The sequence below is a fragment of the Takifugu rubripes genome, chromosome 17, assembly GCF_901000725.2.
Source record: "Takifugu rubripes chromosome 17, fTakRub1.2, whole genome shotgun sequence".
NCBI lineage: Eukaryota > Metazoa > Chordata > Actinopteri > Tetraodontiformes > Tetraodontidae > Takifugu > Takifugu rubripes.
This window is the reverse complement of record NC_042301.1, coordinates 13,375,407-13,516,688: the sequence shown is the minus strand read 5'-3', so window position 1 is coordinate 13,516,688 and position 141,282 is coordinate 13,375,407. Positions and strand designations below refer to the sequence as shown.

At 46.6% G+C, this 141,282-nt stretch overlaps 7 protein-coding genes and 2 long non-coding RNA genes across 25 annotated transcripts in view; 4 read left to right on the top strand and 5 right to left on the bottom strand.

Annotated features, from left to right (window-relative positions):
• Positions 1-19,659, bottom strand: part of inpp4b (inositol polyphosphate-4-phosphatase type II B) — a 90,325-nt gene extending 70,666 nt beyond the window's left edge. The window contains exons 1-3 of one of the 5 annotated variants that reach the window (XM_029850414.1): positions 19,536-19,653; positions 9,894-12,791; positions 4,854-4,898 (exon numbers count right to left, since the gene is read on the bottom strand). In XM_029850414.1, the coding sequence (XP_029706274.1) occupies positions 4,854-4,898; positions 9,894-9,963 (115 nt within the window). In that variant the 5' untranslated portion in view covers positions 9,964-12,791; positions 19,536-19,653. Of the gene's footprint in view, positions 1-4,853; positions 4,899-4,978; positions 5,024-5,134; positions 5,363-9,893 lie in introns of those variants that run through there. The other 4 variants (XM_029850412.1, XM_029850415.1, XM_029850411.1 and 1 more) reach the window with 4 other exon arrangements.
• Positions 19,660-30,332: 10,673 nt separating this feature from the next.
• Positions 30,333-32,721, top strand: LOC115253301 (uncharacterized). Its single transcript, XR_003891612.1, has 2 exons — positions 30,333-30,647; positions 30,803-32,721. It is a non-coding gene; the product is annotated as an uncharacterized lncRNA (long non-coding RNA).
• Positions 32,722-34,086: 1,365 nt separating this feature from the next.
• gab1 (GRB2-associated binding protein 1) lies at positions 34,087-64,733 on the bottom strand. 11 transcript variants are annotated; one of them, XR_965236.2, is made up of 14 exons: positions 64,283-64,730; positions 64,004-64,150; positions 44,864-44,992; positions 44,573-44,738; positions 42,735-42,948; positions 41,419-42,092; positions 40,371-40,465; positions 39,976-40,276; positions 38,893-38,985; positions 37,998-38,091; positions 37,417-37,540; positions 35,884-36,012; positions 35,406-35,810; positions 34,087-35,319 (listed from the first exon to the last, which is right to left on the bottom strand). XR_965236.2 is itself a non-coding variant. In XM_029850508.1 (13 exons), the coding sequence occupies exons 2-13, from the start codon at positions 64,073-64,075 to the stop codon at positions 35,652-35,654; spliced, it is 2,202 nt and encodes a 733-aa protein (XP_029706368.1). In that variant the 5' UTR covers positions 64,076-64,150; positions 64,283-64,733; the 3' UTR covers positions 34,087-35,651. The 11 variants fall into 11 exon arrangements, 9 of the variants coding, with proteins under 9 accessions (XP_029706368.1, XP_011611244.2, XP_029706370.1 ...); XM_029850508.1 differs by lacking the exon at positions 37,417-37,540 and adding an exon at positions 36,610-36,685 and having other exon boundaries at positions 34,087-35,810; positions 64,283-64,733; XM_011612942.2 differs by having other exon boundaries at positions 34,087-35,810.
• A 1,416-nt stretch (positions 64,734-66,149) lies between these two features.
• Positions 66,150-73,491, bottom strand: usp38 (ubiquitin specific peptidase 38). Its single transcript, XM_003972458.3, has 11 exons — positions 73,321-73,491; positions 71,838-72,528; positions 71,523-71,658; positions 71,294-71,423; positions 70,995-71,096; positions 70,390-70,548; positions 70,117-70,310; positions 69,950-70,043; positions 69,759-69,865; positions 68,212-69,523; positions 66,150-67,720 (listed from the first exon to the last, which is right to left on the bottom strand). The coding sequence occupies exons 2-11, from the start codon at positions 72,517-72,519 to the stop codon at positions 67,556-67,558; spliced, it is 3,081 nt and encodes a 1,026-aa protein (XP_003972507.1). The 5' UTR covers positions 72,520-72,528; positions 73,321-73,491; the 3' UTR covers positions 66,150-67,555.
• A 790-nt stretch (positions 73,492-74,281) lies between these two features.
• On the top strand, positions 74,282-80,965 carry smarca5 (SNF2 related chromatin remodeling ATPase 5). The gene is made up of 24 exons (XM_011612946.2): positions 74,282-74,559; positions 75,197-75,322; positions 75,543-75,709; positions 75,848-75,948; positions 76,036-76,136; positions 76,215-76,394; positions 76,513-76,668; positions 76,764-76,895; positions 77,118-77,186; positions 77,286-77,395; positions 77,477-77,703; positions 77,781-77,902; positions 78,009-78,161; positions 78,272-78,404; positions 78,505-78,653; positions 78,749-78,871; positions 78,959-79,066; positions 79,161-79,274; positions 79,363-79,485; positions 79,575-79,707; positions 79,793-79,911; positions 79,988-80,200; positions 80,311-80,421; positions 80,529-80,965. The coding sequence occupies exons 1-24, from the start codon at positions 74,488-74,490 to the stop codon at positions 80,592-80,594; spliced, it is 3,108 nt and encodes a 1,035-aa protein (XP_011611248.2). The 5' UTR covers positions 74,282-74,487; the 3' UTR covers positions 80,595-80,965.
• Positions 80,966-81,003: 38 nt separating this feature from the next.
• frem3 (Fras1 related extracellular matrix 3) lies at positions 81,004-102,456 on the bottom strand. Its single transcript, XM_011612982.2, has 24 exons — positions 97,330-102,456; positions 97,012-97,101; positions 90,672-90,818; positions 90,047-90,277; positions 89,845-89,970; positions 89,446-89,697; positions 87,384-87,533; positions 87,101-87,310; positions 86,792-86,989; positions 86,556-86,720; positions 86,278-86,460; positions 86,074-86,204; positions 85,515-85,673; positions 85,130-85,433; positions 84,929-85,060; positions 84,517-84,848; positions 84,210-84,402; positions 84,028-84,132; positions 83,401-83,528; positions 83,185-83,319; positions 82,910-83,036; positions 82,633-82,820; positions 82,408-82,554; positions 81,004-82,339 (listed from the first exon to the last, which is right to left on the bottom strand). The coding sequence occupies exons 1-24, from the start codon at positions 102,341-102,343 to the stop codon at positions 81,779-81,781; spliced, it is 9,408 nt and encodes a 3,135-aa protein (XP_011611284.2). The 5' UTR covers positions 102,344-102,456; the 3' UTR covers positions 81,004-81,778.
• Positions 102,457-105,062: 2,606 nt separating this feature from the next.
• Positions 105,063-112,993, bottom strand: LOC105416221 (uncharacterized). 2 transcript variants are annotated; one of them, XM_029851356.1, is made up of 10 exons: positions 112,836-112,993; positions 112,598-112,750; positions 112,266-112,385; positions 112,102-112,143; positions 111,947-112,026; positions 111,652-111,748; positions 111,497-111,568; positions 109,841-110,083; positions 109,300-109,380; positions 105,063-105,812 (listed from the first exon to the last, which is right to left on the bottom strand). In XM_029851356.1, the coding sequence occupies exons 1-9, from the start codon at positions 112,867-112,869 to the stop codon at positions 109,343-109,345; spliced, it is 879 nt and encodes a 292-aa protein (XP_029707216.1). In that variant the 5' UTR covers positions 112,870-112,993; the 3' UTR covers positions 105,063-105,812; positions 109,300-109,342. The 2 variants fall into 2 exon arrangements, with proteins under 2 accessions (XP_029707216.1, XP_011611249.2); XM_011612947.2 differs by having other exon boundaries at positions 109,853-110,083.
• Positions 112,994-121,505: 8,512 nt separating this feature from the next.
• Positions 121,506-128,803, top strand: LOC115253300 (uncharacterized). 2 transcript variants are annotated; one of them, XR_003891610.1, is made up of 3 exons: positions 121,506-121,826; positions 122,206-122,387; positions 127,030-128,803. It is a non-coding gene; the product is annotated as an uncharacterized lncRNA (long non-coding RNA). The 2 variants fall into 2 exon arrangements; XR_003891611.1 differs by lacking the exon at positions 122,206-122,387 and having other exon boundaries at positions 121,508-121,636; positions 121,739-121,826.
• A 12,049-nt stretch (positions 128,804-140,852) lies between these two features.
• hhip (hedgehog interacting protein) overlaps positions 140,853-141,282 on the top strand; it is a 23,740-nt gene continuing 23,310 nt past the window's right edge. Inside the window, exon 1 of the mRNA XM_003972413.3 lies at positions 140,853-141,282. This exon is cut by the window's right edge and continues 411 nt beyond it. The gene's annotated coding sequence lies outside the window, so the exon portion shown is untranslated.

Genomic DNA, 141,282 nt, shown 5'->3' with positions numbered 1-141,282 from the left:
AAATGTATGTTTGAATGAGTCAGGCCCTTTTGAAAATGCCCCGTCCTTCACGTTTGTTTTTTGTGATGCAGGCAGGAATTTGGGATTAAGCTGAGAGATGCCGACTTTCCTCTCTGGAATATTTGAGAGACAATGAAGAGCCTGAAGGAGAGGGGGAAAACAGAGCTGAAGGTCGACTGCCTGCGAGTAATCTTTAAAAAAATGTTCGCTTAAGGGGGCGTCCTGTCATTTATTTGCCAATTTAAAGAGCAATTCGTTGTGAGTGTGATGGATGTCTGCATTCGACTGCACTGAAAGGTCCTCGTTGGAAAAAGCAATATGCTCGTCGCCGACTCATCTGTCCGAATGAAGGTTCATCATCGTGCATCATTTCATTCATATTCAAATAACAGAATTACTTTTACTGACTCCAACTGTCCAAAGCACAAAATGTTAAAGTCGATTCTGAACATTTCACTATCGTATAGACGGTTAAACGACCATTTGTTTGACACAAGCGTGTCTTGTACTTTTAGACTGCTAAGTGCCCACAGGTGTGACCATCACGCCCCGACATGGTAGTGGCCGGGTGGCGGATCCAGAGAGTCAGGAAATATTAGCAACAGACAGACCAGATCCCTGAAGTTTTGATAGAACTGGTAAAATAGTCAGAACGACGGCTGCCTCAACAACAACAACCCTCCCAACGGTCCAGAATGTGTAGAGCCCCCCCAAGAAATCGCTTGACAAGATCAAATTACGCCTAAAGTTGTACATGATTGTATTTTCTAGAGTGAAGGCAGAGTGGGGGGGGTTGCAAAAGCACAATCTGACAGTGTGGCAACACTGGGCCGCAGGTTCTCTTCACAGCTTCCACTTTTTTCCGCCCTCAAAAACGGCCGACTCGGAACGTCTCGCAGCACAGCCGAGCTCATGCATGTGTGATCCGTCCGCAGCTACTCTGATTCCGCATTCCCTTTTTCTCTGCGAGACGCTGGCACCGGGTCTGTTGGACTGACATTAAAGTAGCTCTGACGTGCTTATGCGCGAGGAAAGGCTGCGGTAAAAGAGTTCTCGCGGTGGGAAAAAAGCAAATACGCACTCAGAGGCACTAATGTGGGCTTATTACTCACAACTCATGCATTCATGTCATAGGTGCAGGTCTCTATGCTCATAAGAGTTCTGAGCGTCTCTTTTTTTAAAGTTCGATCATTATTTTGGCTCTGCAGAGCCACAAAAAGGATGTGATACTCCTGCGTCCATTGTCGGTCGCCTCCTGGGTAACCGCAGCGACCCTGGTGAGTGTAACAGCCCAGCCGTGCAGCTCCTGCCTGGCCCTCTCCCGTCCTCTAAGGTCGGGGCTATTACGATGCTGGTGACGGCGGTGGCAGCGGGGGGGTCGGGAACGGCAATAAAAGAGGGCGATACAGGAAAAGGACAGAGGAGTCCCTCAGAGCGGCGTTCAGAGGTTGAGGAAGGAAGTCTGTCAGAGGGAGCAGGAATGAATCTGTAGCCATTTATTAGAAGAGTATTTAAAATGATTTGACTCGCAAGTGATTCAACCGTCAGAGTGTAACGAGAGCGGCTCCTAAATTACCATAACAATTGAGAAAATGAGGCAGTAATGTTTGCCCATCCTGGGGGACCTCACCTGCTATGCTGTATGTATTTTGTTTGATTGAAATCTATCGACTTCTTTGGAGATGGATTAGGCAGAACTGGCTGGTAACTGCAGCGGGTCTCCGGGCCGCTGAATGAGCCTCAATTATATTCAATTGTGAGGGGAGTCCCGGAAGCTCCGCGGGAGACGGGAGGAGGCTCGCCGTTCATCGTGGGATCCATTTCAATTTGACAACATTATTTGCACGTGCCGCCGCATTTCACACCTCATTGCAAGTGGAGGTGGTGGAAAAAGTCGCACTCATTACCGTCAAGACTAAAAAGCAGCATGTGAAAGGCTTTTGTCATTTCATACGAAAGGTAAAGGGATTCCATAGTGTGAGGATTTATGTTAAACATTCATTGTCGAGCTGCCACTTGTGCAAACGCGCCCCTGTTGCTCCTACTCCTGCAGAAATAGAACATTATCGCCATTAATTGCTGATGCTAAATATGCCCTTTAAAATGCTGAGCCCTGAGGGTTTGGAATAAAACGCGGGATTACGTCAATTTACGCCGACGATCTGTCAGAAAACAAACGGAATATTTTATATTCTACCCACCGCGGCTCCCACATGATGAAGCTTGGTCAGGTTCCACCTGAGACTCCACACAGACGACACCACAGGTAATCCTCACCATTCAGTGCATGAGCTGCTCAACAAATGCAAGCATTTCCGTGTGTGCGTGTGTGTGGGTGTGTGTGTGTGTGTGTAAGCCAGCTCTGGTTGTAGTTGCAGTTTCATTTCACCGTCTTTCTTCTTCAGCAGCTTCAAACCAACATTACAATCTTTTTAGTCGCTAAAGCTGCATGCAGAGCTGGAGGATAACATCTTTTAATTTGCTGTATGCAGAGATCTGCAACTTGAGCCTCTCATATTTGACACTAAGACAAAAACCGTCGAGCAGTGAGTCACTGACAAAATATCTGAGACCTGGAAATACCTGTCAGATTAGCGCAGTACCTGCAGCATGCCTATCAGGGCAGCGCTAACAGGAAACGCAGGAGGAAATGGACCTGCAACCTGTTAGCTAAGGTGCTGCTGTGATGCGCAAAGTTCAGCCCGTCTTGGTTACAGCGGTGCCCTGAACTGAATGACATCACTTCCCCGTGTGTTAATAATACCTGTGCACCGTCTCGGTTTCTCTTTAAGTGGGTTTCAGGTTGTCAGTGCGGTCACAAACGTCCTCCTAGTGAACAGTAGACACGATCGGAGAACATTTACGGGAACAAACATCGACTCTCATTCCATATTTAACACTGGCTTAAAAGCACACGAGTAAATAAAACATGGGGATTTGGTCTGAGGTGCTGTGCTTTGTTGCCATTTACAGCGGCTGACATTTTCAAATATTTCACAACTAATTATATCTGTTCTTTTTAAACTACTGTTTTATTCTGGGGCACCATAAACAGCTGTTTGTCTGAGTGGTGATGGAAAGTGCTGGAGTGCCCCCGTAACCATTACCACATCCTTATTCAGCTGAATACCATGTTTAGCCACAGTCTTAGGCTAATCACATGCTAATTAGCGGTGGCGTTTATCTCCAATAGTTTTGGGGCTGCTTCTGCACACGACCACAGTGCTGCACCATCACAACCCTCCCAGATCCAGCCTGTCTGCGCTGAAGGTTGAGCCCATAATCTGGACCCGTGGTCGTCTGCTGTGCTTTTAGCCACCAAATTTGTCGTTCCCGTTCAAAACAGCCATTAGTTACACTGACGTGTTTTACTGCGTCCCTTCGCTGCGTCCCGATTGTTGTTTCCAAGCGACTAAACAGTTTGTGTGGGCAGCCAGATGCAGACAGTCTCTCTCTCCGTACTGCGTTTTTATTTAAGTCACTCTCGCCCCCCTGCTGTGTAAAAGACATCTGCGAAATGATGAAAGTCCTATTTCTACGCTGTGGCTGTCAGCATGTCATTGTCATTGACTGTGGCACCAGTGCTTGGTTACAATTTATATTAATGAGATAATAAAGCTCATTTTTAGTTGGAAATACTCCATAATGAGCACATGGAATCACGTAGAAGGGGGTCGGATTCATTTAACCTTATTCTCCAATTCCTCTGTCAAAGTCAACAATCGTTTTTAATAAGATATGTGCATATCTTGATGCATTTTAAAGAAATATAAAATGAAAAGGAAGCCTTGACAGACGGAGTGTATATTATGCGCGCATGAGAGGGCAAACATTGAAATGGGCCAATTTAAGCGGTGTTACGGTATTGCTCCCTGACAGATGTCAGCACTGAATTGCACCATGACAATGAATTTACATTCAAATTCTCTTTTACACCAACGTGCACGCTCGCCAGCGGCAACCCACGGGTGTCATTTTTAACAGACTCGATATTTAGACGCTTAAGGAAGCAGACAGAATGCAGGTAGGTCTGCCAGGATCGCTGCGCATGAAACTACAACCCGTTTTATGAGCGTGTGAATGTTTGCCTAGATAAAAACAGTCTGGTGCCACACACACACACACACACACACACACACTGACATGTCATTATGGCTCACTGTCATTTTTTCCATTTATATGTAATGACAGTGGAGCAGCTGGGGGTGTTAGGAATGATGGGGTTATCAACATGTAGTTGGAACACACACACTTGCACTGCTGTGTTTATGAGGACTCTCGCTGACATGGTGCATTTCCCAGACCTTCACCCCAACCATCCTGACTAACTGCCCAACCTAATGAAAACCTTAACCCTCAGCCGGCCCATTAAAGATGTAAGGTCGCACAATGTCCTCACTTTGATAGTAAAATAAGTATTCTGAACAACGAGTTTCATTTGCTCACAGTATCACCACATCTTGGGCACTTTTCGTTGCACCGATCCCAAAAGACAAACACCAGGGACACAACAGTTCCTTACTTGTTTCTCAGAACCTGAGCCACTCTAAATTGTCTGGAAATAGAATTCCGGCTTGAAACGTCGGTTAAAAATGAATGAGGCCATGTCATTGAAAAGTTCAAAAGCTGCCCTTTTGCCAGTGTGTCTGCTTCTTCCTTCTGTCTCCACTCTGGGTGGGAAACATTGTGCAGCTCTAAACCCGCTAAAAACACGTCCATGTTTACGTGTTTTTGGGGAAATAATACGGAGGCCGATGCTCAGTGAGCAACCTGCAGCCGTGTGCTGACTACAGAAGCACCATGTGATGTTTAAAACCGTCAAAACAACGTGATTACGAGACTTTTGAACTTACCGAGGCTCAGCTCCACTTGAGGCATGTTCAGGCTTTGACCCGCACCTGCAAAGAGGGAACAAAGAGGGGAAGATGAAGCCGTAAGAGACAACCTGAGGGAATATTCACACGTACCTCAGACTAACCTGCTTAAATTGAAAATTAGGTATCATGGTCCTCAGACTGTTGCTCTGATCGGAACAGGAAATAGAAATATTGACAGAAAATTGAGAAAAGGTGAGAAATCGAAAGAGTGGAATCAAAGGCTCTTTCATGCCCACATCAAAGCAGAAGGGCTGCACCTGTTCTGCGTCACAATGTCAAATCAGACGTGTTTCTAATCCCCAGGGATGCGGCTATGCCATGACAGCCGCGGCTAATCTGTCGCCTGGACGTTTGCGTGTTCCACGTTCAGCGTGTGCGGCGTCTCGCTGGAGGCTGCGTCGAGCGGCACATCCATCGGTTTCCCACGGTTGCCGATGTTTTTGGGAATCAAGGAAAATGCCGTGACGCCTCAGAAACAGGAAACGGGGTAGTTAGAGGAAGTACTCGTTAAATCGCTCAGCAGAGTCGACGCAAAGCTGAGATTTGAAAGGGATCAAAGGGGTTTGTTGCCATATCAAAGCAGATTGTAATGAGACTGAAGACGCCACACAGCGGGAACGGGAAATGATTATCACGCTGCTCATTATTCAAGTAAGCACACGGTAGACTCCAAAACCTCAGTGACTTCTGTTTTACACCCTTCAGGGACCGACGATGATGGCGATACTCCGATACGAAAGTATGGGTGCGATTATTTTGGTGCCTCCGGTCTCTACCTGCAGCGTCCCACAGTATGCAAACATGCCACATTGCCACAGCTGTCCGGGTTGTCCTTGAGGCCTGAACGCACGCTGACGTGCGCCGCCATGATGGCTCGGATCCTCCGTCATTACCGCCGTCACTCATTCATCACGCGCCGACGTGCCGCTGGTCCAACCCCGAGGAGGCCAAACACTCGTACTTCGGTGCGACATATTAAGGGGCTGAAAAAGTCCTGAAAAAGTGTTTTTTTCCCCCTCGTCTTGGGTTACTCGGGTGCAATTGGCCCCTTCAAGGCTCATCAATTCCAGTAATGAACCGTGACTTTTCAATACTTACAAATGTAATGGCGCTTCGACTTTAGCGGTTTTATTTCATATAATGAGGAGCCTTCAAATTATGCTGCTGTGATTTCAAGACTTGATTTTTTTTCCCCCTTTAAGTTCAGAACAAATTTGGGATTGAGCTCAGGCTGCCTCAGCTGGCCCAAACCCAGACAAAGCATCTTCTTCTCCCTCTGACAGCAGACTGACAGCCCTGTCTCACAGCCATCTTCCACCATTATCTTAGACAGCGTTTCGGGCCAAACTGAAACCCATTTTTTCCTCAAACATTTCTATTTATGAATTTGCTGACTGATTTTCCAAGACATTTTCTTCAGACCACTTATCTGCTCCACTGCACCGATGGTCAGTCCCAGAAGCTAGCATCCTTAGGCACTCCAGCAGAGCTGGCGTGACGTATCCAATGGCAACTATCAAGTAAAGAAAGTTTGCTAAACAATATTTGAGGTTACAAAAGTAGAGAAACATGTTTTGTTCCCTAGCAGCCTCTGTAGCTCCTGCAGGACAGATATTCTATTCCTGCAATGTGCATTCCCACCACTAGATGCCACCAAAGCCTTCTGACCAGACCTTTGAGTACCATTTATGAAGATATCATTAAAATATAGGATTTCCAAACCCACCTTGAAATTTCCAGCCGTTTAAGGCCCAAGATGTTTTTTAAATGCAGAGAGTGAAAGTGGATGACAATTATAATAGAGGATAGTAATTAGTGCTGTGCCAAATTAGGCTCACCTTGGTAAAAAAAAAAAAAAGTTCCACTATTGCTTTCACAACATCCTTGTTATTAAACTCACGTAATCAGAAATAATTCCCCTTTCCTTGTTTCACTTCTGTTGTCTTGTAGCGTCTCTGTAGAATGTTCATTTGAATTCATGCAAAACAAACAATGTTAGTGGGACTTCTAATGAATAACATGCACACAAGTCCCAGAATCATTAGAATTTCTCTGTAGCAGCTTGAGAGACACTTGCTGCGGGAGCTGCTTAAAAAGCAGAAGCCACTTGTAGAGCATTCCATATCTACATCAAAAAAAAAGGAATTGTATTGATTCTTTTCTGTCTTCGACTGCGCTCGTCAGAGTTGCTAACAATGGGCTGATGCAGCCTGGGTGAAACTGTTGTCAACCTTTGCGCATACGAGTCCACAAACTAAACTAGATCAGCAGCTAAAGTTCCAAGTGTCCGTGAGCTGGGTGGGCTGGGACAGTGACAGCTGCAGGGTCTCCTCTTCGCCGCTTCGGAAGCGCCTGAATGAGCCAGTTCACCCAGCACATCGATAGCAAAAGCCCTGAACTACAGATAGAAGATGAAACCTGCTGCGCTCTGCCGCTGACTGGCGGGGTACAATATCGGGTACTGCAGTTTACTGGCGAAAGAGCGAAGAGGAGCGGAACTGTTTTCCTCAAATCACCAGCAAATCATGCTAACGGGAGTGAGTGCCTGTCAACAATCCATGCTAACTCACTCACGGGAAGAGGTCAAGCGCCCGCCTTGTCCACTGAAATGACTGCGCGTCTCCTCTCAGATGATACTTGCTGCTCGTGGAGAAAAGTGGAACAGGTGTGGTATTTAAAACCGATATCCATGGTGTTATGAATATGGTAATGGGCTCGGCAAGGCGGCGGGAAGGCGGCGCATGCAGATGCAATTCACAGAGGGGCCATTGCAAATGAGGTGCGCGCGCCTGCTACACTGCAGTTTCATCTGGCTCCAGAAAGAATGGCACAGCCTGAGTGCACCTCCAATCTATTACCTGCCCTCCATCTGAGGAAGGGGGGGTATCATAGAGGGGAAAGACGCTCTGAGCAAGAGGAGAGGGTAATTTGTTAGGCTGTGGCAATTTTTCTGGAATGACAAAGTTAATTAACGGGCAGGGACTTAAACGGTCCCTCCTGCCCCTGATCGTTTAACTCGCTTCCATTTCCGCTGTTTCCCCACCCGCGGCACGCCCGCTCACTCCTGCTGAAGCGGGAGAGGTGGGCAGTCAAAGCGGCTCCTTGCCGCTGCTCCGGCCGAACACCAGTTCAGTAAAGGAAATCAAGCAATTCCCAAAAAAGATAAAGGCCCTCTGCAGTGGAGGTAGCACAGGTTCTCCAATCAGTCCTCCTGATCTCTTTCATGAATAGATATGAGATCTAAGACCAAATCATGTTTGTGTTTGGATTGCTATTCACTTTGGATTTCCACATAATACCATAATTTACGTATATGGTTGTTTTATGGTGCAGTTCAATGCCACCATGAGCAGGGCCCACATTGGTTCTTAAACACACACACACACACACACACACACACACACACACACACACACACCAACTTTCTGGAGAACTCCATCTGTCCAGTTTTCAATTCTCTCCTCTGCAGCCTACAAATCCCCTCTGACGATTCAGCCATCAGACAGGTTAAGGCGCCACTAACTCGGCGGATGTTTGCACAAACAGGCAGCCTATTAGGACAAGTGGTGCTGAATGGGGGAGTGAGTTATCGTCCCATCGCTGCCCCGGGAGATTGAGAGGCGACAGATGGTTTTGTTGCCAGCGCTTAATGAAGTGTTGTGAATCAGCTGGGTGTGCTGAGGACGTCTCAACTGTGGCGTCGATGGGAGATGGATAGTGATTGTTCAAGGAGGCCACGGAGGGAGACGCTTTCTTCGCAATTCCGTGATGTTAAAACTGACAAAACGCAACGGTGTGCACGCTCTGCGTGCATGCGCGCGCGCGTGTGTGTCGCTCCACTTTCATTTCCTGTCAACATTAGCAGACAAACACTTTCACCTCCTGACTGATCATCTGCACATCCCAGTGCGGCGGCCATGCATTTGGCTCTTTTTATCTACAGGATGCCAGAAGAAACCACACCAGCACCGAGACACTTGCGTGGGACACGCGTGTTTGCGAGAGCGTGCGTTATGAGCACGCGTGTGCGCGGTAAAGCCGTCCCGAGCGTTCTCTCTGTGAATGGAGACAAGGCATCATAATTTGCACTCTCATTCCTCTTTGTGCGGCTCCCGGTGGGGGAGCTGCTGGTATTGAACTTGCACGCCAATGCAAATGTTCAGCGGGGCTGCACGCGTGCAACATCTGTCCTTTTGGTTAGCCGAGGCATTACGCATGCAGAGAGGGGTTTTGTGGCTACAGTGATGTGCTAATCCCTTTAGCATTCTCCTGCTGGGATGGCCAGCAGTCCTCATTAGTGGCGACATTTATTCTATAAGTAATTACGGCTGCAGTGAGTCGACCCCCCCCACCACCACACACACACACACACGCCCGGACCGACATGTCAACAAAATGCTTTTCAAACTTTTCTTGGCTGTTTAATTCAATCAACTGCTGCCTAATCTGGCTAAAAGGAGGCTGCATTCAAGGGCAGCGCATTATTCTCCCCAGCCAGTCACAAGAATGCTTCAATTAAAACCTGCAAATTTAATACTCTCAAATCAGTCTGGGCCAAACAATCTGAGGCGGGTCTTTGATGTTTTGCATGTAAAACTTAATATTCTCGGCCACAATGTGGGGGGAAAAGACAATTCTCTTTTGCAGCCCTTTCAAAAACACAAGCATGAGTCAGGAGAGCTGGGCACCACTGGCTGGGACTTCACTCACCTGATTAGCATGCATTTAAAACAGTTTCTCTCCTGCTCCCATCGGCACCTCCATCCTCCCTCACACTCACACATGTGCATGCAGGCGCACGCACACAGGTACACACACACTGTGTACAGGTACACACACACTGTATGGGTGGATTGAGGGGAAACAGTCACTGCAAAACTACAGAGCGATATTCTAAATAGGCAAAACATCTGCTAAAAGCTGAAAAAGCTTTTTTAGTATTTAAAGGAGAGAGGACCTGAGTGGACAGAGACAGAGGACAGAGAGACAGAAACAGATGTGGTGTGGTCAGCTCACCTTCAGGGATGGCGCTCAGCTCTCTCATGTCAACCACGCAGCGTTCCAGGTGTTGGCTGCTGTCCTCCATCTGTCCAGCTCAGCCCTCAGTTCCTCCACCTGCTTCTGCCACTCTTGTCCCACCTTCTCCACAGAACGCCGGTCCAGTCTGGCTCGCCGCGCACAGAAGCTGTCAGAAAGAAAGCGATGCGCTCGCCTCGCTTTCCCTCTGCCTCACACGGCGCTCGCTCTCTGGCAGCATTAAAGCTGCCTTTTGGAAACCGATATGGAAGGGAGGGACGAGCAGGGGGGGGGGACCTGGAGCGGCGGCAGCAAGGAGAGAGGGAAAGATGGAAGAAGAGGAATAGGGACAGGGAGGAGTGATGAGAGAGCGCGACTTGGAATGAAAGAGAAAGCAGGACAAAATTGATGTTATGTGCAATACGCAGCTCTATCCATCAATCCCAGAATGTCAATGCAGCACCAGGACCGAGTGCACAGCACAACACAGGACCCCCCTCCCCCCCCCCACCCCCCCACTCCTGCATCCAGTCATCCCAGCAGGGCTCCCTTTGATTTCTGACACCTGTCTTCCTCTTCCCCTCTCTCACCTCACAATCAATCCTTCCGTCTTTGTTTTGAATCGAGGAGGAAAACTATTAACAAGCCCCCGACTGCCGAGGCTCACATGGCGGGGGCCAGCATCACGTCACGCAGCATGTGATTTTGGAAGTTACATATGGCAGACGAGTGAGAAGAGGAGGAGAGAGAGGGAGGGAGGGAGGGAGGGAGGGAAGGTGCTCACAGTGCAGCGAGTATTTTTAGTGCAGCATGATGTCATCCTCGAGTTTCTCCAGAATGAGGAAACTTCTCTGGTTTAAATCAACAGGTCACTGATGAAGGACAAAAAGAAGCAAACTCAATGACGTTTACGCGTGTTTGCTGTGTGAGTGCAGAAACCCCTCCCAGCCACAACACTGGGTCCATCAAACACCTTCCGTCGTGTGGTCTGAGGGGAGCGGCGTGCTAAAGAGGAAATGCTAATCACCGGAACTTTAGCTGCACATCTGAAACTGCTGTTGACACGTTCTCCCTCGCCCCCGTGTGTGTTTACTCCATGTCCTCTGGTGTCCTCCCACACTCCAAGAGTGCTACATATCGAATACTAAAATACTTGTTCTACTAGCAAAGCAAGAATTTGTCTGACTGGTCCTCACCGCTCCAAAGGAGTTTGAGATTATGTCAAAGTTCTGATGGTTGGGATTTGGGTAACCAGCTGGTTAATGTATTGTCTATGAAAGTCCCCACACAGATAGAAATGCGAGGATGTGTGTGCGTGTGTAAATGTGATGTAAAAGACCTCAAACCCAAAAGGTTTAAAACAAAATTTGGACCGTTTTTGGATCCAGACACAGAAATGCCGAGCTGAGGAGGTCCCACATTAACAACACAAGCAGCTCTCTACACTCATTTGACTCCACAGCGCTCAGAGGTTCGGCAGCTGGAGCCAAACACAGAGGATCACAAACAAATGCGGCTGTAAATAGTGCGTCTGCAGCAAAGCTCCCAGTCTGCAGCGATCCTCATCCAGGAGGATTTGCACTGCCACTGCAGAGGACGAACAAGCACAGAACTCGATTCCAAAGCTGCATGTGCAGATGAACCACCATCGAGTTGTTGAGACGCAGCGGGCACTTGATACTCTCTCTTTGATCTCTTTGATATTACCAGTCGGTAATGTTTATTTCCACTCAGTTTGGGGTTTAGGTAATGCGCCGGTGTCTTTTGTCCAGGCGCCTGATTGGGATCAGGGTTGGTGTAAGAAACTAAGCCAGGATAAACTGGTCCCCAGCGAAGCAACAAGATGAACACGCAACATTTCGTCTTCCCGCTTTACCGCAGTTTCCATCCTTTCATCCTGCCGTTTCCATTTAATCCTCAAAACCACCAGGATTAATGTCTTTGCTTGCTTTAATGAGAGCGTGGCGGCGGGCACACGCGCAGATGTGGACCGAGCTTTAGGGTGGACCATTAGCATTCTAATATGTTTCTCTTACAGGGGCCACGTGTTGTCTTATTAAGGCCTGACTGATGGGGACTGCCGGGGAAAAGGAAATCAATAGACGACGCACTGGAGACGGCAAATCGCACAAGTCTGCTGAAGGGATGGAAGAAAACAAACCATTTTAAGCTATTTGGCCCCAAAGCCTGGGAAAAGAAATCCTCACATTTACCCGTTTAAGCAGCACTTCAGGCCTATTCGAATCAGTGATAAACTCCCCAGTATTAGCAGAGGGATTCACTGCTGACTGGGGGGGGGGGGGGGGGGGGGGGTGATGTACATAAATAACAGCACAAAAAGCAGCTGTGTGGGTTTGTTTTGGTATGTATTTATGCCAACCATGCAGCTATATAGGCTAGTGCAGCAATATCACTGGTGAGAAGGGTGAGGGTTAGTCATCTGGTTATCAGTGAGAAGGCTGGAGCTCACAGCAGAGGTTGCCCCCCCCCCCACACACACACCTGGCTCTAATCCAGTCAGCTATTTGGGGACTGTTCTCCTCCTCCTCTCAACATATCGAGACGGTGATGGTTTCTGCCCCCTCAGACCACCACTGAGGGACAAACTTTACCTTCCACCCACGCACCCTCGTGGTGAAGACTCTCAGCCCGCTTCCACGATCACGGAGGGACATGCAGCCTCCTCCATCACATCACAGTAAGTTTCCATATTTGTGGGAAGACACCTTCAGACCTTTAAGTCTTTCCAAGTAAAAAAAAACTGGACTTGGAGATGTGAACTTCTGCTGAAGTAAGATTCTCCAGGTTCCTGTGATTCATCTTCAAGATAATGTCTTTCTTCAACGGCAGCGCCTGGTTCTGCTGGGCCTGGTGAGGACCACGGCTGTCTGGACAGTTCTGTCAGAGAGGAAGGGAAGATGGAACTATTGATTTTTCTTTCCTCTTCTCAGGTCACAGCGCTCTCCTCCACCGTGCCCCCGTTAATGTACGCCATCGCCCCATTATCAGATTAACACAGAAACAAAAGGGCAGGAAATTGTGGTCGGGATGGGCCCGACATCGCTTAAAAACACCCTAATCACAATTAAATCCAACCAATTAAACATTTATTTTAAAGTCTTCTACTGTTTAAATGAGCGAAAATATAAAAGTGAGAACAAATGTCTGTTCTGTGAAGAAGGAAACACGGAGGAGGTGGAGAATCTAAAGCAGCCAGAATATTGCACACAAAACTGCTGGAAAGAGGAGGATTTGTTGGAAGCTCCACGCATAATGGACCTGCAAGGCTGCTCGACGTGCCTGCTTGTGTTTTGTCAGACAAACCTGAGACCAAATTAAAACCATACACACGAAAACAAGACTGATGGAAAAGCAGCTTTTTGGAGCATGCCGTTAGATATTCTCTCAAGCCTGCGTGTTATTTCCATGAAGGAGTCCTCTTTATTCACTAACCTGGCTAACCTGTGCTCTTCTTAGCTAAAGTGCTGGGAACAAAGCTGTGGAAAAGCTGAGAAAGCCATTATTATTTCTAATCTTTCACCATTCTGAAGAAAGCTCACATATTCAGGTAACCTTGGCACTAAAAGAGTGGCCGTGTTCTTTTTTTACATTCCAACAGTGCATTCACGGCAAAGATGTTTCTCAGGAAAGGTCGGTCCTGATGGAACCTCACGCCGTTATTCACTATTCTGCACGTTCGGTCTGTTGAGAAATGCCTTTATTCTATTCTTGAGAATGTTTCAAGAACCACACATTGTGGAACGAGTGTTTCAGAGCCGTCTCTTGACACAGGGGGAAAAGTAGCACTCAAGGCTGCTTGACCTTTGCTGCAAACATCTTGAAATACATCTCAACTTCAGACCCAAGATGTCTATTGCTCCAGCTCAGGTGGAGGACCTGGATACATGAGACTGCCAACAGTTTTAACAATGTCTGAAAACTGGTCATTTTAAAAGGTGACCTACAGTCGCTGTAATTCCAAACCTGTCCGCTAGGTGACGGATATTAATTATTATATACAGTCGTATTGTGTGTGTCATCTCTCTTCACCAGGTCAGTGGCTTTGGGTGCCTCAGCGTACAAGAGCAATTTAGGGAACGGTTTATCATGTGATGGAGAATGAGCAACAGAAAAACAGGGCGAGACATCAGGAGGTCTGTGTGCAGGAGGAGCTCACGCTGCAGGATTTCTTCCTGATCAAGTGAGTCTTTGCACAACTTCAGACAAAAAAATAGTCAAAGTGGTCTCCAAACAAAATATTCCTTGACTATGAAATGTTTAAGGGTGTGGTGCTTTCCAAATAAAGGGACAAACAAGTCCATCCTTTTATTGTTCTACTCAGGCATGAAGCTTGAGCGGAGGCTTCCCAGACAGGAGAAACTGCTGTTACTACTGTATAAAAACTAGATTAACAAAAATCAACATGTAAACTGTTATATTTCACTCTCCGGGTTCACAACAATAAATCTGCAGCTCAAGTTAAGATAGGCAGGGGATGTAGTCGAGATTAAATCAAAAGGATTGAATCTCAAAAGCAATGACGTTGTCAGATCTCCAAGCGGACCGCGGAGTCATAAATCTCGCGTCACACAACATAAATACTGTCATCCGCTGCTGTGCACAATATTAAGTCAGCCACAAGCCATAAAATCCACACCTGCTCCCTCAAATCTTCTGGCACTTCTCATTCCACACGCCAGTGACTCACATGTCAGTCAGCACACGAGGAGGGATTAGAGATCCCAACAGACCGGCCTCCGGTTCTCGCCGGATCTCCAGTGGCAAAAAAAAAGAGAAAAAGGGCCGAGCAGATTAGGGGATTGATCCGTCAACGCAAGATCTTGACGCAGAACAATCCCTGCATCCTCCAGATTAAACATTAATGGGGGGAGAGCTTCTGTCTTTTGCCATTTTCCACAGGAAACTGCCGGCAGCGCCGGGAAGAAACTGCAGAGGGAGGAGGGCTCAGCCCAGAGATGAGTTTCATTTGCAAAGGTCAGGCTGCTTCCAGGACAGATAAGGTGAGGAGCAGAGAGATTGTCCTGTAGATAGAGGAAAGGTTTGATTCAACGGCTGCTGCTGGTCGGCATCTGAGGCGCAGCGGGGACGCGAGGTGAGAGCCTCGTGCATGAGCAGCAAACTAAAACACACGCACAAAACACACACACTGATCTGTGCCAGCGTGATACCGAGAATGGAGGAAGAAGACAGCTGAGAGGAGCGGCCTCTGATCCAGCCGAGTACGCCTGCTGTCGGGACGGCCGCATCCACAGCTCCACGTGCACCACGTGCTCGTGGGGTTCTGAGGGCAGAGCTGAGCATGGCCGCCTCACGGCAGCTTTAATTAGTAAAAGACAGATTTGCAGAGTCTCTGATGGGTCATCACACTGGACGGGATGCAGGTCTGACCCCGCTTGGCAGCAAGGGGATAAAAAAGAATTCAGTCCTTCAAACTCTAAAAATGAAGCGAACTGTTGACACTAATGGGACTGAGAGGATGTCTCAAAACTAGCAAAACATCAGGGGTCAATAAAAATCTGTTTCCCAGGGAGGGATTGAAAAAAAATGTCAAAAATGGGATGGAAGAAAAAGGGAACCCTGAGGAAGGAAAAAGGAGCTTTGGGTGAGGGGATATCCATTTCTGGTGGCAGAGGTTCATATCTGCAGCTCTTAATGGGCACAAATTCTCGGGCGTTCAACACCCATGAATGGGAAGAATAGCTGTGCTGCTAGCGTCTCTTAAAGGGTTCTGTTTTCCAAGTCAAGGGAGATAGAAGAGACACTTCACTGTGTGATTTGCACATTTGTAGAAAGCGTTTAACAACCATTAAGCTCTTTATTCCTTCTAATTCAGACGGAACCCTCGAGCACACGTCCCTGCATCAACACAAAAACTAGAGCGTAGGCGACCGTCGCCGGGGAAAAAACAGGCTAATTATTTACCAACGCTGAGGAATTGTCCATGTTCTGTGTCTCCTCAAGGAGCGAAAAGTTCAAAACAACATACATCTTTTAACTGCATCTACACGGCCATAAGTCTTCATTTAGTCCGAGTTTATTAGACAGAACTTCTGATGGTGGAGCTCGGTAAATGAGGCGCAGAGGGGATGTGGCGGGACCGCCATACATTCTCCTGCATCTCAACCCGCACGCCAACAATGTGAATTATTTTTCTTCCAGAGAGGGAACAGCATTAATTCTCCACACCAGTAAGTTCAATAGATCTCAGAATATTTAGGCTGCATGAGTGCTGAGCTGAAGTTCTGAACAACAAAGATCCTTTTGGTGCATTCAGGTCTGGCGTGTGTGCCGATTTCAACGGAACTGAAACGAGCCTATGGGAACCATGCGGGGAGAAAGTGATGCCATCACTGTTGTGATCTTTACTGGGGGATTTCGGAGCACGTCTCGGGGTGCAGACGTCTTCTCCAAACCCTCTGCTGACTGGGTTACGCCTGAGCCGCTTCCCCACTGTCAGTTAAGCCCCGATGCAAAGCCGTGTGTTTCTGCTCATGTGGGGACGGCATGCGCCTGGAGGAAGTCATATATGATTCATGTGCAAATGGTTGTGGAAAAGTCATGCTTTGAGCTGGAAAGTTGGATTCATTTAGCTTTAGCATGACTCCTGCACGCTGGAGGGAAACACGAGTTTCCCGTCAACAGGAGTGTGTGATTGTGGACTCATTAGGTTCTAACAGAAGACAGCTTCAGATCCCTTATGTAAGATGCATAATTTAGAGTTCCAGCTATTTCCCAGGTGTAATTAGCTTTTCTTTGTCTGCACAAGAGACGAAAAAATAATGACTTTGGTTTTCTGATTGATCATATACGGGGTTCCTCTAGGTACGATCACCGGCTGTGATAGATAATGCGATCTTCAGTCTAAGCTTGAAGAAGAACAGGAGAAGATTCTCAACGACTCATCCCATAATCCCCCACGCGGACAGTCTCAGAAAGTACTGAGTCGACCTGGGGCGTCGGGAAAATTCTGGATTCTAAATGGAATGTGGGATGAAGGCCGTCAGCTCAGCAGAACGAGGGGAGCAGGAGGAACTTTGGCCTCCCGTAATAAACTTGTGGGTTGAACCAGGATACAGTGGGTTTGCATCATGTTTATTTAATGGTGAGGATCATTGTCAGAATGTCTCGATAATACAGGGTCAGACTAGATTCGGTCCGCCCGCCGATACGATTGTGTCGGTGTTCTCCGCCATGAAAATTAGGGCCTGCCGCCGGAGCGGCGCGCGGTGAACCCCTCTGCGATATCATTGCTTCCTCCTCCACATAGTCATCTGCAGTTCTGAACCTTTGGCTCTCACTGATAAAATATTTAAGATCTTCCATGATTAAAGTGCATCCTCCTCACCTTGGCAGCAAAATCCATTAACCCCGCGAGAATCAATTCCATTGATTTCAATGATAGAGGCTGGAAAGGTGTGCATGGAGAGATGAGCAGGAGGTGAAGGCAGAGGGTGCAGGGAAGGCAAGGCAGAGCGCTGCTGGGGATTCAGAGGACGGTTGGAGGGGGGAGGAAACTTTTCAGTCATTTCTTGCACAGCCCTGATATGAAAAATGCATGGAACATCAGTCAGGAACAAATTTATTTGCATGGCTCAGAGGAGTCGCTGAGCCCAGGATGCTCCAGAAACACAATGCAGCTGAAGGCAGCGTAGCGTAGCGCGACCGATGGAGGATGTGGAAAAGAAAAGGTCCGTTCGAGCCGGTGCCGACGTCTCAATCAACATCCCAATAACCACAGACAGCCAATAAACACTGAGCCGACCTTCCTGGCTGTGACCTGTAACACGCCGGTGAACCCGAGACCGCTTCATTACCATCAAATCCAATAATTCCTCTTTTAATGCGATGATGGAATGCAGGAATTCATTTTAATCTTCAGGCGAGCGAGCGATAATTACATTTTCGGCATCAATTCTTTAACGATGGCAGGTTTGGGTGCTGCTCCATTATTCGCTGTAACACACAGATATCCGTATCCCAGAGAGGCCCGGTCACTATTTACGCTCCCTCGAGCGATAGGAAGTGGATTTGCCATCCGCTGAAGTTCCTGCAGGGTCATAATTAAAGACTGAATGAAAGGGTGACCCGCCTTCATATCATGTCAGCTACGATGACTTCAGCCTCCTTCAACCTGCAGCGACAGAACAGGAACAAGAGCTGCTGAGATTTAAACCATCAGGCCTTAATTGAAGTGTAGGGAGCGCCGGCTCACACGGCCAAGTACTCTGATATCCCAGATCAAGGAGATCACAGTCAATTAGGATCTCTCAGGCTATGACAGCTGATGATAATTGGCTCTCAGTTTCCAGTCAAGCTGAGAGCCAATTAGGCTTCCTACACTCGCTAATTAGGGTTATCATTAGTTAAGACATTTGGTTTCACACAAGCTATTTTAACACTGCGTTTGGTGCTCAATTAAGAGGGAACGTAAACACACGTGCACCTTCCCTTAGTGGGGACAAACGTCGGGATTTTTAGAGAGATTGTTCTTTAACTTTAAAGGAAAAAGCTGCCGGGGTTTGAGAAGAAGGTGGATCTTGTCGTTATGGAGGCTGAATGAACAGACGTCATAACATTTGGTTTAATGATCTTTTAAATAAACAAGTCTGTTGAGTCTGACGAGTCTATTAGTTCTAAATCAATGACTTGAACAACTGCTCTGGTCCTCACATCATCACTCTGCTCTTCGTCAAGTAGGAATCTAACATTTCTGAGGCAGAGCCATTAAATATGCTGGAAAAATAAATTAGGTTGATCACTGCTTGCTAAATATTGAAAGCCATTAATGAATGGAGACTAATGTAGATGCAAATAGGACATATTAAACAGTCATGGCAACGTACTGGTTCATCCAGGAAACATGCATTTATCCTCCTCTGATATCAGGACACTCAGACTGACTCCCAGCGCAGGAAGTTGCTGACCTCTGACCTCCACTAATGATCCGCCAATCACACCGTGGATCAGTTCAGAAGAATAACGTCCAGATGAAAGCGCTGAGTCTGAATAAGGCTTGATGAATGTCACCTATAAGTTGAGTTATTGCTTCTAACTAAAAGCAAAAATTGCACATCTATGTTCCTGGGCGGATCAGAGCTAAAGCCTTGTTATGTACATTCAAAACTACTCGCAGGGATCCAGCACCAATCAGGCCTTTAGCCCTTAAATGTCTGCTAAGCAACAACAATGAGGAATCAAAGACTCTGGACATAAAGAGAAGCCATTAAGCCGACACTGCTGCACCAATCATTATCAGCCAAATCCCAGGGACAGGCCTCATCACAGGGGTAAAATACAGAGCAGATAAGACACAAGCTAATGATGAGCTTTCTTTTCTTTCTTTCTTTCTTTCAACACCCCGAATCAAAAGCAACAAATGGACAAAAAAAATGCCTGAAGAGGCATCACAGGGAGATGATGAAGGCTAATCATCAGGGTTAAAAGCTGGCTGAAAGGGGGGAAAAGCCAATCACTTTCACGATTGGACAGAAAGCTGGTATGAGGATTAGATTTTTCTCAGGGTCAAACGCAGGAGAGACCCGTCCGCAGGCTTCCTGAGGAATCCAAACAGCTGCTTACAAACACACACAAACACAGGACGGCTGGAGACACACTCTTTACCTTACAAACCTATGACCTTTGCACCGCTGGCAAAGTCACGCAACAGCACGCCGTTTTGAATGATTCCAAAAATTAGTAGCGCAAACCTCTGTGGAGCTGGTTTGTGATTTCTCCATGATGGGAGACTGCAGAAGGAGAAAAGTGCCGGATTGTGTGTGTGCTGACCATGAAATCGGCCAATAATTCCTGCCCGCCTGACCTTTGGAACAAGACAACGCCGTTTGCTTTTGCCGCACGTCCGCAGTGTACAAAATTGATTTTTAAAACAGCAGGTTGAATGTGAGCAAAGTTTCCCAATCAGCACAACAATGCTGCTCTTTCAGAGAATGCACCAGTGATTTACTCACTGATGATATTGTCCGTGGGTTTAGTTCAAGGGAGCCACTGAACTGGATTTCTATGTCCTTCTCACCCTCCTGACTTAGGATGGGGGGGTTCAGCACAATCGTGAGGAGCCTCCACTTCCTGCTGCACTTCAAACTACACCAACGAACTCCATAATTGATGAGGCGCATGTATGAGGCGACGCTTCCCTCAGAGAAGGTGCCGTTTTGCTGCAAACATTTCCAGTATAACTATGATGAAGCTATTGCTCTCAACCGTTTTCCTCATATCATTTTTCTCCCAATCTTAAATCAAACGTAATAAACACTGAAAGAAACGTTATCAGTTGCACGTCTGTCTCTGTGACTTAAATCAGTGCGAATGAAAAGTATCGGCACTGTCTAAATGTCTCGGCTTCAAAAACTGCGCTATGAAAGCTGTGAGGGCTCAAAGCTTCCAACATGAAAACATGAATGCTAACATCACCCCAAAGCCAGATGGCATTTAGAAAGTCGGTTGTTGACATTTCATGGTCTCGTACAAAGTTGAAAAGCTGCTTTCATGTGAAATCTCCCAGTTTCTTCCTTAATATTCCCAACTAAACGAAAATGGGTGATTTACCGGTTTCTCGCTTCACTTCTTGAGGGGAATACGTGTAGATTATATCTGCGCGAGCGACTGCTAGCCTGTTCCACGTTGCTGTTTGCTGTTTGCCAGCAGAGCAGAAGGAAGATGGGATGAAAGTGGAAAGAGGAGGAAGGAAAAGCTGCTGGAAGGCATTATTTTAAAAAGATTCTGAGGTGTGAGAGAGAACCAGCCAAGTGTCACCGTCACGTCCACAATTCCTCACTCCAGCAATGAGTTTCTCAGCCTGCACGTGCACGGTTCTGCCATTTACAGCTATTGGGGTATCTTTCCATCTCCTTTACCATCACTAACAATAGTTTTACTACTGTTACTATGTTTATTGACCTGCTGCTGGTTATAAACTATTTACTGCAGCGCCTCAATCAATTCTTCAAAACCGCGACGATGTGACGCAAACGGCAAAGAACAAAATGCTTTTAGGCAGTTAGAGAAGATCCGCAATAAAGACAGCAACAGATGGCCTCAGGTGTGAGGCGGTTATGGTCACCCAGAGAGCAACAGCCACCCACACACACACACACACCTGAAGCGTTTGCTTTGCTGGTCTCATTTCAGGTCAAGTGCACAAAAGGTCACGTGTAAGTAACAGAGTGAAGTTGTTGTTTTTTAACATGACACAGAGGTGAAGGTAGTATAAAGGTCCTGGAGCCAAGAAGACAGAACAGAGAACCGGCTGAGCTGTTTTTACTCTTTTGTTTGTCTAATAATCAGAATTAGAATTATGTTGTGTTTAGTTGCCAATAAAAAAAAGTTCACTGAACAGAATTATGATCCGAATTCAATTTAAGGGTGGAAATGTGTTAAAACATGAGGGATTGAACTCCAATCCAAAGCTTGGCGGCATCAGCTTAGGCTTAATTAAGAATGGCTGGCTCTTCAAAAGTAACCATTAAAAATCTGCATGTAATTAGCGGGCGAGTGAGCTGCATTCCTAATCTGAGGGCCCGCAGGGCTTCCAGCACCCGTGGAAAAGACTGCATCTGAATCCAGATTCAGCGCTGCACATTGGAGGAGGATGAAGAGGACGCGTTTGCCGGTTCTGCGATATATGAAGAAACATGAGTGTGATGGAGACGTTTGAATTTGTTGTTATTCTGCTCTGTTCCTCTTGGGTACCACATTGTTCCTGGGGAAAACCATCCATGCTGGGAAAACTATAACAATTGAGCAATTTGAGCCTTTTAAGGTAGCTTTTTACACCATCCAACTGCAAACCAACATCTGCAAATAATTCTTTCACTTCTCCCCCATCTACCAGCTTTGTGACGGCTGAGGCGTGTGTGAGTGCTTCCAAACCCTCGACGCTTTGTCGCGACAGCCGAATCCATGAATTCCCCTCAGCAACAACAGAAAGTGTTTCATTAGTCTGATCACTTGTGTGGCCTTTAAAACACCTTAAAGCGAGCGGGCAGCTTTGAGAAGGCCAGATTGGGGTCAAGTCATTGCCTAATGGTGTGCAGCTAATCCACCTGGCACATCCAAACAGAGCCAAAAATGTCCGTTTTCCACCTGTAAGCACAGAGGAAGGTTGGCCCGTCTGGTACGCTTCACTCAAATATGCAGACTAATGTTGTCGCCGCGGAGACGTCGCTGTCAGGCCCGTTTACGTCACTTTACAGTCCCCGCTGGGCATGAAGGCACCACCGGAAAATCGTCCCCGTTGGTTTCTGCAGATCACATGCGACAGCAGTCGGGCTGCGTGTTGCGCAAACTCAGGTTCAGACGTGCGACGTCAGGATGCACGTGGATGAGTTTAAACACGGCCTATTGATTTTTCGAAATGCTGGGATCTAAAAAAAAAAACAACAACACTGCCTAAGCAGGACAAGGGTCGCAGCTCTTCCAAGAGCATCTTAGAAAAGCTCTCCGAGCAAAAGTATTTTTTACTGATTGTTAGAGCACCATTGGGCGCACACGTCAAGTTTCTCTCTCCCATTTACAATGACCCTCCCTCAGATTTGGTGGTTGCGGATGGAGTGGAGATGTTATCAAAGCTCTGGGCAGGTTGATACTGCACTCACCTCATGCGGGAGACTGATACAGACCGTAAACAGACGTCCTGTGGTCCAGAAGGAGAGTCGGCTCAAACAGCAGACGGGGATATTTTTAAGCTCCAAAAGTGTGGATGATGATCCGAGAGACTTGAGTTGATTTGAAACTGTGTCCCTGAGCAGTCGCAGCTCGTGCCAGTCGTGTCCAACCCCCCCCGATCTTTAACAAAAGTGTTAGCAAATTAAAAATGCAGCTCTGATTTGCAAACCAGCTCCATGAATAAAGGTCACATGTTCAAACATTCTGCATCTCCACCCAAGTTCAGCAGAATAAATAATCTCAGGGATTCTCCTCATATCTAAATAAAGAGCCCGTTCTTTCCTCCTGCGCGGGTTTGACTCCTTCACACGTCTCCGGCAAATATTGTAAATACATCAAAGCATCAGAATAAAGCGCGAGCTGGACTGTTTGTCGGCTTTCTTTTATTTTATATTGATTAAAGGCAGGTCCAGTGATACTTTTATCCCACAGACTGTTGCAGTTTCTGCCTGCGCAATCTGATTCTGGATGTATCTGCCGTCTCCACGACGACAGTTATTTGTGCGCCGTCTCAACAATACCTGCAAATGCAATTAAAGCCGCTGCGTTCGGTGCAGTTTGATTACTCCACGTTAACTCCTGTGGTCCCACGTCGCCGCGGCTCCTGCTGCGTCCTGATCATGTCTCACAGCTCAGTAATGTCACCTCAGCGTTGGGGGGCCTGTTACACCGAAGCTCAAATCGGATTCTGTTTACTCACCAGGGAAAAGAATATAATGGAATTCAAAATAAAAGGTGTAAGGCGCTATAAAAAATTGGATTGTTCACTCATCTCTGAATCTCCGGGTAGCATCGGGTGTACACTGTTAACCACCCCTGCCCTCTCGCCGATATCCCCCCCCAGATTTGCCCAATAAATTCGATATGAGCTCCACTTTTGCTCAACATCCAAACCCCCACCCTCTCTTTGGGTGAGACAGTCTTTATTGGCCAAGTTATTCGTCTTATTGGAGCGCAGAAAGCGCAGCATTTGCATTATTACTCATCAGGGCGCAGCAGGAAGACAATATGCACCCCGACTGCACACTGTTGCCCCCCCAAGCCGCATTTCCAGCGTGGATCATTGCCTGCTGGCAGCAATCCTGCCTGTTATTCCCCTTCTCCATCAAGAATCGAGACAACCAGGTCACAGCCTGGTCACCTGACTATCACGTTCACCGGCTCCAAACGCCCGGACAGGAAGTGCACGGCTCAGGAGCAAATGTCACCCTCTATTCAAGTCGTTTAACCGAGGATGGACAGCGGATACTTTGGGCACAGGGTGCTCAAAATCAATGCAATGGGAGGATTCAGTACTTTCAGTACTTACCCAAGAAGAACCCGCCGGCCCACTTATTGGGTTTGAGAACCAAGACAAACAAAGAGAGGGTTTTTAATTAAAATGCAGTGATTTGTGCACTGCAGGAAGGAGTTTTCATTTCCTTGGTGGCCCTTTAAGCTACAAGGGCCACCACAAAGATGGGCACGTGCTGGTGGAGGCCGTATGTTCCAGAGGATGGACACACTTGTGCAATCACTTGAGGTCAGTGTGACTGTCATTACAAGTAGGATTTGGAGCGATGAGCTTGGCTGACATGCAACAAATGTCTAGACACATTTAAAAATGCCAGCAAACCTCTAGTCTGAATATTGTGGCGTAAATGTGTGCAGAATAATTGCATTAGATATTTAAAAGTTGGCCGAGGAATAGATAAGGCAAGGTTTAAATTCCGATATCAGTCGTCCTTGTACCTCAGACTCAGGTAACAGCTGGCATTACATTGCATCAGGCACAGAATAGTGTGTGTGTGTGTGTGTGTGTGGGGGGGGGTTCTTCTACCTGCTCTGAATGTAAAATCTGACCCAGCGAGAGCAGGAAGATGGCTATCGCACAGGAAGTCTCATTTTGGTGCAGGACACGGGGAACTGTCATCAAATATCACAATCCACTTATTCATTATTGCCTCCCAGAGGGCAGATGGGCCGTAAATCCCAGAGAACAGGAGAGGACACTCAGCAAAGTAGGATTAGGGCACAAAGGGGGTTTTCTTCAGCCGGCAGTTCGAGCTTCCTCAGTGAACAATATTCTGTGTTGTTGGAGCCACATGGGGCCACGCTTGTGGGATAGAGCAAAACTGATTAAGTTCTGAAAAATGGATTTTGATGTATTTTTTCATTTTCAGTTTGTTTCTCTCCCGTCTGGTGTTTCAGCTGTGCGACCTCCTGGTTTACTGCTGCCTGATCATCCTGAAGTCCCTCTCCTGTGACTCCTCCCCCCGCACTGACCCCTCCCCCAGCACGGACTCCTCCCCCAGCGCTGACTCCTCCACGTACTGGCTCCTCCCCCCGTACTGGCTCCTCCCTCAGCACTGACTCCTCCCCCACTCAGGTTGGATTCTGCTCTTCTGTTTGTGCTTTTATTTTGTTTGTTTCAAGCCACCCATCTAATAGTTCTAAAACTGGTCTGGAACTAATGAAATCAAGAACTTTGGGGCCTAACAATTTTAAAAATAGCTCAATATGAAGAACACAATTTTAATTTTGAGGAAAAAGTCTGAAATGGCCACTGCACAACACCTGCCTCTAAAAATGGAAGCATAATGAAAACCACGATGGTTGCTATTTGAGCCTGTAGAGATGAAAGGCCCAATAAAACAATCACATAGCATATAACACAATAAAAAAAAGCAAAGATTATTGTAATAATAAAACCAATAATGGGATAAAAAGATCCACAGCAAAGCGGTTCCTGCCCCGGGCGCTAATGGTAGCTCATGGTTTTATATTAGACTTAATCTGTCAATTAATAATGGATGAGTCTCCGTATAACATAAAATAAACCAGATTTTCATTTGCAAGTCTCCTTAAAATGAATAAATCAGGTGTGCTCAAGGTACCTTGCTCAAGGGAACCAAACCCCCCACTGCTCACGTAGGGCACTGCAGTGAGCTGACAACTCTCGCAGGGGTGTATTTTTGCAGGGCTCCAGCTGTGATCGGCTCCAGCAAGCTTCCTGTGACCCCAAAAGGGATAAAACGATCAGGAAAATGAAATAAAAGGAGGCGTGCACCTCCTGCACTGGTGCAGGATGTGTCCACAGGAACACTTCTGAGTGGAAACGACCGTTCTTCAAGTGAGCATTTGCATAATTAAAACACAGACAGTAGAACCATCTTTTTGGACCTTATTTGGTCCCTGCTGGTCACAGAAAACCACATTATTTTACCCCCTTACAGAGAATATGAAGAGTTAAAGCCAAAGATTGCTCACATCGGGCCACCTCCCACTAACACACCATTGATCGTCCCGAGCCCCTTCCTGCCTGATAGCGTGCATGTTTCCATTCGGGTCTCGTCAACATTTAGTCGATAACTCCCCGGTTCCTCTTTGTCAGGAGCTCTCTGTGCTCCTTCAATTAGTTCCGAGAGCGCCGGCTGTCACATGCAGTGAATCCCGACACGTGTGAAGGGTGCTAGCGCCGTTCCTTGGCTTATCACGTTAGAGCCTTGAAACAAGCTGGGGCTAATAACAACCTGTTGTTTAATTTAAATTATTTTGAAGACTTGAACGTAATATTAACACACCCCTCCCCTCCTCCCTTTAACCCAGAGCACCCGCAAAACGCTCCTCCCAATTAAACCCGTTTGCTTAGTAAACAGATCTCAGCGCAGCAAAACCAAAGAGCACCTTCTCAGCTCATCGATATGCAAACCGACCTCCGCTCCTGTAATTGTAAACACCAACTGAGAGGGTCGCAGCACTCCCGATCCACCCCTGAAGGCCCTGCCGTGCAGCCATTTTGTTCATCTGTGATATGCGACTCATCCGTCTGGAGTTCAAAATGCAAAAATCTGAATTTTTGAATCGGTTTAAAAACACTTAATTTCATCAGGTCAATAGCTCCGAACAGCTCAGCTCGCTCAGGAACCACTGCCAACAAAACGCTGCCAGGAATGTGCCTAAAAAAGGTGCCAGCAGCAACTAAATTTCCAACCTGAGCTGTGGTGATGTGCAGAAAACCTAACCCTAACCCCTAACCCTAACCCTAACCCTAAGTCCTGAACGCATCGCTGCTGTGGTTCCAAACCCTGCAGGCTGCAGATAAGGTGAGCGGAGTCACATGACGGCTGGACAGAGGCACATTTCTACCTATAGTTTAACTATATAATTACCATTTAACTACAATCAAGACAACATATCTTAAGTTTCTTTAATGCATACGAGTTAGCACAGTGTGTCTGCTAGTTAGCGCAGTGTTTCTGCTAGTTAGCACAGTGTTTGTGCTAGTTAGCGCAGTGTTTCTGCTAGTTAGCACAGTGTTTCTGCTAGTTAGCACAGTGTTTGTGCTAGTTAGCGCAGTGTTTCTGCTAGTTAGCACAGTGTTTCTGCTAGTTAGCACAGTCAAAACATTTGCCTCTTCTGGGTTCTGCAGCAGCCAAATCCACAGTTGACAGTTGACAGCTCTAACGCATCTCCAACTCTGGTCCACACAGAAAGAAAATGATGAGGTTGAGCTTTATTTGGGAGCCCCGGGGATGCCGGAGAACAGATGGGAAGCTCTGTCACCTTAATGAGGATGCGACAGAACAAAAGAAGTCATGTGGGACCGCGTGTCACGCTGGCCCACGAACCTCGGCACTGGCTTTGACTTGGCTCAAAAGCAGCATCCAGTTTTCCCGAAACATGACCCCGGCTCCTCCACGTGGAGCAGATTCAGCTGTAAATGTGTGTGTGTCGGTTATAAACCACGCTCTAAACGTGCAACACTCTCGTGCTCGTGTCTGCAGGCAGGTATCAAACAGCACGGGTGTTTACTCAGCTGCTATTGTCGAGGCTGCTGCGGAGTAATGAAGAGTTAGCGTGCTGTGAACAGATTGCAGATTTTCCTTCCTGCACCCGCTGATTTCAGTTTCCGCTTCATTGACTCATGAAGGGGCAGCCTGGTTCCTCGTGGCGCTCTGCCAGCAGCGCGTCCCGATTGGACGGCGAGGTGGCGCGCGAGGAAATCCGAGTACAATTACGCACATGACTAAATGCATTTTGACGGAAGCGGTTGCTGCGGCAACTTACAAGTCGCATCAACTTTTTCACACCGTCCCCCCAGCTGACCATAACCGTCCATGTCACTTCCTGTTGGTGAGCCTCCCCCCCATCCAGCCTGTCCCAGAGGCAGGAATACACTGTGGACAGGATAATAAACATCACCGTGGCTACTGGGACAAATACAGTCATTCTGTTCAAGGATGTCCTGCGGCTGAAAGGTTTAAGCTCAACGTGGCGTCTTGTGATCCTCGTTGGCGGCAGGATGCTGAGTGGGTTCGATTGAACCTTCAACAACTCTTAAACCGGCTCTTTCAAAGCCAACAGCTCGGTACCTTTCAAGCGTGATTCCAGGTTCTGTCACGAGAGTCCCTTTAAACGGGGCGCATGTGTCAGCACTGCACACCAGCGTGGCTCTAAAAAAATGAATCAGGAATCAACGCAGCTGCCTCTGGCTGCCGTGGAAACCTGTCAGCAACACAGTGACGCGCCCAGCTCTCCACACCGAGGAGGAAAAGGCCATTATGCTCGCTGGAGGGGCTTTGATGCCGACAGGCAACGCCTAAAACCGGACAACTTTGCCGTATCGGTCGACAGCTTTTCTGCCGACGGTGCAGAAACCTCCCGGTGGTGTTCAGCTACAGGGGACGTGCACCAACTGTGCCCCCGACAGTGACGTGAGCAGACCTCCTCCCGGTCCGGTCCGCCCCTCCAGAGGGTTTTATAACTCGTTCCACAACATCTGGGTAGTTTCTGCTCCAGCTATTCAGTGGAAACATCTAAAAGCCGCTTTGATTTCAGGCACCACGGAAACCTAAAGTTCTCTGCAGCCAAGCGCTCGGAGAACGTTGGGCCTTTAATCACGAAGGGTGGATTTGTTTGGCAATATCAAATAATTGATGCGTTAGAATATTGCAAGTGGGTCTCAAATCCTTCGCCTCATCAGGCCTGCGTGGCGAATAATACACCTTTCACGCTTTCAAACTAAATTCTTAGATGCTCCAAACTCTATTAAAACATAATTACATTTCCTTTAACTCCAGGCTTCATGTTAAAGATTAATTTCATGGTATAATTTACATGTTTACCTTGAAACTAACAGGAAACTGAATAAGAGCATCATTATCTCGTGAAATGAAGCCTTCCGTCTTTCATCTTAATTAAAAAAAAAAAGGTCTCATTAACCCATTGTGTTGCATTCAAGGACATCTACGGCAGATTATCCCACGTTTCCACGGCGACACCTCAACAACACTCCCAACGCGCACAACCTCAGCTCCAAGGCTGATCTGTTAATCTCCCGCACACGGGAAAACTGTACCCGCAGCAGGTTTGGCAGGATCGGCGTTGGGGAGGTAAACATCAGCCCGGTTTCCTGTTAATATGAAGAGCTTCCAGCATCAACAGAGACGGAGCCAGACCCGAGTGCAGGCAGCCTCCTTTTCTGTTGATAGTCGTTCTTCTTCCTTATTTATTTTTTGACTTTAAGCAGGGGGAAAAGTAGCTACAAATTCGCTGTGCTGTGATCCAAGAGCACGCTTGCTAACATGCTAAACGCTGCTTTTGCCCATCGTCTTCCTGCTCAGTAGGTTGGAGACGCCTGTCCAACAGACGCCTGTCCAGCAGACGCCTGTCCAGCAGATGCTCGTACACGCGAGTCAGCCGGCGTTGACCTCGGTCTGGTCCACAGTGCAGACTCCTGGGACGTGGCACCGAATACATTTGAAGCTACATTTGCGGTGAAGCCGGACAGCAAACGCCACATCTTCTCACTCTTTTTGGAGTGAAAATGGTCACGTGACGTGAGAAACTCCCTAATCGGCCCTTTACCGGTGAGGTGAAGCTCCCCGTGTGGATTTGGGCCCAGACAAGGAGAGGCAGCAAGACCACCGCTCAAATTAGGAATAAACGCACCCTTCTGTGGGACTGTTCAGGTACTGAACTTTAATCGTCACTTAATAATCAAAGCATTCTAATTTCACACGGGGAAGCAAATTATTTGACTCCGTGTCGTCCTTCCAAAAAAAAAAAAAAAAAGCCTCACTAGTGTTTTTGCCATAATTGGCGAACACCTGCAGTGAAATTGATTTAACGTGCTTTTTTCCCCCCACTGACGTTTAAAAACTGGGATAAAATTTCGGAATTTGCGAGCAGAAGCTCCCACAGGTCAGGGTTTGGTTTTTTCCTTCGTCCATGTGAGCTAAGAGCATCCAAGAACATCATTAAGCTTCAATTACAGCTCCCACAACGCGCAGCAGATGGAGAACAGAGGCACTTTTGGAAGGATTTCAATTTGTGAGGGAAAAGAAAAGAGTTCTAATCCCAGATTTCAATTTCCATCTGGATCCAGACGTGTTCGGAGGCCCAATTACAGCTGAAAAGTTCAGCAAACTAAATGTTCACCAGAAAAAACCCATTCAAGTGAAATAACAATAATTAAGCTGATTACTGTGGGTAATCAATCCAAAGCAACCGCTGTTGCCCCTGAACACCACAGCAGACGAGGTTCTGACCCAAATCCAGACACAGGTGGGAGGTGACGAGAGAGACACAGGTGGGAGGTAACGAGACACAGGTGGGAGGTGATGGGAGAGACGCAGGTGGGAGGTGATGGGAGAGACACAGGTGGGAGGTGACGAGACGCAGGTGAGAGGCCTCATCCAATCAGGCGACAGCCCAGGAGGAGGGAGGAAGAGCAGATTCGAACAGCCAAATACCAAATAATACAGTAAACAGAGGGGACCTGGTCGGTAGTTTGAGCTGTGGGCAGCAGTGGGGGGCTGGGGGGGCTGGATTTCCTTCCCAGGATCAAGTTTATTTGTGCCGGTTGAGCTCCAAGCGAAATGTGAACGGATGCACTTTGAGGACGTCATCCATCACACGAGACGGCTGGGAGCTGATCGGAACAGTTGCAAAGCGACGAGTTTTTCTGAGACGCAAACTCATCAAACTCCGTAAAAATTAGTGAGAAACGATGGGCGGCGCGAGGCTCACACGCTAAACAAGCTCGTTCGTCTCCGCTTCGACGAGGTGAGAAACATTAGCCTTGGATGCACAGAACGCTGACTCCTGTAATCAATTGTGTGTGATGGATCAGGACGGAGAGGATGCGGGAACTCTGAAAGAAAACCTGGGAATTACAGTTTTCCCAACAAGCAAATGAAGCAAACATCCATTATTTGCAGGTAGCATGCGGCTAGTGCGCTAACACAACGCTCCCTATCGGCTGCTCGGTTGTTGACAGGAACTGGCGGCGATCCTGGAGCATCACCTGTATTCCGGCCCTCCGCGAGGCTAATGCGGAACGCTGAGGAGACGCCGAGACTCCTCCAGGATCCAGCAGCGCAGGTGGAGCGTCGGATGTCACTGCTGCACAGGTCGCGTCTGCATGTTCAGCGAGGTCACAGCCGCTTCGTTATGAAGAACACGCTCATTAGATCCTCCAATATAGTTCAAAGGGTTTTTATCAGGACGGCTAATTACCCACCCTCACATTTCTGTACAGTCGACTTCTAATCTTCCCCCAATTTGACCTGAGATCAGCAGTTCTGTGCTTAATATTTATTCTTATACAGCACAAACACGGGGACTTGTTTTTTTGGACAAAACTGTAGCATTAGCACTAGCTGTTAGCTGCCATAATTCAAATAAACGAGCCGTTCATTACGCGGGGACTTATTTCACGTGAATATGACGACTGTAATCCGGATATTCAGTGAAATTCGTCTTCAGCCCACCTGCGAACCACTTCGATATCAGAACCCAGTGAGTCAGATAATCGTCTCCCACGCCGACGGGAAAATTAGGAACCGAAACTTTGGGGAGGAAGCAAATTTCAGTGACTCGGCAGAAAGCTTGAGAAAGAAGCTAACGTGTGATCTGAGCTCTACACAAACACATCCATCCACTAGTGGATCGCACGTGCACCCAGGAGCAGCTCGGAGTCTCCGGTCAACCCAGCGTACATGTTCCTGGAATGGGTTTAGAAAAACTACTCGGAAAGAGCCGGAATCACATCCCACAGCTAATTCCTTCCATAAATATATATCAGTATTACGAGGCAGTAATGATTCTCTGCGTCCTGCAGTGGGATAAATGAAATTACTCCGGGGCCTAAATTGGAGCACTCGGATGGCTCGTGTGGTTCTTACAGTCAATAAACCCACAGACGTCGATTCAGCGTCGCCGCTCGAGCGTGCCTGATGTGGGCCCCAGGACGTCGGAAAGCCACACGCCGGAAGACAGGAAGCGAGGATGAGGTCAGAGACGGAGGCCGGAATCGAACCAACCGACTCCTGACGTGAGCCCTCTGGAGCCCAGAGGAGCGGCGAGGGGCAGCACAATCACAGATAGCTATCCGTTCAATTAACGCAGCACAAACCTAACGATTATTCCCACCCCCGACTGCAGGAAAAATCCCTGAACCGTTGGGCAACGTTTATGGGGCGGCCGATAGCATCAGCTTTGAGGTCTAAATTTAGACGAGATGAATATGGCGTTACCCCCAGGCCAATTCCTTGAGATATTAAAATTGAATACCTCATTATGTAATCTGAAGTTAGCACGCGGAGCGCCGGAATTGCGATGCTGCATCCTGGTTGACGCGGTAATCATCTGTTTAGTTAATGGAGCTCTGCAGAGCCGGTAAATGGCGCAAATCCTAATTGGGATTTGACGGCGAATCCTGCTTCCTAAATACAATTAGCGCCTTTTTCCAATAAAGTAATGGTTGTTGCTGCTCCAAATCTCTGCTGTTGACATTGCAGTCGCGCGCAGAGGCTCGCTCCCCCCCGGGCCCCAGCAAAATCTGATTAGAGCCGGCTTCCTCGACAGTGACAGTGAGAGAGAGGGAAAGAAGGAGGGGTGCTTTTTGAAAAGACTTTTTTCTTCTCCCTCTGGTCCATCGCCAAAACGTGGCGTCCACAGTATTGTGTCGAGCACAGGGGCCAGGGCGGACTGAGAGAGGAGGTCTGCTTTGATCTAAAGATACACAGAAACTGGGATTTTTATTTTCCCAACTCACAACAGACCAAAAATCACTGATTACCGGGTTTTGGGGATTTCTGGGGCAACACTTTCATTAAAGATTAAAGATGTTTTTAATTTGGCTCATTGATCCAAAGACAACAGACGTGTCAGAGTTAAACAGGTTAGCATTAGCGCAGTCGTCTAGGTTAGCATGAAGGACACGGGCTGGACTCCAGCCCGGCTCTTTCTTCCTCGGTGTTCTTCCCTGTTCTTCCCTCGCATCTGCAAATATTTCCAAAGATTTCTTGTACAAATGTTGTGTCAGAACCGGAGATTTGACCTCCTGCAGAAACATGGAGGAGCCTCCACAGAAGGGGAACCGGCAGTGATAATATATGTGCGCGGAGTATGCAAAAAAGATGGTGTTTATCATGCTAAGATTAAATTAAATAGAGAAAGCATGTCTGTGCATCTCTGATTCACAGCCAACAAAGGAGTAAAATAAATGTTATAATCCGAAAGTAAAATGGACAGTTCAGAATCTCCAGCAGCGCATTCTCAGTGAAACCAGCAGTTTTCAAGGTTTTAAACCCAAAAACGGAACCGGTAAAGGTGCCTTTTTAAAGTACTTTTCTTTATAATTAGAGGATGTTCCATATAAAAACGTCTGGTAGATTTGGCTCTGGGGCTGTAGATGTTATAATCGCTGTATGAACGCATTTAATGAAGCAGAACCACGGTGCTGCAGGGCACCTCGGGCCAACAGGAGGTCCAGGCTGAGGTCCAGGAGGCCTCAGAAGGCCTCACAGAACCACCTCTGTGTTGGCCATGATTATTCTGGCCTGTTCTGAATGCTCCCCCAGGCCACGTTACAGCCAACAGATCCTCCCGGGGCGTCAGATGACTGTGACAGGGAGGAACAAATAAATAAATATGTTACACGAATTAGGGTGGTGGATTAATGTTAGTTATTGCAGTTAAAACAGAAGGAAAGCGGTAGATTTTATGAATCACCTTCAGTGTTTTTAATATAACAGACACACGTCGTCTGTTGGCTGAGAAGGTCGGCGGCTGAAGCAGAGGAACATTTATCAAGTGTGTGACTTAAACTGAAGCAGCACTGCAGAGAACCTGACTGCAATGACGGGGAGGGGGGGGCAGGACCGAGGGAAGCTCGGGCAACAGCGCCGCCCAGTGGCCACCGGCCGCATAGCACAGGCGGGATCACAGTGACGTGATTTAAAGGTTAAAATTGAATTAAAATGAACCATGAAAGAGACAGCTCAGGATTTAAATAGATTTAGCTTTCTTTTTTTTTTAGTTGATTTGGATATTGTGTCCGATAGATCTCATAGTTTTAACCATTTTTCTCCAAATAAGTGAGTCCAGGTTTTGTATGCACATTTAAATAGTTTAATCACTTCCCTGAATCAGATGCTTGTCAGATCCTTAACCAAGACACAGCTTTCATTCACAAACATGTCAATCAAAGGGCCACGCGTGCACAAGAGGCTGGAATCTTTATTTAGTCCACTTTAAAATGTACAATTTCTGTTGAAATTCATTAAAAAAGATAAAGCATCATCAGCTTTGCAGACCATAACACAACCAGACTGCAGTAAATAAAAGGGTGGAGCAGAATCAAAATGACTTATTAGGCACACGTTTCTCCCGAATGATACATTTTAATCGAATTGACGGCTAAATATGTACAGCGATGATTTGACCGGATGGTGCGACGTGCTCAGGACTTCTGAGTGGACGTTAATAAAGCCCAGACGGACGTGAAGACCTCTGTGTGGTGCCGACCGTCGGGCAGCCGCTTCCAACAAAACTGCCAGTTGAGTTCAAAATAAATTAAAATTAGAGGAAGGAGACGCGGCGGATATCACTGGTGCTTGTGAAACTAAGCCTTTAACGAGATTTTCAGCAAAGTTCTCCCTTCTGAATAAAGAATAATGAGTTAAATGTGGACGCGAGGCCCACCTAATGAAATAAATCTGCAAAATAAATTAGAAATGGAGAGTTGTATTAGTATGCATCTATAAAGAGTACCTGATTTTCTCTCTCTAGCCAAAGTTTGATACCATTGCATAACTTATAGAAAAAAACCTGTCACGTTCTTTTAAAAACTCACAGTAATTCGTTCATTGATCACGAGTCCAGACGCCACCAAAGCCGGGCGCAGGATTCTACCCTGCAGAATCCACACCCCCGCGACTCAAACACTGGATATTCCATACAAATAAAAGGACACTTTTCCGGTTTATATACATAACACTTGTGTACAGTCTTTGCACTTCCATAATAACAGGTTGACGCATCTCCACCAACAAAGAAAATGGAAAAGAATCGAATTGTGTTCAGTGGATTAAACCTTGAATGGATCCAAAGCTTTAGTGAAGCACTTGGTTAGACGTCAAAATGAACACGTTCAACTGCCGTTGTGTTTAAAAGGAGGAAGAAAAAAGGAATAAAAGTGGAATTCTGTCCTGCTGGGGTGTCAAAGGGAGGAGTTTGGAAGTTGAATCTAATCAGAAGTCAGTTTTAAGCTGCATCACTTCAATAATGAACCTAAAACGGACCTGTGACCAGTGACCAGGACTCCACCTGGTTCTGACTACTAGTGCTGCACTGACTCAGTGTCACCATCGTGTCAACAGTCCAAACCGACGTCAAACAGCATCAGAGTTTGAGCAAAAGTTGTGTCTGGGCCGCGTCGGGACTCCAGCTACTGAAAAACAAAGACAGTGGAACTAAGAGGCAGTGAAAGTTCTACCTTTGTGAGTCGAACCCTAAAGACGAGACCCGCCGATCTACCTGCTTCCATACTGCATACAGCTTATTCCTGGCTCGACCTCCTCCTACACGTGTACACGTAACGCCGTCCTGGCTGGAGCAGCAGCGTAAACTAAAGACGAATGAGTGGCTTTGTATCTCCACTGGCCCCTACGCATTATTAAACTCCACGACTGGGTCGTCCCACCAGACAGAGCTGGTGCATAAAGGCCCGGTGGGCTGGGGGGTGGGGGGTTGGAGGGTGGGCTGGGTTTCGCAACCTCAAGGTCACTTGGATCCTTTGGAAGGGTTGTCCGTCTCTGTGGACTGGCGGCCGTCGTTCCAGGCCTCCCTGGTGCTCTTGAGGGCTTGTGTCCGTTGCTGGTCCACGACCACGTAGTCCACGCGCTCGTCTGATGCCGCCATGCCAGTTCCGTTACTCTTCAACTGAGAGGCAAAACCTCGTTTTAGTTTTGGAGTGGGACACGTCATCGAACTGGACCCATGAATCAGCTCCTACCTTCCGAGGTGGGGTAGACTTGCCGGGGTCCAGGTCCAAATCGAGGTACTCCACCTGCTTGTCGCCCTTGGGCTTCACCATGGGACTACTGCCGCCGTCTGCCGTCATGGGTGCGCCGAGCTTCATGTTCTACGTCAGAGGAAGCTTTCGTTAAAGGGGGGGGGGGGGGCACTCAAGCAGTTGCCACAGCTGAGCCCTATAACAGAATAGCACTGCCACAACAGCCGCTTCTGAACTCGACGCCACAAATCTTTCAAGAAAACTATCAAACGTCAACGTTAGAGGGTGTGCGTGAAGACAAACGCACATTTAAAATTGCAGCTCTGCGCCTAAAAACGCAGCCCTGAATTTCCTAATTTCAGAGGGAAATCATCCAGATGGCTTACATAACGCCGATGAAGGAGCCAGCTGCTCCCCGGTGTCATTACCTTCCTTCTCTGAGTGCTGGTTATGTTCTGATCTGGTATCTCCTACAGGAAATGACAGCTACAGAGCTGCAGGTCTGGTGTTGTGGCAGTGCTACGGGGTTAACGTCTAACTACAGGCAGAGTGGAGGTATTAAAACTAGTATGATGGTAAAACTAGTACACTGGTGGAAGAGTTCACCTCACATATAAATCCTAGCTACTAACAGTTTACAGCTGACATGTGTGGAGGGATACGAGCAGAGCGTAGAAGGATTATGCAAAAATGTTCCTGCACTTCTAACCTGACAACCCTGCTCACCTCGTCTACGGTGTTAAGTTCCTCCACCTCCCTCTTTATAGGGGTGATGGGGACTGTGCAGTAGAAGGACTCCTCTCTACACAGATTCGGAAAGAAGAGGTGGCAAAGGGAGGAAAAAAAAGAAGGAAGAAGAGCAGATGGTGAAGAACAGAAGGCTGGGAAAAGAAAATGCATGGAGCCAAAGTCTGGAGAAGCCAGAGAAGGAACTGGGGAGAAAGAAATAACATGAGTGACGAAAGAACTGGAGGGCAGCAGACGATATCAAAGCAAAGGTTAAGCTGTTACGGAAGGGGGAGGGGGCAAAGAAAAGGGCATCCAATACCCAAACTGTAAATGAAAGAATCCTGTTGACAGATGCTGTCTGCAGTTGGTCACTTGTCGGCCAATTCTGCGTGTTTTCTGCTGCTGAATTAAAGAAATAAAGCCAAATCTCCCCCCCCCCCAAACAGGATCTTTACAATTACAGGAAGGGTAGTCATTTGAGAGAAATCGGATGTTCTTTAAAGTAAACGAGCCCTGAAAAGAAGCGGCAGCGGGGTGAGAGGAAACCGCAAACAAAAGGGTCGAAGTGGCGAGGAGTCCGTCTGCGGCAGCCGTAAATACAGACTATTACGAAAGCCCCGCAGCTCAGCTCGCCGAACTCTGCCTCTAACAAACTGCAATATTTCTGGATCATCTGACGGCCCTCCACAGTCACGGCGCGCGACACTTGAAGCTAATCTCAAAACCACATCACACAAGCAGAATTTGGGCTGATTATCTGTGATTTGAAGCGTACAGATCATGAGATGGTTGAGTGTTACATACTGGTTCATCTGTGGACATATTAGAGACCATGGGTACATAATTCTCATCACAGTCCTCAGAGTCAGTGCTGGACGCTGTGCTATGCACTGACGGGGGTCTCATGGGCAATGGAAACCTAGAGAAACTGAGCAGCATTCACAATGTAAACACACCCACTTCTGGTGAGCACAGAACACAACACAGACATGTCAGACAACTATGAACCGCTGCAGCCAGAAGAGTCCCTGAAGCACTTAGCACAGAAATAGATGGTCCCAGCTGCACTGGAGCTGAGGCGGACTTCAAAACGCTGTTACTGGGTATCAAAGTGACTACAGTAATGCATGATGCGTTAGTCTCTACTTTTTTAGTTAACTGAACACTATATCTACGACTGAAGGGAATGTTCACACCACATAACCCCCCCAGCCCACCCTTCCTACAGCAGCTCCAGCCACATGGGGCTAAAGCGCCCTCATTTATCTTTAAAGACCTCGTGTGGGTGGACGAAGTCAAAGGTTTCTCGGGAACGTGGTGGCGGAAAAGTAGTGTGAACAGGCCCTGGTTTGATTGTTAAAGGTAGAATTAAGGTGGCGACTTACTCCCGGGCAAACGACCGCGTCACAGGTGAGCGGACTGGCGTGCACGGCTCCTCCCACTCTGGCAGTGGTTTAATCTCGAGTGGGGCGGGTCGTCCTGGAAGACGGAACGCACAGAGGTCAGTCTGCTGGAAAACACTCGGGTCACATGAAGGTACAGACCACAAGCAGGAGGTCCGGGCCCCACACAGATACCAGTGGTGTGTGTGTGTGTGTGTGTGAGTGTGGTTACAGTATAAACAGGTCAGTTTTATTTTATGTCCATATCACAATCTGGATATTGGTGTTTTTGACACTGTCATGAAGGATTTGGGGGGGAAATGATGTTTTAAAAACAAGAAGAGAAGGAGAATGAAAGCTAACCCGTGTGTGCTGTGGGTACATTATACAAATGTCAGGTTTTATGAGGACAGGAAGCATGTCCGTCTGCACACGTGCGGCGGAGTGGATCTAATCATTCGGGTCCCTTTCATTAGATTGTATCACTCTTCAATTTCCTTCCAAAAACTCGGAGCCTTTTGTGTGCGGCCGCAGCAGAACACAAACAATGAAGGACGTGTCGCGGAATGCATGTGTGCTATTGAGAGAGTGGTGCTGGAAGTCCACGCTGGAGTTCTACCGAGTTCTTCCTCAAGTCGTGTTGTGCCAAGTAAAAATCCAACACGCATAAAGTTCAGCTGGGGACCATTAAACTACATAATTAGCAGCTCTGACAGCAGGTTCTGAACATGTAGCGTGCCTGGTTCTGCTTTTCAAACAGTAGGCTTTACAAGGCCGGACAAACAAACGAAATCCCACAATGCACCAGTGAAAAAACAGGCAGACTAAAGATGCGTTTGAAAAGGTCAAAGAACAGAGTGTTCAGAGTCACAAAGGCGGGTCGCCGTGGAGTACCTACCCTTACGTCGTCCCCTCTGGAATTCACCTACGGTTTGAGAGTCAGTTCGCTCTAAACCCACACCTTTAGCTCTTATTATTTTTGGACTCTGACCTGATTGACGAAAGAAAACTTTATTATGAAGATTTGGGGGAGATCACAGATTAAGAGCGAGTTAAGCGGGTGTCTTTCCATGCAAAACACAAGACGAGATGCTTCTGACAACTGCACCCGCGCTGACAGTTATGGAAGGATTATTGTCATGGCAACAACAGACCCACACCGCCCAGCATGCACCTCCCTCCATGCACCGCGACTGCCCACACAAGGACTGACAACACGGCCATGCATGCACGCCAAGCCGAGGACGAGCGGCGGCGAATTGGCTGCCGCCTTTTCTTGCCATTAGCACACTGAGAACATTTATTTTTAAACGTTCAAGATGCTGAATAATTGTTCAGAGGAAAAAAACAAAGACAGCAGGTTAAAGAAATCACAGCATATCGTATAATCACATCAAGCACTAGAAAGTCGGAGGGGACGCTCCCCCATTGCTGTTAATACGTATGAATATCAGAGGGCTGTCAGACATTTTCCTCTTTCCTTTCATTAAAACTCCCCTTGCTATTAGGTCTCTGCTCAAAAGCACCTTTCACATGTGCCGAACAAAAGGGATGGAAGAGACCACTCCAGGCTTGGGTCGACTAACCCTCTCCAAAACTCTCTGCAGGGCCCCAAAAGTACTTTGGACAAGGAGCTTAGTGTCTTTGGTATGAGAGGATGCAGCCACCTGGCCTAGTTCATAGGTCGCTGAGGAATATTCTGCTGTTTAATCCACGATACGAACTGAGTACAGCAGCCAGAGACGACATGTGAGAGCAGACTAGAAATGAAAGAGCGAAGCATAATGAAAATAAATGCTGACATAAAAGCCTGAATTGATGCTAGTTATGGTATTATGTGATGATGAGCGAGCACGTTGAACAGCAGCGGGTTGTTAGATGAAGTACGGTTAATGAACCACAAACTGAAGGTGAACGACGCAATGCTTCCACGGGCTGTTACACGCGTCTGCACGTGCATGCACGCCGTTTCTCCACTCACCTTTACGGTCAGGTTTCAGATTTCTGTCCACGGGAGGAGGCTGACAGTCACTGAGGATTGGCCTGCGAGGGGGAGTCTTGGGGCTGGAGCGGAAGCCCATGTGAGCAGGTGGGGGGACCTGCTTACCCAAAGAGGAGAACTCCATAGTGCTCGGGGTCATGGGAACGTAATTGGCTTCGTGCACCGGCTCCGACAAACTGCCCGAGTGATGATGGGAGGGGGAATTGGCGCTCATGGGTACGTAGTTCTGCTCTAGCTCTTCTGTGGACTGTCCACTCACTGGCATCATTCCTTTGGCTTTCTAAATGGAGGGAAATCAGTAGCTGTGAGTTTGAGTTACCAAGAACAAAGCAGTGACTGCAGTAAAATATATTATTGATGGAGGCACCACTCACAAAGTAGCTGCTGAAGTTTTCGCTGAACTCAAACGAGCAGCTTTTGTCAGACGGGAATGATCTGGGAATGTCATAACAATCCTGGGATCCGAAATCTGCAAAAATCAATCAAATGTACAGGTAATTGCACAACATAAAGCCTAGAAATTTGATTTTTTTTTTAAAAAACAACTAATGAGCTCATTGGTTCATTATCTTCTATAAATATATTGTTATTGTCATCTTGCTGCCATGATGCCGCCCCACGTGCTGCAGAAACCACAGCTGTTCTAGAGAAAAACATGTCTCCAACAGGTCTCCACTGAACACAAATACAGCAGCATTAGCAGTTTACGCTTGTGATCCAACAGTGTATTTACAGACATATTGAAGTGCTCAATTTCACCACAAGGGGGAGCAGCGGATGAGGAATACGGTGGATGTATCGTCAATCCTGTTTTATTTTTATCTTTAAGTACAAAAGGATGGTGTGGATTGACTACAGACTAGTGCTATGAAGGCATAATTTTGTTGTTAGATGCACTTTATTTTTACCACTCTGTTACTATTAAAAGAAAAATCCATTTTCTGTCCAGTAAATCTTATTAGTGTGCAGTTTGAGTCAAGTCTTTAACACGATGGAAGGTGTCATAATCTATAGCAAATGCAATCATGCCTTATTAAAATAAAGTTATTTTGAAACCAAATGTTTGCTTTGTTTGAAAGCACCAGATTAGCAACCTTATAGTGAATGCATTAAGATAAGAGTGCATTTCACTTAAAACTAAAAATGAGTACATTCGCTAGCACTATCATACTGACAGCGTCCTTCAGTAAAGTAATAAGCACGGTCTTGTGTACATTATTCTCTGGTTGACGCACGATTGGTGAGAACTCACTCTCCCCTGTGCATCCATTGCAAGTTCTTGGTCGTCATGTACAAACTTTGCTCAAGAAAAAGGTTTCACGCCAACCTTATGGACTTACGTATGCATATATATACACACACACACACCCGCACATTATACATATTTCAGACTGGGCTTTAACTCAAGACACTGACACAAACCTTTGCGGAGGCGCGAACAGTCCACAGTGCCGATGGTGTTGCTGCGCAGCGCCTTATTTCCAGCACTCGTAGGCACACAGTAGTTCCCGTCCGTCTCCGATGCCGAGCGGGGCACACAATAGGTGTCTGTAGGTGAGCGCTCAGCAGGAGGGGGCGGGAGTCCCGAGGAGGAACTTAGTAAAGGCTTGGGAGGTCGAGGAGGAGGTACTACATCGCCAACTTCTGAAGCTCCCGTTGATGATGACAACGTTCGGGGCACCTGGTAGGTGCTGTTTGCCCCGGGGGTGGGTGGGATATCGTAACTGAGGGAAAGGTTGCGCATCTGGGACTCCATCGAGGGCTTCCGCGAGGGCGTGTTAAAGACATAGAGCTCGGAGTCAACGCTGTCCTGATTGGCCGGGGGCGAGGAGGCGGACTTTGGGAGCAGCACCGTGTCCTGGGAGTAGCTGCGGGGGAGGTGGTAAAGGCCGCTGTCAGTGGAGAGCGACGCGCCGCGTGACGGAGGCGAGTCATAGATGGATGAGGCAGAGGCAGGGGCTGCGTGCTGCGGGAAGAAGCCGTTGTGTGAAGTGTGTTTGGCTGAGGAGGTGGAGGAGGTGGGCGTGCGATGAGAGGGGAGGTTATCATTCAGATCCGTCTCTGAAGAGGTAGACTTGGAACAGTCGGCATGGGCTCTGAGAAGACAGCAGAGAACTTAATAAAGCTGCTGGGAGTTAGCATTAGCATTCGCTGCATTTCTAAGGTTAAAAAAGTTTTAAAAAAGTTTAAACAGCAATGTATTTCCGCTAGTGTTGCCTTCGTACACAAAGAGGACGATAATTGATCAATTATGGTGGGTATTAATTATGTCAGGTGTGAGAGGGATATTAGTAAAGTCACATTTAATCACTTTTGCATCGCAATCGTGATTGAAAGGGTCAAATAATGCCAAATCCAGACTGGGAACTGTTCATATAAACCACTTAAATGTCAGAGTGTTTGTGTTTGTGAGTGTGTCTCTGTCACTAAAAACATGCGCATCACTCCACACAGGCAGGCGGTTCCAGCTGGCTGGAAGGCCACTCACAGACTAGTCTGGGGAGAAAGAGGCTTGCTCTCACACTCCTCCAGGAGCAAATACTCCTGCTCTCCCTCCAGTGAAGAGTGAAGCTGCTCTGAGCTGCACGCCACGCGGACGATAAGAGGAAAAGGGCGGCAGCGCAAATGAAATGTACAGATAAATAACTGAATTATCTGGGAAAATGTGCAAATACAAGCTTATGTTACACGACGGGACTCCTGAAGATGGAGATGTCTTCGCATCCATTAGACCTCACCTGTTTGGTTCGGGCTTCTTGCTCTCACAGTTGACGAGCCACAGGTAATCCTGGGGCTCCTCCGAACTGGACTGGGAGTCCAGGTGTCGCACGCTGACCGGCTGGTACGGAGGGGGCACGCTAGAAAACACTGCCGCCGGCCCGCCGATATTCCCAAGCGCCGAGTGTGGGGGGGTGTCGACCACCGCTGAGTGGTGAGCAGCTTTTGATGCTTCTGAGGGAGAGAGGGGGAAAAAAGAAGGGTGGGATGACCTTCTCTCAAGACAGCTTGTGTGTCACTGTTTACCGGACCATGTGTGCCTCAAAACACCAAAAGGTCAAATGTGATTCACTGGGCAGTAAAACTGAACTGGGATCAGCTCTGCGGGAACCAGGAGGGTAAGATCGGAGGCGGAAGAGGGCCAAAAAACATGCTTTCAATTTTAGGTTGGTGTTTGTGTTTTTAAGCTGCGTTTTATTCTGATCTGCCATCATCATCATCCAGTGTCCTTCACTCCACCCCCTCCTCCTTTATTCCCACTGGTTTATTGTCATCTTAAGTGCTGATTCACGGAGGCAGAAGGAACCCCCCCCCCCTCAAAGCACACCTTTGCCTCCGATACTACCCGTGTTCCCTGGGACTCCTGTTTCCTCCGCTAATATCGGCCTAACCGCAAAGCACTCTAGCGTGGCCAGATAAGATAGAAGAGTGGGAGTTGGATACGCACGCGAGATAAGTGCACGTAAGCACAAAAAGCAGAGCCAAGGACATTCCTTTGTATAAAAAAATCGGTGTAGAATATAAACTAAAATATCTCGTCTTTCCATCTAGTTTCAGTCATGAGTGGGTTTGCAGTTTAATAGTACGTCAGAGTTTCAATTATTCTCACGAGGAGGCGTCTTGGGTGTTATAGTCAGAGCTGCCTTATGAGACCAGTCATGTAACGGTGGCAGACACGAAGCTGCAGTGTGGACGGAGCAACCTTGGAGCATCTTCGGTGGTTTACTGGCCAGGCCTGAGAAGTGGAGTCTTATAAGAACGCTCTTAATGGTGTGAAATGTTGGGCTCTTATTGCATTTTGTGGAAAATTACACAAGATACAGCTAGGGACAGAAACGGGGACAGAAATGAAAAACAGGCAAGAGAGAAGAAAGAATGAAGGCAGATAAGGAGGAAAGCACAAAAGAGGGGCAGTGAGAGCAACATGCACACAATGCTTTGATTATCCAGCACTGGGAACGAGGGTAATGTGAGCCTCGACACATGGATCAACACATGGATCATTAGACCTTGAAAAGTGGGCTGTATACGAGCCTGGTGCTAACAGCTAGTTCACTGGGGGGGTGAACAACAGAAACACAGATGCAGTGTCAAAAGAGCACAGTGGACGCACAAAACAGCTAATGAATAAAGTGTACAGTCATCAGCCTTTGAGATATTTCCCTGTTATTAGCGCTGAACCAAGCTAACATTTATTCATTCTAATGGAAATGTTTTGACATAAACCAACACAGCCAACCAAGCCAATTATTATGGCATATTAAGTTAACCGTTAGCTAAATAAAACCCGAGTTTATTCAACTCTAACACCATAAAACCAACATTTAAATTAAAGTTTGTAGGAAGCTTTGTCCTTCACCTCCCAGCAGCAGCTGTCCTGAGGCCAAATGAATATAATCATGTATTTTTGCTGCTTTAGAGAAGCTACACTGGCCCACTGTTTTTCTGGGCAGAATTCTCGACGCGGCACGTGACTGAAGGCTATGAATAAGCTTTATGTGTGCATTTAAATATGAAACATTGGGTTTTCATTAACAGGATGAGCAGGAGACGTGCGCCGACTGCCGATGATTCCTACCGTCATCGGTGGGGTTGAAGCCGCAGATGTCACAGATGCAGCGGACCCACTTGTTCATCTCTTCTTCTGAGTCGGCTACAAGGTAGAAGACGCGGTCGATGGTCTTAATGTCGAATATGTAGCTGTGCTCCAAATCCTTCTTGCTGAACGACAGCCCGGCATCCACCTGGAGGGGCAACAAAGATGGCGTCGCATCACATGGACCCAGAAGGTAGTGATCGTCGAGCGTTTGCTCTTATTCACAAGTCTTGTTGATAAAAGCTAAACTGTACTTAAATTCTGAGGTCATACCTGCTCACACAAGTTGAGATCAATCACGCGGATCGGCTTCTTGGCATTGTCATTTTTGTAGTACTCCAACACGTCCGGGTCGCCCGTCAGACGGCCGCTGCGAAGAACAAACCACCGCTTCTTCCATGCCTGTGAGGTCAGCACAAAAAGGAGACCAAAGGTTATTTTGTGTGTTCTGACGATGAGCGCTCCATTCGCCAGCGACCGCAGCCCGGCGAGCTCCTTCGCTTTCCCGGTTGAGCCAGTGTGTTGGAGCGTAGCCCTCGCCTCTGTGCGCATCCACCAGCTGCCCTCGCTGGAGATTATTCACAGCCGGAGGGAAGAGGCCTGTGACCAGAAATATGTGTCTCGCGTAACCAGACCAAAGTCACATAGTTTCGTCTGGCACGCAGATTGTGCCAAACAGCTAATTCTGTGCAGGGAGAGTGTAATTTTACAATGAAGTGTGGAAAGAAAGCTGTTCTGTAAGTAAAAATACACACATTTATTGACAAAACAGCAACCGCCAACCAACCCAGCAGTAATTAAGTGTTTAGTGTGAACACAGTGTGGAAAAAAAAACCAAAGAAACATTTGACTTGGTGCCATTTCCTGATTTCCGTCTCCACCTGAAGAAAACACATCGGCGACTGCAACTTTATTTACACGCAGCCGTGACTCATTTAAACACAGGCTAGGAAAGGTCGTGAACTCTAAATTACGCTGAGGCGTAGTTAGCCTTAATGCTTTGGAGCAGGAGCTGGTAAAACATTTCCTGATTTAGAAAATTTAGATCATCCCAAGATGGGGGAAACCAACACCACTACTATAACAACAATAATAGTTCCGGGGTCAAAAATATTATGAGAGCTAGTAGGTAAATAAGCAGGGGATATTGGACAAATCAGGATGAATAGCAAAAAACATTTTTTCCCTGTATGATTAGGATCAGATGATTAATGCTGGGGGATCGTTTTTCCTCAACTCTTTGCTGTTTTTCCATCTACAGAGTGTCCTTTGTTCGTGGGCCAAGTCCTGGATGGAGACAGCATGAGCCTCGACATGGAGAGCCTCCACAAACAGTACGGAAGAAGAAGAAGGAGAAGAAGAAGAAGAAAGCCTGCCTGCACTTCACACCACGAGCCCATCAACAGGTCACATCAACCCAGACGTGCAACACTGAAATCATACTTTTACAAACAGAAAACACAAGGCTGTTCACGTCCCACACTGAAATACTGCCCAGTTCTCACGCTGGAGTACGAAACGGCTGCGTCTTATATAACCAGACACACACACACACACACACACACACACACACACACACACACACAGAAGGACGATGCTTAAATGTTTTAAATCGCCATCTTAAATTCGGCCGTAAAGACGATCCTGAGGTGTCCGTGTCCTGACGGTTGGACAAAGACGGAGGGCGTGGAGAGGAAACCTCCCTCTCTGGCACATGAAAGGCAGACCCGGGTCAAGTTACCCTTTGGGGAACAGAAGGACCACGAGTTTGGGTTACAGCGAGCCCGGGTGTGCCTGGCACCACAGTTCTGACGACAAACTGAAGGGAGACAAGAGGGCCGTCCTTCAAAAATGACTTTCTCACATCTGAAAATTGGTCAGATGAGTGAAACAAATATCTAATAACTGCCAGAATATCAAGCTCCAAGCATCACAACTTAATACCTATTTGGTAAGATTGTTATCTCACAAGTGTAGATAAAAATGCAATTCCCTGAATTTGTTATATCACTCACACACGCACACATGGGCGCACACGCACGTGCAAACACACAAGAAAAGATAACAGCAAGAATCCGTGTCTCTTAAATCCAAATTTAAAATAGCGTCTTTCCTCTGCAGTCACTCGGAGACCTGTGACCTGCCTGTATCTAGACTGGTTCCCAGTGGCCTTGCGCTGAGAAGGACGCTCCAAGAAGACACCAGACAGCATTATGACAGCTCTTGCGTCTCAACAATGACAGATCGCCCTCTCCACGCGCGTCTAAAAGGACGATGTTGTCAGGACTTGAACTTCTGGTCACTGTCTGCTTCTGGTTCTATTCTTAAGCTGATTGAGTGACCTCTGATTTGTGTTGACAAGTGGCTGCGATGGCGTTTATCAATGACCATGGATGACGGCAAAGCTCAGCGTCCTTCAGCAGATGAACTCGCCTCTAAACTTTGTCTCACAAATGATGCTTGTTATGTTAGCGCAGAGAATAGACGTTCCCCGAGTGTAAATCAGCGGGAACATCAACGGGACAGGACCTTAACCACAGCAGAAGACTCGGGATCGACAGGGCGGTTACATCACATGCATGTTCATCATTACATACCTCTTGTCAAGACTCACACAGAACCTGATGAGACATTTAATCCGGCTCCCGCATGACATATTCCACAACTCAGTGTAGATTTGAGCTAACGTGCGTAATGGTTTCACCGTGGATGTGCCGTACCCTCCCTCTACAGTTTCCCTTTATAGCAATAACAGGTTTTAAACCAGTCATGTCACCATTCAGAGCACCAGGTTTGCTGGTAAGATTCTAATGCCTCAGATTGGGACAGCACAGGACAATGATGGAAGAGGATGGGGAGGGCTCCCCTAGTGTAGCAGCTGTCCTCGCCACCCCCTTTCTATAACCCTCCCTCGCCCTAACCATGTGTTTTCTGATAGGACGAAGACACTATCCACTTGCCCACCCAGATCCTGCAGCCTTTTAAGGGTCAGACAGAGAGGGCAAAGAGGGTCTGACTGAGATGATGAAAGGAGAAGGGACAGGGGGGAGGGCTGGAGGAGGGGATGCCAACCGAGTTGAGTCACGCTGCCATCAGAGGCCTCCTGACCCAACATCACTGGAGCATGACAGAGACAAATGTGCTGAAGAGAAGCGGCCATAAAAGAACAGACTCACAGACAACATCAGTGTCAAGAGATCCTCTAGAATGACTGGAACTGTTCTATCAGTCGGACAGATAATGATCCTAAATAAAAAAGAGCATTAATCACTGTTAGACATCATCTGAAATAACAATTCCCCAATTAAATCCATGCTTAACGGCTGGCTCGTTCCGCACCGTCAGTCATTCAAATTAATTTTGACTGGTCAAAACGATGCTGCAGGCCGTCTGGGACAACGCTGTTGACAACAAAAGTGAACAAGAAAACAACAGATTTGAGAAAAGTAGAAAAATGAAACACTGCTGTGCGTGTGGGTGGCCAATAAACTCAATTGGCGATCAATCAGAGGATCCTAAGCTGCTCTTTTTAGATTATAGCCTCACTGAATACAGTAGCAACATGGAGGCTTTAATAGTTTCTGTATCTGCCATTTGTTAAAAGGGTTTCTCTGAGGGCAGAGGTCCCCAGCAATGCTGTAAATAAATAATGTCAATATGTTATATACGAGCTGCAACAGGTGCACAGCAAAGTGTGACGTCTGTGGAGAGCATAATGACGTCCGTGCTGCGGCTCATTTTCACCTGCTACACGGGGTTTGTCACTGTTGTGTGCCAGCTGTGGTCTTGACTCATATTTTTATGGAACGGTTTGAACGTGGCAATATGAGCGACCCTGCAGTGTCAGAAGACTTGTGGTCAGTGGAGCTGCGAGACTTTACGTGACCATTGCCGCAGTTGTGTTGCCAACAGATCTAACGTTATTATATCACAAAATTCCAGAACGGATTCAAAAGTTATTTAGTTGTATGACAATAGATAAAAGAACCCTGGATCCAACTCTTACAGGAACTACATCTCATATTAATCTTTGTAACTGTACCATGAAATAAAGGTGGAATTATTGGTAGTAGTTGCTGTAACAGTGGCAATAATTGTACAATATTGTCAAAAAAGTATGAAGTATATGAATGAGTTAACAGCAGCCTGCACTGCTCTGCTGACCCTAATGTGTTAGCATTAGCTTAGCATACATTCAGGCTGCATAGATAGCACTAAACAGCCTGAGAGTGGCTGTTCCATCTGTCCCGGCTGAGTGGGCTCTGGGTAAATGACCTGCACCCCAGCTGCACTGACTCATCCTGACTACCACAGATTCTCTGTTGTTCAACAACAACACAAGGGATAAAAAGGTGGAGGCACACGGTGCACGATGAGCATGGACAAGGGAGAAAGGTCACCACGGGTCACAACAAGAGAATTACGCATGTTCACATTTAAAATGACTGACTTTCTACATATATATTTTCGGCTTTTATATGGTCGGCTGTAATGTAAATCTCGGTTCTTTCACTAATAACGTGAACTGAAAATATTTTATGTTTAAGGCCAAGTTCATATTGCTGCAAACCGTTATTGAACTCTTTTTTTTTTTTAAAGCAAAATCCATGCCTGAAGTTCACATCTTTCTAAACACCAAAGTTCAGATGTTGACGCTTCAAACGGGAATGCCAACGTGCAGCCTTGACGCGTTCGCCGGAGCGGGAGCGAAGTGCGGGCTTTTCCGTGATGCTGCATTGACCCAAACGAAGCAAAAAAAAAAAAAAAAAACCCACGCAAAACCACGGCGCTTCTCTCACTATCAGGGTTGCAGGACTCCGCCAAACAAAGGCTTTTCTAAGAGAGGAGTGTCAGAGCGTCAGAGGTTCTGGCGCTCGCGACCTTGGTGACGAGGTCTGCAGAAAGAGAGGGAGGGGAGAGACAAAAGCTCCTCTATGCTTACCGCTCAAACTTGTATAAATCAGTCTTTGTTACCAAGACATGACTGGGATTCTTGCTAAACAGCTATTTTTACATCCTTGAGCACCGCAGAGGGCAGCTGACGTACGAGTACGAGTGCACGGCCTTTGGCTAAGTGGGGCTGTTGAGGCAACGACATAAGTCCTTCTGGAAGGCGCGGGGACGTTTAGAAACCCGGCCATGCCCGAGGCCCAGCTGTCTAGCCAGCGTTAACAGTCGGTCGGCCAGTTTCCCCATTGCGTGGACCCTGGCGAAAACTGCTGAAGTTCTCTTAAAATCGCACCGATCTTCCAAACTTAAATCATTTTACATGACGCGGCGTGCATGTGTGAAACGCTCCCCGCCGGGTTATTGTTTTCAGATGCAACGTTGAATCAAAAACGCTGTTGTTTTGTTTTAGGTGGGAAAGTTTTCAGCCTGTCTTGTTTTGGCCAGCGTTCCGGCTCCAAAAATAACAGCTATCGCAGCGAGCGAGGCACAGAACAGAGAGAACAGAGAGCGTTCCCAGTGTTCCCAACACGACACACGTCATCAACGTGCTTCCGCCGGAGCTGCAGCCAAACGCAGAGAGCCTACCTTGTCAGCCGTCCGCCGGAGCCGCTGTCATTTGGGGTGTAAGCGTGTGGCGTGTTGCTATTGTTGACGTTGGTGCCGTACGACTTTATCATGCGCTGCAGCGTGTGTCAGGGTCTGCTCTGGGTGACCTCTCCCATCTCTGACTTCCTGTTGTGTGTAATCAGGTTGTCCCAGACCCTCTCAACTGCCACTGACAAATCAGAGGGGGTGGGACCCAGGAGGGGGGGGGGGGGGGGGGGGGGGACAAGAGGCCGTCCTAATTTTAAAAAAGGGAGCTGAGAAACTGCTTTGACACCGAGGTCGTTTTATACAGTTTGGATTCAGACTGCAGCAGTTTTGGGTTTTCATCTTGAGGTAGCAGATGTGTTGTGTGTGATGGAAAGCAAGGTCAGCACAGGTTTACATAAGCTCATTATTTTAAATCACAAACTGGCCTCGGGGGCTTTTGCACTGCATTACGGAGCTTGTGGCACCTCCAATCCTGAGACTCTAATGTACAGTAATCTGTTTTCAAAAGTGTTTTCTGTACCAATCAACATGAGGTGATTACCTGGACGTGACCCTCTCCGAATGACCCCGATGCAGGAGGAAATACAACATTTGTTGTGTGTGTTTTTATCCCATTTTCACCCACTGATGTTGCTCACCCTTCTGCAGAAGGTCAATAAAAGAGCTGCAACATTGTATTAACCTCTATGATGTTACATCTAAAGACTCTGCCCCCAGCTCCTCTGTTAAAAAACTTTTTAATTCTGTTTGCAGATCCCCATTATCTTATCCTACATGCCATTATTTAACGCCTCAGTAACTGGATACAATAATGTGTTTTTCTCTTGTGGACACGGACATCAGTGGAATGCAACGTTCTGTAAAGATGCAAGTGCTTTTAACAGTTTAACTCAGCAGTTCCATACGATGCCAAACAGGAAAACCCAAATTTTAGAATTATGTACTTCAACCTTGTGGTTGCATCTATTCAGATAAAAAAACACTGAGCAGGAAATCGTGTGGAGATCAAAACAGTAGGACATTAAGAAAGAAACAGAATCAGCTGGACACCCGGGCAAAGACCTGAGGTTAACCGCGGCACCTCCCGACCTACGGATGCTTCCTGAGTGATCCGATCGAAGAAGTGGTGCCAAAGCAAACCGGGAACGCTGAGGATGCATTTAAGATCTGAATGACCATTTAGTGGGAGTTTGGGGCCATTTGTGGCCAAACACCTTCAACTTTGTAAAGGCTAATGTTTCCTAACCCGCAGTCCACCACCAGCTACTCAGACCTTATTGTCTTACACATCACCAAGACACAACTATTGATCTTGTGTTTTGCTGTAATAAAATTCCAAATGGTGGAGGAAAAAAATGGATCTAACTATGAATGACAAGTTTGTCCACTTTTGAAGATCTTTGGAGTTAACACCAACCATCTCTACATTATCACCCATGACAACAGCACAGCGCTGCTCCTATGAGAGCCAACCGAACAAGGATAAACTGTTGTTAAACTCAAACATCACAACCTTGCTTTGTGTGCGAGGGCCCAGTCCACCTACGCAGGTCAGAAACACAACTGGAGCCTCAATGTTTCCACAAGAAACAAATCTCAACCACTCAGCAAGAGAATGTTAAAATCCGTTTTGAAGCAATTATTTTCCTTATATCTTTTGGATTGTCCACATTTTGAGTCATTTATTTAAGACATTTCAGGGGCATTTGGCAGAAATCTGAGCCAATCTTCAGCCCACGAGGCTGATCTGGATAAAAAACAGCAGTTGTCCTATGCAGCTGGGCGCACACGACCAAGGTAACACTTGTTCATTCCTGCCCTCCCTAAAATAAACCCACACCTGCTGTGTAATGTAAAGACAGTATAGACCCAAGCTTGTGTTTCTGCACTGACCATTTAAAAGCTACAATAATCACATCGACCTTTTATTAAAACTCAACAGAATCCACATAATGAGGGTTTACATGCACCATCAATGTGCCGGAACTCTCCTGTGACCAAAACAAGTCGGGTCTCTCCCTTCATCAGCCGCGCAATCGCTCAGCCTCTCCTTCAATTTACCGACCCACGGTCTCTGCTCTTTCATGTGCAGCTGTGAAATTCTCACCCAGCCAGGCGCCATCTGACCCGAGCCCCGGCGATCTACGGTAAGTTTCCAAAGAACACAGACTCTGGTCGCCAGACTGCTATCTTTGTAAACAGCGCACGAGAAAGTCCTACGTTCTCCTCAAAGACCATCAGAACGGCAAACAGGTGTTCCTCTGACCTTAAAACAAGAAAATAACAGCAGTTCCAAACTATTCTGGAACAGATTGTGAATCGAATCCTGAACCAAACTTTAGATTTTTCTCCATAGTTTGTATTAAAGCATCCTGCAATGAAATGGCTTACCCATGTCTGCAAATCCAGATCTATAATTCTCAACAGTTTCTACATCTTTGCTCTACAAAGGTCAGGTCCATTGTGCAGAATTTACTCCAAAGTTGTCTATGGTAACGGTGTATTTACTGTGGTTGTTCTACCGACTCTGGAAGGGCGGAGACACAAACTCTTGCTGAGTAATCATTCCATGTGGACCATTAGCATATTTGCATGAAGACCAATGAGGAAACAGGAACTGAGCGAAAATCTGAAGGAGTGAAAGAGGACATGATGACCTGAGGCGCCCGCCAGACCATGCTGATCTTAATTTAATACCTGTGTCTTTGGCAGCGAGTCTGCCTCAGTAAATTCTGTAAATTGTGCCTCCGAGGTGAAGCATTAACTGGCGGGCAGCAGGTTTGAACATTAACGCAGTCTCGCATCATGTATGACTGAGGGAGCACGCAAGAGCCTGCGCTTACTTTTAATGTAGGAAAACCAGCAGCGACGACTTGGTCATCAGAGCTGCAGCGACGGCCTCTCGCCGTTTTCCAGGAAACACAGGACGTTGTGAAACAGAGAAATGGAGAAACACACACGCGGCAAAAAAACATCCCCTTGTGCCAATTTCCACTTTGTTAGCGTTTTTTATCTTCCTGGTCATCTGTTCCCAACACACTCTGGGCAGAAAAGATTTCCTGTTTTGCCTCCTTTTGTCACTCCGACTGTGTTTGAGGGGTCGTTCAGCAGCTAAATTTAGACCAAAAATAACCACTGCCCTAGCTAAACAGCCAAGCTTTTCCAATTAAATACATTGAGACTTTAAAATATATAGTGTAAATACAGCAAAAAGAACAGCATCTGAACTGAACAAAAGTATATATACCTGTGCAGCTGGAAGTTCTGAAATAAGAAGTGCAAAATATAAATATTCCAGGATGTTCTTGCAATTAATAAGAATTGCAGTTGCCTCATATTAGAACTACCCAAAGTGAAATTGTGCAGCAAATAAATAAGCAATAAATCAACCAAATCAATAAAGATGGGGATAAGGCAGCAGGACTTATGCACAAAACAAAACCTGTACTTGCTCTTGCAGTCTAAGGCATGCTTTAAAAATTAAATAAATCTTTCGGCGTATATACGTGCTGTCAGACGTGAGAACAGTGGGTTCAGCGGGGTGCTCGTTTACCTCACTGGATAAACGATAAATACCACTGTGCTCTCACTAATGATCCTCCTCGTGCGCACACTTCATTGTCAGTGCGCTGCAACAGCGAATCCAAGTGCAATGGGAACGCTCTCGTAGATTCAATGAACAAAGCAACGCCGTTCTTCAGGTACGCATGTTAATCTACTATTTCCTTCCGATCTTTCTTCTGATGCTTAATAAGCTGCAGGAAAATAGCCTATAATTATTTTTTCACAGGTTTGTAAGAGAAATATCATGAAATACTACAAAACTGCATTCACCACAGTGTTAAAACTGTTGAAACCTAATGCTACCGAGCAATTAATGGCTGTTTACCTGCTTCCAGCGAGTCCAAACTTTGTTTGGATAAAAGGAAAAAACATTGCGAGAAGCGAAGTAAGCAAGCCGATGACCAGCCACTGTTGTCGAGTGAGTCTGGCCACTTTCCTTCCTACGCTGCTGACTTCCCTCCCCTCCTCTTTACTCCGTGAAGTCTGCAACTCCCCGCTCCAATAACCCCTGACCCACAGGAAGTAGACACAATGGACTGAAAATAACACATCACCTCCCCTGGCAACAACTGCCCACCCCAGGCTCCAGTGCGCACTGCTCCACCGCCATAGCGCTCCTCCAGTCCAGACAAAAACCCAAAACATCAACAGTGTGATGAACTTTCTCCACCACCTTGATTTGTCAGTGCTGCACATGTGCGACTGCACAATGTTCGGGATGTGGAGCGCCTGGCTGCAGCGCTCGGTGAAACACAAGGTTTCACACTACAGCAGGTTGTGGGTTGAGTGGTAGACTCCTGACAGTACCACTGTATTGTGCAGGGGGGGGACCAGTACATGGCCAGTCAGGCCTGAAAAGCATCTGTGGGTGTGTGTGGGCCTGTGAGAGAACATTTGGTTTATTTCTTGTGCCGCACACTTCTGTGAAGCAGCCGTCTTGAGATTTTTCTTTTTTTTATTATATTTGCTTAACTGATTGCTATTTGCACTTTACAACCAAGGCACCTTGTTAATACAGTGTTAGTACACGGAGTGTGCATCTAATGCCGTTCTCATTCATGCAGAGGGGGGCAGCGCTCTAATCCAATCAGCTCAATGAAAATGATTCCAAATTACATTTGGTGGGCAGGGAGAGCTTGCCTGAGACGTGATCTAATTAGCCCCTCTCTTGCTACAGTCTGTTCGTTCAGAAATTGCCAGTGATGCCATACGCAGAGATAAGAAAATGGACTCTCACTGCTGCACAGGCTGATTCTCTACATGTATGTTTAACTCTGTTTGCTGTCCTGTTCTACAGGCTGAACTGTGGAACACGCACGGGCTTGTTTAAGCAGACACGCCTCCGTTTTAAGCAAGTGGCCTGAAACTGGTACGGTCTTCCACGCTCTATTGTCATATTCAAATGAAACTGCTCCGCTTTCAGTTGAAAGGGAATGTGCGTGAACACATACCTCGGAGGTGTTGCGCTGGTGTGTTCATGCGACTCCCGTAAGGCTGATTCACGATCAGGGAAGAATGTGTGGAATCCCTCGTCCACATTCACTGTAAGCCGATGGAGTCAGCAAAGATAACAATGCAAAATAGTTTTCAGACTGGGCCGTTTCGCAAAAGGGACAGAAAAAAAAGGCACGTGGGCATGGACAGAAATCCTCTCTTACGTGGGTTGGCCGCTGTTAGGGTGTGCACACATCAGATTCTGCAGTTGTTCAAACAGCTTGAACCAATTTCTAATGAATTCAGCTGAACCTGTTTTTTCAGGGTTTGGAAAAACTGGAAGCTCCGGAAAATCCTAAACATTTTAATAGTAAAAAGCAAATTCCGGCAACCTGTTTCAATGTACCGTAGTACAAATATCTTTGACAATCACAACATACAACTCCAAATAAAAGAAAGTTTGATAACCTGAGTAAATGTTAACTATCTAAAGACAGCCAGCAGGGAATAATGCTGAATAAAATTAGAATACTAAGATGGTTGGTTTAAACTAAAGAGGATTGTTGCATTACTGATCACTGGGAGTAGTTGCTTTAAAGAAAAGGCATCTGCAGACCAAAGTATTAGTTATTTATAGCCCACAACAAAATGACATTTATTTTCAGGTTGGTAATTCTTGACAAGCTCTGCTGACGTACTTAATTCTGACTGAGCTTTTAATCTCTTTAGGAGAGGAATACAGCATTCTGCATGAACTGTGCTGATAAAAGGATCAAAACAACATTCTGAAAAAAGTTCTTTCATGACAGGAAATGCAGCTATAAGATAAGTATCTTTCTCACTCTCTGATTGGCTGTTCCAGGTCCAGTCTTTAGCTGACAGAAGCTCGCAGCATTAAACCTGCGCTGCACGATGTGTTTTTCCAATATGCCTGAAAATAACTCATCAACATGTGTCTGTGTTTATTTCTGAACTTTACAGTATTGTGCGGTTTTAAACCAGTTTGACTCACCAATATTAAATGTGAGTTCTACAACAGAACGCAGTATTTTAAAAGTCTACTGCGCCGTCAGTCTAATTACATTAAATGTGTCAATAGGACACTGAATTTATATGCTTGAGCTGGCTACAGTCTTGAAAAGGTTTCAAAAAGAGGCACCGGGGACTTGTTTGATCCTTAAAACACACAGCAAATGATTCGACCAGACTGAGACCACACAACTTTTGTTCGCAGAAATGACTTTCCAGCAATGACTCCGCAGACATCCAAACATCTGGTTACTGATGTGGCCCTCTCTCCTCACGCTGACTGTTCTTGTTTGTTGTAATCTGTGTGTTTTAAAGGTGATTTGAGAGTGACGGAGCTACTATCTTATCAGAGGACTAACCACGCGATGTTGGCATCCAGTTTTATATTACATATATTATGACTTCCTTATATAACCAATGGGAAACCTTGGAAGGAGTCATTCCCAGACTCAAGCTATTTAATTAGGCTTGTTCATACAGGGCTCTATTCAAAGTGCACAGTCTGAGGAGGTTTGTGTCAGTCTGTTCTCAGCCCTGGGAGCCAAAGCTGTGCTGCAGATAACAAGTTTCACATTCCCCCAGCGTGCGCTTGTTGTGCAGCCTTTCGGTTTTCCAGTTAAGCTTCAGGTCCACCGGTGCACGTTTCGGAAATCCTCTTTTCAGAATCATTTTTATCCGCTACCTTTCCTCCTTCTTTGGCCATTTCCAGCTTCACTTTGCCCTCTCCTCACCAGTCTGAGCCCTCTCAGAGTCACATGCACTTGGTGAAGCTGCATCGTTAGAATTCAACACATTCTTCTGGTGTTGCAGACTTGGTTCACATGATCGCCCTGTTCCTTGACCGCTTACGCAATTATCCTTTCAACCTCGGTGATATAATTGAGGCCAAATGTGTGAAAATACGAAAACGGGTTGTTACGGAAGAATAGTAACAGCTTTATCAACGCTGCCAAAAAATATTACGCAAAAAAGCATTTGCATATTTCCCAGCAAATGAAACCAAATCAAAGCATCTTTAAAAACCACATACTACCAACCTGTCACTGTTAGAATCCCAAAAACAGCTGGTGATCCTAACGCCAATGAGTTTAGAACTGTGATAAAGACAATCGAGGTATTCCACAGGTTTCAGGAACATGTACGAGGAAGAGAAGAGCAGCTGGGAAATGCTGGGAAAGTGGGAAGACAAGAGGAGGACACTCCCGACTCTAGAGTCTCAGCCTGGAAACAAATGGTCTTTTAGAGCAGAGGTCTCTGTTGTCTGTGTGTTCGCACTTGTACATGTGTGCATGTATAACCACCTCCTTTGGCTGGAGGCCAGGCTCAAAACATGAAGCAGCAATTCAGAGACTGTATCAGGGAGAGTTGCTGCAACCTTCCTGATGGTGGAGAGGAAACACACAAAATGAGCCATTTTTAACAACCACAACAAAAAAAATTAAACCAAGAAAATAGAAAAATCAATGGTGATCAAATACAAAAAGCAGCTATTCCACTGGGGGCCTGGCTGAGTCACAGTTACCTGGGAAATTACACATGTGAGTAGGAATATTTGACATCAGCCTGCACCCCCGCGCCTGCCCCCTGACAATTGGCAGGGACAAATGAGCTGACAGATCACACAGCAACACAGAGAGAAGGGGAGAGGGTAAAAACCACCGTGACACCACGGGGCTATATTAAGGGGCTGCAGACACAGCGACTGGCGTCAGATCACACATCACATAGCTTGAGTTCCAGCTGCGCCGCTTGACACACGCGTGTGCAACAACAGGTTAAATCTAGACAGATGCAGTCCCACAAGAATAAAACATTTGCAAAACAGGAGCAAAAGAAAAGATCCACCAAAGTGATGATGTTCAAACGTATGCATGCTGGGACAAAATGAGGCCGTTTGCTTATCTGTCAGCTGAACTTGCTCATAAATGTCACGGTAACTGATATTTTTTAGACCATGCGATGGAGCCCTGAGGCAAAGTTACGCTGAGTGTATACGGGATGTGTACGTGGTGAAGCTGAAGCACGGAAGCTGCACAGGAGGGCTGAACAAAAAGCACATCCAAGAGCAGTTCAAAGAAAAAACACCACCCATTGTGTTTTTATGATGAAATAATCAATTATTAACATGCAAGTCAAAGTATCTCAAAATAAGCTGGAGGCCACACAGAAGGTTGCCGTTCAGGCCTGATAATTATGACCAGGTTTGGATACTTGGGACTGGTTTAAGAACTAACTGTGTAAGATCTCTTGTTGGTGCAAAGGAGGCTACTGGTTTGATTCCACTTCATCAATTGACCTGCAGTGACGCCAACTGACCACCGCGGCGCTGTTGTGATGTTTTAAGTCAGGACCACCAAGGAGAAGAAGAGGAAACATGAGTATAGTTAGAATATAAAAATCAATTTCTTATTTTAGTTATTTATGACTAAAACGCTGCCAAGCAAGAGAAGTAAAAGGTGTTCAATTATTCTTGGCACTAAAAAAGCAATAATTCTTGTGACTGATGAAATTCAATATTCTGTCATCTTCAGACAGAAGAATATAAATTCTATTGGTCCGACAGCACTCAGGCGTGTGGAGAGGAACTGAGTGCAGGGAAAGAAAAGGTTATTAGGTTGAAGTACCAGGAAGCTGAAGAGGATAGAGCCTCGCGAGAAACAAATCAAAGGAGATAATTTGATAAATTATGTGAACCAATTTGACAAAAGGTAAAAAATTAATGAATCATGCTGCAGCATCCCATAACTGCACACAGGAACATGAACTACGTGTCTCTTTTTGACTATTGCAATTTTTAAATGTCTTTATTACTCAGCCAGTAAAAAGTATCACAAAGGATGGCGAGATTAAGCGTATTAACAACGCCACTCCATCTGCTGATAACGCATAATAAAACAGCGCTGCACAAATGCTACAGCATGACGTCAAATCTAGCATTAACGGACAGAATGTGTTGTGGAGGCTTTTAAAGTATTTCATACACAGTGTAATGTGTGCGTCTGGTAAGGTGAATCATTACTGTGCCCGTTTTACTGTCTGCAGCACCTACCGTATAAAAACAGACAGAGACAACCTGTGAAAGTCGCACCGCCATTAGGTTTCGGTTTTAATCCTGCATCACAGGGCAGCAATTAGCCTGAAATCGACAATGAGAAGAAACATATCTATGCAAAGGAAGAAAGAATAGAGTAAATCTGAGACAGCATATAGGACCCCTCCTCCCCCTCTCCTCGCCCGCCATCTGGTAACCATCAGCGCCTCACACAGGAAGGGGCGGCCGTGCCTTGCTGGGGCGCCGGGGAGTGAATCCTCTTCTGTCCCGCTGCCGGAGGAACAACAATCACCCAGTGCGCTGCGCTGTACTAAACACCATTGTGGTGCGGCGCCGCGCAGCGCAGCGCGGCGCGGCGCGGCCCTGCCCTGCCCTGCCCTGAACTGGATGTAGAGCGGCGGTGGCGGCCTGGGACCGGGCGCTCACACCCCAGCACAGAGGAGCACAGAGCAACCTCACATTCCTGATGTCTGTGCCTGCCAAGAGGCGCTGGGAACGGAAAGAAAGAAGAAGAGAGGAGAGAGCTATTCTCATTGGAGGCTGCCTAATGGTGTTATTCTGAGCAGCTCTCCAGGCTCCCTCTTTTCGGTTGCTGCCGCTTCACTTTTATTTTCACAACAGTGCAGACGAAACTGCCGATTACGGCTTGATGTGGGCCTGCCCTGATAACGCGGCTTCTTTATCGGCGTCCAACATCACCTGCAACTTCTCCCGCTTTGCAGTGTTAGATTTCCTTTTTCGATCATCAATAAATAAGAAGCAGAGGCCTGTGCAGCCTCTTCGTGCTCGCAACTCCGCTCGTGAAACAGAAAGGAGAATAATGAGAACATTTTTTAACTGCCTGGTGTCGCTGAAGGAACATTCCAAACATGAAAGATACATCAAAGCAATAAGCTGGCGCTTCAAAGAAACGTCGGGAAATCGAGAGTTTTCTTGATTGATCGCGAGTAACAGAAAGCAGAGATGTGTATGATTGGCCGTGGCAAATAGCTGAGAGACTTCCGTCATCTGCGTTTAATAATAGCTGCGCTTTAAACTGTCCGACTTGGCACGCAGACAAATAGCACAAAAGCGTCATTTAACCGTCGGCAGAATCAGATTTCAACGGAAAGTACGGCTCCCAAACTCTCCGGTTTTGGCGCCGAAGACCGTCGATATTCTTGCAGATCCTGATCTGCTGGTGGAATTGGCACACGGGGCAGTCAACAGCCAGGACAGGCAGAAGCACACGCACACGCACACACACACACACACACACACACACACACACACACACGCGTGTTTACAAAACGCTCGGCGTCGGCCCTGACCTGGGGGTCAATCTAACAGGCTCGGCGCTCTGGTGGATCAACACGTCATGTCAGAACACTGGGCTGACGTGCCTGGTGCACACCTGTCAGGTCTGGGTTTGGAAAAAGACAATAGCACGTGGGACGCCGCGGAGGCCTGTTCCTTGGCGGCTTGGTTTCTATGGCTCTTTTCCCTGGTGGTGCAATCATGTTTTCAACAAATTCCTGTCATATTTCAACAAATCAACATATAAATAGCCAGATTTGAACTCTGAGAACAGTCTTTGGAGTTATGAATGTGGTTCTGATGCCACTGGTGAGGGTGGGACAATGGTCTAAGCAGGCTGGTGTGGATATCTACTATAGTAGCATGGATATGAATATTTCATGGTTATTTGCTTGTAATGGTCATTAAATAATTAATGGCACAAGCCATCCATTTTCAAGCTGCGGTAGATCATACGGCAGCAGTCGGCTCGCTCCAAATGGAGCGCTGTGATGCTGCGGTGGCCAAGACGCGGTCCAGTAAGTACCTTTTGTTAGCCGGACAGGCTAATGCGCCACAAGCATCGTTACATCTGCTTTGGCCAGCTTGTTTGTTAGTTTCTTCAAGCGTGTGGGGATGGCAGTTTACCAAAAAAGTACATTTTCAGATTTATCCTGGCAGTTGTTTGATATAAAAATTTTTTTTTTAGCTCTGCTTTTCAAATGAGAATGTTTCCCAGTCAGTCAGAGAAAGATTAATGGCTCACGGACGATGGTGTGTACTAAATACAACTCGGAGAGGAATGAAGACCAAAAGAGCCCCTTTACGGCCATCGGATGACCTTTAGGGTTCAACTTGTTCCCTCTTCCGGTTTGCCAATTAGGCTTGAGCTCCTGCACTGAGGCTCTTTGAAACTTACACTTAAGGTTGGGAACTACACAAGCTGAAGCTAGCACATGTCGTACGGCAAAATCCGACCCAAAGACGCAAGTGCTGCAGCAAACAACTATTTTCAACTGCATTATATGGACAACTGAAGCATTTAGTTTTACTTCTACTTCCCTAGAAGAGAGAGCTCAATATTAGTCCTGTGATTCACACATTTGTTCTAAACAAAGATAAACATACTAAAGAATGACATTGGGAGACAACTCTTAAAGGCATTTGCAGATATAGGAAATGTTTCTCGTGAGAAAAGCGATCAGCTCCTACATAAAACGTATTTGTGAGGAGGGTTTTTAGGTTAAGAAAGCTTCTAATTGGATCCCTGCAACACAGAAGCTAATCATGCTAAGAAACAGCTGGAACTGGGAGACATCTACTGCCATTATTAATCCTTTAAACTGAACCATGACAGGAAATCCTTATTGCAAATCTAATGAGGTTTTAATAAAAAGCAAAGCAGGTGAAACTGTGCGTGTGTCACAAGTTACTTGGTTATTTTTTGGAAATGGGGCTGTTTAGCTCATTAGTCTCAGCAGCTTTTGAACAGGCACGCTTGCTGAACAATACCGGTGTTGTTGATGGTTCCTTTGGACTACAATAACCTCACTGTTTTCAGCTGTTAGCCGAACAAAACATCTTCTTAACGTGCAACAGTCCTGCAAAATATCAACGACACCTTCACACATACACACAGGTCATATTCAAGCTTTCAGCAAGTACATTAGACTTATTAATGATGAGCTAAAACCAAGATTTACTGACAATGATCAGAGGAGAACTTTGATCGTGCTCTCTGGTTGTGTGTTGAACCACTTGTTTGCATGTGTATTAACCTATTGATGACTCAGCAAGACATTATTAAGTGACCAAAATCTACTGAACATCATTTTATTCTAGGGTAATTACACATGACGGAGCAGAAGCAGGACCGCTGAACTGAATTCACCTTTGAGCTCCACCAATCAGCAGTTGGACCTCGGGGACAAACTTTGCCCGGAGTGGGTAACAAGGCGGGTAAGAGCCTCGATGAAGCACAGCCGGGCGCAGCGACGAAGCTAATAAACAGAGCTAAAGGTGAAGGCACGTTCCCGTGGTCCTAATCTGTTCTTTGATTTGTTGGCTTTTTCTACAAACAGACCAGAGTTCGTACGTGGAGATATTACTTATATGTGACAAAGCTGGAGGGGTATTTGCCCTAGAATCCCTGATACCACTGGCTATATAAAAAATAGCACTTTGCCTCAACACTACAATATGCTAATGTCTACTGAGGGCTGCAGGGTTGGGGTTAACATCTGGGTCAGTCGTACAAACAAACTCTCGCCCAGTAATTTCATCCTGGGAACCACTTTAAAACCACCAAGATACTCAAATAACAAATATATATATGCACACATTCAGCCTAAATAATCACCTGGCCAAAAACACTGTAAGCCACAAGTTGCTGCTTCATTTCTACTGCTTTAAAGACAACTTCTCCAATTATTTTGTGCTTCAAACAACACAGCTGGTGGTCAACTTCAAGAGATGAAATGGCTGCACGAAAGAGAAGAGTCAGCACTTCCATGAGCCTCATGTGACCAAGCCGAATGACCCTTCACATGAAACCCAACAGCTTTTCTCTGCACGTTTAACTCTGCGAATGAAGTGAAAGTCAAGGAGGGGAATTTTGTCAAAAGCAGAATAACAAAAGGCAACTTTTTGGTTTAGCTACAGCTGGCACTTGTGTAACGGGCTAATATGCTGAAACAAATCAATCCTCCTCATTAAAGCAGCGTAGGAGCAATTAATACACTCCTTGGAAGAAAGATGGCCTCTGGTCTGTTTTACATTAAGCTTTCCAGAAAACAGTCGTAAAATTTGAGCAGTTATTTCTTGAGAATTGCCAGGAATGCCACCATCATGCATGTGAAAACAGGCAACTGGGAATACACACTCGCCAGACTCAACTGCACATGAAACAAATGATCAGCCGCAACTTTTCCGGTCAGAAATCCGTTGGCTAAGCCTAGAGCGCCGTAAAACAGCGAAAGCAAAACAGAAACTCGGATTGTCTCATTGATTTTTGTGCATCAGACCACGCTAGCTCCCATCGTTGATTGTGCACCCTCACTTTCCAAATTTGAAGCTTGCAGGAATGAGGCCATCCTTTGATGTTTTTGTAAATGATTTAACCCTAAGCATGGGCATTCTCCACCTTTGACACAAGGAGTGTTGCCTGGGAATGCACAAGTATTAGTTTCACGTTGCACTAATGTGTGCTATAAAAAAAAAAAGAAACCCTGAGACGTGTGAGATCCGATCACAGGACGATGCTGCCACGTTCCTCTGAACCAAAACAACAGGCGGCAGGTATCCGCGTTACACTTTGCAGTGGGAAAACGTCAGAAAAAAGCCGTGTTTGAGGAAGGGTTTCAGGTCCACAGAAGCCTCAACTCAGCCGCTTGAAATGCTTCAGGCCTACGCACGTCTGCCACTGCGCCCTACTGTGCACGAGCAGCGTGCACGGGGAGCAAGTAACGCGTTACTTTTACAACAGTGGAACACGGCAGGATATAATGTGCACTTACGTAACGTCTCAACTTTTTCTCAGGCGGAGATTTCCTCAGCCAGCCCGAGCACACCACATCCCCCCCGCTCATTGCTGCTGCTGTCGCCGGAGTTTGAGCGCAGATTTCGGCTCGGGTTCGTTTGTTTTTGGGAGTGTCTTCTCGTACCTGAGGGGTAGGGGGGGGGGGGGGACGTTGACACAAGGCAGAAACGGTTAAATTCCGAAGTGGAAAGTTGGAGTGTTGAGTGGTTTTTAACAGCAGTAAAGACCGACACCACTGCGTTTGAAGTGTACTCACCGACAGGGCAGCTCTCGAACAATCCAGACCAGATTTTCCACGAGTTGTTAGTCAAATAAAAGGATTTGCCCCGGATTCGGAGTTCGGCGTCACCGCCGTGTGAAGAAGCAACGGCGACCCGAACGGGGACGTCGTAGGGGTGAAAAAACGGACGCGGGGAGCTGAATGTGGCGAAGTTTTTTGTTGTTATATGGAACGCCTCATGCTAATTCCCGTCAGTGTGGACGCGATTTCCAGTTTGCGCGATCGGGTGGAAATGTCCTACAGCGGACCGATGCATAGTTTTTCCGCTTTTGCGAAATTTAGACCAATCTTCGCGTTAAAGGCAGCGGTTTCACAGAGCTTCCCCACCAGTTTACTCCCATGGTTCCTTAATTATGATTGACAAGGTGGCTCCGTCTCTCCCTCAACTCACTCTCCTCTGGAACATGGCAGTGTCAAGCTAAGGCGGCCGGAAGTTGACGTTTCCATATTTCAAAATAAGTGTCTAGTCTGTGGACTGACGGCTACCATTGTCTATAACACCTGTTATTACTGCCCATTTGTTAAGTGTGTAATTAGCTGTGGTTGATATTTTGCTTAAACATTTGTTTTATTCACAGGAGACAGTAATTTCATGTATTGACAATATTCACAATGCACACAACCACAGAAGCGCGCGAATTTAAAACATTTATTTTGAAAGTAAACATCGGATGTTGCGTTTTATATTTCTTCCTAATTTATTACTATGGTTTTGGAGGACAATTCGGGGAGGCGGCCGCGTGCTGGGAAAACGGTGGCGCTTCAACCATGGGAATTGTAGTTTAAGAAAATGTTTGCGTTCTGGTCCACATCAACAAACAACCGCGAATCACTTTAAAGGACGATAAGACGTGATAGAGCGAGTTTTTGCACACGTACATTAATGAAATAAAGCTTTGAGGATTTCAAGGAATTTGATTTTGGGACAAAGAAACGACTCTCCTAGATCTTAACTTAAAGATCCTCTCGAAATAATTTTAAAAATGTCGACATAAAACCAATGACATACATTCTAGAAAACCAAAACAATGTACTGATATGTCGCTCAAACATATTATAACATTTAAAATGAAATCAGATTGAATTCGCGCATTTTGTGGTAATCACAAATAGGCATTAAAGCTGATTTTAAATGCATCTCCCACATTTGTCTTTTGAGCATTATGAAATATATTGAGCACGAGTATTTGTCCTTTTTTACTTACCTTAATGCTTCATTCACCACATAAATAAGTCCTATATTTAAAAAATAAAATAAAATAGGGGGGGAAAAAAAGGAAAATAGCAAACATGTGTTACCAGTTGTGTTAAACCGGCATCTCTGGAATGTTATTGGAATGCTATTGTCATGGTAAACACTTCCCCCAGAGGAGGACCCCTGTTGGCTTGTGATAAATGACTCAGGCAGTGCACAAGCACATTATTGCTCTCAGTAGGATATTTTTTTAAAGAAATGTGACGCAAGACAGCACCAACGACAAAGTCCGTGCTGATTCATCAGTTTTCTTCACGTCATCATACTTCGAATTTATGTCCAAGTTCTGGCTCATTAGGTAGCCTAATTATTGTGGCATTTTGATGTGCCAGGTTTTTATAAATTTGCTGTGGCTACGGCTTTTCTGTTGTTCTTCTGAAGTGCAGTTTGTAGTTTTATTCCTAACGCGAAACTACGATCACAGCTAGTATATGAAGCCACTTTAACAAAGATGGCAAAGGGGTGATGGTTTTCCTCCACTGCACATGCAATTTACAAGCTTTAAAACAAATTATTTTCCAATGTGAGTGTATTATGCGTTTTCTATTTTTATTTTGGGTTATCTGAGTCAAAATATTGGCAACAAGGTACACTTCTACAGCTTTTTTATTCAACAAGTCATAGCAGTAGTACAGAGCAACATTATATGATTCCAATTCTTAAATTTAATAATAATTACTAATTTTCAGATCAAAAACATTCAGCTCATTAGAAATGTATTATGCACAAGTATAGCTGTGGTGTATAGTCTAACAAGTTCCAAGAGATGTACATTAAATATTAAAAAAGGCACATAAAAGCATGGAAATATATTTTTGAAATTATTTTAAGAAGCAATGTGTGATTTGGTTTTAAATCGTGTGTGTGTGTGTGTCAATATCCACATTTAACATTTTTATGAATGTAACAAATAAGGTTTTCCATTGCTCTGGTTTGCATTACAAACTAATAAAACTATATTTAAAATATGTTGCATGGGATAGAAACCCAATTAAATATAAGAACACACTGCAGAAAAATCTTAATAATCAAACTATACAGTTTTTAAGAAAAATCTCATGCAAAAAAGAAGATGTAACACCACAGGTGACCTTCCTGTACACGCAAACAAAAGGTCACGTCCATGCTTTCAGCTGTACTGCAGCTGCACACATCTGCATATATGGCATGTGTATGTTTATGAGGTAATGTTACAGTCGTCATAACCAGCCAGGAACATATTCTACACCGATTCGTTTTAATTATGTATATATTGAAAGAAAATTTTTAACTGGGTTAAAGTCAAGTTCTGAGACTGGAGGACAAATGACTTCATAATGCCAATATCCCAAAGACTAAAATAAATTAGAAATTAGTTAAACACTGGTATAAACCAAACTTTTCAAGTTGCAAATTAAAGCTCTGAGTCAGTGCAGAGAATTGCCGTTTCAGTGCTTTCGCCATGAGGATTCCTTTTTGCTGGGAGACGGTTCCAGACGCTCCTGAGCCCCTTTCACACATGCACAGCGACTGTGTGGACACAGATCTCCATTCTTTTAATCCAGGTTCAATCGCATTGGCGTTCTCCTGCTGTGTGCTGAGCAGCCAGGTGTTGTGTTGATGGATGACACTTTAGAGGAAGAATATAAGGATACCTGAGGGTGAATAAGAGTGAGAACACAACAACAAAGATTTCTTCTAACTGGAGAAGTCTTGTGGTGCTGCAGGCTGATGGTAAGAAAGAATAGCACCGATGAGAAACCCCTGTGTTTCCTCCGCCTGCGCACTACTCCTTGCACAAAACATCAGGAGAGTCAGTGTGTGCTTGAGCTGCACAAACCTTCCTCCTGCATGTGCAAATCTGCAGACAAGCTCAGATGTTTCTGGAGATCTGGAGGGCTTCAGGGACAAGGTATCCCGAACTCTGCCGAATGAGCTACAATAGCCCACTGAAGGATGCCTCTTCAAGTGGGGCTGAGGACAGCAAAACATGTGTATACCCACTTCTGCAGCTTTTAGAATACCAGTCTACTTATGGTATTGAAGCCCCCTCCTCCTCCTCCCCCACCAGATGGGCCACAGCTCCCTGGTGGGTTATTGTCATCTGAACCGTTGGGCCTGAATGAGCAGGAGGATGAGGGGGCCTGAAGGGCCTGTGTCCGGGCACTGAGCTCCTGCTCCTGTTGACAGTGCAGAGAAAAGACAAGCACTTAAAAAGAGATTACTCAGAAACGGAAACAAGAATTGAAGTTTTCCCTCCCTCCAAGTCCGCGTGAGTACAGCGCCCTCTAGAGGTCATTCGGTTAAACTACAGGGAACCTGAGGACGCATAGCTCAGTTCAATGACTCGTGAAATTACATCTCATAAATTCTAACATGACAGCTTAAATCTGGTTCCCATTCATGGGGGAAAAAAACACCTCTACTCCCACAAAGTTACCAGCAGAGTATGGTCTTTTTCTTTTGACTCTTTCCACCTGAGAGACCCTTGTAGAAAACTCAACTCCCTGAATCCCATCCTTCTTAAATGCATCATTCTTCAGGTGCAACATAAGAGCTTTTCCCGACACTAAAACGAATTACTGCCTTTCTATTCATCTTATCCTGTATAGTGAAAAATAGAATCATTTCCTGTTTTCCCAAGGAAGCAGTGCGAGTTATGAGCACATACCTGTAAATACAGCTTGTTGTCTTTGATAATAGCATCCAGCAGCTCTTTCTGCAGGGGTGGTTCTGAACTGACTTTTGCCATACTCTGCGCTGTCCCCCCATCGGTGCTCTCCTCCGGCAGGTCCTGTTTTCTGTACATGAGCACATACGCCGTGTCCTTGGGGAAGCGATTGGTGATGTTCTGCACCAGCTGGAAGGATGAGAAAGTCACTCTGCTGTCGTTAAACAGCAACCAGTCCTTTGCCTCTTGGCCGCTGCTGCCAGCTTGTTGGGGGGGAATGGAGAGAGCGGAGCAGTTGCTGGGGTTGCACTCGGCCTGACCGTTCTGCAACGCTTCGTTGAGCGGAGAGTGACGGGCTGGATGCTGAGACCCGTCCGCCCCATCGATGTTGCGTCCGTATGAGTAGTAGTGTCCGCTCTCTGACGACACGCCTGAATGCACCACCACTGAACTGAGGACATACAGCGCCGGCTGGACTGACCGGTCTTCTCGAACCCCCTGCCCTGTCTTCCTCCTTTCGTCCTTCTCGTCTTGTTGCGACGGTTTGAGCTTCTTAGCCAGATTTTCGCTGCTCTCCGGACAATCTAGGTGCTGAGATGAAGACGCAGGACAGAAAGATTCTGAAGGCTTTGAACGGGAGTATACAGGAAGTCTCATCAGCGGCGGAATGGTGACGTTTTCCAGAATCTTCCTCCGAACGTGGAATTTGGCATCGTAGGAGAACCGCAGCAGGGTGAGGATTAGGTATTCAGGTGCCGACACCACTTGCATTGTTTTTTCGGCACGCTGGAGGGAGCTGCACTTCTCGCAGAAGTAGGCATTGTCTTCGTCCAGGATCTCCGGGGCCAGAAAGTAGTTCACCATGTCCGGCACAGTCAGGGAAGGCTCATTTGTCACAGTTACAGAGTGGACGCTGCTCACCTGGGACGCAGACGAGCCGGGATCCAGGATTTCGCTACCCCCATTGACAGAACCCTGATAAAGACCCTTGGGCTCCTCCGAGGGCCGCTCGGGTTGGGAACTGTACCGAGATGTGGCAGATGGACAGAAGGCCAAGGACAGGTCCGTGAAAGGTTCTTCTTTCTCAGAGATGCAGTGACACTGCAGACAGCGAATACGGGTAAGCAGAGTCCCGCCAAACATCGTTTCTATCAAAGTCTTTCGCTCCTCTTGAGGTCCTGTTTCTGGTGACTCGTGTCCCATCTCTGGTGGAGTCTGACCTGCTGGGTCTGTCCTCGTTGAGTCAACGTGGGAGGCGAGCTTTGGCTTCACCGATTCAAGAACGTGGATGGTTTTCTCCTCTTCATGTAACCTTGAGACAAAAGCGTGATGGTTTTAATTTCTTCCATTACACATCCATAGTTTCTGAAAAAAGTTCCCGTTCCCATTATTACTTTGAAAGCATGATGATAAATAAATATAAATAGTTTATGTCTTCGTGTAGCTGCTCAATGATGCAGGCTTCAAAAGCGACAACATGTTCTGCAGTTTAAATGTAAACAATAAAGGTGAGCATCATTCTTATCCATGTGGAAAGCAAAACCTACCTGTCCAGAAGAAATCTGAGGTACTCGGAACAGTCCTGTTGAGAGCCAGCATTGAACCAGGGAGGTCGAGACGCTTCCAAGAAGTTTCTGGGAGCGTACGCTGCCCTCTGCAGGAATCACATGCAAGCACACTGCATGTTTGTAATTCTCAATAATGCTCCGCATTATCTAGTACAGAGGGTCATACTCACCTGTGTGTGAGCCAGAAAAGCAAAGAGCAGCTGCAGCTTTTTCATTAGAGAGTTGGAACCATTTAGATGCAGGGACAAAACGTGATGCCTGAAACTGAAAAAGAGCCGTGCTGTTTAAAAAGATGCCGTCGAAGCAGCCGGAACGATGGCGCGGACACACAACTCACTCTGTGGCCATGAACAGCGTCTGGATTATGGAATTCATGAAGCAAGTGTTGCCCAGGTTGATCAGACCGGTCTTTCCCGTCTCAGACTTCCCACTTTGCCTCAAAAAACCCGAGCCAAATGAGTTGGACTGGGAGGTCCAGGCACTTTGATTCAGTACCAACTTGATCTTCTCTTCTGTTGGTTTTGGAAGATCCTAAGACAAAAATTACTATTCTATGTTAAGAAGTGCCGCGTATGATGAACTTCACCGGTCTTCATTCTGCCCAACTGACCTTAATGGCCTCAAGGATGGTGTCGTAGATGTCGGGGAAGCCGGAGTAATGGTACATCATGCAGTGTATAAGCTCAGTAAACTGCAGAAGGAGAGCTTTACTGCTGGGTAGACCGTCGGACCTCAACGACTGGACCAGAGGAACCACGTGTGGAACCACCTGTAGTTAGTGCACGAGGAAAAACATTGAGGATTATTACAGACCCTGACTCTACTTGAGAAGATAATAATCTATGGGCCATACTCCATCTACTGTATATAAAGATCACATTCAGTGTTTTGGTTGTATAAGCCCCACTATGGATCATATAGTCTCTGCAGTCTGGACAGCTGCCGGGCAGTTTCACAATCACAGTGTTTAGTCTCATTTATCAAGCATTTTGGAAGCATCCATGTTGTTAGAGCAATACAGGCTGACTCTTGGGCCATTGCTCAGCATTTAAGTGCTTCACACATCATTAGTGGATGGGCTGGGTTGAGCCTGGGGTTCTGTCGAAACACTTCTACGCAGCTTTGAAGTCATTTAAGCCAGAAGTGGGGGGGAAAAACTATTTAACGAACCATATGAGAGGGAAATGAGCTGTGAGCTGTCAGGAGATCCCTTACCAAATGAAACGCCTCAGGAGAGTGCTGGAAACTCAGCAGCATGTGGGAGAGAACAGACAGCGCCCCCTGCCGCACAATGGGGTACCGCAGTCGACTGAATACCTATGAGTAAAAGTAATTGAACTCATTTTAAAAATACATTTGCATAAACAGAAACAAATATTAAATTATTTACATAAGTTCTCTTTAAAGCTAAAACTAAATTGTAGATCTTATTTAGCTTTTCTAACAGATGCTTTCAATCTTTGTGTGGACCTGGGGTTCAAAATAATTCAAGATAGGTGGCTCCCATTACAAACCAGTTCAATTTTAAGCAGAGTAACGTCTATGAGGATGGTGAACTTCTGAACGGCAGACAGTCCTTTGAGTAAAGCAATGACCCAGGTGTCAACATGTTGTGCCAGAGGCCATGAAAGCCAGTCAATCATCCTAGATAAGCAGAAGGGAAATACAGTTAGTAATGCATACACAACGGCTACTTCATAATATCATGCTAAAACAGCCGCTTTCCCAGGTGTTTGAGGTTACCTGCAGAGGGCCTTTGTCATGCTTGCATCCTTCACATTTTGGTCTGTGGTGAGGCTCTTGATGAGAACTGTGATCATCTGCACAGGAATGTGCTGGACGAGGCTGGCCAGAGCAATGGATGGATCAAAGGAGGGGTCTGAAAATATAAATCAAGAGTGGACCAAAGCTGCCCAAATGAATTTGTTTTATATTTTGACATGGAAACTACCCCGAAACCTGGTGCAGTGCCACAAAAAAATAAAAAAAAATAAAAAATCAACACATCAAAAATTAAGCCCCATTAGGAACACCCAATGCTTCAAGTCAAGCTCTCACCTGTGGAAGAGATGATAGCAAAGACTTCCTGCAGAGATGAAAGCATCGTTGCTGGATCAGCCTTCCATATGTTTTGGAGCAGTGTGCTAACCTTTGTCACCTGCCCTACGTACTCCCTCAAGTCCCGATCTTGACTGGCAAAGCAATGAAAATAGCTGATAGTTCTGACCAACTGCTGACAGAATAAAACACCAGACTTATCCTTGGGGATGCACTGGAAAAAGTCAGACAGCAAAGTGCTGAGGCGGGCACAGAGCGTTGGCTCTGGACGCTCACACACCATCCTTAAAACCTCCACCTGAATCACACTAAAAATCTCCAGCACTGAGGGGCAGCTGATCAGCAGCCGCAGGCAGCAGTGAATATAGTCAATGATTGCTGGGTCTTTACGGTCCAAATGACCAAAACCTTGCTGGAGAAGAATAAGGACAAAGTCTTTACTAAAGAAATGTTCAAACTCTGTACGGTGGCAGCGTGCATAGGCATCTAAAACCTGGACACCAGTCTGCTTCTGGAAGGCATCTTCGCCAAGCAAGAAGAGGCGGGTGGTTAATGTAAACATAGACAGACACTGCTCCTCAGTCGCGTCATCCTCTGCCGCTTCCACTACCCGCTTCACTATGGCTCGTTTCACTGTAACAGAGTGGTCGGAGCATACCAGGCCTTCCAAAATTTTGTCCATGATGGCGGCCTGGAGGAAGAAAAATACATAGTAAATGTCCATAGTAAAACTTTGATTATTTATAGAATTACTAGATTTGAGAAATTAAAATGTGTTTGGTGAAAAGGTCCTGATGATGTATGGAGTCTTTTCAAATTAACCCAATAAGAGTCCATTGTATTTATTCAGTAAGGGCAGACAGTCGGTATTCAAAGGCAGACGTGTTCTGTAAACAGAAAGGTCAGCTTGTGGCTTCACTGGTGGCTTCGAACCCAATAAGCCTTGATCTATAAATTATTACAATTAATCAAATTTAGCACTTTATCCCCCACCCCTTACGTCATTTACAGGAAGGACTGCATGAACTGAGACGTTCTAACATGGTGGGTAGCGGCATTTAAATACGATTCAAAGTTCATCAGCATCCTTTTACATTAATCTGCGCCAAAAACAGATGATATGCATTAATTGAGACGGCTATTGTTGTGTCATAGATATGTGACATCTCCTTTGTCGGACAGAGACCATCACTCATCTGTGTTAGTGATGTGGATACCGGTGACTATCTTGCTAATGCTAGCTTCACTGATAACAAATGTATACTTCAAAATTCGAACACTGCTAGTATGTTCCCGCAGCTCGTCCGTTTTGGTCACATCTATTGCTTCATAACAGTGACTGAGTTTAGTCTGGAGCAACAAGATAATGAACAAAGGAACAACACAGGCCTGATTTTGGTTCAGTAACCTAGGTTCCACTGACTTAGCACATTTTCCGACATGTAATTACGCTACACACCAACGCCTAATAAGCTGTACCTACCGAAATAAAGCATGTCAAACGTATCCGACAACAAGAGAGTTAGATGTTCAGATTCCGGAACACGTCAGATGGATAAAACAGTATTATTTTGGTTTACTAAATCAGTCCGAATCAGCTGATTAACCTCCCAATAACGTCATCTCTATAGACAGCGAAAGTGGAAGGACCCCGGTGGCGTCAAACTATTTTTGTCTTAACTTTGCCTGTCACATAGTTTTGTAAGTTATAAAAAAACAGTACTGTTCGTGAGAAAATTTTAATGTCTAAATTTCAAAATATTACGGAATTTCCTTACGTGCATTTGTATTTCCGTTCCGCGTTGTTTATTAATAATACGTTGTGGGTTTGTTTGTTTTTTAATATAAAGTTATTTTTTTATAGTCTGGATATAACTTTCACATTTCACAAATAAATTCGGATATTTCACTGTGACAGTTTCCAGGTCACAACAGTAAAATTTGATATTCACGAAAAACACTGTGGGTCTGTTATCTGCAGCATCCTCGTTTATGTATTCCCATTTGAGGCTAGTGAAAATTTAAAAAAAACGTAAAAATGTCTTTTGAGGGAGTAAATGGGCGCAATTATGCCGTGTAACACAGACTTTGGGTGAAAATCATGCCTGTCGACTTTTGAGACGGATCAAAACAAATCGCTTAAGTTTAAATGTTGATCATATATTAAATTGTAGAAATTGTTCAAAATGTCTGATTACCTGTTACGACACTAAAGGGATTTTTATTAGGGGGGTGATCGTAGATCCACAAGTGCCAGTAATTACTAATGCTTCTACTGACTTGTGATATTTCCTCTAAACGGTTTTACTAGGATTTGGTTGACCAGAAAGACGACAAAATAAGTCTGGGTCATTACTGGTGCTCTTTCTTTTTAAAATAATAAAACAACTAATACTTCCCACTGTCTCTAAAGGTAACACGACCAAATCTCGCGATAGATTGTTCTGAACGCGATTGTCGAGAACAATCTTCCGACTAGCGCGAACGTGCTCCGCGTTACCAACCGGTGTCAGCCTTTCATTATAAACAACGAGGATTTTCGCATTTATCGGCTGGAAGTCCGGATTATTTTTACTATTTGTTTTACGGGGCTACAAAAGGCATCAGACAAAGGACGACATTTGTTAAACGGAGGGCGATTTGTATAAAAATGTCGGATAACGCAAACTGCGAGGAACAGCGGGAAGAGCAGACTGAACTTGAAGAAGCCGGAGGAGCCGAGGTAAGATGAGTTAACATCGGCATTGTCTCCTCTCGCCACGGTGGATTTACATCTTTCACAGAGCTGCCACTCAAATATAAATTTCCTCAGCCCTATTCTTTCATCTTACACCAGGCCTTCGCATTATTCTTTGATGTTCAACTTTAACTTTGTTCCTGTGGACGCTAATGTACACTAGCTTGTTAGAGCTAGCTAGCTAGCTGCTGTATTGCTATCACGACAACAGCGGCTCGGTCCCATCCAGTTGAGGCTGAAGCTAACAGCCGACAAGGCCAGGCGAGATAGTAGGTCTGTCCGCAAACCTATCACATTAAAAACCTTCGCGATGTTTGCCCTTCCATCCCTGGATCACTCATTGAGTTGAATAGCTCGCTTAAAGCAGGACGGGGCAGCCCTGGTCCTCTGTCCCATCTGCGTCTTTGTTTTCCGTGGGACAGTGAGAGAACCGATGGCTTCTTTTTAACCGGCAGAGGTGCCGCTCCAGCGTCACTGGGCTTCCAGGGAAGCAGTGATTTAAAATCGAGAAACATAACGTCAGTCTCAAACATTAATAAGGAGAACTGCATACGTGAGGTGAACACTTCCCTCTCCTCCTGGTAGATCACCACTAAATGATTGTTCCCTATTTTGTGCTTAGGAGAAGTCTGATTCTTCAGATGGGGGAAAGGAGTCTTCTTCAGAAGCTGGGCCTGATGGGCAAGATGGGTCATCCTCGTCGTCGTCCAAGACTAAAGAATCGACTGCAGGCTATGAGGAGAAAGTGGTAAACATATGACAAACAACTTTGTTCAAGTTGTTATTTGGAAGAAGTTTGATGAATTAATGGGACTAAACTAAAGTCTAAAGTGTGGGGAAAGGAATCCTTGGTCGGGTAGATTCGTACCGGCCATGATTGAATGTTGGAATTACAAAAACATTGTGATGTTTTCCCCAACATGCCTTTAAACCGGTTAATTAACACCGGTGTCTTCTCGGTCTTGCAGCAAACGGACCGGACCAACAGATTTGAGTACCTTTTGAAGCAAACCGAGTTGTTTGCCCATTTCATCCAGCCGGCCGCACAAAAGACTCCCACCTCCCCCTTGAAGATGAAGCCCGGACGTCCTCGTATCAAGAAAGATGAGAAACAGAATCTGTTGTCCGCAGGAGAGTAAGTCTGCAACTTTACACTGCAGACAAATTCAGATGTGAAGAGAGTTTTTCCAAACAAACTGACTTGTTATTGTCAGTTCAGTGTTTCTTCCATTGAATTTGGGCAAAACTCACTGCTGCTCTAATGTTTTGACAGCAATCGTCATCGTCGCACAGAGCAAGAGGAAGACGAAGAGCTCCTGAATGAGAGTACAAAGACTACAAATGTCTGCACTCGCTTTGACGATTCACCCTCATGTAAGATGCCAGCCATCTGTGTTTCTGTGGAAAGAATATGTAGTTTAACTTGAACACATGATCATTGGCACTACTTTTCCCTTCTAGATGTCAAAACAGGAAAAATGAGAGATTACCAGGTCCGTGGTCTCAACTGGCTGATTTCTTTATATGAGAACGGTATCAATGGCATCCTGGCAGATGAGATGGTCGGTACTTTATCCATAAATCATTCTGTTTTCATTCTGGGAGTTTAAATGACAGTGTATCTCTGCTCCATCTCACAGGGTCTAGGAAAGACTCTGCAGACCATTGCTCTGTTGGGTTATATGAAGCACTACAGAAATATTCCAGGTCCTCACATGGTGCTGGTTCCCAAGTCCACCCTCTACAACTGGATGAATGAATTCAAGCGATGGGTACCTTCGCTGCGTGCGGTCTGCCTGATTGGAGACAGAGATGAGAGGGTAGGCCGCTCCAGAAAACTGCATGAGAATGATAAAATCAGCTTCCTGTTTCAGCACAGAGGAGGTCTGTGTGTTGTGGTGTGATCGGTAACTTAATACACGTTTTTATCTTTCTTAGACGGCTCTGATCAGAGACGTGCTGCTGCCTGGAGAATGGGACGTGTGCGTCACATCCTATGAAATGCTCATCATTGAAAAGGCGGTGTTCAAAAAGTTCAACTGGAGATACCTGGTGATCGACGAGGCCCACAGGATCAAGAATGAGAAATCAAAGGTTGGATATCTTTCCTAAAACTGCTATGCATGGCCAGAGTTTCCATTTATTGATTGCTTAATGGCACATCTTTTCTATTCATCTTCTTCACTCAGCTGTCAGAAATAGTGCGAGAATTCAAAACGACCAACCGCCTGTTGCTGACTGGAACACCACTGCAAAACAACCTCCACGAGCTGTGGGCTTTGCTTAACTTCCTGCTGCCTGATGTCTTCAACTCAGCAGAGGTAAGAATCACCCAATAAAGAGCCATCCGCAGGAGGGTCCCCCTACATGAGCCTGGTCCTGCTCAAGGTTGGGGATCAGGGATTCTGTAAAGCTCCTAGAGACGCTTTTGATTATAACAGACGCTATATAAATGAAGATTGATTGATAAAGCTATTTCCACTTTTCTAGCTATTGACAGGAAAATGTTCCGTGTTAATAAATGTCTCCATTTTTCTTCTTAGGACTTTGATTCCTGGTTTGACACAAACAACTGCCTGGGTGACCAGAAGCTGGTTGAACGTCTTCACACTGTATGTCTTAACCTCCCCCCATTTTACCTTCATTATTATTCATATGTATTAATGTAATTTGAGTTAAAATGCTCATTTGAAATATTCCATCAACCATAGGTTCTGCGTCCTTTCTTGCTCCGTCGTATTAAAGCTGACGTGGAGAAAACTCTGCTTCCCAAAAAAGAGTTAAAGATTTATGTGGGTCTGAGTAAGATGCAGCGTGAATGGTAGGATTCTATATATTCCCAAATCTCTACTCTGCACGACATCAATTGTCCACTAGACTGGGTTTTGCCTCGACCCATCAGGTACACAAAGATTCTGATGAAGGACATCGACATTTTAAACTCGGCTGGAAAGATGGACAAGATGCGTCTGCTGAACATTCTCATGCAGCTCAGGAAATGCTGCAACCACCCGTACCTGTTCGATGGGGCCGAACCTGGCCCGCCGTACACCACCGACCTCCACCTGGTGGTGAATAGCGGCAAGATGGTGGTGCTGGACAAGCTCCTCCCTAAGCTGAAAGACCAGGGTAGGTCCACCAATTAGCTGGGTGCAGGAACACTTCATCTATATGTTCTTTTGCTCATCCCGACTCCTCCTTTCCAGGATCTCGAGTTTTAATCTTCAGTCAGATGACCAGGGTGCTGGACATCTTGGAGGACTACTGCATGTGGAGGAACTATGGCTACTGTCGTCTGGACGGTCAGACGCCACACGAGGAGAGACAGGTGAGGCATTGATGCCTTACGAGAGACTTGGGTTTTATTTTGGTGGATTTAATTTACTGGATGAATTCAACAAATACTCGATGCCTCTGACTTTGAACGCTTGCAGATCTCCATCAATGCGTTCAACGAGCCCAACAGCAGCAAGTTCATCTTCATGTTGAGCACCAGAGCTGGAGGACTGGGAATCAACTTGGCTACAGCAGACGTGGTGATCCTGTTCGACTCAGACTGGAATCCCCAAGTAGATCTTCAGGCCATGGTTAGCGCCAACATTTCATATACAATGAAAGGACTTTTGGAGATCTGTGGCACCATTAAGAACCTGGGAAGCTCCTTTTGTCAGTCTTTTGACTTGTTTAACCCCATTAGGACCGAGCCCACAGAATTGGCCAGCAGAAGCAGGTGCGCGTCTTTCGTTACATTACTGAAAACACGGTGGAGGAGAGGATCGTGGAGCGGGCCGAGATGAAGCTGCGTCTGGACTCCATCGTCATTCAGCAGGGTAACCCCTCTGAAGCCCTTATGCAGAAACACAAAAAAATCCAATGCACCTGAAGGCATCGGTAATTATTTATAGTCGCCCTCTTGTTTTCCTTCAACAGGAAGACTTGTGGATCCAAGCGCCAACAAGCTGGGCAAGGACGAGATGCTGTCCATCATCCGCCACGGCGCCACGCACGTGTTTGCTTCCAAGGAGAGCGAGATCACCGATGACGACATTGTTGCCATCCTGGAGAGGGGTGAAAGGAAGGTGGGTTTCAGCATCCAAAACACCCAGGCAGCGCCGCAGAGTTCTTTATTTCACAAACCAAGCAGGAGTTACAGTGAAAAATCGACTTTTTGTAGACTATAGAGATGAGCCAGAAGATGTCCTCGCTGGGCGAAAGCTCACTGAGGAACTTCACCATGGATACAGAGAACAGCAGCGTGTACACGTTCGAAGGGGAGGATTACAGAGAGAAGAAAAAGGTACCAGTCATGTGTATTTGTCATTATTGCCTCGATCGAAGTGAATAAAGCGTCGTTTAAGTTGTTCCCTCTTACGTCCTAATCAAGGTCATCACCAACTGGATCGAGCCGCCCAAGAGAGAAAGGAAAGCCAATTATGCCGTAGATGCCTACTTCAGGGAAGCTCTGCGAGTCAGCGAGCCTAAAGCACCCAAGGTAGGGACGAGTGGCGTTACATTTCCTGTCAGGAAGTACGGATCTAACGCGCAAGGATCGTGACGATGTTCATTGTTTGAACCCCGTCCCCCAGGCGCCTCGTCCTCCCAAGCAGCCAAATGTCCAAGACTTTCAGTTCTTCCCTCCGCGTCTTTTTGAACTCCTGGAGAAAGAAATTCTCTTCTACAGAAAAACCATTGGCTACAAGGTAGAGTGAGCTTTCATCCCAGTGGGGGAGGGTGTCTCTGGATGTATTTGAGGACATGGACTTAGATCTCTCTGGCTGCGTCTTTCAGGTTCCTCGTAATCCAGAATTACCAAATTCAGCCCAAATCCAGAAAGAAGAGCAGGCTAAGATTGATGAAGCTGAAGCTCTCACAGAGGAAGAACTGGAGGAGAAGGAAAACCTGCTGCAACAGGTACATGCTGGACCTTTAACAATGCAGACACTCAAAACAAAATATTCCGTTGCTGACTTGAGCTTGTATGTGCCTGACCTTCATTTCAGGGTTTTACCATCTGGAACAAGCGTGACTTTAACCAGTTCATCAAAGCAAACGAGAAGTGGGGACGGGACGATATCGAGAACATCGCCAGAGAGGTCGAGGGAAAAACTCCGGAGGAAGTCATGGAATATTCCGGTAATTGCATTTTTAAATAATTGATCCCACAATCAGACCAAACTGCGGAGGATTTAAAGCGACTTTCTGCTTTTGTCCCCTGCAGCTGTATTCTGGGAGCGCTGTAACGAGCTGCAGGATATCGAGAAGATCATGGCTCAGATCGAGAGGGGCGAGGCCAGGATCCAGAGAAGGATTAGCATCAAGAAAGCCCTCGATTCCAAGGTTAATGACCGTCCGACTCTTTAAATCAAACCTTCACTTAATAGTCTTGTTCTGATTGGTGTGTTCCTGGTTACAGATTGGTCGTTACAAGGCTCCCTTCCATCAGCTCCGTATCTCCTATGGCACCAACAAAGGCAAGAACTACACTGAGGAGGAGGACCGCTTCCTCATCTGCATGCTTCACAAACTGGGCTTCGACAAGGAGAGCGTCTACGACGAGTTGCGTCAGTGCATCCGCAACTCGCCCCAGTTCCGCTTTGACTGGTTCCTTAAATCCAGGACCGCCATGGTAAATGCTGCCTTCAGTACCGTGGTCCTCTCGCCATGTTACGTTCTCGCCACCATCCATTTAAAGTGGTGTCCAGAGAATTTAAATGTCACCTTGGCTGGGTTGTACAGGAGCTCCAGAGGCGCTGCAACACCCTGATCACGCTGATCGAGAGAGAGAACATGGAGCTGGAGGAGAGGGAGAAAGCCGAGAAAAAGAAGAGGGGGCCCAAGAGCGGATCGGTAAGTTCCCAATAAGCACTATTAAGTTCCAGTTGGTCGTTAAATTTGATGGTTGCTTCCCTGCCTGCCCCAAGCCTTCATCGTTTTTCCCTTTCCCCTCCCCCAAGGCTCAGAAGCGTAAGTCAGAAGGGACCCCCGACAGCCGAGGACGCAAGAAGAAGCTCAAGTTGTGAAGCTGTAAAGAAATTTGAATGTCAGTTTAAGAGCGGCAGCCAGCTCCATTAGCCTTAGTTGTAGTGTCCGTGTTTGTCCTGCAGGCTGCAATAATGTCTCCTGGAAAAGCTGGTTCCATCAGTCTGAATTAGAAAGCCTGCCTTCCTGTCACTCACATGAACACTGCAGCTGTGCTGGATTAGTTTGATGCTAGTTCTGTTTTTGTACTAGTCCTAAATTGAAATAAATGTATTTATGCCCGTTGGTTGTACCACATTCCATTGCTTGAGTCAACCCTTTTTATTGTGAAGAAAACAGTCTTTTATCTTCCTATGTGAAGTAGAAAATGTCTTTTTGAACATCACAAATAAACCTCTCCTTTTTTAAAAAACGTTTTAAGTGTGTTTATTTGGCAAAATAAGGCGCTCATTCAAAAAAAGAGGACAATTTTATTTTTTCTCACAACAGAACTCTCAATTGCTGGAGATGCCGTCAAAGCGCTGACAATTAGCACGCTAATATAGAATATGAATTTGATGTGCAGTTTCCAGGACATGATCCACAAAGCAGAGGAAAAAGTTCAATTCTTCAAGTTTAATACCTATTTCCTGCAGCCTTGCGTAGGTGCGTCCACATCGTTTTGCATGTGACGAGCCTCATCTGACCTGAAACGTGTCTTTAAAAAAAAACAAAAGCATCAAACGATTGAAATGAAATTTACAATCCCTTTCGGTCGCCAGCTGCAGGCGTTTGAAGGCACCGCAGTGAAATATAATTTACCAACATCATTGATCACTTTGCCATTCATTTAAGATTCAATTAACATTCAGTCCATTTCGCTCTCCACCAACCAAACTAATATAAAACAGTGAGTTATAGTCATAAAAATGGTAAATTAGTTAGATTTAACATGGGAAATTATTGGATAAAATTGAACGTTGGCTTTGCCGCGCTGTTTGTGCGCTAGCAAGTGTTTTTACAGCTTGGGAACCAGAGACGTGGTTGATGGGATATTACCCACATCAGTACAATACATCACATCGGGACAAAACCAAAAGCAAAAAGCCTCCGAAACTCCGGACGCTGCCATGTTGTGCTGCCCGCGGGTTTCACTGGGCTTCGGTCAGTGCTACAATCGTTGGGCTTTGAAGGCACAGTGGTTGAGGAGACATCAGTCTTTTTTGGGAGGAGCAGGCGTTCACATCTAGACCTCTGAGCTGTCTGAGCTGCTCCACATGCTTGCTGGGCCTTGGCTGTAGCCACTGTAGGCAGCAGAGGAAGACGCTGTGTAGGGGGGTAACTGGGTCTTCTTCTCCCTCCTCTTGCGCCGCAGCAGTAGGATCACAATCGTGGCGACGATGCACACGAGGAGGACCAATCCCGCCAGGCCTACCAACATGGGGAGGGTGTAGGTTTCGGTCTGCTCCCTGCTGGAACCCTCCAGCTGGGGGCGCTCCAGGAAGAGGTTTTGGGTATGGGACCACGGCTGGCGTTGGCTGACCACCATTCTGTCAGTGCGGTCGAGAGCGATGTGCTGGATGTTGGTCCCTCGGTTGTTTTCAACACCTATGTCCTGGTTCAGAGACGGGTCCGGGAAAGCAGGGGCGGCACGCCGCTGCCGCTGGAGGGAGTCGCCTGGGTCCTGGACTGTGGAGATGCTGTGATGCAGATACTCTAAACTGCGTTTGCCAATGTGGCGATTGGCATTTTCCCTGGAGCGTACCATGTAGATGGTGTGGATGAACCATTCCCGACCACCGGCCACCTGCAGAGCCAACACAGCTGAGCAAGAGTCTTCGCAAAACGCTACTGAATTAGGGGAGTCGCACAAACCTGGAACAGTGGATCCGATGAGAGCAGGAAGCCATCGGATCCTGGCTGTTTAACTAAAGACAGAGCTCCAGGGGTGTCTTGGGCCAGCGTGGCCTTAAAAGCTACATCGCCAAACGCTGAAGCTTGAGTCTCCGGCTGGGCTTTGTCCTGTGGACCCGCAAACAGCAATCAGAAATCACCTCCTCGCCATTTCTGGTTCCCACAACTCATACGAAGGCATCTTACCAGGATCTTGAATGTATAAAGAAGAGAAGGCGAATCTGCCAAGCAACCGTACTCCTGATTAGTTGGGTTGTACTTGGGAACGTAGCCATCCGCACCGGTGCAGAGGAAGACTTTCTCAATGCCACAGGAGAAAGAGTCACCCAGGTTCTGGACCGGGTCCACCATCACGCGACCATAGATTGTTGAGCCTACAGCCGAGTTAAGAGGGAGTACAGTACTTAAACTTGGCTCGGGTGTAATGCTTGCTAATGTCCATTAGATGGCAGTATGTGAGCACCTTCAGTGAACGCAGTATCGCTTCCTTCTCCGAAGCCCATTGATCCATCAGACAACCACAACTCCTTCTTGGACAGCAGGAACATCTGAGTGTTGAGGCTAAACTCTGCTGCAACTGGGTCGCTCACCTGGAGAAGACAGGAAGTAGATGGATTTTGTTTAGGTGTTGAGAGGTTTCTGGGATGTGTCTAACCCAGCAGTCACTAGGAGAGAAGCAGGAATGCAGCCCAGAGACATCTTTACATCCCATGTTAGACTTATGTCTGCAGTGCTCACCTGCTGGAAACGAATATCCATATCAAACGTAAGTGTCTCTCTTGGGCTGCAGACAGGAGGGATACTGAACTCCCTGTTTGGAGACGCAACGCAGGGCACCATCTTCACCGTGTAGGTCCCAGAGTAGTCTCGCACCTGGACGTCACGTAGGAAGAAAGATGATTCAGCTGTCGAGGATCGCCACACGTGGCGAGTTTATTCACAGCAGCAACTCACAGCAAAGTCTGAGACAAAACTCCACTGCTGCATGGGCTGGCTGTACGTAGGCTCGGTCCTGGTCAGGGAGAGGGTGAAAGTGAGCCCCGGGTGGTCCGCGCACATCACCACCGATGACACACCGCTTCCTGAAAACGCACATATCCTATCAAGCCAGACCTTTGTCCACAGTAGAGCTACAGAACATTTTGGGTTGACCTATGTGTTTCACTTGTTCCCTCACTGCAGGGTCAAAGGTCATTTCATTTGCTGAAATGACCTTTGGTACTTTCACACAAGAAGGAACCTTAATTTGGATCTCCAGAAATAGATGAAAGTGAGGAAATGGACTGCGCAGAAATCCGATAGCAGTTTGTGGTATAGAATGACCGCATTAGGAAGGCTTTGAATGTGTGGGCTGGCATGAATGCTACATAGTGGGGACCAGAGTACACAATTCACCTGCACTGTGAGGACAGTTTGGGGATGTGAGGGCTTTTTGTGGTCTGGGACTTGGATTTATGGTTGAACTTAGAATCGGTGTTATGGTAGGGTTAGACATTCAGTTTTACTTGTTAGGATAACACCAGTGTGTGTGTGTGTGTGTGTGTGTGTGTGTGTGTGTGTGTGTGTGTGTGTGTGTGTTACCTGGGTGAGACATAACAAACTGTCCTCTGAAACGAGCCTCTGTTTTGAAGTTGACCACCAGCCGCCCCTCCTCATTTATCCGCATGCTGGTCGGGTACATGGCTCCTACAAGAAGACAGAACCAACTTACAGTCCAGTTCACAGAAGCACCAGCGGGGGGGTGCGGCGGACTAAGAGGGTACCCTGAAGCTCGGACTCGGGCGGGCTGCCGATGCCTTCCTGCCACAGGATGGCCGTGTCATACACAAAGGTGAGTTTGAGCTCTGACTGCAGGTCAAAGTGCTGCCATCCTCCCACAGCCACCGGAGAGTGGAAGACGTAGGACACAAAGAGGGGGACCCGGAGGGTGACGTAGGACTGGACCAGATTCAGAACCTAAATTTCAGGAGAAGAACAAGTTGTCAGTGAACCGGTATGATTCCATTATCTCTATAATGGTGAAGGTGCGATAATAATTTTTCTCTTGTTTTGCCTTTCGGTTCGTCCCACCTGTCCATCTGTGCCTATGGAGCCTCCGCATTCATTCAGCAGTTCCGACATGTCGTAGTAGCTGGTGAACTCCCAGAGACAAGCCTCTAAGTTGAGGTTTCTGTAGAAGCGCAGGGTGCTAGCCGGGCGCATATTTGCGTTGTACTGGTAGGGCGACGTATCGCCGATGATTTCAGGGTTCTTGGTGGCGTTGGTGATGAAGCCGTGGCCAGTCTGGATCTCGTTAAAGTCCAGCAGGTTGGAGCAGCGGTGGTTACCCACGCGGGTGCCGTCTGCACTCAGGGTGAGCTCAAAGTTTGACAGAGGTCTTGTGGAGATCACCGGCAACATGCCTGTGGAGCGTTACATGCTGGTCAAATCTCTGATCGCATTCTTCTGTTTGACTGAGAGCAACGTGTTGGTGAGTGCTCACCGTCCATGTGCGGCATGGTCACGGTTAATTTAATGAGGTTGGGAAATTCCAGGTCATCTGGACCAGTGTAGCGGATCTTAGCAGAGAATGGTTCAGCACCCACGCTGCCTGGGATACGAGGCTGACACATACCTAGAAATAATCATCTGAGTTATCCCTGTGAACTCTAAACTGAGCGCGGCTGTCGCGGCGTGCACTCACCTTCCTCTTTGCTGATCACAACAATGGGGCTGGACAGCTCCAGACCGGCGTCCCCGTTGGCATTGAAGGCCCTTGCCGCACACTGAATTCTAGAACCTGCCTGGAAGTAAATTGAGTCCAAAGTGATGGACTTAGTGTTGGTGAAGAAGGTATTGGTGTCCACCTCCCTCATTGGGCTGGTCACTCCATCCGGCCCAGCGGGAGCGCTGACCAACCAGCGGTACTGGGTCAAGGTGTCGTTGATGTTCTCCGCAGAGCAGATGGAGGAGGTTTTATCAAAGTCCAAGTGTTTTGGGTTACAGGCCTGCGAGAAATAATGACGGAAATTCGATGAACCGGAAAGTCGGGCGTTAATCCAGCAGAGGAGCAGAAGTAAGACACTCACAGTCACACACACGACGGGGTATCCGTTGGGTGGGTGGGGCCTTTCTTTGGTTTTATCGGTGTCATCATACAGAAGGAGGGAAACCACCCGAGGGACAGCGGGGAAGGTCACGTCGGCCACACTGTCCATCTCTTCGATGTACACGATGGCCTTGTTCATCTGAGTGAAGAACAAGAAGCCGACATTAGCCGACTCTCCAGACACACTGGACTTCCAAAATTCTTTATTTAAAATGCAATCATTAAACTTTTACCCTATTTAATTTATTGAGTAATTTTACGTCCTCAGCGTATGAGGTAAAACAGCAGTTATTAGGTGCCCCTGCTCTCTGGCACTGTTGGGACGTTCCTCCGAGCATCTCGTTCCAGTGGGAAAAGCTTTTTTTAAGACTGTACTTTAGGCGCACTGACAGCAATGCCAGCTGCTGCCTGGGCTATTTTCACACAGGCTGACATGACAGCGTGCACGTGTGTAGGTATGCAGCGCGGTACATGCAGGGCCTACCAGACCAGTAGACCACTGGTTTATATTTGCTAGCGCGTGTTTGCCTGTGTGTCACCTGTATTTCGGCCACCATGTTGTCATCAGGCTTCAAGTGCACGGTGAAGGCCTCCCTCATCTCTCTCTGACCGTCGTACAGGATGTCAATCTCCACCCAGTGTTCCTTCTCGCCCTCCTTGAACTCGATATCTTTGATGCAGAGAGATTTAATAAGAAACAATCAAGAGAATACACAGAGAACACTATAAACACTAGGTGTTACCGTCTGACAGTGGGTTGTAGTCATCCCCAGAGGTTGCAGAGCCATCCTTGGTGTGCACCCTCACCACTGAGAGCTTTGAGGTGTCCCCGAGCCTCAAGACAGGAATCTTCACTGTAGCCACCTCACCTTTAACCTGAGGTTCGCGAACACTGTACTTGATCTCAGAGAAACGAATGATGGGTTCTTAAAAAGAAGGACATTTTTAGTTGAAGTAAAATGTTCTCTTAAGACAAAAAAGCCTGGAACAGTAACATTTTGGATGTAGATATTGATCTTACTGTCTTTATCATCAGTGACAGTGATCAGCGCCTCTTTCTGCTCGCCAATCAACGCGCCGTATGGCGATTTGCTCTTGGCAGTTCCCAGAACGAGTCGGAACTCCTCCTTCTCTTCGTGGATGGAGTCGTCCATCAGGCCGACCACGCAGGGCTTCTCGGTTTCACCTGGACACAGTCAGCACCGTCAGCGCGCTCAACTGAGGACCGGAGATCTGAGTTTCAGATCTGTGCCTCACCTGGTAGGAAAGTGATGACTGATGCGTCGGTGTTGGGCCTCTCGCTGTAGTCCATCATGACCTGAGCGGAACCTTGGCGGGTGTAGCAGCGCACCGTGGACCTGACGCTAATGTCGCCACTGCGGTGCACTATGGCTTTGACCTCCCCATCAGACTCATCCACCTGATAATTTCCATCTTTAAACTGGACCTTTGGCACTGCCCAAAACAATTATTTTGTCATAAGAGGGTCTATTTTTACGATTCTGGGAATTATCAATACTGTTGCTACTTTTTGTAGTATTTATGTTTGTTAGAACTGGCACTCACAGTCAGTAACTGTGTCGTTGATGGTGATGGTGGTCTTGCTCGGTTCTCCCAGCACAGCATTCATTGGCATTCGTAACACCAGGTCAAAGGTCTCGGGCCCCTCAAGCTCTGGCCGACCCAAATCGTCCAAGATGATTACCCGAAACGTCTGCATCGTCACTCCAGGTGCAAAGTCGAGGTTGCGGCTAATGCCAACGTAGTCTGATCCAGCTGAGGGGCGGGGATGGTAAGGTGATCCTCAGGAGTAGAAGACCAAACCAAATGCAGTCAACAGTATCTTTACCTTCTGCAGAGACGGGCTCGCTCTTTCTGGAGCGAACGGTGACGGTGGCCGTCTTGGATAGGTCGGTCCCCGTCCTCCATACCTTCACGTCGACGTAGCCAGAACTCTCATCCACAAAATATTCAGGTTCTTCAAAATACAGCGAGGGCTCTATGGGAAAGGCAGGTATGTGTGCATGTTTTATAAATCAACCACTCAAAGCTAACTGCACATGATCCACATATATAGTTATTGTGTTTTTCATATAATCTCATTTTATTAGAGGATACGCTCTGGTTGCAATGACAGAGATGGTTATTTTGCTAATCCTGTAAAATGACATGCTTCGGTATATTAAGTCAACGTATTTTGAATCTTTATGATGGGGTTTAGTTGGCACAAGCTGAGCGAAGACCCTCATTTCTGACTCAGCACAGGAAGAGAGCTGTCATCCCTCTTATCTCCTTCTTCTCTTCTCTCCCTCCCACGCATCTAAAACTCAGACAGCTGTTTCTGGATCGGTGCCACCTGAAACACAGGGTGTGTGCTGTTGTGCGGGACGCTCTCTGATGACAGAGCGGCCGGCGAGCGGTGCGACGAGGGGCCGACGGCGTCACAGAGGCGTCCGCTCTCATAAACCTCTGTCGAGGACGAGAACCCGGGCTCTCTGAACACGCTGTCAATTCATCTCTCCTCGCTTCTCTATCAAGTCTGTTTTTGTTGTGCTCTGGAATTCAGCTCCCTATTTTAGATTGTAGAGATTATCACCAAAACTTATATAAATCTAGTCTTTAATTTATTACATAGCATGTGCTTTTGTAGTACAGCGCCTCATTTTCCTTGCAATAAAGTTACTTTCTGCCTGAGTTGCGCGATTAGAACGGTCGGTTCTCAATCCACATGGAACTGACTGACACAACAAGATGACTGACGCTCAGGGAAGAATGTCTGGCACACTTTCAATACCTTACGGATGCCAAACTGGCTGTTTACCAGCAAGGAGAAGTGGAGCTGGTGCCAACACAGCAGCCTTAAAGATCAGGGGGAGGACGAGCCGGATAAATACAGTTACAATGGAGCTGCAATGCTGGAGAGAATCCAGCCCACTAGTTCACTCAGACAGGCAGAAGGTTTTCACACACACACACACACACACACACGGTTTACGGCGGGATGTTATTTCAGGACCCACCAAGAAGTTTACCACAATGGAGTTTTACACTGAGGAGAGTTTGTCTTCTTGTCCTTAAAGTTCCCTCCTGTGTGAGTTTCAGGGTGTTTAACAGGAACTTTAGCAGTGTTTAACATAAAGGGACAATATTGCACTAAAGGGGAGTAAAAAACATGCCAGTCATTTGGATTCCAATAGCCCCCTCCCACCCTTCTCCACCTGCCTTTCGGTTCTTCAGTACAAAGGGGTGCCCTCTGTGTCCCCCCCCCCCACCCCCGAGCCGCAACCGAATGCCAACAAGGACAGGGGTCACTACAGGAGCACAGTGGGGCTTAAATCCCTTTTATCTGTCAGGCAAGAGTGTAAAACATCCAGCGAGGCCTTCCATTTTCCTCTCAACACCTGGCTATTGTCAGAGGGATGCAGGCGGGCAGGCTGCGGTGGATAAGCGAAGCAGACTGTAGCAACACAGGAGTCAGACCTTGGCACAGGGAGGGTAATGGACCTGCACACTCTGTAAAGCCATGGGGGCAAGTGCCCTATCCAGGGCTTTAGTTTTGGCGACTCTATAGTGTGCTGTCTGTTCACCTTAATGGTGTGTGGATTACAAAAATGATAAAGCAGAGCATCAAGGATGATCCTCACCCGCCACCACAATGTCCTTTGGCACTGTAAACATAGCATTTGATGGTATTCTTCCTCAACTACTCCAAATAATGAATTATTCCAAACACTTCCATGAAGAAATAAACAAAAAATGGGGCTTCTTTCTTGGGAAAACAGCAGACATGAGACTATATCAATGCTAATCTGTCAACAGCATCTATTTCAGTGAAATGTTGAGGGGTCTGTTGCTACATTTGACAACATTGGTGGTTAATGATGACCATTACAGGCAAAAGCTCCACTCACCATCATCACTGTCTGCAAGGATGGTAACCCTGGCAGTCGGGAAGCTGGCGCCCACCTGGCCGCCCATGGGCATGCTGAGGCTGACGTTGAAGCTCTCGTCCTCCTCGTAGAGCGAGTCATCGATGATAATGACCCGACAGAGCTTCTCTCGCTCGTCCTTGTCAAAACGCAGCACACTGGTGTGGTCCTCGGGTCGGGTGATGTAGTCCGAGTAGGACAGCACGGTGCTGGGTATGGTGCCAGTGGCCGTGGCTGAGGGATTGTTGGAACGATAGGAGATGATGTTCAATAGATCAGTAGTTTCCCCTTTGACCAATGGTAATCTGTTCCACTGCCGCAGCTCTTGGAGCTAAAATCTACCAGTGAATCTGGCACCAGACTGGAAGCAGATTGTCTCACCTTGTTGAGTGTAACAGACAACCATGAGTTCCTGGCTCGCGTCGCCGGATCGCTGCACCGGCACCAGCAGCTCTCCGATATCCTCCTCAATCCTGAACTCTGCTTGAGTGATGAAGACAGTCGATTCTGTTTTGGAAGCGATACAACTGATCAGTGATTCTGACCTTAAAAAGAATAAATTCCCTGACTATATGTTTGTTACCATCGCCAGGATCCACAATTTCAACGGTTGCGGTTTGGGGGAACTCCAACAAAGCCATAACTGGGTCTGACAACTGAATCTCAAAGGTCTCCGAATTCTCAAACTGCTGGTCAGCGAGGATCTTCACCTTCCAGGTCGCTGTGGTCTGGCCCGGGTTGAACTGGACCTGCTTCTGGGCTTTGCCACGGAAATCTTTGTCTTTCTTTGCAGTTCCATCTACAGTTGCGATACCTGAAAGGAAATTTTGTTCTCAGTCAGACCTCCACACAGGCAACGAATTTTACTGCCCATCGTTACTCTTAATGACTTGTTAACTTCAGGTTTTCCTCGCCATAATTATGGCGTTGTCTCCAAGAGTTACTGGGATGGAGCTTTAATTGGAGAGAATTTAAATGAGACAGTTATGAACTGACATTTAATAGCAAGGGTGGCCTTTGAAAATGCATATTAATAACACAATACCTGCAGGGGGGAAAAGCAAAATGGGTAATAATTCTCGTTAAATTGTCAGTTTTATAAGGCCATATCACTTGCCGTCATCATGTTTCATAGGTGTGTTTTACTAATGCCGGCAGAAGGCAATGCCTGATGTGTAAATGAACACGTACACAAGTTTCACACTTACTGACAAATGAGGTTTCCCCCAGAAAACCTCTGCGTTTCAGTGTCACCTCCAGGAACTTGGCATCTTCATCCACTACATAGTACTCCCTCTCCAGAGAGATCCAGGCCCAGTTGAGCCGGAATGGCTGCGGTTTAATTTTATTTCCACCTAAAAGGCACAAAAGGAAGGCTCCTGAATTTGAATAGAGCTTCATCTGCTGCAGAGGAAATGAGCCTTTTTGTTCCAAAACTGTAATTAACTCCAGTCTCAATGAAACAAAGGGCCATTTCAGAGTAACGAGAGGAAACCTGATCACTTAACGAGGTCTTCCTTAAATTTCTCTTCACTCAGATGTGATCTGATATGTGTTGTGGGGTTTATTGTTGCTTCAGTGAGAGTTCAAACAGCAATGGCAGACACAGAAAGTTGTGTATCTTTGATTTAGCACATTCTTTATCACCTGTGACAGAGGCTGTGGTCATAAAACACACATGTGAACAAAAGCCTGGATGAGAATCACCTAAAGCTCAAAGGCACCAGCCACTGATCCATAACTTTAGCACCAAATCTTTCCTTAATCCTCGATATCTCATGACTCATATAATCCCTCAACCTGTCAGATCTCTTTTGCCGGTTGACTTTATACAGGCTGTGTTGGGGATTTTCGAGATTATAAGCGCTGACACTTTTTTCCCTTAAACAACCGCAGCAAAAAGGCCCAGAAAGCTCAGCCCGTCGGCGAGGCGCGGGTAGTGACCTGTGACTTTTGATGTGACGTGGGTCAAGCTCAGTGGGTTTGTCGGAGCGGGGGCATCGGAGAGGGCTCCTTCTTTAGTCTCACACGGCTGCTCACAATGACAGCAGCCCCGTCGACCTGATAAAGACTCTTAGGAGCGTGAGGGGAATTTCACCAGGTCACAAGAAGCACGCAGCAGTTTGCTAGCAGAACGGTGTATTTTTCAGAATAGTTTCATTTTTACTACACAGAATTTCCTGAGGGGAACAAGCGCAGTGACCAGGGTCAAGCAGCTTCTCCAAACAATGGACCAGCATTGGGTTCAGCCTGAAGAGGCTGCAGTCTTTATGCTGTGTGACTTAGGAGAATGAAAACATTTGGGGGGAGAGTGTGGGCAATAAGAATGGGAAAGGGGCCACATCCTCAAACCCACATGTCAACACTGACAAAATAGGCCCAATCCAAGGAACCTATGCAGGACATAGAACATAAAATAGAACTTGCCACATGACAAAGATATACTTTTTGTAGTGTGGAAGCACCCTAGATAACTGTTTTTTGGAAACAGGTAAATTAATTAATTTTCCCAGATTTCTTTCAAATGATTGAGTCATTTTATTGTCGTCAGTAGACGACTGGTGAGGGGACATCTGCCATCGTCCTGGGTGGGTTTGTTCCGTGTGCTCGACAGGTGCTGAGCAGGTAGTACAGGTTGTTACTTTTCTCCTGGATAATTACAGCCAGCATTGCTAAAAGTGGCACTTTTGCAGACGACTCTGCTTTTTTTCTCAGACTTTCTCACACATACTCTGAAATGAGCCTCAAACAGGGTCAAACGGGATTTCTAATCAAAGATGTCTCCGTCTCCATGTGGACGTGCTCTGATTATGTGCAGCAGAGTGACAGCTGTGCTCCCCGCCCCCGATCCCACGTTCCCTTCCCTCCATGTTGGCTTTGTTCAAAGGCTGGATGGACAACTGAGGGGGACAGCAGGCCACCGTCTGGGTGGGCCCGACCTGCACCATGGCATGCCTGCATATTGTTCACAGCCGTGATTCCCGAGACGGGAATCGCCCGATTCCCCGGCTTCTATTGTGGACGTCAGGCCCCCAAGGGCAGGGCCAGTCCTCACAGGATGCACCAGCCAAAAATAACCAAAAACCCAACTAAACACAGCTATCCCCCTCTACCCCCAACTTGAGCATATTATGGCCTGAATTTCCCCACATCAGCGTCCTTTGACAGCACATTCTTCTCCGGCTCGTTTACACAGCAGTGCTGCTTGAACCATACATAGATACAGTCACGAAGTGGGTCGGGCTGCAAATGACGGGACAAGAAGGCCAATACAAGGCTTTGACATTAGCCAGCAAGGATGATGCAAGGAGGTGCAATAAGCTAAGAATATCCTCATCTAGTGTCAGGCATCACTCTGTCCTCATTAATCATCTTCTTTTAGATGCTGTGTGTGTGTGTGTGTGTGTGTGTGTGTGTGTGTGTGTGTGTGTGTGTGTGTGTGTGTGTGTGTGTGTTTACAGTAAATGCAAACATATAGATAGCCAATAAAACATTAAAGCATAGAAAAAAATCAGAAATTGTAGCTTCTTTTTTGTCAAATGCTCATGTTAGGAATAGAGTCTGATGATAGATTATTAATCGTACCTTCTGGACAGGCGCAGCATGCGGTGTAATCGACACAGCGAAGTGGTGAGATAGTGAAGGATGTTATAAATCAAACTCTTGGCAGGGCCTGACAGCAGTAATAAGCATTAGTGTTCATTAGGAATATTTTTAACATCGGCATGTGTGATGACACCCTGAAGATAAAAAGGGAAATGTTGTTGTTGCTATGACTAGCAGCATGCTTCACACTGACATTGGTGCAAGGACATAATGTCTATTTAATGCAAAATATGTTGAGTTTCCTGAAGTATTTCTGAAAATAAAACGTTGTTTGAGGAATGTAGAAGGCTGTGCGAGCAGAGAATTTGTGCCGATGGGTGATCCTTTGAGTGATGGTCTAAGAAGAGAGACCAATTAAAGGCCTGTTGTGTGTCTGCAGCAAATGATGCCAAAGGGATGTTTTACACATCTGGATAATAACAGGATGAAGTGGAAACTTCTTAACTATTATATTCACCTCAGTGGGGTGGCAGCAGAATAACGTACAGTGGGTGCTTATTGAAAGTGCCTCGTTTCTAATACCATAAACTAGTGGGTACCCGGACCTCAGAACCCACAATAAAACAAAAGAGAAGGAGGATTTCCACCTCTGTCGATGATGTAAAGAACAAATCTACTACAATTTTATAAATATTTGACTTAAAAACTGAGCAGATTCCAACAGATTCTGCTATGATAGGCTTCTTTCATGTGACAAATCTTTAGGGGTTGCCACGCCAAGTCGCAATTTAGGCAAAAGAAGAAAAGAAAAGGAACGTAAATAAATGAGTGACAACTTGACCACATTGACATTCGAGTGCAGATGAGAATATCCCAGGAGCTATACATCATAACCCTCCACCCCGGCAGCTCCTCAACCGCAATAATTCAGCAGAAGATACAAAAGACCAGAAAGACGGAAAAATAGCCACCAGAAAGGGAAACCGAAGGTTAGAATAAAATGATAAATAGATAAACGCAAAAAAAACAGCTGAGACATTTGAAAGTAACCAAAGAAAAGAAAGAAACATGAAAGAATGGTAAGGAGGGAGAGGAAGAGCAGACTGGGCCTCGGCTTTAGTGACATGACCCCGACGGTGACACCAGGAGCCAGTAAATCTCCCGGTGACTGTTGACATTGGTGTCATGTACGATCCCACAACACAGCCCGGAAGTCTGGGTGTAACATGGCAGGGACAGCATGCAGCCGCCCGGATCCTAGCGTTCTTCTCAGAAACATGTATCTCTGTCAAAGTGAGTGCTGACACTCATTTTCGGGCACTCTTAGCCTTACTCTCCTTGTGGCCCGCGTTTGCAGTGGACTCCAGGTTATCGGGCAATCTGGGACTGGCTTGGATTTCTGCGACACAGGCAGTGGGTGACAGGGGGGTGGTGAAAGGGGATCCCCCTGGTGCCTTCCCACTGGCATACACACACCTGTCTGTGCAGGATACCACTTCACTTCCAGGCCCTGCTCCGTCTGGAGTCTGGAGGCTCCAAGCAAGTGCATTCCTCTCCCGGCTCTGTGCGATCGCATAACACACAACCCACTAAGGTCTGTGATCCCCCGCCCAGCGCTGCAAGAACATATTGTTACGATAGGAAAAGAGACTCGGTCTACTTTATCCAAATGCAAAGGCTCTTTCCTTGTTCTGCTTTTTTTTCTCATGTTAATCAGAGAACTTTCATCAGCTCTGCTGCAAATCTGAAGCTCTCTCGCTAAGGTCGGGAAGGCTGCGCAGCTTTTCTGAGGACAACCGGAAATCCAGCTATCTTGTTAAGATATATTACCGCTGTTTTAAGACAAGAAATGATCATAAATGTTTCAACATTTCCATCAGCAGGAGGACCTCTTACGCCGGGGGTCACAGGGTCACCTTTGACGGACAAGGAGGCATGAGAGGTGTGTATCTGCTTGTAAAAACAGCTATTTATTACTGCGCTATGCCAAACAACAAGCAGCCAGAGGGTGTTTCTGACCTGGTCACCAGAATGCAGGCCGTTGCCTTTAAACTGGAATTTCCCAGCAGACAAACAGAACATTACAAGCTGAGCTACACTTTGTTTACGAGTTCACCTTAAAGAGTTCTATGGATTCTATGAGAACGGATGTCCTGTAACAGCCATTTGATGCTATTTAATTAAATGAAACATGTTTGGTCTGATTGATAAGTAGCCAATTCCACAGATCTGATTGTGCGCTCAGGACTCACAATGAGACTGCAGAATGTGTCTGGACTTGACACAGCTCCACTTTCACCACAGAGTCAGGAATGTAACCAATGACCAGCAGGTCCAGATCAAAGAATTCACTGTGAAAGGACGCGTCGACTCCAGTCCTTTCTTGTCTACATGCTAATGCTGCTTCGGATGCAGCACTTCCTGTCCTCTGATTGAGATTCCCAGTGTCTGCAGATAAATGATGCAGCATTACTGAGGTGAGGTCACGGATGTGGAACAAATGTATTTGTTGCTGTGAGTATTTATCACTTGTGAACAAGCATCAGTCTTGTACGTGTACTAACAGGTAAAGCTTAAACACCGCAGAGTGCCTAAAGCAACTGCCCAGCAGTTACTTCCAAAAAACAAGATCACACTTAAACACTCCAGACGATTGATTTAGCCAAATGCTTACAAAAAGTCTTTGCCACTTAATGACCATGGTAGTCATTTTTTAAAAAAAAGCCATAATATAGATTAATTCATCATTTCAAGCGCATGAATCCTCATCACACCCCAGGCACTGAAAAAAGAAAACAAAGGAGAAGGGAGATTTTCAGGGGATAATCTCAGAAGCAAATCACTGAGGACTGTTTTGCTTCTCAAAGCCCACCTACTTAGATGGATCAACAGATAGAGAGCTAGAGTGACCATCAGTTTTCCTTGACCTGTCCCTGCTTGTCCATAAGCAAGCTGTCTCCCCCCGGGAGTCACCTCCCCAACACCCCACTTGAGCAATTCCCTTCTCAGGATGAGTTGATTTGGTCCATTTTTCAAACTTTTATTCTGCATGTTTGTCCCTGCTGTGTGTGTACGCTCTGTCTGTCATATAATACATGCGCTACCAGTCATGTTCATGCCGTGTGTGTGCCGCCGTTCAGAAACAGTGTGTTGTGTCCATGTCTGCTCCATCACTCCTGGTTCGGTGCCAAAGCTAAAGCAGCAGAAAAAGCTCCACAGTAAAGAAACTGTTGAGCTAATTGAAGCCTTACCTTCACATCTGGTGGCTAAACTTCCATTTATAGGCAGAAAAGTCAACTAACCAGGTCTCATGCTGGCACAAAATCAAGGCACAATGCAGCACAACTCAATTTCAAAAAAGAATCTGTTTTAGTAATGACCAACTTGTAAGGATTACAAAACATTTAACTGCACTGGCAGTAATTGAAAAGTGACAAGAGGTCCCATTTTAGGGAATAATAATATCTAAAACCCAACTTTGCTATGGTCTTCAGGGAAAATTAAAATTGTCTTTACAATAAAGCCTCATGAACAGTGGTTGGCTTTGCCCCACTTCAGTCTTACAGGTCAGGACTGATCAGGTTCAAGTCAAACCTAAATATGTTTTGATTGAAAATGGTTCGAACTGAATACCTTTCACACAAAAGATCAAAGATAAATCTGAGAGCACGGGAAAAATCCCAGGAAAAAGATTCTATTGTTCTTAAACAACACGTTTTGGAGCGAGAGGTGGCCCCACCTCTTCCACTGTTCTTCATCAGTGTTAAGGACCCTTTGACCCCTTTAAACCTGGTACTCTTTCCAAAAAAAGAATCAGTGGCTCCATACTGGTTGTCATGGCCAGCTGCCTTAAGTCTTTGTGATGCAAACACTTGGGAGACTGACGGAGCAGGAAGTTTGAATTTTGAAAAGCCATGAAAGACAGAAAACGTCTGAGGACTGGGGGGGGGGGGGGGTCGGTGTCAGTTCACACAAGTATCTGAAACAACAATGGAGTCTTACCACTGTCCTCAATCGTAAAGTAGAATATATCACTGGTGGCGTTGCTCCCATCCACCAGCACATAGCAGATCTTCATCTCATTGATGTCAGCTGTTGGTGTAACCGTCAAAGGTACAGAAATGTTAGTCGTATAAGTAATTGGTAGAATGAATGACAATTAAAACCACTTTTACAGCTGCAAATTATAGCCCATAGGAGGCACTGAAATTGCTCAATAAAGGGAAATATCTATAAAAGTAGTTACAGACCTTACTGTGTTTTTGATTGCTGACCCTCACATTTCTTACTCAATGGTCCAATTGTTCAATAGCTGCTTACCTTGAGTGAAGGTCTTTATGCTGTCATTGCCCAGCGCCGTGTTTATGATGAAGCCATGCAGAGGAGCCTGGGCCACTGTGTATTTCAGGACCTTCTGGTTACTGTCGCGGTCCTCTGATCGAAGGGCTTTACTGGTGATGAGGAAGCCAAGGTGGCCCGTTTGGAGGACCTTCAATGACCCGGCAGCTTTGTTGACCACAATCTGGGGCACCCCGTTATCAACAGTGTTGATGCGTATTTTCATCATCTGGGGCTTGCGCGTCTCATACACAGTGTCAGGAAACACATAAAAGTTGGCGTGGGTGCCGTCTGTCACAGTAAAGGAGAAACTGTCTTCGTTGTTCTCGGTACCGTCGTGCTTGTAGCTGATAAGGTTGTCATTCAGGTCCTGCTGGGAAAAGCTTGTGATTACTTTGCTGTTGTTGTAGAGCAGCTGTCCGTGCATCGGCACCTGGGTGACTACGAATCTCAACAGAGTGTCTGGGGTGTCCCGATCCTCCGCTGTCAGCTCGAACGGCGTGATGAGCCTAGTTCCTCCCTCCTCCACAGCCAGCTTGTTTATTGTTACGACAGGTTTCTTATTATCGACATCAGTGATGGAAACTCTGAAGGTTCGAAAGACGGGATTGTAGCCGTCTGTCACCTCGAATTCAAAGCTGTCCATTTTTATCTCATCGTCTGAGGTGTGGATGTAGTAGATCTTGTTTCCGGCCAGCTGCAGTTGGGTGAAGGTGGCTATGGGCACACCAGGATGGTCTGTGCTCTCTAAGTGGCCTCTGATTGGTGCTCGTGTGATGCTAAATGTGAGGTACTCATCGGGGCTGTTAATGTCAGTGGTGCTGAGGAGGTCAGTGGTGAGTGTGACTTTCCCGCCTTCCTTAAGAGTAACACCTTTGTTGATAACATTGGGAAACACCATGTCGATGGTTCCGATATTGATGTAGAAGTAACGGTCGATTAGGGGATTGATGCCGTCAGTGACATCAAATTTCAGCAGGTCTCGGATTCCCTCCTGGCCTGTGTGCACATACTGGATAAGCTGGTTGTCGATTTCCTCCTGAGTGAAGTTCATCCCTAATGTGATGTTGCCCAAAACGTTGCCGGATCTGCTGATTCGTTGAAGGTACCCCTGGCCTGGACCGTAACGCATGATGTAGATGAGTTCTTTGTCCTCAGAGTCGAGATCAGTGGCTTTCAAAACCTTGCTGCTGATGACTTTGGTCTCTCCGATCTCGACATCGAGGCCATCATTTATAGCCATCCTCGGTGTCTCGTCGTCGATGGGAATGACCATGACAAGAACAGTTTTCTCCACATGGTGTTTGCCATCAGAGAGTCTGATTTTGAAGCTGTCTTCTTTTGTCTCTGAATTATCATGTTCATAAATGATGTTGGACCCCTCCTTGATCTGTTCAATGCTGAAGGTCTCCACTGGGACTGTGCCTGTGCTGTGCTGCTGAACTATTGTTCCATGTTTGGGATTTTGGATTATCTCAAAGTGCAGCTCGTCCCCGGGGATGTCGCTATCCGCAGCATTCAGAATGGGCGTGTCGATGACCAGACTCATGCCTTCCATTACCACAAACTCACGGATAAAAATCTCAGGCTTCTCGTCGTTGGCTGGAATAATAACGATGGGGAAGAAATGGCGGTCAGAAAAGTTGATACCATCTGAGCAATGGAAGGAGAAACGATCTTCGACAGGCTCCAACCCTTTGTGGATGCTTTGGACATAGTAGACATGACCAAGGGTGACATCTTTAATGCTAAAGGCAGTGATGGCTGTCCCTGCCCTGGATTTCTCGGACCCGGTAGCCGGCGAGATGTTCTCCACATATCCAGATGTTGGCTGAACTACAATTGTGCACAATATGTCATCAGAGTCAGTGTCAATATCCTCAGCTTGGATGTGGTCCACGGTAATGACATTCTTTTCCCCTTCCACAACAAGAAACTGCTCTCCAACATTGACAATAGGTGGAATGCTGTCAACAGGAAGGATGGTTACATGAACCGTCACGCCCTGGACCTTGTTTCCACCAATAACCCACTGATCTGACAAATCAGAAAGGGTAAGGTTGAAGGCGTCGTGCTCTTTGACTGGCCCGATCTCACCGGATGTGTGAGCATACACCACTAAACCATTGATTAGATCTTCCTGGGTGAATCGCTCGGCAGGGATACCCTTAACCAAGATCTCGCCAAGCTTCGGCGGCTCTTCAACAATGAAAGTGAGTAACAGGTCATCGGTGTCTTCATCGTGCCCTTGAATCACGTTACTTGTAATCTCTGTTGCTCCGTTCTCCAGTACATCGATGGACGCTCCGAGCAGACCTTCAGGGAGCAGAATACTGGGTTTCTCATCATCCACCAGCTCAGTGTTGATTTTAATGGTGATGGGAACCTCATGAAAACCATCGCTAACATCAATCTTAATAACGTCACTGACCGACTCCTCCCCACTGTGGATATAGGCTATGCGACTGTTAGCGATATCTTCCAGTACAAAGGTTTCCCCAACTGTCATATCAATCCCTAAATACTGAAGGTGCCCATGCGTAGGAACCTGGGTGACCGTGAAGACGATGTTGTTGCTGTCAGTGTCGGTGTCTGTGACGTACAACTCATTCCTAGTAATGACAAATGTACCTCGCTCTGTGACAGAAAACCCCTTATTAGCGATAACTGGGGGTTTATTGTCTACTGGCTGCAGGAAGATGGTGAAGAGACCATCCGCAGTGTTACCAGCACTGTCCTCAACAATAAAAGTAAACTGAGCTACTTTTGGAGTGATTCCCAACTCTTGGTCTGGAGGCTTGTAAGCTACTTTGTGGTGATTAACTTGGGCCTGTGTAAACTCTGTAATTAAGACGTCAGGGCTGTCAGTCAGCACAATTTCGCCAAGGGGGACCGGGTGGTTCTCATCTGTGTCAGTTGGCGACTTAATGATTGTGTATTTCAGATCTCTGTCATCTGAATCTAAGTCAGAATAGCATAAGAATTTCTTCTTTAGTGGCGTCAGCTCATACTCCTGTACAGTCATGTGGAGCGTGGTGCCTGGGACGAGCTCCGGCGCCAGGTCATCAACAGGGTGGATCTTGACAGTGAACTTGTGTTCGCCGGACTGATTAGGCGGATCGTTATCATCTTGAACCCGGAACACAAACTGGTCAATCACGGTGGTGGTGCTGTGTGGTCCAGTGTGACGATAGAACAACTTTCCCTCGAGAATGTCCTGCTGAAACCATTCAGTCACCACCTGCTCAAACATGTCATCCGCCACGCTGTACTTCCAATGAGACGGGTCAGAAGGAGGCTCCACTTGCTTCAGCAGGAGCTCCCCTGCAGCAGAATAAGGTGTTTCTAAGAAAAACTTTATTGTAGAATCTTCTGAATCAATGTCTGTTGCACTCAGGATGAAGGGAGAGATCTGCATGACTTCATTCTTAAACAGCACCAGGCCGGTGTTAGCGTTGATGATGGGGGGCTCATCATCGGTCGGCGCGATCGTGATGGGGAAGAGAAATTCAACCTCATTGGTGCCATCTGTCATTCTAAAAATAATATTGTCACTGTAAGTATCACTGCCATCATGCTGGTACACCACAATACCTGCATCTAGGTCGGCAGGGGTGAAGAATTTCCTGCGAGCACCGAGCACAGTCAGCTCCCCGTGCTTTAATCCATCCATGACAGTTATTCGCACATCTTCCAGGTTATCCTCATCGCTAATCTCTAAATTGAGAGAACTGGAGAGAGCTCGTGACTGCCCCTCAAACAACAGCTGTCCGGTGTTTCTGGTCGCTACAGGAGCCATGGTGTTCATTGGCTTGACCACAATCATAAAGGCAAACGTGTCAGACACAGCTCCATCGGTATCTACAACTTCAAGCTCCAGCTGGAAAATCCTCTCTACCTCAGAATCTTCCGAGGGGGGTTTGTAAGCTATCTTGAGATCCTTGATGTCTCTCTGAGAGAAAGAGGTGACGGGCAGGTTCTGATCATCAGTGCTGATAATAAAGCCATGCTGGGGGCTCAGCGGGGTTGTGATGTTGAAGATTAAATCATCTGGGTCGGATTCAACATCTTCAGCTGCCAGCATGTCACTGGTGATAGCTGTCATCACAAACTGATCAACCTCCATCATCATCATGGCGACAAAACTGGGTTTGGGCGCAGTGTTTTCTGACCCCTCCCTAATTCTAACCAGCATTTGGAAATGCTCTTGGATTATAATGTTGCCTTCATTGTCCTGCAGCTCTACCAGCATTGGGATATAGTCTCTGTTTGGTGATTTGCTTGTAGCTGTGTGCTTGTAGCGAATGCCCTGTTTTACAAACTCATCACAGTCAATCATCCGGCCATTGGAGGGATTATTTAAAAGCACGCCATACCTGGGAAGGCCTCCTTCGCCGATCAGAGTGGCGATCTTACACTGTGTCACGCCGTCCTCAAAGGAATACTCCAGAGCCTTTTTATCAATAGGGTTGCTGTCGCCTTGAAGCTTTTCAACATTGAGTGGAATATTCCGAGTGATGATCTCGAGCTGCCGGAAAACCACCTCCACTTCCAGCATGAACGGGACGATGAGTGTGTCCGTCTGGGTGTCGTAACGCAGCTGCAGCTTCACGCGATCCCTGCTGGGGCTCCGGGCTCCGAAGTGGGTGTATTTCACATCTTCCGGTCCGAATAAACAAGGGAACCTTTTCGGGGTCAGCATCCCAGGTTTCTGGGACAGTGGGTCATTGTCCAGAACTGTGATCTGGCAGCGATCGCCAGGCTGCGTCTCTGTTACCAGGTCATTCACCGGGTCCAGAAACACGGACCGGCCAATGGGCACTCTGATTCCATTGTTTGCAATGATAATGCTGTCTTCATTAGCTCCAGGTCTGTGCTGATAAAGGTGAGCTGGGTCAAACGGATCAGCATCTACTGAGACAAAAGAGAGAGCAAAGGACAGAAGCAGGCATCTCAAAACTCCCCAAAGTGGGAAACCTTTCAGACAACCAGCCATATCCACTGCTAGGTGCCTTGTGTTTTATTGTACAAGTCAATGGGAGCAGGTAGATGTCTCTGTCCAGACGGAGAAAAGAACATGGAAAAGTGACCTCTGATGAGCCTCCCAGTGTCTGTGTGGCCACACGGAGACACAAGTGTGGCAAATGCTGCAGGACCCTGCAGGTAATAATGAAACAGTAGACACGGACACAGGCTCCTCCTGCTGACAGCCCAGGGAGGGAGCCTCCTGCCCCCATGGCTAATTTAAGATAGTCCATTGGATGAGACTCTGAGGCTCCCTCCAACAACACCCACCTTCCACTCCCTTTTACTACTGTGTATGTGTGTGTGTGTGTGTGTGTGTGGGGGGGGGGGGTGTCCCCCATACACTGCAGCAAAGTTAATTCGGTATAAACTGACATTGTTTAACTCTCTCTACATTTTAATCCCTCTACATTTAAGAACATTTAAAATCATTTTGGCTGTATTTGGTCACTTACTATACATTTCCAACATTTGATTTCACACTGTTGTGCTGCGAAATGTTCAAAACTGTCACATGAATGGGAATAATAATAATTTGATTCTGCCAAAAGACGGGCAATAATCTGACATCAGCTGGGTGGACAGGTACAGCAGAGCCCAAAAACACTTTCAAACCAGAGTTTTCCTCCTTCATTTGCTTCACTTCCTACAATTATGATTTTTTTTCCTTTTGGGTCCAATTGAAAAGTGTTTTGAGGATTTTATTTCACAGGTTTGACTCCGACTGCACCTTCCTGCAGTCTCGCTAGATGCGGTGCGAATGTGAGAATGTGTACACGGTGTGGCGCACAAGGTCGCGTTAAGATAAAAATACCTAGTAGCCTTTTATGGATCATCTTTTGAGTCGAGCCCGACACTCGATGAAGTGATCCCCACACATTGCTGAAGCATTTTCACAGTTATTAATAATATACACTCATTTACTGATCTTTTTTTTTCAAATAATAAGTTGTTGAAAGAGGACTTCAAGTTAAAAAAAAGCACTAGATGGTGTCAAATTTGATCCTGCAATTTTTTCCCCTTTTAAACAGACCTATAATGTCTCTTGCAGCTTACTGGACAAGATAATGTCTTTAGGGACACTGGGCAACCTTCCTCCAAGTGTGGGTCAAATAGCAAAGATGCCAGATGCATCCAGGCATTCAGTATCACACTTTTCACTGCATCCCCTAAATACAGCTCCCCTTACTCACTTGACAGGCCAGGAATAAAAATGGGGCACACAACGTGAGGTATAACTATAGAAACAAACACGGGCTTTTCATACCAGGTTACTAGTGGATTTTACTCACATTCTTCCAATAGATGAAGAGAGCACGGTAAAAATAAAGTCTGTGAATCAAACAGAGATCAGAGTCATGACTCTAATATTAACTCATGAGTCAAAGGGAGTTACTAAGGAAAACAACCATTAAATGCGTCACTCCTTGTCCGAATTGACGGCGTCCATTAAGCCATTAGTTCGGCTCTGTCCAATTTGGACATTAAAGGAGTGACATGGCTTTAATGAGTGTCACAGATAAACAGAGACGGCTTGGGTTACAGCCAGGCCCTGCTTCCAGCAGCAACTCCTTCAGAGGGCAGCTGATGATGACAGCTGACCGTAATGACCTTGTGATAGATGGTCGAGAAAGACGGGATTTGCTCCCTTTGTGGTTTAACAGTTTTAATGTCACTCCACAAACTTCTTATTCTTCTGCCTCTAATTTGCAAATGCTATCGTTCATCTATTATTGTGTCCTCCAGTCAGGATTATCAAAATTTGCCGTCTATTCGCTGGTTTTACGCAACATGTCACGTTTCTGGGCTTGAATGTGGAGTGTTTGTTGGTCTGCTGTTACAAGATATATTAATCCCACCAATCTTAAAAGGGGAGCAAAGTGCAAAAGAGCATGGAAAGCTGGGCCTCTTTTATATGTAGACAGACACACCCCTTAAAGCCTTATATCACCTTGGGATCGTTGGGTGAATTATTAACGTTTGTAAAGGATTTAGGGTGAATAAGCTCAGTGTTTGGATACATGCAGACACCAGAGAGGAGTTTAACCTCCGATAAACTCCCCGTCTCCTCAGAATAGCCGGAGCAGATTCCGACGCCGCGTTTTTCTCATTTTCTTTTACGCGCTAGCATCCTCATCATCTGATCCGTTGTAAATATATGCAGCATATAAATAGAGGATCCAGAGCGCTGAGACATTTGGATCCAGTTCTGTGGAGGAAGAGTTTTGGGTGATTCGGAGCTGGGTGTCCATGCCTGCGGTCAGACTGCGCGCACAAATCTTAGATCCGGCCCTGCCGTCAGCAACGCGCCGCCGGCCCAGTGCAACATTTCATCTGCTTAATGGTGGATTAACCCCCCCCACACACACCCCACCCCTCCGTGGGCAGAGTGATGCAGGCCAGCGATATCACCATGAACGGAAGTCAGCGGAAAAAGACTGGATATAGCAGCTGGACCAGACCCAAATGCTGGGCAACAAGCCACTATAGATGGAAATAAATATATGCGTCTATATATAATGGATTCTACAGAGAAAATGAAACATTTTAAGAGAATACTTAAGATTCTACACTGTAAAACTGCTCATGCTTGCACCTTTAAAAGAATGTGTTTAAAGGTACGAACAACGAGAACAGGTTGATTTGAGGCGCGTTAGACTTGGTCAGGAAGTCAGAACTCACTATTACTATTTGAGACAAAAGTTCTTTATTACATTCAGTTAAAATACACATCAGTGCAGTTTTTTAAACATAATGGCAGGAAAAAGCACAATGCAGCATCCATAAACATACTAACTAACATGAACAATTACACCATATACAAGAACTCCAATTGCTGGTATATTAACTGGTCTGACATTTGGTCCTATTATTTACATTTTAATGGTCCTGTTAAGAGTCCTATTTTCACACTTGACCACAAGAGTGCAACCAGTATAAAGTTGCATAAGTTGGATGTAAAAACAGGACGATTTGTAATTTTGGTGACGTCCAAATGCCTCGTCATGTTTCAATTCTCATTCTATCTTCCTGTAACGTAATAACTGCCTTTTTAAAAGTCAGCCAGTAATCTTCTCATGTCACAAGTAACTTAAAAATAACGTTAGCCAACACTAATGCTTAATAGGATCATTCACAGCCCCTAAAATTAAAACAACCTAAAATAACAGCAACAACTGCTCCGTAACTTGCCTCCGGTAACATTTAAACTTGGATTTTTCTCAATACATCTGTAATAAAGTGAACATCTGCCGATGGCTGTCCAGGTTTGGACGCATGTCTGCTACATTTAACGTTTAAACACAAAAAACTCAGTAATACACTACAAAGTTTGAGATCATCTGACTTTAAACTCTAAAAAGCTGCTGCAATGCGATCCAATCCAACATGGAGGCGACCTTGAAGGACGGAAGTGCCCTTTTCCGCACGTTAGCAGGAGTCTGAAAGAAATCAAAAAAAGGACACAGGGTTCGGGTTAGGCTGATGTTTGGAAAAATATGCATCCCACAGTTGCCTGTCTCCCAATCAGCTGTTTTTCTCCCTTGGACCTTCTGCCAGGTCCAGTCTGAGCGGCCTTTTCCAGGATTTCTACAGTGAAACATCTGTTCTCAGGATAACTGACATAATCCTACCTGCAAATCCACTGCTGTGATTTACGCCTCGACAATAAAGTGGCTGCAGAAGGCCGAGTTTTCCCCCGGGGCCGCCGCGAAAGCTTCAAATATTTGTGTCGATAGAGACAAACGTAAAGCTTTACGGCCTTTCCGCAGCCAAATTGCTCCTTTGTTCTCCGGAGCTCCACCATATCGGATTTTTAGGATAATCTGAAGTCAGAGTTTAAAACCTGTGACCGGCGAGGCTCCTGTTGCAGGTGAGACTTCACATTGATCTGCTGCTGCCGCTGGCGCTGAGCTCGCACGGTCAGATACGGATCTGAGAGCCGACTGCTGACGGATTGGGCATTCCAGGCGGGATTTTGGCAGCGAGGGGGGAAAAAAACCTGACTGAATCCCGTCCAGGCGTCTTCATACCTCTCAGTCGCCCCAAAAACAGCAAAACACGCAAACACTCTTCAGGTAAAACCATAAAAGCCTCTGAGGGACTGCCCGGATTTCACTGAATGATGGGAATTAAACCAAATTATGACATGTTGTTAGTAACGTTTATTGCTGCCTTTGGCGCAAAAGAGTTCAGTAGGGAACTGATGGGTTGATTTGCATCTTCTGAACAACATCCCAGAGGCACAGAAAGACAGACAGATGTAATGTGCTTGGGATTTGGGTAATGGTCGACAAAAGTCCCCACAAAGATAGAAATGTGTGTGGACTTGGTTGTGTCATGTCCAGTTTAGTTCCTCTCTTTATTGCACATTTCTAACTCCGTATTGCGGTTTAGCACCTCGTGCTGCAGCTGAGCTACATGTGAGATTCCACCAGAATGTTAAACTGGGAATGATGAGAGACTGAGGTGTAATGAAGCCGGGTTTCCACCCTGCCGCCGCCGGAGTAACGTGAAGCCGATGCTGGAGGTGACACCAGCAGGTGAACGGACGTCCATCTGTCTACAGACATCCTGATGACAGCACCCCCAACCCAACAGGGGAGGAAACAAGCCTACAGCTGCAGACCTCACAGGTTTCAGCTCTTAATGGGAGAACTGGGAGCTCATTTGGTCGCAGTGATTGTAACCTCCTGATTATTGCGCCAAGATCTTCCTCTGAAAAGTATCGGACTATTTTCCTCAGCATATCAGTGGCTTTCCTGCTGTTCCCACCTACAGTTTTATGGACACATTTGTGCTAATTCTGCTTGTTTACTCTCTGTAAATAACCTTATAAACTTTCTTACTGGTTTTCTTCTGCTCGGGTGCTCTTGCTGCTGCTGAATTAGGTCGATAAAAGCTTTTAGGGCCAATGCTAATGGTAAAGGTCAGGGCCTTGCATACGCGTCAACATCCCTTCAAAATAGGATGGACGTTGGCGCATTGGGGGAGAAGTGAAAATTGCCAAAACTCAACTTGAGTGTTGTATTATTGTATATAAAACAGATAAATAAGAGCGTATGAATGTTAAAGACTCCCAGACAGCCGCTACACATCCAGTTCTGCAGCAACTTGCACAAAGGCTCAGTAAGAATGCGAGTCCCTTGACTCTGACATTGAGCTCACATTATTTTCCAGCAGTCACTGAGTTCCCTTTAATTAGTCTAGACTGACCTATGACCTCTGGGAAGGACTTTTAGAAGACACATACCCATGTGATTTTTCACAGGAAGTCGGACACAGGAACGCATCGCTCCCGTGTGTGATGACATCACTGGGAAAAGGTCGCCGTTGGTTTTCGAAAGCTCTCCGACCTCATTCGTCCCCCGTGTAAAACATCTCATAAGAGGTTCCACAAACAATCGGCGCATCCTCTCAGCTGTTCCCTCCTGCGTTGACAGACCATTAAAGAGCGGAATCCTCGGAGGTCAGAGGTCATAAACCACAGTCATATTTATTTACTCCAGGAGCACTTGTTAGAACGCCAAGAATGACTGGTAAAATAAATGATCATCCTTGAAAAAGTCTTCTAGGTTGTGAGGAGAGGGGGGGGGGCTGTTGTTTTCAGTGTGTAGTTCTACTCAGGCGGCGTTCCGCACCAATGCCAGACGTTCCCAAACCAGACTTTTAATTGCACGCTTTCAAATTCTTGCCCAAAACTTTTATTTTCTGGTAGGAAGTTGAGAGAGGAAGAGACTGAACCCGCCTCCGCCAGCTGTTTGTGGCGTAAAGGGAGTGTCCGCCTGTGTTTCCCGACAGCCCCCCCCCCACCCCGTAAAGGTGCCCAGGTGTAATAAGCATCCCGGGCATCAAAACCACATCAAACCTGGCCTGTAGGAAGCTTCTCTTCCCTGCTATTACTGACTGAGTCAGCCTGCTGCACTCAAATCTGTGTTTAAACCTGCAGCGTCAGCAGAGGGGACCACAAATAGGACAAATAGATAAAAAACTCATTCTGTGCCCCCCCGGTCGTCTCAGTGACCCAAGTCTGAAACAAGCTGATTCTCGTCATCCCGCCGTCAATTCTGAATGATCTGTTCCTGACTGTGAAATATCCACCCCGGGAGGCGCGGACCGTTTCCTCCGACATTAACCATTAGACATGAAAGCCGAGGCCTGACTAGAAAATAACACGGCCAAGCCTTCGGTCTAATTATGCAGGTTTGGTTTATGGCCTGTCAGCCCACAACTGCAGAGTGGTGAGCAGCCTTTTAAACTTCAGTTTCCAGCCGCTTCATCACTTCCCAGGCCAGATGGTAACGGCTGGACTCCCGTCTTCACCCTTTTTCTCATCCTGGAAGTTGAGAGCCACAAAATCTCACGGCTGCAGCCCAAAAGTGAAACATTTCACAGCTGCAGCAGATGTCAAAAACCAGTATTTTGTTGGGTTTTTTTGATTGATGTTGGGTTTTTTTCCCCCATAAAGCTACTAAAGTTTCATTATAAACGTGCAGAGTGCTAATTCACCATTTTACGACATCTTTTCTTTTGCCGTGAGCTATATAAAATGCTCCTACAATGAGGTTTCTAGAGGAGCAAACAGCCATTGCTGATGAGGGGATGCTTTAGATTTCTGAAACTGGTCTTTTCCCGAGACAGGAGACGATCCATGACCGCTAACAGCGAGCAGCTAGTTTTTCAGACGTGAGCCTATCATCGGCTGCGGTGGACAGCGTGAATTCCGCAGGCCTCGGCCCTTCGGTGTTTCCAAGCAGAGGTGCAGGTGCAGGCGGGGACCTCACATCCTGGAGCACGTGATGATTAGACTGAGAGGCTCCATGTTGCTACTCGCTTAAGGAATCTCTGTCAGTGGAGGCGACGCAGGTTTTGCCCTTCATTAACGCTTGGGAGCGGAAACAGGCGAGCATTTGTTCGTTCTGGGCTTACCGGCTTCCTGAAGATCATCAGAGGCGGAGAGAGGCAACATTCTTCACACAGACACACCGAGAGGGACGTCCCAGAACAGATCTGTTCAAAACACAAAGAAACCGCCAATGAATCATGATGAGCTGTCCCAGATCACACACTCCTCCTCCTCCTCCTACACAATACTGTGTTCAATCTTTTACAGCGCATCATTGGATGCATTTAGAGCATTAGCATAGATGTCTCTGTTCATTTGGACGGAATGCTGTAGATATCGTGCACTTTACAGGGAAAAGGGGTGATTTTGGACACTCTCAGCTCATTTATAGTCTACAAACCTAAAGGGAGAATCAGAAGAGGCTCTCAAGCCTGAAACCAACACCAAGAAAAAATAAAATGACACCATCTGCCTAAAGCAAAGATGCTACCCCAACTAGCATTAAGGTCAAACCAATACAGCTATAGGGGAACTAGCTTTATTAGAATATGTCTTCTTGTTGTGAATGACAGTGAAACCCTCACTAGCGTGCGTGGTGCACCCCCCCCCCTTCCCGGGTCAGACCTCCACACCGACCTCTCTGCCAACGCGGGCCGCCGTTGTTGCTGTTGTTCTCGTTGGCCTCCCTCAGCGATTCCACAGAGGTCTTGTTGGAGTTGATGCCTTCGTCATCAGTTTTCTCCTCCACGCTCATCTCCGCAGGCACGGAGGGTGTCCGTTCAACGACGCCCGCTTTGGGTTCGTCCTTCGCCATGTCTGGGGCCACAGACTCAGCACTGGGATCAGCGGCGGCGCCTTCCGCCTCAGCTGTGAACCCAAACCAACAGGGACGCTTCTCAAAAGGTGAATATAACACACTGCGATCTGAAAACATCACGGCTGGGTCATCTTAGTATCAGAATGGTTCCCGAGACATTTCAGCACTTTTAACGGCTGTCTTGCTATTTTAACCCTCATGTCACGACAGCTTTTGCTCTTGTCGATACCTCAAGAGGATTTGACCCTCTGTGAAAGTCAGCGGAGGCATTTCTTTGGGTGGAGACGTGCGAGGAGGCCACCGCGCTGGTAATGAGGCAGCTGATTAGTGACTAGTCCCTAATGAGCTACTGACAGGCAGCTGTTGGAGGCTGTGGGAAAGTAGGCCGACCCCGTCATTATCTGAAGCCGGGCTTAAGTGGAGGGAAAGCGCAGATGAAGGACGGAGGAAGGTGATCAGAACGCGGCTCCTCGGGCGCCGTTCCAGTCAGAGATGCTGTGGCTCTTGACGCCAGCGTGGGCGTAGCATTCTTTTGTCACAGACCGAAGTGTGGATGTTTTGATAAAGTGCAGTATTAAAGGGAGTTTTCGTCATTGCGTCCTGATGGCGTCAAGTGGCAGAAACCAGGTCTGAGGTGGAGCTCTGGGGTCAAAGGCTCGTTTCAGAAGGAAACTGATCCTGTCAGTAAACCAAACCTATTTCTAATGATTAAAGGTCACACTGCTCTGTCCACTCATAAATACTTATTTCTACTGCAGGAATGAGAACCACTGACACGTTGGACGCTCGTTCTTCGGCGCCACAGGATCCAGGACAGAGCAGACGGCTTAGATTTGACCAGAAGATTTTCTAATTGAGAGGAAATCAAACATCTATTCTCTCAGATTAAATCTAATATATCATCTAATATATTACTCATGGATGTATAAAACACCGACATTGCAGGAGTTACAGTGATTCCCTTGTCCTCTGTGCCAATAATAAAAAAGCTTTAAAAAAATCCTCTTTAAAATTTAAACTGCGTTTTGTTGCCGTTAAGTGGTCATTCTTGGTACTGCAGGCCAGGTGTACCCGCGCCTCATCTCAAATGAAGGAACTTCACTCTTTTTGCACGGCAGAGACAAATTTCTCAGAATTCAAAATAGATTTTCCCCTTTGCAGAGTTTCACAACAACAACTATATATATATATATATATATATAGTTGTTGTTGTGAAATATATATATATATATTAATGTATCAGCTTAAAGCTCATCTGTGCTGATAAAATTAATAGTGATCAAGTCTGTTCAGACATGACCTGAATCAAATATCTTTAAAACCTTTGGTCAGAGTGAAGCAAGACAGGCGCAGCTCCACTTCGTTTATTTGGTGTGACTTGAGAAACAGGAAGGAAAATGATGTGTTCCGATTCTTACATCAAAAATAAAACATGTCACAGGTTGCTTTTTTTTTTTTTTTACCTTCCAGCTCCACCTTTGGTTCAACGTCTGCTTCTTTGTTAGAAAAGTCTGCATTTTCAAAAGTCTTTAGACCTGGAAAATAGCCATGGATCAGCTTTGATGACACTTGTAGATCCTCAGAAGAACCTGATCTGTTGGGTTTGTTCTTGACTGACCGTTCTGAGTGACAGCATCAGCGGTCAGTTCAGGTTCCACGGTGCTCAGAGGGATGTTGGCATCATCTGCTCTGGAATTAAAGTCAACTGAGTAGCGCTGGGAACAGACAAAATTAGGGTATTTTGAAAAAATGCTCTGATCTTGTATCAGCTACAAACAAGCAAATGACCAATGTGTCCAATGTCAAAAATAAGTTTCTGTCTAAAACACAACACTAATGTAATACTGAAGTATTACATTTCCTGCTTTGTGTGGTAATAAATGGTGGTATGCTAAGCTAAACGCAGCTCTTACACGTCCTCTCTTTCTTGCAAAGTAGCAGGCGAGTCCAAACCCCAGAGCTATAATGATGATCACCACCAGGATGATGATGCCTGAGGGGAAAAACACAGAGCAGCTTAAAGCAGAACTCTCAGAACCCCTAAAGTCCCGTCAGAAACGTTGCTCACCAGTGGTGTCGTCCGACTCTGAAACAGGCTGAGCAGTGACTTCTGAAAAAAGATTGAAAAAAAGGAGACACAAAATGGTTTTATTACTACATTATTTTTACATGCTTGGGGGAAAAAAAAGGATTCTACTGATTTAACAGCAGGAAGTGTCGCTCTCCGCTCACTTGGGGCCTTGGTCTTGGCTCTTCCTCTGTTTCCTCCGTTGGAGGTTGCGGTTGCAGGAGGGTGGCTGGGTGTGAACGTGGACGTGGGCTGCACGGTGGTTGAGACGCTCGTACCATTACCTGCAGGAAACGTAAGTTCTCGTAAAGAACTAACGAAACAGGGAAGGCTGGTTCAGGTTCAGGCGTATCCAAAGCCCACTGAAATGCATTATAACCGAAGCAGACATTAAAACTACCTTTCCAAGTAAAACTGGACGCACGGCTGCTTTATGTATGTATACTCGGCTTTTTTGTGGGCAACTGTAGCTTCTAGAAGCAGGTGATTTCCCCACCTTGTGCTGTTGTGCTGCTGCGGTTCCCATTACTGGTGGTGAAGGTACCGTTGGCGTTGCTGGGGAACGGTGTTACCGTCCCGTTGACAGACATGGAGCTGTTCAGCAGTAGAACCGTAGAATTATCTGCTGTGGCCCAGGCCACAACAACTCCTGAGGACACGAGACAGGAATCACTCCCAGTAATGGTACAGCTAATGAGGGAACAACAGGTGGACCGGGGGGAGGGGGGTCTCACCCAGGATGATGAAGGAAGGGCCGGCGGACAGCATGATGGTCCCCCTCACGGTGTGTGGAGTCAAAAAGATGCGGCGTTGAAGGTGCTTCCTCTTCCTGGACTCGTCAGGCTGCTGCGGGCTCAGAAGTGAACCGAGGGGAAGCTCAACAGCCCGGAGCAGGATGGCTGACAGCAGAGTGTTACTCAACCAGTGCAGCAAGAGGAAACAATGCTGTTGCTTCACTGTACAGCGGACACACACACACACACACACACACACACACACACACACACACACACACACACACACACACACACGCACACACACACACACACGCACACACACACCTGCTACTGATTCTGCTATGCTTCTTTTTTCTTCACTTTCTCCAATTTATTTATTTGTTTGTTTGTTTTCTTCCCCAATAATGGCTCTTGTTCTTGAGAATCTCGTGCCGTATCTTATTTATAACTTATGATCGCTAGATGGCGCTCTGACAAAAGGGAAAGACGCCAGGCTCGCATCTATCTATCTATCTATCTATCTATCTATCTATCTATCTATCTATCTATCTATCTATCTATCTATCTATCTATCTATCTATCTATCTATCTATCTATCTATCTATCTATCTATCTATCTATCTATCTATCTATCTATCTATCTATCTATCTATCTTCGTTTGACTGTTTTAATAAACATTTACTGGCTGTTTTAACATGGGAATTCAGCTTTGCTGCTTTTGGCAGTTCAGTGATTCAATTATTAGAATTTATCAGACGCATTTTGAAGCAAAAACGTGCATTTGTCTGCCAGTAGTTGGTAGTTTTGTGAGTGTTCATGGTGTGTTGCCATTAGCTGCCCTATGGGTGTGTGTGTGTGTGTGTGTGTGTGTGTGTGCGTGTGTGTGTTCATTTATTACTGTTTATTTTGCCGGTGGTAATCAGCAGCAGGATTAGTGTTAACTGCTGCCCAGGCGCTTCACGGCGGGACCGTCCTACCTGGCTGGAGCTGTTAGGGGTCACGCTCAAGGTGACACGGAACCGGGGGCCCAGTGAACCTGAAAAAGAACCCCGCCTGGGCCCCCCCCCCCCCTCCGGGCCACCTCCTTCCGCATCGGGCACCAGAGCGCCAGGTTGGGCTCGGTGGATGAGCTAATTGGGAGAGGAGAGGATGTGTGGGATGTGTGTGTGGGAGAGAGAGATTGTGTGTGTGTGGGGGGGGGGGGAGTTGGACCACCCACCTGGAGGATTCAAAGGCACAGGATTCACAGCCCATTCTGTTGACCTGCCACACCGCCCCAGCTCTGGGCAAGGCCCTCCCCAATTGTTCCGCCTGCTAACACGAGAAGGGGTGGGGGGGGCAGTAAACAGTGGGCTGAGCTTCTCTCAGCACACAAAGGGGCTGAATTGTGTCAGGACTGGAGCACTTTTTAGAGTGGCCCTGCCATGGGGGCCTGAATGAAACATCTGTGGAGGCTGAGCCCGAGGGAGAGAAGGCTATTTTGCTGTTCAACCACACTGACAACCTGTTTTCTCTTTCTTTGCCCCCCCCCCAGCACCACTCTGCAGCACCACCACCACCCTGGCTGTTATTTCTCCCTTGGCCCTGTAAAACTATTCATACTGTATATTCACGTTTGCCAAGTGGGGAGCGGAGCAGCACCAGTAAAGGAGAGACGACTTGGACGTCGGAATCAGTTCGGGCTGAACTGGAAACCGGACTTTTAACCCCCCAGTTTTAACTACTTTAATTGAGTTCATTTTGCTAAATCTCATCAGGATAATCCAAATATCTAAAATGCCAATTCTGTAATTGAATGTGTTTCCAAATTGGAAGAATATGTTTATAACAACCCCCCCTAAAAAAATATTTTAAGTCGTATTTTGTGCACTTTTTCTTAGTAAAAAGGATAAAACAACGATAATAATTTGAAACTTCTCACTTATAAACTGATAAAACTATGATTGTGTGTAATAAAAAACTTAAATGAGCTTATAAATAGGTTATTACACATGGTAGCTGTCTCGCTGGACAGGGTGCAGATTGCTAGCAGACCGTATTCATGCAATAAATACAGTAGTGTGTAGAGACCAATAAGGATGTCCATCCATCGGCATCACCTCTTTAACTCCCCCCTTCCCATACACACACACACACACACACACACACACACAGATGACCACCACCACCACCACCCAGCCACGGCTCCCCGCAGCCCTGCTCCACCATGTGCAGCTCAAAGGCACAGAATGCTGAGATATTTTGCTTTAATTGAAGGGGGGGCGTGGGGGGGGGGGGTAGGGGGTCTCTACCGACTTCCTGGTCACCCATTTTCTTTAATCAATTTCCTCCCTTTGGTCCAACATCATCTGTAATTACTTTCTCTTTCCCGCCCCTGTGGGTTCCTCCTGGAGCAAAAGTCCACATATATAGGAACACACACACACACACACACACACACACACACACACACACACACACACACACACACACACAGTTATTGCTTGCCCCCTACCATAAGCAGGCAATACCTTCGGCATCTATACTACTCCCCCCCCTTGGCTTCTCTTGCCTGAACAATGGAGAAGGCCCACTGGCTCCAGAACCCCGCCAAGCCACCCCTGACCCCATCTTCCTGCTAAACCCCTACACACACACACCGGTTCAAGTGGTATATACTCATATATTGAAGTCAGCCATTGTCACGCATGCACGCCCAGCTCACACGAGTGTGCGGTGAATGGAGCGAAGGCGGCGGCAGCGGCGAGGGGCACTTAAATACCAGCTCAGCTTGTAATCGCTGGAGTTTGAACTCAGAGGACTTCTCATGCTAAGAGGTCAAGAAGCCAGAGAGCTTGCTGGCTGTCCTCATTCTTCCTCTGTGGCTCACTTGATCCATAAGCTGCCCCCATACGGGCAAACCGACACTTGCAGCCAGAACAGCGGCTGCGTTCCGGCTGTGGTGCCAGTGGGAATGTGAGGATAACGCCTGCAAACTCCAAATCCTTCTCAAACACACACCTTTATGGGACTTTTTCACAAAGTTGACCACCCAGAGGAGGCGAGCCCATGCCGCCCATGCGTTTATCACTCGGCTGTTGCCAGGGCCGACCGGTGAACGCAAATACCCAGTTTGATGGAAGAGCGCAACATCAGAGGCTGGTTCTGAAGGAAGGTGTTGCCTGCAACGATCCCGGCTGAAACGCCAAGAAAGAACGGTAATAAGCGAGGAGCTGTTGGATCAGCGTGCGCGGGCTCAGCGAGAACGATTATATACATATTTATTACAGCTTAAATCCCAATTAACAAAACAAGGTCTCGGTTTGCCAGGCGAAAAAGCTGCTCTGAGGAAACCAAACATGTTGTTTATTAAACTCAAACACGGGATCAACTTGAGGGGAAAAAAGAAAATTAAGCATTTTTTAGCTGCGTGCTCGACCAATAGACCCTTCGGTCGTTGCTGAGATCCATTATTACACTTTGTTTTTCCTGTAATCATCGAGCCAAAGATGAGCAGTCGCCTTTGTCTGTTTAATATCGGCGAATTTGTTGATCTTTGGGTTTTGTGGGCGTTCGGACCAGAAAACAATTCCGGATTGTGGCCCCGAATTCAGCCGGGATGCTTGTGGGCCGGGCACGCAGATAAAAACCAGATGCTACGGTTTCTGTATGTCCTCGTACATTTGTCCTGAAATGAAATTCACCCTGACTCGCCGACTCCTGCGCGCCCCATCCTCCCTTCCCCGCCGCCCCGCGGGCAGCAGATAAGCCCGGCTGCTGCCTGCGAAGGGCCCCAGATGTGGAGCTTCTTGTGTGGGATGGAAGGAAGGAGACATCAGGGCAAGGCGAGGATGAGAGCGGCCGCAGCGGTTCTGGACGCTTTTCAACAGCCTAATGTGCAAATGATAACAGTTCCACCAAAGAGTGTGTGTGTGGTCAGGCCCTGACGCACGTGCGAGCCTTCTCACGCACACACGCGCACGACGGCTCGCTGATTGGGGCCTTTGGTCTTCATCAAGTCCTTTAGGTGAGCCGTGACACCTGGAGGCAGCCGGCCCGGGTCGTCCCCGCGCTCCCACACGCAACGCACATTCCGGTAACGGTCCTGAGGACATACAGACCATCTGTGCGTGTGCTCGTGCACGTGAGGGAGAGCGTAGGAGAGACACCCCCCAGAAAAGGAGCAGGAACAGACAGCGTGTGGGGTACAGGATGAACATTTAGACGGGATGACCTCATTGTCGTCCTGTGACACACATTACGCACAAACTCTCCAGGTCACTAAGAAGCCCAAACACACGGATGGGCGCCGGCGGGCGCGCACGCACCACCCACGGCAGATGTAGGACACGTGATCGGTGTTGGGAACAACTCGGGTTTGTTCGTTCCAAAAAAAAAAGAAAAGGGGGAGAGAAAAGGAGGGTTTGTTGTTGCGTCCACCCCACCTGTGGCTGCATGTGTGCGCGTGTCATGTATCTTCTGCGTCGTCCACTCATGGCAGAGCCCCACGCAGAAGGCGCACAGATGTGTGCAGAGGTGGGGCGCTCGTGGTGCTCCTCCAGCACATGGCAGCGGCGGTGAAATCCTCTTCCAATAGATGATAATGGGTAATAAATAGAGGGTGAGGGGGCAATCATGTAATCTGTGTGTGTGTGTGTGTGTGTGTGTGGGTGTGTGGGTGTGTGTGTGTTTGTGTGTGTGACATTGTCCTCACAGTCTCCTTTTCACCCGCCTGCCCCCCCCCCCTTTCCTCACCTGTGCCTTGTTGTTTTAGCCCCGCCCTCATTTAGAGTCTTGGTCTGATTGGTGTTTTGGGGCCTGAATGTGTGTGAGGTTCTGTGTTCTGGACAAAGTGTGTAGCTTCGCTTCTCATTTGACATTTTTCACCATCCCTCTGTTCTGGCGCCCCAACGACAGGTTACCATGACGCCACAAGCAGAAATGATAAGTCAGCCGGTCTCAGGAGTGATTACCTGTGCAACGTGGACACACACACACAGAAATCTGTCAGCTGTGTGTGGAAAATCTGCTACTCATTGACCTCTAGTGGCCAGAGAGGGTTTTCTAGAGGTGGGGGTTTCAACCCCTGCTGCTCAGGTGTGTCAGAATACTAACGTGCACAGGTGAGCTCCCTGATGGCCTGAAACACACCGTGGCTACATGCACATCTCTGCTGCACAAGGAAAATGTCCGAAAAATGAAAAACTCTCATTGATTCTCGGGGATGCAGAGATTATTTTCTCCTCCGCTCCAGCACCTGCGCCTCTCCTTTCATCAAAACTCCTGTTTGCTCGTTTGGCCTTCGATTTAAACTTGAATCCTCCTCACAAACCCCTTCAATCAACACTTTGATGACCACAGACACAAGACAAACCCATCCTGGCTAAAGGGTTAGCGTAGCAGACATATTGTTACAGGTGTATCGCGCTAACTAGCATCCTCTTTAATTGAAACCCTTCCGCACCCCCGTCAACCCTGCTGTCTCTGTCTCAACCGCAGAATCTGCTGCGACTTATTTCTACCAGGTTTGTAGTCCAACACCTGCATGCAAATACAACGGGAATGTCTCAGTTCCTGTCAACAGCGTGCGCCTCTCTATCCCCATAAAACTTGTTTATCTGAATTTAGGTTCCTGCTAATAAAAATAATTTTATGGAGCGGCTGTAAAAGTTGCCCGTGACCTTGCTCCAACAGCGAGAGCAGAACATTTACTGTAAAACTCTAACGCGCTTTTCCTGGTGTGGTGACAAATCGCAGCCAGTAACAAGCAGAGGGAGGGTTTCTGTGGAAGGAGGGTGGGGGGGCAGAGCGGCGCACGGGTGTCCGGCAATACGTCACCGATCCCCGGAGTGCTTTCATCTCCCTGATAAGTGCCATACCTAATCAGGTTAAAGCAGCACATGCCGCGGAGAGGGAGGAAATTCCGGCCAAAATGGTAACGTATCTGTTCCGCTCTCATGCGTCGCATTCCTCCGGCTAATTAGGAGTAAATATCTGACCCCGGAGAGAAAACGTCCACATTAGTCCAACCAGTCAGCCGGTGTGGTCCATCTGCGCTCTCTCTTTCACGTTCCTCCCCCCCCCCCCCCCCCCCCCCCCCCTTCACCCCAATTTGGCACACAGATGACAAAAAAAAACATAGGGGAGTTCTCAGTAGGTTTCTTTCTTTCTTCTCCGGCTGCCCTTCTTTTGCTTCTCCAGCGTTAGGCCCCATCATTACTGACAGATGAGTTGTTCTCATACCAGATTATCTACTGCCAATGACCTCCGGGTCATGGCGCCGCGCTCGCGCTCTCCCTCTCTCTCTTGGGTTTTGCCTTTGTTTCTCCAGGGAGACACTTCAGTGGGTTTTTGAGGCCTCTCTGACTCCGAATCAAAGACACCAATTCGATGGTTACTGTTCTTGTTCAAAGCCGAATCCATAAGCGGCCGTAAGCCTGGATGTAACTGTGGCCGCCATCCACAGCTGGAGCTTTGCATTTCTTTTAGGGTCATGCTTTATTTTTGTGTTAAAGCGTTAATTCCAGTGTTAAATCATTAGAATGGCGAGTTTTTAAGGTTCTGGGTGTAACTTTTGGTGGCAGGTAGCAAAAACAGGGAACCTACAGAAGCTGTTTGGGGGACAAAGTACATTTACATCAATATAAATGCAAATAATAGTTGTGCAGGGCTTTAACAATGGTACCTCAGCCTTTACTTTTGCTTGTTTGCTAACTTAAAGTCTAAAACACAGCAAATGATTTTGCTCACAGCCTGACGGCTTTATTTTTTTTCTTAACTATCTTTCCCAAGCAGATGGGATTAAAAGGAAATCTAATAAACTTTCAACCAATTGAAGGGGGAAAATAAAAAGCACACTTTTAGTCCGGCAGAACTCTTCTTGAATTAATCAATTTGCAGGAGGCGGGGGGAGGGAGGGAGGGAGGGAGGGGGGAGGGGTGTTGCAACAGACGTTCAGCCCTGGCGTCTGTCCTCAAAGAAACCTCTCCAAAAATTATTTTCATGTCATTGTCAACTCCATGTCATGATCAATTTCTGCAGGATTTTCCACGCCGCGCTCTGACAGTTTAATCAAAACAGTCCTGGGTTATTTGGCTGCCTCCGTGCGCGGTCCGTGTATTTATAACTGCATAAACAGACTCACTTTATGTCTCATCAGTTGACGTACGCAGCGTTGCCACACACAGAGCTGCAGGAAGCAGCCCCAGTCTAATACACTTCAAGTTGTTTACACAACAGAGCAGAAAGAGGAAGGTGCTCGCGAGGCGCGCCGTCATCTTGACCCGCCGCCGTGACCCCTACGCAAGTGGATGTCAGGCCCGAGTCCGCGTTCCCTAAACTGGAGCGCGGTCGAATTTAACATTAGCTGTTTTTTACTCCCGGGCGTGTGTCAGTGCGCCCTGCCGCCACTTTCCTCATGTAACGTGGCGTGTTAGGAAGCTGCGTTCCAAAAACAATCATCTGGAACTTGAAAGGGAAGACTGATCGCAGCAGAGACACAAATCACGGCGCAGTAAAACGCAGATCCAGCACCAAAAATGGGCGACACAGCTGCTGCAGAGGGAATGCTACATGTGCTACGTGTGTGACAGCTAGCATTTACACCGGGGTGGCTCGCAATGTTTCACTTTACTCCTTTTTTTTTTCACTCATATTTGCTTTGTGGAGGCAATTAGTGTACTGATGAGGAACTGTATTTATCCCCCCGTGGTCAACCGCAGCTCTCTTTGCAGATTAAAGTGTCTTCAGAGCAAAAACAACAACATCTAAATACTTCCAGATATTAGCTCCAGCACTATTTACAGCATTTAAGAGAAATTCCAAAGGTGGAAATTATGGAAGCCAGAAATAAAGTAATTCATATGTGCACATGTGGTCTATATGAACACCAATATGGACAGATACCATCTCTGTTGTGCTCCACTCCTTAATTACAACCAATTATGGCCATAGCTGCACATTAAACCCAACATTAGTCATTGTAGAAACATGTTAAATATTATGATTTAGCTTAGGCCAAATTGGGCACATCCCAACTTAATAAATATTTACACCTTATGTCAAAACAGAATTTTCCTTTAGGAAGGCGTCGTGAGAGCGGAAGAATTTTCACTTTAAAACCTACAATACAGTATTTGGGAGCCGTAGCAACAACACAACGCTATCATTTCACTTCGGTGAGGAACCGCTAATGTTTTCAGTGCCTCAATGAGGTCGTCGCCTGTTGAACATGCTGATTTATTATAACCCTGCTGTACAATGTGTTTTTTATTAGTTAAAAATTAACTTAACAGAAAAAGATCGAGAAACTTTGCAGACTCTGGTCTAGCAAACTAGACCGCTCAGTAGCTCCCTTGTGCTCGATGCTACGAAATGTGGTGTCACTGAAGCTTTAACGACTCCGGATAATCTTAGGATTATCACTTTATAATAAATTTATTACCATTTTATAAATCTCTGTGTGGATTGGTTTCAGTTTCTGATCACGGAGGAGAATGTGAGAGTCTCAACAGGATCTATCCGCACGTACAGATTATGGGAACTAGAAGAGAATCAGACTTCGGTACAGATTAGATGGAGAACACACACAGACACACACACACACACACACACACACACACACACACATGCACGGGTCAATGAACCGAGGTTTGAGCCTTGTGTGAGACAGAATGATGAAGTGTGCAGAGAAAGGAAAGTGCTTCCCGGGCAGTGACGTGTGACAGGAGATATCAGAGAACCGGTGCAGGGTCAACCGTCACTGACAGCCACCGCACCTCTTGACATTGACCCCGGGAGCCGCGTCGAGCAGATACGGGTCAGCGCACACTCGAGATGTGTCGGCTCGTCGGCCCAGCGTGCGTGAGAATGTCATTTGTTTTTGTTGTTTTTTCATTTACTTTTTTTTCCCTTTCTGGAGTCTTCGTGGAGCGAGCCGGCGGGGCGGCGGCTACGCATGTGGTCCTGAGCGGCGGGGACGACTGCGGTCGTGCTCGGGCAGCAAGCAGGTAATCTAAACCTTCACACCCACTGCGTGCAGCTGCCTGCTCTCCTCCCTCAGGAACCAGGGCTTCTTTTACACGCTCGCCACTTTGTTCCCTATCCTGCAGAACATTACCACGACAGCGACCTCCGCTGAGAAACTCAAGACTATTAAAGAGCTGATGGAGTTGGATGACAGAGGGAGGCGGAGAGGAAGTGCAACTGAGCACAGAGTGGATGATAAATTAGTTTTGTGTTAAAAGTAATTCGATATGCTGCATCAAACAGCGGTCTGTTATCGAACCTGTTTCCAGTCTTATCGATGCTGAGGTCTGAGCTGGGGGGGGGGGCAGTGGGGGCGGCGGGGGAGGCAGCGTGTAATAATGGCCTGTCATTTTTCATCAGTGTTCCCGACAATGCATGACCCAGACTGGAGCCAGAACACACTCGGGAAGCCGACACACTGCACTGAAATACATCACGTAGGTCAAGAGGTTGACCAGTGTCGCGGCTGCTGAGACCAGGAGGACCCCCACAGCTTGGAGGGCTCACCCCCCCAACATCATAGACGCCGCGTTCCCTTGGATGTGAGTTAGGATGTCGGGAGTAAAGCGCCTCTCGTTCATCTCGGCTTCTGCGTGTCCCCGTCCGATACATAAGATTTATTTTTGAAGAGAGTCAAGCACACGAGCCCTTGAGCTGTGGGCCCGCAGGGATAGGATGGCTGCACCCCCACAGACCCCCGCATGCTCTGGACCCGTCTTTAGCCCCCTTCTCAAATTAGATTCCAGGTCTAATCAGACACAGCTTGCCGTTGTGGGTGGAAACTAGCCACAAACCCCATCTTCAAACGAGTCTTCGTTGCCGTGGGAGGCCCCCGTGTTCTGTAGACTGGGAAGAATGGAGCGCTGTACAGGGCGTTCGCAATTCCCTGGACCGCACGGTGAAAAAAAAAGGACCACACAACAAAGACTAGCTTCTCACACAGAAGTTAACTCTAAAGCGAAAAACTAAAATATTATATCCCTGGATAAGATGTGACCTTCAAGGTCAAAACCACCTAACCATCCACCAACCATCAGGAGGTCATGTGTGACCCACTGGGACCCCTACTGGTAGAATGAAGCATAGCCTCCATTTGGATTGTGGATGTTTTGTAAATAATATTTTACACCGGCTCCAGAGGGAACCCTCTTTGTGTCATTGTGTGTTGTTGTGCGTTGCTACTACCCTATATTGTAAATATGTTGGCCACAACACAATGCTTAATTGAATGTGGCTTGTAGCACCACCTACTGGATGTTTCCTTGCTTGGTCGTGAGGGTATTTTGTGCTCAAAAAGCCACGGAGGTAGCCTCCAACATACCGAAGAGGAACATCCTGACATGCTTATTAGAACGCTAAAAATATAGCGAGACTTTTGACCTCAGCAGAATCAGTGTTTGTCGAGGTCGGCGCTAACTCAGCCAATGATGAGTCCTGCAAACTCTGAGAAAAGAGTAGTGGATTTCTGGCGGTCTCTCTTTTGGCAAGATGATCACTTTTGTGTGGAAGCACTAATTTTGTTCCCAGTTGTAGGATGAAAAAAGAAAGTTCCCCCTATTACACTGGTAATGATAGATTGTTCTGGCTGGGAGCACATGACCGGCCAGCTGTTTTGCTACCTACACTGCCGATGCCAGAGCAAATGAGTGATTATTTTAATGCTGTCAGGGGTGAAATTATGGCTGTTAACTTGTCATTATAAAGTGACACATAAAGTCTAATTTGGCTCATGCTGCGGTGACCTAAAAACAGCGTGGGCGCAGATTTTTTCCAATGCGTCTCTGTGAGAATGAGACGAATGTTCTTATTTCCATCATTTACAGAGAGGGGGGCAATCTGTCTCTCTCTCTCTCTCTCGCTCTGTCTCTCTCTCGCTCGCTCGCGCTCTCTCTCGCTCGCAAAGGATGTTTTTGTATTCTCCTTCCAAGAACTGGAGAATTCCCACCCGAGCAGCTCCTGGAAGGAGTGTGGATATTTTCATAACAGCAGATGAATTTGGTGAATAATGGAGCAGCGTATGGTTGAAGCTCAAAATCACAAAGTTATCACAGCATCTATTTGAATTGGAGGGGGCAGTACTATCAGTCAGCTAACTTTGTTTGGTGCTCCTCTTTTGGTGGGGGGGCAGTCTATTACCAAAAATGTACAAATTGAGCAACTGCATCAAATAAATGTTAAATCATCTCAGTACATATTATGAAATAAATCACTAAACATTCAAAAATCTAGTTTTAAACTTAGCCCTGATTTCTGTCCTACCAGGAAGAGAAAGCTTTCATCTGGGATCCCCCGTTCCTTGGTGAGAGCGTTTTCTGCCTGGCAGGACCAAAACCATGGCTGTCTTAAGGCCCTTGAGGACTGGGACTGATATAAATGGTGTTTTGTAATGTTACTACAGAGTTATTACCATATATAAATGACAAGGATATGATGGTATCGGCTGTCTGAAGTTTCTCACTAATTCATTGGACATGGAACAGAAGTATAGTGACATTTGTCATAATTCACAGGACCCCTGCTGACGAGGGGCCTTCAAAGGCCAAATGCCACCTGTATGGATGCTGTGTGGATGTCACGAACCAAAACAGGCAGCAGCTGTTCACACCTGGCCAGCAAAGAGAGGAGCGGGTCCAGAAAGCCGGGCCGTCCTCAAAATTGCCTGTTTCATCTGCTGAGGAGGTCCAGAGATCAGAGGGAAGGCGAGGGGTAGGCGCACAGAGAAAATCTCCTAAGGGGCCAAAAATAGCAGCAGACTGCTCTCCTTCGCCCTCCGTGATTCATCCCAAGTGCGGTAATTAGCGGGTAATGGTTCACCGCCGTCACGGCTGGAACCGCAGCGGGCACGGCGGTGACACCATGAAAAAAAAAAAAAACAGCACCAAACGCCGCTTAAAGGAGGGGCAGAGCGGCATCGGGAATAAGAGCGAGGACACACGTCACAACTTGGAAGCCTGGGATATTACCAAATCCTTCCAGGGAGCCAAGCGGCAGGAGGCGAGGTGGAGAAAAAGTGGAGATGAAGAAGAGCTCTGACTCTGCGTGCTTTCCCGCCGGCTCCTCACTTTTTCCAGTCAGGACTACAGGGAGCAGAACAGTGGTAATACACTGTACACCTCAGCAACACACACTAATGGAGGGCTGCTCTGCAGAGATCCCCAGTTGACACTAATGTGCTCAGCGTGGCCGCGAACATTAATTACAACAATTAATTCACCTTCATTTTCTAAGCAAACAGCGTCTTTCCCATATCACTGCAGCAGCTGCGAAACACATCCTTCCTCATCTGGGTGCTTTGCATCAATGTTATCTTTCCAGTTGGAATTGTGCTGATTTATGTCTCGAATGTGTGTGCGTGTGGGCGTGTCTAATAGAAAAAAGGTTGACAGGAAGTAGAGACATCCAGACAGACTACCCATGTGTCCACATTTACAATAGTGCATTTATTCGAAGACCTATGAAATGCCACTGGAAATCTGGAAATAAGCCATTAAAGCTCACACAGAAAAACCATCATAATATGTTTTGTGGGAGGGAATGTTGGGGATCAACGACAGATATGAGTTTCAGTTCCTGGCTAGTCGAAGGGGAGGGGGTGGCGGGAGTTGTCATACCAGACATGGCGAGCGCATACATTTCCTCGGGCCCTGGGTGTGTGCTGAGGCTCTGCCGGGCGGACTCATTACTCACTGTGAGCCTGGAGCCCGCGGGGGTGTCCGAGGAGCATTTTACCACACCCACTACGCTCCGACAGTTGTGTAATCCCTCCTGGGGTTGTGGAATGAGCTTGTAATGATGACTGGTTTGATACGGCTTCGCCCTCTGACACACATGCAGAGATGCCTGAGAGGCATAAACAGTCCTAAAGCCGCCGCAATGACAGTGATACTGGCTGGTGAGGGCTCGGGCCCACAGCGCGTGGAAGCTGTGGCTTTCAGCTCTTTCAATAATTGCACAACTGGTTAATATTTTCGTCAATGAGAAAATGCATTAATGGCTGATCGGGGCTGATTGTGAGACAGGTAATTGATAGATTAAAGTGCTCTTATGTAGGATTCAGAAGAGAATTTAGACAGGAAACACCTGAGGTAAGCGGGAGAGTGTGAGAAACCTTCCATGGAGAATCTGTGTCTGCGTTTGCAGCGGATCAATCCCAACGGTCGACGTGCTAAAGGGATCTTGTGTTCGATAGTGAGCCATAAATTGCCCCCCCCATGCTACTTCTTTGGTATGTGAGTTGGTTTTTGTCATCTGTTTGGGACCGACAGTGGACGATATGTAAACCCATTACTGCGTGCGTCATATGGGGCCCGAGGTGCATATGCATTCTCTCTGCTAAAACAATGTTGTCAGAAGTGACCCCAAACCACTTCTGAGGACCCGGTTTGTCCACTTGTTTGGAGCGATGGATCAATGGGTGTTGAGACATGGGCAAAACAACCCACCTTTGAAGCGCTCAAACAAGCTTATTTCATGACCTTACTTTTTTCCAAATGTGCCTTCAACTCTGCTTTCAAACCAATCCAACAACCAAGACTTGGTAGAGCAAGTGGACGCTCCGTGCCCAGGGTTAAATGACATGTGGCAAAGTTAATGTTGGACTTAAAAGCCTGAAACGTGACTCTGAAATGAAACCCAATTCTGCTGCTAGTCGGCCCCGGCTAACACTTTTAAAGTCATAATTGGTCAGATTTATAGGTTCTGTATAAAACCAAAGGTCCAGACTTGAGGCAGGCGGCTCTCTTTTATTCTCTTGTAATAAAAGAAAAGTTCTCAAAGCACTGAAATGGAGATCAAAGCTCTTTTTTGTCCATGTGGTGGTTGATGATACTGTAGAAAAACCTCAAAAAAACAATGTGATTGTGTGAATATGGTTCTGTGGGACCTTTAATCTGCTTGTTTCCTCTTGTGCAATTTGTTTTTTCCCACATTCAGCATCAATTGGATGTGCAGTAATTATATTTTTTTGTGATTTACGAACTCAGTTGTGAATCACTTGACATTTACACTGTTTAAAGATCCAAATATTCTCTACTCTGGTGTTTTTCTCTCGACTCACCTTCTGTTATTTTAGTCAATTTTAAACGGTTGTGATCTGTGAGAGAATCCACCTTTAGTGGAGGGGTGACCTGCCCCCCCCCAACAGCGTAATGAGGCTAACCCCTGCGATTTTTGTCTCGTTTTCAGGAATCTTCACAAATCCCTCCGGATGACATCATCTTCTGGGGAGTTGTAGCCAAACAGACAACAGCACGACACAAAGCATCCAGATCCAAGTGCTCAGCAGTCACTCTCTCGAGCCAGCGGACCTGCAGAGAAAAATGTGCCAAATATACCCCCCCACCACTACCATCCACCAGCCCCGCCCCATTATTTCTGCCCCTCGTGAAAGCTCGGTTACATCATCCTCGGCATCCATGTTTCAGCGATGCCTCTGAACTCCCCCGCTGGCTACGAGACCCAGGGGTTGGGTAGGGGAGGGGTGGGGGGGTGTGATGGAGAAAGAAAAATAGTGGAAGCATAATTACACATATGCAGACCGACGGGGGTGTAAAAAGGTTTGTACATGACATATAAATGTCACTTTCTGTCTGTCCTCTCCTTCCTCAACACCCCCCACCCCCCCACCCCCCACGTAAATGTAAATGTGTAATGGTAAGCGTTTGCATTGACTCAGACCAGTCAGCCGAGCTCTTCTTTTCAAATGCCCCCCCCTCTCTCTCTCCAGCATTCAGGCACCCGGGCGGGGGGGCTCTGCGCTCCACACAGGCCCAGCCATAGCAGACATTTTTGTGGTGAAATCATTAAACCCACGTGCGGCTCTCTCTCTGTGGTCACTGGGGGTCGTGCTCCTCTGCCTTTAGCTGAATAAATCATAAAGTTTGCCAGGGGACCACACAAGAAGCCAGCCCAGTGCAGCCAGCCCATCCAGTCTGTGAGGCCAGCGCAAAAAACACATGCACACGCACGGCCCCAGACCTTGTTATTTTTCAGAAAAACACCAGCAGTAAGACAGAGACAGAGGAAGTGGGGCAGGAGACAAGGAGGCAAAAACTGAAGGCACACAAACAAGTGAAGAGTGTGCATGAAGTCATGTCAGAGATATCATAACCTGTACAAAACCACAGGGACTGGGACAAATTAAGTTAAAACACACATATTAGTACTTCTATCTTTGTAAGGACCAGGCTTGTATCCTAACCCTAACAACTATGCCTGACACTAACCCTTAACCTGAAACTTGTTCTAACTTTTACTCTAAAACCACAAAATCACCCTCAAACAGGAGTTTTGAACTTTATAACGTCCAGACAAAATGTCCTCGCTTTGTGAGTATTTTGCCACTGCCCGTGTTACATGTACAAGAACACACGTAAACGCCTGAAATTCTGAGATAAGCTGTCAACATGTTGCTGTCAACATCGGTTCAGACGCAACTGAACAGCACAAAATATTTCTCCCTGGACTCTGGAGCGTCGTAAAAGATGTTCTCTCCCTCTCTGTTCCTGTCTGGATGAACTCGCCAGACTGATCCTTCAGACAAGACCGGACTACGAGAGGAGGAAACGCTGTCCTGTCTGAGGATCACATACCGTCTGGGGAACATGTTCACAGGGGCCACTGAGAGAGTACAACTGAGCGAGGGCGCGTATGTGTGAGTGATGCACAAATTATAGAACTAACAAAAGGTTTAATCAATTCCCTCTAGTTTTTAAATAGAAATGCCATCTTGGAATAAAGAACTGTTGAAATATGTTTTCTGAAATGGTGAAATCAGTGCTGAGACCCTGAGACAAAATAGTGTGTTGTCTATTGCGAACATTGCAAGCAGACTTTTTACTTTTACGGGATTGTTGTGCACCCGAACATAACATAAAGACTGAAAATTTATGGAAACTCAGTGCAGAAAAGCCACTGGCCTGAGGGGATTGTAAAACTACATTAATACGTGGAAAATTAAAACTGCTTTAAGAATTCCGTTACTTGATGATACATTTTTAATGCTCTTATGTCCTAACTGTAGACCTAGCTCATGTATAGAGTGGTCCTGACCAATGCCCACCACTATGTGGAACACTCATTCCCATTATTGACAGAGTATGTTGGCAAAATCGCTTCCAACTCTGTCCACAATTTTCATGGTTGTGTTGGTAACAAACAGACAAATGAGTCAAACCTGAATTCAGTTTTAAGCCACCTCTACATCTTTGGTAAGAATTGAACTTCTCCATTTCCCCCCTTGTTTTTAACCTCTGGTATCCACTCTTTTCTTCACCTCCATCGAGCCCTCTGTCACCTGACTAAAAGGTGGGGGTCATCACGCATGTCACGCTGAGAAATGTAAGTGGCAGAGCAGCTTGGGGAAGGAGGAGGGGGTGAGGGCGGAGGTTGAAACTCTAGCCACACCGTTAACGGAGGCCATAACACCTCTCGACCCCGGGCCACACATTTCTGGGTGAACTTTGGCCCCGTGACCACACCAGTGGTGCTGGGTACCTCAACCAACACACACACACACACACACACACACACACACACACACACACACACACACACACACACACACCTCAGACATCCTCTGGCTCGCAGGCAGCCATTACCTGGAGATTGTATCAGTGTCAGTTTGTGGGGGGATTCTTGTTCCCTGGGGTAAAGCAGAAAAGGCCAGGCGCCTGATCTCTCTCCGAAATGTTAACGTGGAACAAAGCAGGCTGAACTTTGAGATTAGCGATATGTGAAGCCCTGTCACTGGACACTCTATCCCCTTCAGCACCAACTGGCGTTTGACCAATCCCAAAACAAATCAGGCTGCTCGACCGCATTGTGGAGATTTTTGAGCCGGCGCTGATGATCCCGTAGTTTGATCCCCACATGTTTTACAGTATATCTACCGTCTTCAGGACGAGACAAACATCTCCCATTCAGGCTCCAGTAAGAAAGTTCATTAATGCTGGAATTGCAATTTTGAAGTTGGTTAATTGGTCAAAAAATGCATCTTGCTCCTTATCGGGAAGCCGGGGATCAGGGAATGCCTTGCGTTGTTGAGTGTTTGGTTTATCTCTCGTGTAATTGCACATTGTAAAACCGTCTCTCCAGGGTCCTTGTTATCCCCAGTGGCCAGTGTTACCATCTGGCCCCTGCAAAGATCTAAGCTGAGTTGTGGAAAACCTAAGCGGCTCTCTGATAGCCTTTGAAAATCCTTAGTTGGCTGAAGAATTCTCGGTTTGGGGAAGTTTCCCGAAAATCACAGATTTGCCTCAATATGGGCATACGTTACTGCTGGCAGGCTCTTGTCTGCATTAGCGCACAGGTGGAAACGGTGTAGTACAGGTGGTCCATTGACCTGGAATGGTGACGTCTCTTCACCAAAGCCCAGGTGTTCTGAACGTACAGCCAGGTCTTTGTGCAAAGACGCCCTGCGTTTTCCCCAAAAGGGCCACCTGCTGTTCCCGAACAAACGTCTCTCTATGAGCTAATGTGCTAAATGAGTGAGGCGGCTGTCTTATGTGACTGTTATGCTTTAGCCTATCCGAACTCGTAGGATTGTGCAGACACATGTACTTTGTCTATCTTCATCGTGCCTCGATGATTCATCAATCTTGTAATATTCAACCTGCATAGGCAGATGTTTGGCAACACCTCACCATCCAGCACACCCTGGAACCAGACAGCACCCCTGCCTCTCGAAAGTGTTTTTGAGAAGCCAGGGACAGACTGTGATCTCAAGACAAGGCGGTCCGAGGCCCTTCAGACCTCTCGGGGCACCCTGTCTGCACAGATCCCTCTTTATATTGCTGTTTATTATGGTCCAAAGTAATCCATGGCCTGTGAACTACACCAGAACTTCCATATGTCAACATCTTGCTGGTGGTTTGCAGGGTTCCAAACAACAGATAGAGTGCACTGAACCTACCATGTAAACTTTATAAAACACATTCGGTGGAACTATAATTATTTACAAACCCAGAGCATGGGAATATTTTTAGTTCGGGAGAGAATTTATCTTTTTTTTTTCAAATAACAACCTTTGTGATTATCTGCTCCAACTTCCCTCCTATCCAAAAACCTTTCGCTGTAGTCTGAAATCAGCAGCGTTATTTGTCCGTCCTTTATTTATCACTTTTTTCCCCCTTTCTTGGCTCGCACGTGTCAATGTTTCACCTTGGGTGTTTAGAGCCTTAACGCTCTGATGGAGGGTTCTGCAAAATTTAGTCCACCTTTCCGTTGAGCAGGCGTGGCAAAAGAAAAAAAAAAGCGTGGGGAGAGGGGTTGTTAGTGAGGAGCAAGGACGGGGGGATTATTTTTGTGAGCACCCCTACAATGCTCCACCTGTGCCTTCAGCCATACCCCAGAGGACCACCCACTTAGGGAGAGAGGGCAGTCGAGAATCCCCATAACCTCTCTGGGTGGGCAATAAGGCCTTGCACTGAGTGTTTGAGACAACTGAAAGACTCAGAAGGAAAAACTTTCAAGGAATACTAAATACTATCACACCCGAGGCAAATAATAGAAGAATCATTACATCAGGGTGGCTTTAGTGTGGACCAGGACACTGAGTATATCCACAAACGTGTGCGTTGTCTATGCGCATCATCCATTAAATTGAAACAGCAGTGACTTTAGCAGATATGATTACTATAAAATTAATTTAATGATGTGAACATGTTGGTACACAAAGCAACAGTTAATGGAAGTGCAGCCCATAACAAGTTAGTTTAGGAAGATAAAGGCCCAAATTTTGATTAGAAGGGACATAATGACCAATGTTTGGGTCTTCTTGGTTGGGTGTGGGAGTAGTGGAGAGATTGAGAGCACATTGGCTGATTTTTGCTGCTCCTACACGTGCACGTGTGCTGAACACACAAGCTAGATGTTTAATTGACTGTTGCAAATATGTTCTAATACTACTTTTATGATATCTTGGATGAAGCCAGAGTTACAGTTACTTGTTACTTGAATCCTCCAGTTCACACATAAGTTCTTTGACACCTTGAGACGTCCATCTCTTCCCTTCCTTCACCTCTGTCAGGGTGAATTTCATGCAGATAACTGTTAACACTAATAACTGTCAGCTCTGTTGCCAGCATGAAACGGCCGACGAACAGACTCTCTCAGTAGTAGAACAGTAGAAGTTCTGAGGGTTCAAAGGTCAAATAGGCATCAGTGTTGGAGACACAGTGCTGAGGCACAGAGGGTCTGATTATGGAGCTGTGGAACACCAGGATGGATATTTGAACTGAAAACATTGTGCATTGATCATAGTTAGCACATGAACAGCAGCGTGTGTATGTAATGCTGAACAGGCCTGAGAAAATGAAACAAAAATCTACCCTGACCATTTTCAACAACAGCTAGTGTCATTGTATCCCTGGCTGATGTATCAATTAGGCATGATGTTGAGGTTGAAGGATGAGTGTCTGGTATCTATCTCTGCTTATGAGCATGCCAGTGATTGATGGCTGAGGAAAGAGGTGAAGGCCTCCTCCTCGGTGGTCTGGTTGGGCTCTTAGCCACTGTGCAATGATCGCCGCCGCTGCTGCTGCTATTCCTGACCCACATCACCACATCATTGACACTAAACCGACCGCCAATCTTCCGTTGGCCCGCTGCCTTTGGCACCGTCTGCACCGGAGCTGTTTGGATTATCACCCCGCCTCATAATGAAGTATGAGCAATAACGGAGAGGAACACTGTGTCCACAAACAAGAAGATAAGTTTGTTTGTCCGTCATTACCATCGGCCCGGCTGATATTTCCCTCTTTTCGTATGTGGTGCGCTCCGATGCAAAGACCAGCAGTGCACGTGTTAAGTGGCCAACACAGGGAAAATAAAACAGCTCAGGAACACTATCCCATGTTCAAATAAACAGAGGTGTGTGGGGTCTGAAGGACAAACACACATTCATTAGGTGTCTCGGTGCCTCCAGACCTATAGTGTTTGTGTAGTGATGCACACAGACACACAAACACATGCGCAGTTTCCCTCACTCTTTTTTTTTTTAATCTGTCTTTTGGACTTTTTCCTCAGAGCCACACACTCCAACACAGGGACCAAACCCCCAATTAGACAATCAAACAGCTCCACTGACCCTTAGCTTCTCTGGGATTTGGAGTTTACACCCTGACATGGGCCGCCCATTCCTGTTTACTCCAGAAACCTGACTGATGGATTGTATTGTTTGGCCTTTCGCGGCCATAATTGGCTCTGTTGTATAGGTTAAAGCCTGGATATATTCTGCAGGCTCCAAACATGCCATGCACGGCCCTCGGGGTCAATAACACTCGTATCAGTCCAGAGCCCCCTAAATGGTAAAAGGGTCAGGAGTGAGCGTCGCCGGCCCGCTAACGACATTAGCTGTTGACGATGACTGCACCGTCTTAGCCTCCATCCCATTGCTCAAGCAGCAGCGAGCCGAGCTCAGCCAAGTATGCCTTCTCACCCCCCCAGCACCTGGTAAATATTTAGCCAGGACTCGACATTGTGACACACAGTTAGTCCAAACAACTTGCTAAACAATTATCACTGGCACAATCTGTGCACGGCTCTTCATCCTCCGTGTTTCCATGCGTCCACGTAATATTTGGCTTTACAACAACATGAGATATTCCGTTAGCCGAAAGGAATTACACGGCTTGTGTATGGACTACAGTTAGAAAAGGAAATGTATAAATTTCGAGTTATAAACTCAGTATAATAAATCATGGCGGCCAACATCGGGAGACTGAGAGAAATGGCTCAGGAATTTTCAGGAAACAAACACCATGAACCAGTATCCAAGTTCTGCCAGGTACCTGTTCTACAGCTAGATATCCCACAATGCATTTCACCTCAGCCAACAAGTATTGCTCCAGAAGCTCCTGTGTACTAAGTATTGAGTAACACCTGAGTCTGTGCAGCGGTCCTGAGCTACATCTAACTGGAGGTTGGGGAACCACACAAACCACAGTTGTGATGCATTTTTGATATCCTAAATTTGGAGGAGGTTTTTCATTCTGTCATTACTGGACTACCATTCATTATTTGTCAGAAAGCATTTGGGTTTTTTCAGGCACAGAGACGGAGGTTTCGGTGGAACACGCCTCAGCAGTAGTGTAGCAGACAACCCAGATAAAAATGGATAATTTTACCAATTCTGAGATGAATGAGTGAGCTTTCCATCAATTCCAATTGTGGGTAAATAACAAATTAAGTGCTTTTTTCCCCCCACTGCCATATTTTATCCACACAATAGCCAAATAAATTCAGAACTCTTGAGCAGAACAACCAAAGCGCTGCATAAAAAGACGTGATTGATGCGATCCGACCGTGGCAGCACTGTCCACTTGACCTACAAATATTTGCGGTATGTACGAATACTTGGCAGTCTGCTTCTTCTGAAGCCGCATGCAAGCCACAGGTTAAGAAAGACTGACAGGAGAGAAATGTTCCCACTCTCCCGGTGTTGCAACGCCGTGATTTATGACCGCTTCTCTAATATGCGCGCTGGTTAATCTCGCCAGCATCTTTTGGATATCAGAAGACGCAGAGCTCATATGGTGGGCTGGGTGTTCCACAAGAGCTTAAAGGTTAATTTATCACTGTAATAAAATTCACAAAAAATGCAGCATGGCTTCCATGTCGTGACCTATGAAATCATAACACCCATACCATCCATCACATCCTACATAATTTAAAGAATGTTTGTGCTCTACATGCATGTATGTCTCCAGCACAGATGCATTATTTTCACGTCGATGGAGCAATGGATGGTTCCCAGAATTCCTAATTTCTTTTTTTTTTAAATGCTTTGGCTGCTTGTTTGACAGCTTATTACATAATGAGTGCATGCATGTTTGTATAATAGCAGCCACTGCCAAAGGGGAGAAATGCCACAAACTTAAATCATAATGCAAGCTCTTCAAATTTGAAGCCAAACCATCTTAACTCCTCCTAGAGGCAGGCTGCAGTATATAGGAACGCTCCAAGTGCTGCATGAGCTGAAAAAGAATAGTTCCCATGTGTTCTTAAGTTATATTGCTAATAGGAAAACAGAGAAAATCCTTACAGTTTGCAGCTTAAATGACAAAAAAAGTGCATCAAAAAGGGACAGCCTCTTTCCAGGAAGAGGGACTGTTACAGTCCACAGACCTCACTTTTGGAGCAAACTTCCACTAAAGCCATAATGTCTAAATAGTGTCAGTTCTTCCAAATGGCAGAACACCGGTGCAGTTTATGTTTTGAATTTAGAATCTGGCCACCTTTGAGGTCATACTCATAATCCCGATCTCTGCTCGAAGGCCCGTTACACAAAAACAAGCTCTCAACGCTGCCTGTGCAGCAGGGAGAGGATGGATAAGCAGCGGGAAACATTTTTATCAGAGTCTTTGTACATCCAACGTCATGTCAGTGTACTTAAAGTCCTTGGTGGTCCAATACTGCTATCAGCATCTGGAATGTAACACAGTGGGGACTGCATCCCAAAGTTATGTTCTGTATCTTTGCAATTAGCCAAAGATAAACTTGGATTTTACACGATCCTGATTTATCCTTTGTTTCTTATTTACAAAAAAATCATCTTTCCCAGAGGAAAGTACAAACACGGGGCTTGTGTTTATGGTCACTGACTTTCGCTAATTTGTTGTCTACTTTAAATGAGGAGAGTAAGAAGATAATGAGGCAGTGTTTACATCTTTGAGTGCTTAAATGGCAATAGGGTTGCGACTGTTTGCCTGGTTTAAGCGGCTAGGTTTAAGCGCATGTATGAAGCGACGTGCAGGACTGAGACCGACGCAGCTAAAAGGGCCTAAAAATAGTGACAAGATCGCTCAGAATCTACTTAAAACAGCTGATTTTCTATCAGTTTCGGTGCGTCTTGATTGATGAACATATTTTCATTAAATCGTTTTGCCAGTAACCTGTTTTCATGTGCAAAGTCTAAATAAAGAACTACAAAATTAGCAACTGACTCAACTCTACCGTCGCTGGAGCCAACATGGAGACCACCTTCCAACACAACACTGCTAATTAAAACCATGAGCAGGCAACACACATCTGAGTAACATTCAGTTGCGCATGACCAGATCTCAGACTTTGTAGCTATTATAGTGTTAGCTGATACATAAATAGTAATACCGGGGGTTGGGATGGAAACGCATCTGGAATATTGAAATGTGCCGATTTCACACTGAGTTTGGAGCAAGTCAGGCTAACAGGGGCAGCAGGGAAATTGCGGCGCATTGCAGCGAAGGTGCGTGCATGAACGCATGGCTTGAAAACATACAGGAGACTGGATTGCGGTTGCAACTTGAAATACTGTAATAATTGGGCACCGTTTTCTAGCAGATGATGCCGTATGGACTGCGAAAGGAATGAGTACAAAAGCTTGCTGACAGGAGGGGTTGGCACATGATGAAAATGATTAATACTCTGTAACCAGATCTCGGACAAAGGGGAGGCTTTTACTCCATTACATTGTACCACACACAGATATATGTACATATACATATTTACTTCCCTTTTTCTGTGTTAAAATGATGAAATATAAAATGATCTGAATACACAAAAACTGAATCAAGTGGGAGTCGCGATGACCGCAGGTCCTGACAGAAACATATAATGTCTACTTTGGGAAGAACATACAGCCCTGGGCTATCAAACCAATCATCCCTCCGGAATCATGCTGTGGACCACCGTGACAGCTATTTTTCCGGATAATGAACGTGACAGACAAAATGTTTCCGCCAGATAAACCTAAATAACGGCAGGATTGATTAATCCGGCTAGTGTGTCCGCTAACACACAAGCACTTACTTTTTTGATGGATAGAAGCCCAATATACAGTACAGCCGCAAAGCAAAACTGCCTGTCTTTGGACAAAATGTCCCAGTTTGGAGTGAGAAGCGATGTCTTCCATGTCCGCCGCCCAGGGAGAGATCCCAGGCATCAACTGGTTGGCTTTGATCCTAATAAAAGCAGAAATGATTTACAAAACCCAAATAAGCAACCTGCAGCACATAGAATTGTTTTAAGATGCTGCTTCATTGGATTTGATCTGTTCTTATTTAAAAGAACTTGCTGTTCTTTTTCAGCTTGAGCTAATCCAACAGGCTAATGACCAAAAAAAAAAGTGCTCATGCAGGTGTGCGACGGACACACGCGCACACACGGCCTTGCTCGTTGGCGTGTAATGAGAAGAGGGTCCAATAGATCAGGCCTACCTGATGGAGAGCTTGAGAGGCCAAGCAGGAACAGATGGGACGGGAACGGCGGGATGCTGGGAACGAGGGGAGCGGAGGGAGGGAAAGTAGGGCGAGAGCATCGGCAGTTTGGGACCACCATCATTGCGGCCCACACCGCTTCGCATTTACCACCACTCATCTGCCGCCACCACATTCCGTTTGCAGCACACTGATGCTGTAATGAATCTGTAATTTGGACACATATGTACGGCTCCTGACATGGTTCCGCTTTTGGGAACTCCTGATGGAAACATTTACAAGCAATTGGCCAGAAAGAGCCATCAATCTGCACTTTAACCTCTCACTTGCCTTCAGGGATCCGTGCTTCTTTTTTTAGTATTAAAGACTTCAGAGAGGATGAGAGAAATTGAAACCGGGAGGAAATGAAAATAGACCCTTTCCAGGCACACTGTAGAGGCCATTAGCAAGTACTAACGGGAGCTAACTGTGGTCACGTCACTCCGGATTGTGGATTGGAATAGACCCGATCAAAGCGCAGCGAGAGAGTCGAACCCCCTCTGAGGTTTCCAGAGTTCCAATCCAAGGAGCGAATTTTGCCCGTGCATCTGGAAACGCACGGATGGATTTCCTGCTCTGGCGTGCATCGAGAACGAGAGGATTGCGTAAACAGCGGCTGGACGCTTTATCATTCGGGCTGCGCAAGGTGGAATGTGTCTTGTGCCACCACGCCAGCGAGCCCTGGGTGGCTTCACTTACTCATGCCATGTGTATACTTAAGCCAAACAAGGCCTAAGGACACTTCAGGGTGGTACAGAAGAAGAATGGGTGGGGAGGCTAAAGGCGAAGTAGTGTGGTCCAGTGGTTGGAGTCATTGATTTAGGGGCTGTTGATGCCGGGGAGACGGCCAAAGCTCCGTCACTGACTCACAGAAAATGACGCTGCATAAGTCACAACACTTAAAATGTCCTCATGTGTTTAGAAAAGCTCAAGTGGGACTCGGACACACACACACACACACACACACACACACACACACACACACACACACACACAGAGCTGGAAAATGCTACTGGAACTGATTTTTGACTCTCTCTCGCTCGCTCGCTCGCTGTTCCCTGAAGCTTTCATAAACAGATGGCGGCGTCTCATTAAGCTGTTGTCAGGCCTATTAATGACATTGTGAACACTTTCCGAGTTATGTATGCTTTAGGCCACGCGAGTGCCAAAGCGGGGCCGTTAAAAAAAGGTGTTGGAGTAACACAATGCTGCTGTGTGTTGCAAGGTGAGTGATGGAAGCCGTGAAAGAAAAGTACATGTGTGGTTGAATGGCTGTTAGCGCCAGGGTGGTGTTTGTGATTTCATGTTAGTTATGGACTTTGGAGAAATTGGCTTGTCAGCACCAGGAAGGGGTGGTAGGAACGCTGCACACTTAATAACTTCAGAACCATTTTCTGTGTGATTTACTCTCCCAAAGACCTCTGTGAGGCTGCAATACTTGTTTTGGGTCACAATTAGCTTCAATTTTTGAAACATGAGGGAAATGTTTTGATTCAAAGATGCATCCTGCACGCGATGGGGCAAAAATGATTCTCCACTGGGTCATCCATCTTTTTAATGTGGCAGAAGTTCACAACAACAAGACTTTAAAGCATTTGTGTAAGAAATGAACAGTATTCAATTCAATATGACACGGAATAATGTGAAAAATCACCTTAAATAACTCATGCTTTGTGTTTATTTATTTTGGAGTGAACATTAATGCACATTTTTGGATGTATATCTACAAGAATAACCCTCTGGACAGAAAATACTCCTGAATGCAGCTCTGGAAAAATCGATTTTCTTCATCCACCGATGGATTTCAGAGGGTTGAAAAGCCGCAGCTGACGCTTGCACTTCGTCTTTTCACCACAAGATGCTGCCAAATCATACACACCCGATCAAAAAGCACGTTTGACGTACGTGTGTGTGTGTGTGTTAACAAGCTTTTGACGTCCCCAAACAGCTGAGGTCAAAGAAGTAAATACATGTTTTATAGCAGCTGCGCTAATTAGGATGTTAGCCGCCTTTAGCAGCAGTCGGAGGCAGCTTTAGGTGGGCCCATGAACTATGAGGTGTGAGACAGTGTTTTCACCAGGCCGGAATGGAAAAACTGAGAGGGCTCAGACGGAGCTCTGTCGTCAGGGCCGGTGTTTACTCTCCTGATTGCGGAGCAAACGGCGAAAGAGAACAGTCGGCGGGGGGAAACGTTCATCTCCTCGGCCTGGGAAACGGAGGAGAGCTCCTTCTCAGTGTTGCTCCTTATGTGGTCACATGCAAACCCGAGCGGCATCCTCTGGGATATCAGCCTCCGAGAGGCCGAGGAGAAGGCGAAGGGGATGAGAATTCCCGAACTCGCCCGCAGAAAGATAAAGAGAAAACAGGTGCTTATCTTTCAGTAGAATTGTCACGTTGACACTCCATTTACATCAGCAGTGAGCGTTACGCATCATCCTAATTAGCCCGACTGCGCCGCGTCTTCCCAGCTGTCGTGGAACGCAACAATAAATAAAGATATTTTAAATGTCTGCGTGTTTATTTCTCTGTTATGACGTCTGGTGTGTGTATACGACGGGACCACTGACTGTATAAAGATCCTCTGCTTCACTACTGAATCTCCTGTTATGGCCTATCTCTCTGGGCAGATGTGCTCTTCTCTGCTCCACAGCTGCATCCCACATGTTTTCACGCCATTCAGCAACGCACGTCTCCCCAAAGCAGCACTGGTGCCGGCGGTGGCAGCTTCCTCTCCCCTCTCCGCTGCCATCCTCGGTAGGTCCTCGGCTATACTTGGGCCCGAAATGTTGGGTAACGTAAAGAATGCAGGGGGCGGTAGGGGTCTGGATCTGGCATGGGCCACCGCGGCTTCATAGCACACAGTCATTTCCATAATTGCCCACAATCAAACCAACCCCTCCTGGATTCCTCCAGATACCAGATAAGCCGGGGAGTGCGGGAGACCCCCAAGTAAGAACAGGTGCCGCTAATGTAACTGATTTCACATTCCCTTTGTAACCCCCCCACCACCACCAAAGGGCTGTCATCTGTGCTGTAATTGCAGCCGCTATTCCCACTGGGATCGCTATCATGCCGTCTTTTGTAGAGAGAGGAATGAAAGTGGATTTGTCCCACATTTAGTCTGAGCATTACCAGGAGCCAAATTAGGATGCTATATGCGCCGCCGCAGGGCAGCGAATTCCTGGGCATCAGGTCCGGGTGATTGATTCCCATTGCAGTCGTTTTTTCCACTGCCTGACACATGACATTTTTCACTCCGCGGCAACCAGAATAAACCTTTTAGACCGTATTTATTAACAAAGTCAAACAGCCGTGACGCGGCGTGTGATGCATCATAACATTAGTCATATTCATAATGTTAGCATCTGTTGCGGTGCGCCATCATTCACGCTGGAAGTGCAGAAATAATCGGAACAAAACGCATTTATACACGCGAAAGTGTGGATGAAATGAAAATCTACACGAGGGTACTTAGTGCATTTAAGCTCAATTTGGCTGATTGGCAACCATTTGAAAGTGTAAAAGCGTGACCGTATTTGTTTTAAATCATAAATCGAATCCAAAACATGACCCGAGAAGTCAAGAGTCTTGACTTTCCCGCTCCTGTGAGCCCTCCGGTCCCGTCCGCCTCCCCCCACCCCACGGCCGCCTCTACCAGGTGACGCTTCACCTCGACGTGGCCGCGGTCGTGCGTGCTCGCGCGCGCACTCGTCAGGTGCCTACGTCACCGCGCTCGCTCCTCTTCTCGCGCGTTGGTTAAAAAGAAGGAGGAAAGAGCACGAGAAAACATGTGAGCGGTCCGAGGACTTTAGTGACATGCATGTACTTTTCTTTTTTTTTCTTTTTTTTTTCCTTTTTTTGCTGCTTTGACCCGGTGCGTGCACAATCCGCACTGCTGTGCGTGAAAGGATAAAAGGAATTACACCTAAAGGAACGTAACAGCTGTTTTTTTAGCTGACTTTGCCGCAGCTTTTCTCGCTTTTTTGCGTGTTCGTCTGGATACATTATGACAGTTTTGTGGTTACTTTATTTTTGCATTCCGGGATTTGTGAGCAGAAGCAACAGTCATTTATTTTAAAGCACATTTTACAGCAGGACATCAAATGTGGGACACCTGCTCTGTCAAACAGCATATTAATAATTTATAGCCTTACTATTGGCTTCTGCTGTTTACAGGGAGATTTTGCCCCCCCCAAACCCAACT

Excerpts from the sequence above, each read along its gene's own strand:
- gab1 (XM_011612942.2), bottom strand. The coding sequence starts at position 64,075 with ATGAGCGGGGGGGATGTGGTGTGCTCGGGCTGGCTGAGGAAATCTCCG. Across the intron at positions 44,739-44,863 it reads ATCTCAACTTGTGTGAGCAG|GTGGATGCCGGGCTGTCGTT; the intron begins GTATGACCTCAG and ends TTGCCCCTCCAG. Across the intron at positions 36,013-37,416 it reads ATATGTCCACAGATGAACCA|AACATGAAGCTCGGCGCACC; the intron begins GTATGTAACACT and ends CCTCTGACGTAG.
- usp38 (XM_003972458.3), bottom strand. The coding sequence starts at position 72,519 with ATGGACAAAATTTTGGAAGGCCTGGTATGCTCCGACCACTCTGTTACA. Across the intron at positions 71,424-71,522 it reads ATGACAAAGGCCCTCTGCAG|GATGATTGACTGGCTTTCAT; the intron begins GTAACCTCAAAC and ends CTGCTTATCTAG. Across the intron at positions 71,097-71,293 it reads CTCTGCTTAAAATTGAACTG|GTATTCAGTCGACTGCGGTA; the intron begins GTTTGTAATGGG and ends TTTTACTCATAG.
- smarca5 (XM_011612946.2), top strand. The coding sequence starts at position 74,488 with ATGTCGGATAACGCAAACTGCGAGGAACAGCGGGAAGAGCAGACTGAA. Across the intron at positions 78,162-78,271 it reads AAGTAGATCTTCAGGCCATG|GACCGAGCCCACAGAATTGG; the intron begins GTTAGCGCCAAC and ends TAACCCCATTAG. Across the intron at positions 79,912-79,987 it reads AGAAAGCCCTCGATTCCAAG|ATTGGTCGTTACAAGGCTCC; the intron begins GTTAATGACCGT and ends TCCTGGTTACAG.
- frem3 (XM_011612982.2), bottom strand. The coding sequence starts at position 102,343 with ATGGCTGGTTGTCTGAAAGGTTTCCCACTTTGGGGAGTTTTGAGATGC. Across the intron at positions 84,133-84,209 it reads GCCCGAGTCCGAGCTTCAGG|GAGCCATGTACCCGACCAGC; the intron begins GTACCCTCTTAG and ends GTCTTCTTGTAG. Across the intron at positions 83,037-83,184 it reads TGGATATTCGTTTCCAGCAG|GTGAGCGACCCAGTTGCAGC; the intron begins GTGAGCACTGCA and ends TGTCTTCTCCAG.
- LOC105416221 (XM_029851356.1), bottom strand. The coding sequence starts at position 112,869 with ATGCTGTCCGCCGGCCCTTCCTTCATCATCCTGG. Across the intron at positions 112,751-112,835 it reads CCCTTCCTTCATCATCCTGG|GAGTTGTTGTGGCCTGGGCC; the intron begins GTGAGACCCCCC and ends TCGTGTCCTCAG. Across the intron at positions 111,749-111,946 it reads TTGCAAGAAAGAGAGGACGT|CGCTACTCAGTTGACTTTAA; the intron begins GTAAGAGCTGCG and ends GTCTGTTCCCAG.